Consider the following 142803-nt stretch of genomic DNA (forward strand, 5'->3'; position numbering starts at 1 on the left):
GTTTTGCCACTAGCATTGCCATTGTAGTCCTCTTTATTCTCTGTAACCACCTCCTTTGTGATCTCCAAATCCACAATATCACCAGCAAGATGGCCTAGTTCTGAATCAATCCTGGACTCACCATCATAATCATAAGAGTAGAAACTAGCCCTTGAGGGTGAATGATCAGAGCTCCTCATTTCACACACATTGTGATACAATTGCTCAATTGAGGTATCCACCACTCCATCAATTGCCAAATCAATTGAATCACTCTGAATGCTTCTTGGACTCAGTGTACTCCTTGGTGATGCTTGTTGAGCAAAGTTTTCCTTATAACTCCCACTTGGTTCCTCTGCTGCATTATTTACATTGAATTCATCCATGGCCAGACCAGGCATCGAACACAACAATCAGCACCTCACCTAAAATTAATAAGCAAAAAAAAAAAACAGTTAGAAATTATTCAAAAATAGGAAAACAAAAAAAAATCGAAGTTTGCATTTTGCAATACAATAATTTTTGGGGGTGTCATCCAAAATCAAGAACCAATTTTCACTTTTCAGGTGCAGACCCCAAAACCAATGATGACTTCACGGGTGCTAATAATATTTCAATAAAAAAGAATGCTACTGTCTAAGGAGAAACAGAAAAAAGATACAAAAGTAAAAGGGAAATGAATCAAACTTTATAACCCATTACAGCAAACCAAAAAGAGAAAAAAAGAAGCCAAAAGCAAATAAAAATATTCCATCTGGACGATTTAATTGCGTGACATTGCTTCTTCCCAGATGCTCCTTATGTACAATTCACAACACAACACAAAAAACGTTTTCTGAAAGTCCATCATTGTCAGTGATCAAACTCAAGACAACAAAAAAAGCAATGTGAATGAAACAAGGAACACAATCAAGAAACAAAAAAAAAAAAAACTTTTGTTGGAAATAGCAGAAAGCAAGGAAAATGCAACACCAAACAAAACCTGATTGAGATTAAGAGCATATACACAAAAGGGTGTGTGTCATGTGTGTGATTGAAGGCATTAACATTAAATACAGGAACCAAAGAAAAGAAAAGCAAAACAATAGCACAATAGAGACAATGAATGGGGGTGCTATGCTACTGTTACCTTTAGTACTCTCCGAAGAATATAAGCCAAAAACTTTCCAAGGTTGCTCGCTGGTTGTATGGGTGTTATGTTATGTTGTGTACAGATGAAGAGATATGGGTCAACATAGCTGTACCATTTGTAATGGCATGCATTTATATATGTATATATATATGTGCATGTAGGGTGTGGAACAAGACCCGTGTCAGGTAATGGAAATTTTGCGTGAATGTGAAGGGCAGAATGGGAATTAAAATTGGAATTATTGAGATTTTCTAGATAATATATGCATCATGTCGTGTTTGTAAGAGTTGTACTTGCTCCACAGAGTTGGAATGTTGAAGCAAAACCAAGAAGGTGACCTCTCTCCCACTCTTTTCCTTCATCTTCAACTTAACTGCTTTATTATTCTCATAAAAGAATTGATATTTTTTTTTTCTTTTCAAAGTACTATCAATTAAGGATTGTTGCCAGATAGATGTATGAATTGTCTATTGACAATTCTCAATCATGTATTAATTATTGACTGGTTTTTCTTATATGAAAAGAAATAGCTTAATTAGCAGCATCCAAAGCCAAATTAGAAATGAAAAAAAAAAAAGAATCATTGTTGTTGCTTAAGCCTAAATGATTATCACGATGTTTGCATACAAGTCAACTATGTTATTGATTATATTGAGTGAATTCCAAATATTTATTGTTAGAATAAGTGTTCAACAAATATTTGATATTTTACACCCAAAAAATTAGAGGAATTAGGTTACAACTATTATGTAATTTGATAGTATAAAAGATTTTTTTGAATGTAATGACATAATTGTAAATTGTTATGTATGATAAATTTATTAGAGATTAATGTTTATGCAGTTTAAACTAATTTTATATTATGGTCTAATTATAAATTATTATTTAAATTATTTTAAAAATTAATAAATTTATTATATATAATGAGTTATTATTAAATAACTGTATAAAAAATTTTACCCTATCATTTTATAACCTTTTTTTTCAATTTATTATTGACTTTAATAATAATCGTGTCAGAAGTGATGTCAACTATGATTTTCTTATTTTTAATTAATTGATTATGTAATGTTTTTTTTACACTGATGATGAATAAAAAATAAATTATAAATCAAAAAATTTCTTATATCAGAAGAAATAAAAATACCCGGCACTATAGCATCGCATCAACCTTAAAAACATTATCATTGAGTTTGAGTCATATGTTAATGAAACATGTTAGAAATTATACATTTTTTTTTCAAGAAAAAGGTAGTTGATTGACTTTTTATTAGATAAGTGTTTTTCAACTATTTTAAATTTTATTACATAATTTTTTTATAGAGATTTCTTATTCGTGTTTCGTCATCATTAAAGACTGAAAAAAAGGAAAAAAAATATATAATTTTTTTGGGTTATATAATTTTTTTGATGGATTTATTTAAGTTTCGGAGTTGCAGTTGAAACGTAAGAAGCATATGGTGGCGGGACTAACGGCTTTTGGACGCGAAAAGACTAGGGACAAGGGAAAAGGTAAAGTGACCGTCCGGTTCCGTGTGAGGGGGTGAAAGTCCTAGTAGAAAGTGGACACGTGGCGAAAGTGGAGTGCAATGATTGGTTGGGAATGTGGGAGTCCACGTGTACCACATATCCAGCTGTAAGTGATGGACCCCTCATACCAAGCCTCAGACGTGGGCCGGGCCTGGGCCCACTACCCAAAAGTTACTTATTCCCTGAGGAATATGACTTTTTGTATTTCATAGAATTTGAACACAGCAATATTATCATCGACTTTTTTACAATAGGATTAAAAAAAATTATTTATCAAAAGAGTATAGTTTAAAAATAATTTATATGCACTAATGCAGGGGTTGTTGTTTTTACGTTATTTTGTTCAGTAGGCGCGTCATGAGTGGTGTTTATCAGAATAACCAATGTAAAAAATAACTTTACATCATTATAAATATATCCAATATATAAAAAAAAAATCATTTATGTACACATTAACATCAATTTTAAATATAACGGTTATAGGAAAAAGTAACGTCAAAAAATAATCTTCGCATGTAAATTGATTTGAAACTACACTCTTTTGATAAATAGTTTTTTCAATATTATTATTATTATTATAATAAAAAAATCAATATTATCAGACACGATACATATTTTTGGATTGAGTTTATTTATTTAATTTTAATTATTTAGTTGACTGATATAAATGGAATTTTGTAAAATATGTGAAGTAAAAGAAAATCTTGTGGAGTTAAAATTTAAACACTGAATCCAATAAGTTCAGAAATTAAAACACGAGTTTATTTAATATGATTCTTTATATGCAAATGAGAAAAATAAGAAAAGAAAAAGAATTTGGAAAAAAGGATCATGCAAGTCAAGAAATTTGGATTTTGTTGACAGGTAGATAACGTGTGTTTCGTAGATATTTTTTTTAGCTGACACGACGCGTATACAATTATAGTTTGTGTTTGTTTCATTTAAAATTATTGAATGACATTAAAGTTTACAAATACGTAAATTTGTAACATGGTTTCGATTTGTTTTGTGAAAGAAAAAAGTTTTACAGGCCCTAAAAACATTAAGAGACAAATAAATGTTTATTTATTTTATATTGTCTATTTGTCTTTTGGATAAATTTTTATTTAAAATGTGAATTTGATTCAAATAATTTTTTAAAATATGAAATGCATTGAAAAGTAAGTTAGATACTCTAATGCTTTGAAGAGTAAAATGTAAGTCAGATACGCACAATTTTTTTTCAAGCCCAGGTACACACATGCATCTCATTCTAATTTATATGTATTTTTATACGTTAATTAATTTGCTTGAACCATAGAGGACTTTTATAGGTACACGAGCTATTCTTATTTACCATAAGCACCATCCACATATGAAAAAAAAATTAATTACACTTTTAATTTCTTTATTATTATTATTTTAATTTGTTTCTGTCGCTACTTTAATTGTGTAATTCTCATTTATTCTATATTGTGATGCCAACACATCCACATTAACACTCTACTACCATGACAATATTTATGTTAAATATTGGACTTCAAGTTAACAAATATATCAAAATTACCCAATTCTATAATGAAATGATCAAATTCTTGAAAAAAAGATAGAGAAACCAAATTTACAAAATGATGATGATAAAGACACCAAAAATACAATTAAGTAAAAAACTTTTCCATAAAATAATATCAATTGCTCAATTCAGATTTAGGAACAACTTTGAATTACTATTCAAAATATGAAATGCTATGAAAAGAAGTTAAAAATGCACTTATTTTTAAAATATCTTTATATTCAATATAAGAATTTGAGTGTTTGAAAAATGATGTGTGCTATACCATGACTAAAGAAGAATTAATTTCTCCAAAATAAGAAATGAAAGTAACTAAAAAAAAAAGACTGAAGAGTTCTTAATTAAAAGCTTTGTAAATGCACAATAATTATTGAAGTCACATGTCCAAGTCATACATTCAAATAGGAGTTTATCTCCAAATGAAGGACTAAACCACCTAATTTCACTATATATGAACAACAATAAGTGCTCCCTCTTATCTTTCCCAAACCAAACATAGCAGTCTCGTGTCCCAGTTATAGAAAGCCATTAATCAATTTCTGGTTTCACCATATTATTATATAATTAGTTAATAGGGAAGAGGAGGGGGAATGAATCCATGCAGAGTCATAGGAACCAAATCAAGACAAATAATATCATTAGCAATTTAGCACAGTTGGGGAAAAGACGAAGGTTGGTGCCCCTAGGGTTTAACAAAATATTTGGATAGAATGTTTATTATATCCTCAATTTTTTTTTTATATCAAATTAGTTTTTTATATTTAAAAATAATAATCTTGATTCTTATATTTTTTTAATAATTAGTGACTTTTTCCCTCACCCTAATATCTTAATTCTTAAGTTTCATAATGAAAAATAATAATCTTGATTCTGGTATTTTTTTTATTTATTTTTTATACATGTTCGTGCAAACCGCACGAAAGCAATTTTTGTATAAATTAGATAATTATAAAATTAACATTGTTAATTAATTAAAAAAAACTGTTTTCATGTGGTTAACACTAACGTGTATTTTGACTAAAAATTGCTAATTAACTAATTATATACGAACTTCATTAAAAAATCAAACTCTTAACTACATACTTGGAAAAAATATTGTTATGTGCCAAGTGCCAACTACAATACAAACTCCTAACTACTTAAAGCATAATGATTAACATTAATTTTGACTAGAAATTGAGAGATCTAAAATGCATCTTATCCAAAATATTTCCTTTTTCTTTTCCTCCACCCAGACCCACATTTATACGCACCTGATCCAGTGGTTAGGACTAACTACTAATTAGTAGATAAGAAAGATCACAAGCTAATTAGTAATTAACGAAGAACTTTAAGTGGCCCCATTGGTTTTATGGCACAGATATGAATGTTAATTGAAGTTAAATAAAGACAACCAAAACACCACCAGACTTGAAAGGACGAATATCTTGTGCTACTTTATTTATTTATTTATTTATTTAGTACTATATATTTTCTTTTTAACGAGTTGTAATCTTAAAGAAATAAACAAGCCTATAAAAGAAGACACCGTCTTATTTCTGGTGATGTATAATTTTTCATAGGGAAGTAGACGTACGATCCACCAATTCCATGATAGGGAATCTTAAAAATGATACACCAACGAACAATTTTATTTTTTTTTGGGCATATTCACCTAAAATTTCTCCTGTATTTAATGGGATGCTTCCCCCCTAACCACTGGCAAACAACGGTAGTGGCCTTACCTACTAAAATTTTGTAAAAGAAACCAAGCTCTATCCTTACAAAGTATAAATAAGAAATGTATATATAATTTTTTTTAAAAAAATATTAATCAATATCCTTAAAATATTGGTTAAAAAACAAAAGTAATATATTTTTATTAAAAATTGTATAAAATTACACTAAGACTTTTTTTTATGCTTTTCTATATAATATCTATAATTATTTTTTTATTTTAATTTCTTAACCAATATTATAAGAATACTTATTAACAATATATCCCATACACACATACATACTATAGAACGTTGCATTGAGACTCTCTTAAAAGGATTAATGTAACACCTATTTATATATAAATTATATTATATATATATATATATATATATATATATATATATATACATTTATTTGAATATTTATAATTCTTGATTAGATATCACCTCTCCGGATAATAATTTAAGTATTGACGATGCATATATAAATAGGGATACTTGTCCATCACGATCATCATTCATCAGTCAAACTTCAACGGCTGTCTTGAGAAAATTAAATGAACTGTTCAATTTTTCCAATCACAAGGAAATGGAAATCAATTTATTAGGTGATTTTGCTATTTAAATCAACAATGTAGAGAATAAGACTCAATGATGCATGATTGATCGACAGATCTCTAAGGAACGTAAACTTCATACCTTAATGTCAATTTGCATGTGCTCACTTTATTTTATAAGCAATTTTCGTGCCCAATAACTTCTATATGGAAATACTTATACTACGCATTAAATTGATTTACCATATTATAAGGGTATTGCCACCTGATTACATACACATTGAGGGTTTTCTAGGTCACTTACAAAAAATTTCAACCACACTTAAGATGTGACTGATTCCCAGGCTTCTGGACAAACTATTGGTTCAATGCATATGGCATGTAATCATGCTATAAAATTTGTCAAGTTGCATTCTTATTAAGTTTTACAATCAACTTTGGCATAATTCTTGTTGCATTTTTTTCCTCAAAAAATACCCCTATACATGTGTTTGGATCTAACATTTCAAAAATTAAATTATGGAAGTGCAAAAAAAAAATAAAATTTCAAGAACACTTCTGGATTCTAATTCCTACCTATACTTGTGGAAATTAAATCTCTTAAGAGTTGAAATTTTTGCATATTTTCGAAAATTAATTCTTGAAGCCTGCAAAGTTTCAATACTTTCAAAAACTAAATTTCAGAAGCTTATTATTTTTCCTATGTCACTCAATCTCTTAATTAAATTTCGGAATTGTTATAAAATTTTGTTCACTTTGAAAACTTAATTTTCAAATTTTAATATTTTCAATCTTATGGGCCTTATGGCCCAATGAGGTCCATTGATCTCTTAGGCTCAAATTTTAAAGCTTGTTCGTTTGGCAGTTGCTATATTCACTCGCCTTTTGTGCTTATCCACCCTCTTTTTCAATTTATTTTCAAAAAATACATTTCCATGTTTACTTAGAAAAAGGGAGTGGATAAGCAAAAGAAGGATAGTCAAGACCAAATAAAAATCTAATAACGTATCAAAGCATAAAAAAACATTTGAGAGCAAAGGGAAGTCATAATGTAGTACTGATACACGCATCTGTGTTTCAACAAAATTTACATCAAACACAAGAAGAAAAATCAACATATAGTAGAAAAATATATATATAAAATATGGTATAAAAATGAAAAATATAAAGTATACAAACTGCCTCTGAGAGTAAAAACCAGGTCTTGTCCGTTTCAACCTAGAATTTCAACTGCATGTACATGAACTAGATCATGGTTTTCAGATACATCAATTACCAATCCTTTTTATTTATTTATTCACTTTTATTGGCTAATTGATAAAAAAAAATAAAAATAGATGAGTTGATCAGTTGCCGGAATTCACTCAAACTAGAACATGCATCAAAACTCATAGAATGCTTACAAGAATATTTACATATCGTCTACCAATAAGATATATTTGATCACATTGCAACCATATATCAATCTTTATTTTTCAGCAGCAAGGTTGCTTTGTATACATAAACATAAAGCATAGTAGTACAAGGGACTTTGTTTGACACAAACCTTAATTAATTGATCAATTATCTTAGTACACACTTTAAAATGTTCATTATTAATTATAATTATATGATGAGTTAATAATATATTGTGGTTAGGGTATGGGATAAACGACCACTTTTCCTGTGGCTCTTGAAGTTTCTAAGTAGGAAATGGCTTCAATAACCTGAGAAAATGGCACTGGAGTCTTGGCATCGAGTATAGGCTTCAACTTACCACTCTCAAAGTAAGGTCTTAAATTCTCTAAGATAGATCCCTTTGAGGTGAGCACAAAAAACATAGCTGGTGGATGTCCAGGTGGTACTATTGTCACAACTTTCCCATCTTCCTTAACGGCCTTAAATGCTCTATCACCTTGCCCTATATATCAGTAATTATGGTAAACAATTATTAATGTTTCATGACAAGCAATGTATAATATTTTTTAATCTCTTAAAATACCTTAAAATTCAGTTTTAATTTCTATAAAAAAAATTAATATGTTTTTAGTCTCATATGAATGATTAAAATTACATCATTTTTTTTATAAACTAAAAATATATTTAATTTTTATAAGAATTAAAACTCATGAATTTTGAAATATATATTTTGGAAACTACCAATATGTTTTACCCTTTTAATTTGGTTTAGAAGTCTAACCTACTACATCATACACTAGATCGTATTTTTCTGGAAGGTCTTCAAAGTTCTCCTTTGTGTAATCAATAGGCAAGTCAACGCCCAACTCCCTTAAAAGTTCAAGTTTGCCGGTGCTAGCAGTTGCTGCTATCTTAGACGCCTTATAAACTTGTTTAGCTAGCTACATCCAAATATAGTCACATCACTTAATTAAATAAAGTTATTGGTTCGAATAATACTGAACTAAATTTTCTTGAATAAAATCTTAAATTTATAAGTTTTGTAGATGAAAAACATGTAATTGAAAAAAGAGATCTAAAAAAATACCAATCAAATTTCTAATGAAAATTAATCATCGATAAAATTAATAAATGCTTGATATCAATAATACGATAACAAAAATAAATTTACACATAAATCAATGTAAAATCTTTCAACTTAATTAATTTCTAAAAATTTGTGGCAATCTTAATATATATATATATATATATATATATATATATATATATATATATATATATATATATACCTGAATAACATAGTTTCCAACTCCACCAGCTCCTCCCAAAACAAGGATAGATTTGCCAGCAGAGAAGTGAGCATGTTCAAAACCTTCGTTAGCAGTCTCAAGTGCTAAAGGAATGCTAGCAGCTTCAATGAAGCTTAGATTGGATGGTTTATGAGCCAATAGTCTCTCTTCTGCAATAGTATACTCTGACAAAGTGCCATGAATCTTAAGGTTCGACAAGCCTTGCTCGTTGATATCACCATATACTTCATCTCCAACCTTAAATTTCTTTACTTCTCCTCCCACTTTCACTACTATGCCAGCAACATCATAACCCGGCACAATCTTCTCACACCATCAAAACAAAAGAATAAAGTGCATGTTAGATCGATATTCTAATTAATTACAGCCTAACCCACTAAGATTTAGAAACCATTAAATTATTTTAAATTCATTGTGAATAATGAGCGGCAACTATCTATTCTAAAGTTATTATATTATAAAATTAATCCTAATTTTTAAGTGACAGGTTATTATAAAAAAAAACTTAAATATTACAAGTTATATATTTAGATAGATAGAGAGAGGAAACTATCTAATGAGAGAGGAAAATATATATTGACCATTGAATCTAAATGTGAACCGTCAAGATAAAAACAACTAAGTCATTAGTCATATATGAGCCTTAAATCTCAATATATATATATATATATATATATATATATATATATATATATATATATATATATATATATATATATATATATATATATATATATATATATAACCAAATAACTCTATGAAAAACTCTATATAAACTAATTAACGAAGGAAAAAATTGAAGGTGTACATACAGGCAGATGAGGGTCAGTGTCCTTGAACTCGCCGTGCATCCTCTTGTAATCAACGGGATTAATGGATGCAGCGATGACCTTGATGAGCACTTGGTCATCATTGAGTTGTTGGGGTAAGGGCCAATTAGGATCTAATTTGAGAACATCACCTGGACTACCATGTTCAGAGTAGTACCAAGCTTTTGTGTGTGTTGGAATAATTGAAGCATCTTCTGCCATATATTTGAAAGAGAGAATTAATAAAGAAACAGGAGTTATAATGTGTTCAACTAATTAATTGGCTTATGGAGATGGAGTGATAGCAAATATATTTATAGACTCTAACTTGGTGGAAAATCAGCGTTGGAATCTCATTCAGCTTAATATAATAACCCCAAACATTATTACATAAAATAATAAGACTTTATAACGTAGAAACTAAAGATTCATTTTTAATTTTTTTAAAACTCTTAAATTAATTTAATTAATAAAAATACATATAACTATTTTTTTTCATGAATACAAGTATGCCATATAAACTTTATCCATTAAAGGTCCTCGATCAAGTCATAAAACATGAATGTACGTATACCTCAAGGCACTACATCATCAAATCTCATAAACAAATCTCTAAACAGAATCCAAGGGTCTAATTCAGGAAATAAATACAATATAGATCCATCAAGATATATAAATCCTAAACTGCTCCCCACTAAGTCAAAACATAAATAAATGACAAAGGGTCGAATCTCACCCCTAAGTTAACCATATCCACATCAATCACAAGTAACATACTCCTCAAAAGTTACATCATAATTTGTTATCGTATCAAATGACACAATCATCACAGTTCAACAAAAAATGTAAGGGTAAGCTCATTTTAAAAGAAAACAACATGTAAAAGAAATATAAGATTAATATGTTAAAAGAAATGTAGAAATTATTTTTTAACAATCATGTACTAATACAACTCCTCTAAGTAACACGATTCTTAAGTTACAATTATCAAAACACACGTCTAACTATCATGTTATGTTATGCTGACTCTTTACTTCCAGAAAATTTTATCTTTTGAACGATTTACTCAAGTACATCCCTTAACATAATCACATTCTATGATCTAAACATTCAGGGAGACTTGAATTAACCCTGCAGAAGAAGTGTGATTTTATCGAAAATGAATGAGCGTGGGTAGTGATTTTCCTCAGTAAGGCTTGCAAAGAACTTAACCTATCCAGGGATTCGCTTACTCATCCATTCTATAGGCTCATTCGTCGTTAGTCACCACGACAACCTCCAGCACTAGGTTCAAGGCTGATGAGAATCATGAAATTGACCAAATACAGGCTAAAGGCCCAAGTGGAGAAGGGCGAAGGCCCAAGTGGAGAAGGATGAAGGCCCAAGTGGAGAAGGATGAAGGCCCAGAGGCAGAGACACTATCATGACTATTAATTGTTGCTGAAGGCCCAGATTAATTTGAAGGCCCAAGTTAAATAAGTTTTTAGTTATAATTTTTATTTATTGTAATTTTGGCCCAAACTATTTAGAAGGCTCATGTCTATTTTTATCTTTTTGTTCAGATACACTATAAGTATTTGTTTTTGTTTTCAATAAAAAAAACTTTTGGCATTTGATAAAATTTGGTGAGAGTTTCTCTCCAGGTTCCTTGTTGAACCAATTATCAGACTTATCAAGGTAATCCTTGTGGCGTCTACCCTGACTTATCTTCCTTCACTGGAAGTGGCGTCTACCCTGACTTATCTTCCTTCACCGGAAGTGGCGTCTACCCTGACTTATCTTCCTTCATCGGAAGTGGCGTCTACCTTGACTTATATTCCTTCACTGAAAGTTGCGTCAACCAAAAACTTTACTGCCTGTATCAAGCGATCCGCCCCTAGTCAGGTTCACGTCATCTGGTATCAGAGCTTCGGCTCTTGATACAGGTTCTATCTTATCCTATTATTTTTCTTTGTAATTTGTCCAGGTTCATGTTTTGTCCGTGTTCTGTTATTTGTTTTCTTGTTTGCGTCTTGTTGCGTTCTTGTTTGTGTCTTTGTTTCGTTCTTGTTCTTGTCACGTTTGTGTTCTTGTTGTTGTTCTTGTTTCTAGTGTCTTTCAGACTTTGTGTCAAAAAAAATAAAATTGTTTGAGTTCTATTTCAAGTAAAAAAAAAGTTGCAGAAATTTTGAAAAAAAAAGAGAAGAAAAGAAGAGAAAAAAGAGAAAGGGGGTGTTTGATCTTTGAACACGAAATTGAGGCAGTTAGAGGCTTTTTTTTTGCAGAAAATCATGTACCAAATCCCCTTATCTGGATTCTCTTTTGAATTCTGAGCGTTTTGATATATAGTGGGCCTCAAACAGACAACCGTAGCAAAAGTTATGAGCATTTGAAGTTTACTTGTCTTATCTGTTATCTTATCTGTTATCTTATTTGTTATCATATCTGTTATCCAAATTAAATCTAATTTGTTATCCAAATCTGGTCTATTATCCAAATCAAATCAAATCAAATCAATTTTTTTTTATCCAAATCTAATTTGTTATCCAAATCAAGTCCAAGTTGTTATCCCAAATCAAATCTGTTACTCTGATAATTATATTGTCTTTCCTTTTATTTTATATTACCTTGTGTGTCTAATTCGGTCCATCTAGGAACTTAAGAGGGAACACGAGTGGTAAAAGGCAAGAGGGAATACATTACACAAAAGCCTATATTGAGAGCATCAAACACGAGTGAACTACCATCAAAGAGAGAAACACGTGAGTAGAGTGTGGTGAGGTCCTGAATTATTTTTTTTAATTTACTGCAAAATTCTTTGTTCCTTAATCATGGCAAGAGCTGGTGACAATGGTGGTGTATATCATCAACTGGACGGATCTCAGCGCTTATTTCTGGACGCGTGGACTACACAAATGCAACGTTTGTTGAACCGTAACAAAGAAGAGCCCTACAGACGAATAGCCAAATCTTCCTCGTTTACTTTTAAACCTCTATCCCCTAGAGAAGTGTGTGATGACCAAATCAGAATGAGAGAAAAGAGAGAACAAGAGAAAGAAAATAGTGAGGCACCACAAAGGAATATGAAAAAGAAGAGTGATACACCAGAGGAAAAGAGTGATACACATAAGAGAGACAGTGATACACATGAGAGAAAATTTAATTATTTTGCAGAGGCGAGTGAAGTGAGGAAAGTGTTACCTGCTCATGAACCACTCAATCTACAGTATTGCAAAGACAGTAAAATTTCTACTGATAATTCTAATGAGTTTACTATTTTTATTTCTCCTAGTGTTCAACCCTTATTGCAGGAATTTTAAAATGTCTTTCCTATGGAGATTCCTCATGGACTGCCACCTTCAAGAGGCATAGAACATCAAGTTGATCTCCTTCCAGAAGCTTCATTGCCTAACAGGCCAACTTCCAACAGCAAGCCCCAAGAGACTCAGCATAAGGATGCACAGACCAAAGTTGCGTATGTAAAAAAATTGTATGACCAAGTGAAGGTGCAAATTGCAAAGAAGAATGAAAGCTATGCCAAGCAAGCCCACAAGAAAAGGAAGGAAGTGGTACTTGGACCCGGTGATGATCTTGGACATTTGAGGGCAAATGTTTTCCAAGAAGGAGGGAATGATGAGAATCCTGAAATTGACCAAATACAGGCTAAAGGCCCAAGTGGAGAAGGGCGAAGGCCCAAGTGGAGAAGGATAAAGCCCCCGAGTGGAGAAGGATGAAAGCCCAAGTGGAGAAGGATGAAGGCCCAGAGGCAGAGACATTATCATGACTATTAATTGTTGCTGAAGGCCCAGATTAATTTGAAGGCCCAAGTTAAATAAGTTTTTAGTTATAATTTTTATTTATTGTAATTTTGGCTCAAACTATTTAGAAGGCCCATGTCTATTTTTATCTTTTTGTTCAGATACACTATAAGTATTTGTTTTTGTTTTCAATAAAAAAAACTTTTGGCATTTGATAAAATTTGGTGAGAGTTTCTCTCTGGGTTCCTTGTTGAACCAATTATCAGACTTATCAAGGTAATCCTTGTGGTGTCTACCCTGACTTATCTTCCTTCACTGGAAGTGGCGTCATCCAAATCTCTGTAACATGTATCAAACGATCCGCTCCTACTCAGGTTCACATCAAAGGCCTTCTTAGCACCCCCAACTTATATGCCTACTCACATGCAATGTCATTCATCAATGTATGTATCATTCAAATCAATATCATTTGTCATCACAAATTCATTCACTAATTTCAATATCATAAGAGGTTATAACATCATAGATTCACCATTTATATGTTCATCAGACTCATGAACCCACATATAGTTCAATAAGCATAACAAGACATTCCAACACCTTGAATTCCTGCAAATAACTCACCAAATACTTGTATGTTGAATTCCTGCAAATAAATCAACATAAAATCAAATTTAATAATAAAATAATATCATCTTAAGTGCATCTCATATCATCATAAATTCATTAAGATCTCAATATTAAATTTATGCAAGGAAGACAAACATTAATCACATCCACATCAAAAATTGGTCATTGAACTCAAAACTGATCATTGGACTCAAAATTGACCATTAGACTCAAAATGGTCACTGGACTCAAAATGGTCGTTGGACTCAAAATTGATCATTAGACTCAAAATGGTTGCTAGACTCAAAATTGGTCGCTGGACTCAAAACTGGTCGTTGGACTCAAAATGGTCACTGAACGCTGGATGCGAAAATGGTCACTGAACGCAACACTGGACGCGAAAATGGTCACTAGACACAAAAATAGTCACTAAATGCAAATTCTACATAATTTCAAAATTTCTGTAGAACTGCCTCTCATGGCTTCCAAATCATCCCAAAACAAACTCAAACTCTTTTCCATCAATTCCAAATACATAAACAACATCAAAATATTTCACAAATTTGAACTTTTAATCAATATTCGTCAACTAAATAACAACCCAAATTTTAGAACTCAAAACCTCAAATGTTCAAACTTTCATATTTAAACAACATGGTTCATTTTTCGGCAACCTTGAAACCAATTTACAACAACCTAAGCATAGAAAAGGACAAAGCTTCTCTTACCTATCAAACCCAATATGATGACTCTTTGAAGAAGAAAAGAAAAAGGAGCAAGTTTTGGGTCCAAGTGAGAAACTTTCCTTCAATCCCACAACAAGCACACTAAACCATCATCAACCCAACCCAACCCCAAAGCCAACCAAAAACAAAATCAAAACCCCTTAAAATCAAGCTTTTCCATGAAAGTTCATGGTTGCTCTAGGGAAAATGAAAATGAATTCAAAGAGAGAAAGAATGAGAGATTATCTCACTTAGGGCCAATCAACAACCACTATAGAGAGGAGAAATGAGTTCTTTTTGTACAACACCAAGATTCAAGGTTCTCTAACGGTGGTTCTTGGAGAAGAGAGAACTATGAAGAAGTGTGTTGAGGGAGAGAGTTTCAACACAAAAGAGGGTTTATGACTTTTGTAATTTCTCTTTTTCACACCTAAACCTTACTATATACACCCACCCCTCAAACCATAAACTAAAATCCATCTTGATAAGCCCTAAACACTAAAACTCACTAACCACATACACAAATACAACCAAATCACCAAATTAATTAATTAATTAAATCACTTGAACCATTAATAAAAAAAAACACAATGTTACACTTAAAGTTTTACTTTTATGAGTAAAAATCGAATTCAAATATTAGAAATTTACAATAAATCATGTAATAGAAATCAAACTCTAGCTTATAGTTGTTTGACTTACATTTTGTCATGTTTTATTTTTTAATTATCATACGGGTATATCCTTTTCTCTTGCTTTGAAATTTTATTTAAATAAATAAGTTGTGTTCATTGTATTTAAAACTTTGTGCTTGTCTTATAGTAATCATTATTGATGAGTTGATTAATTAATGATATTTCTTAGTATTTAATTGTCTAGCTTGCTTAAAGCTTTTTCCTTAAAAATTATTATTATAGTTGATTCACGTGTTTAATAGTATTATTAAATAAAATATTAAATTTTTAAGATGTTATTAAAATGTTAAAAATATTTGTTTTTATAGCCTTTCTCTATTAAGTAACATGAAAATCTTTAGATATATTTTATATCGGATGATCATATTCGTTACTTATTTAAAAGAAAATATAAACATAGTAGTCCGACAAAAAGATATCATAATCTTTTAAGTGCCTATTATCTTACCTACCGGAATTTAAATATGGTAACAAAAGTATTGCTGACAACAGTAGAACTTGATTAAATTATTTAAATAATAAATACTATAATGCGTCAAAATCTCATTCACTGTATAATGAAAGATTATTCACGTACATTGTAAAAGAATATAATATCGAATTGTTATAATAATTGTGGAATATTTAAAAGTGGGTTTTTTTGTGTTAAACCTTTTGGCTGAAAAACTAATTTTTTTTTAAATTACTAATATCTATATAACCTTATAAGTTATAACGGATTAAACTTTCTCAACACATGCTATTTAGAATACTCAGGAAAGAAATTATGACATTTTCCGGTTAAGAATAAGAAACTAATCTCCGGTTAATAACACTTCTAATTTTTTAAATAGAGAGTGTATTAAATCGGTAAGATGTTACTAAAATATTTTTGAACATTTGCTTTATTAAGTAACTCGTAAATCTTCAGATATATTTAATATCGAATGATCGTATTTGGTTACTTATTTAAAAGAATATATAAACTTATAGCAGCCGGGCAAAAGGATATCCTAATCTTTTATGTACCTAACTACATACCTATCATGCTTGCCTAACTACCCCAATTTTAATATGGTAATGTGTTACTATATATAGCCCAATAGAACTTGATTATCTTATTTTTATAATAAATTCTTTAATGTTTGAAAATCTCATTAATTGTAATTAAAAAAATTCACATTAAAAATAAATATCTAATTGTTACAAATGTGGAATATTCTAAAATCAGGATTGAGACGTTTATCCACGCAGTATTTTTCGTTCGGCACGTCATGCATGATGTGTGTTTTCTTAAACAATTACAAAGAAAAAAAAATCCAGTCTCCCTTTAATAGATTTCTGAATTTATCCCTATGTCTGTGGTTTAAGATTGTCGGAAAATGACAATTTATAAATTTTTGAAGTTTTAGAAACTCAATTAAGAAATTTATATTACACGATTTAAAACTCAATTAAAAATTATTAATTTAAGAACTTATTTAAATATAGAAGTTTAACCTTAAATGAATTGTCCATCCTCGAATTAAACTGATGTTGGGTTGAATAGATTAACTCGAAGAATTGATATGTAAATATATTTCATGGAGAAAATTATATCAAAACAATATAATGTTTAACTTTAAGCTGGTTGGGTCGTTTATAGCCGCCATACGTTTGCCGTCATGCATGTGTTTGTTGTTTTCTCGATTATCAAAATTATACATCAAATAAAATATAGGGAGATTAAAGTATAATTAATCAAGTCATTTTGAGGTGTATCCATTGATTAATATTTCTATACTAGTTCAAACTTTGAAAATGTGAATAAAAATTAACACAGGTGATGTAATTGATCACCTAATGCAGATGGGAAATGATTCGTGAATGACAATAAATACAATTCTTTAATGATAAAAACAACATAAAATAAAGTAATATATATATATATATATATATATATATATATATATATATATATATAATATTTTTTTATGTTCAAAACCTTAAATTGAATTCAGATATAGGAAATGAGATGTATTATTCACCTCTTTCTCTCTCTATATATATTATATAAATTGTGATTAAAAGATGTGATGTTTTATTTTATTTTATTTGTTGCATAAATATTTAGTCGTGCTTCATTATAAATATTATTTATAGGCATAGGCATGACAACCAAACTCATATTTGTGGGTATGATTCTGATTTTGATAAAAAAAATATCTAAGTTGATCATGTACAAATTTGAAAATTATTTGACTTTTTTTTAATTGGAGTCAAAGATGTGAATGTTATTACCTGTCCCGTTCTTGTATTTAGAGATGTGGATGTCATTAGCTGTCCCGTTCCAGTATTCAGAGATGTGGATGTTATTAACTGTCCCGTTCCTGTATTCAAAGATGTGGATATCATTAGCTGTCCCGTTCTTGTATCCAGAGATGTGGATGTCATTAACTGTCCCGTTCCTGTATTCAGAGATGTGGATGTCATTAGCTGTCCCGTTCTTGTATCCAGAGATGTGGATGTCATTACCTGTCCTGTTCCCGTATTCATACCCATATTTATCCCCATACCTTGTTCCCATAATGAACTTATTAAAATGTCCTTTTGTTATTTTAGTTTAGGGTTTTCAATTTTCTGTTCACTTGTTTAGGTTCCAAGTTACAACAGACACGTCGTTTCACATTTTCGCTTTCATTACATAGTAATGCACTCAGTGGCGAACCTACATTAGGTTGAGGGTGCGCACTTGCACCTCTTCATTTTTTAAAATTCACCAATAAATTTTCTTTTAAATTAAACATTGTAAATAAAATCTTATATTTTTTTGTATTTTATTTCATCTATATTTATATAGTTGAACCCACTCATTTTATTTTTTATAATTTGTCTCTACTAACTTAGGGTCTTGGTTCCGCCACTGAATGCAATGAACGCACACTCCCCCCTTACACAACAACACACACTCTCCTGGTATCCCCTGTCACTCACCGTTTCACTATTTGTTTCCCTTCACTTGGGTTATGGTGTCTCTTAGATAAAATTTAAGCAATTTTAATTTTGAAAAACTTCTTTTAGCAGAAGCAATTGTTACTAATATTGTTAATAATATTCTATAAGCAATGCACACACATTTGAAAAAGAATTTGATCCTTTTATATAGTTTAATACTTCTATTGGAGTATTAACTTCTTTTAATATTTCTTTTAGTACTTTTAATTTTGAAAATAAATCAAGATCATCAATGTCCAAATGTTTACCAAATCTTAAATTTTTTCCAAGATTAATACAATATTTTTTTAATTCATCATCGCTTAAAGTTTTAAATTTTTAAATTCAAATAAAAAACCAAAAATAACTTCATATTGTAAAATTTGCTCAAATCGAGTCTCGATAGAAGAAATAGATTGATCTACTATGCATATAAAATATTCAATACTAAAAGAGTTTTCAGCTGAATGTGTGATCTCATCATTAACATTTTCATCAAAATGTGATTTTCTATGAATTATATGTTTTCCACGAAATTTAGGTTTTATATCCATTTCAACAACTAATTATTTTGTGGAATCCAAAGGAAAATTAAAGTGATTTTCCCTATAACTTTTTAAATAAGCAATAAGACCTTTTAAATGATCTATAACAACATCTATACGCATATCTTTTACGGTAAAATCTTACTAATAGAATTAACGACAAACAAAATATTATACCTAATATTCATTCCTAATAAAAATTTAAAATTTTCAATCTCATAAGCTGCTGAGCACATGACTTAACTTTTTAATTTAGGATCTTCACAACATTTTGATAATTGAAGCAAAACATCTCTTATCTTTGGTGCTTGAAATTTTATTACTTTGACATTTTCAATTCTACTCTCACATCAAGTTTGAGATAATAATTTAATAGAAAATTTCTGTACATTATCTTGCAAAAATTTCCATCATTTAGTGGATGAAGCAAATAAATAATAAATACTTTGTAGAACTTCAAAAAAAGAAATAGTCCTAGGAGATAAATTAGTCATATCACATAAAACTAAATTTTAAATTATGACATCCAGACGATGTATAAAATGCTCTAGAATTCATATCTAATAATCTTTTTTCCACTCCTTGATTTTAACCCTTTATGTTAGATCCATTATCATAACCTTGTCCCCTTATATCATAAATATCAAACTCATATTTTTTTCAAAACGTTAATAAGCTCATTAAAAATACCTTTTCCCGATGTATCATCAACTTTTAAATTGGAGAATTCAATGTATAAACACATATCAAAATAAGAGTCATTTGTTCTTGATGATTTACATCAGGTATACAATCAAGAATAACAAAAAAATATTTTGCATCTTTAACTTTCTTTATAATGATTTTTTTTATTTGGAAGGGTAACAATTTTATAAGTTCGTTTTGTATAGTATTACTTAAGTACTAGTAATGAACACGGATTTCACTATTTTTTATGTGTCTAACATGTTATTTTATAATTGGATTAAATTCTACAAGCATTTCAATCAAATTCAAAAGTAACTATTATTTTTTCATATAGCTTCTTATTTGTCCCACGAAAAACAGGATTATTTTTAGAAAGATATTTAACTATAACTGTATTTCTAAGTAAAACTTTTTTCCTTTTCTTTTTTAATTTGTTCTTGTAAATTTTTATCTATAGTCTTTTTTCTTATCAATCTTTTTTCTAGTTCAATCCATTTGATCATATTACTAATATATTGGTGACTTGTCTCATGGCTTTTGAGTTTTGAACTAAGATTTTTCCAATGTTCCTTCATTTACTAATTGACTAATACCACTTGAACAAAATAACTTACAACAAAAATAATACATTTTATGTAAATCTTTAGAATAAACTAGTCATTTCCTATCATATTTTTCTCTATTTCGTAATATCCTTTGATAAAAAGATGAATTAAAATGTCTATTTTTTTATCTTTTGGAAATTGTAAATCGTTATGTCTAATTAGACGTTTTTCTATCATTAAATCTCTAAATTTTTACATCAATAGTTTTCCATTTCAGTGAATCATAAATATTTTTAGGAACGTCACTCGGGGTGTTACTATGTTCATTATTTTCTTCTAATGAAGTATTCACAGGTAAATCCTTTTGTTCTTGATTAGAATTAAGACTATTTGTATTTTCAATGTTATTTACGAGTAATTGTTCTATAATTTTTTCATCAATTGTACTTATTCTTATATCTTTTTTATGAATAGTAATTGTACTGTCAAGGGTCTAAAAAATACATGTGTCATGTTATGTGACACTTCGAGACAAACGTCAACCCTCCATGTCAGTCCTGACACAGGAGCACAAACATCCAACCCTTAACAACTGGGCTCCATAATCGATAGGTTATCTCTAACCTTTTATTATTTGAATATCATCTTTTTTATCTCTTGGTAGGTATTCAATTATCTACAAGGTTACACATCTGTAAGTAACAATTATCTGTTAGCTTTTATCTCTAAGCTATACATCATCCCTAACGTTATCAATAAGTTATATGTTATTATTTATAAGCCGGTAATTATTTGACGTATCAGTCCCTATCAATAAGGACCCGCAACTCCCTCTCCCCACTATAAGTATTAGGTTTCCCCGTACTCTCTTGACACCTACGCTCACAACAACAACACACACTATCGAACACACACACCTACTCACAAACTTGTGTATTCTCATTCATACTCTCTTAACTCATATACTTACTTGAGCATCAATGTCTTTTGTTTTACAGGTCTTTCCCTCTTGTCCTCCTAACAAAGGTCACTCCCTCAATCCGACGTGCAATGTTCAGGAGTCCACCTTAGCCACGTTCACCTTGACGTATGTCAGTTTCGAATTTTGATAAGTACAATATCAAATTTATCAAGAGCACCATGTTGAAATTCAATTAAATTTTCAATTTTTCTATTTTTTAAATTTTTTTTCAAAACCAGATTCACATTTCTTATTTGATATTTTATATTATCACAATTCTAAAATTCTAAGAAGAAAATAAAATGAAAAGGCAACAATAAAATTTATAAATAGAAATTTTATAAAGTAAAAAAGAGAAAACAGTGAAACGATACAACCTGAAAATCGAGAAAATTATACGTTGATGTTTTCTATTGTAACAATTTGATACCAATTATTCAATCTGATAATTCACTTCAAGTCATAGGAAAATAATAGAAAGATGACGAAAAGAAGAGAGAAAAGATTAGGTATGAAATAATGAAAAGAATGATTTAAAAATATTATTTTTTATAATATATATAGAGATAAAAAAAAAACCTTTTAGGTATAATATTGGAAATAGCTAATCATCAAAATGATTTCTCTTTCGATTAAAATCTTATTATTAATCACAAATGAATATATTGCTATTAAAATTTTACCTTTAAAAATCAATGTTTTCAATATATCATTAAAAAAAGGAAACTTGAAAAGTTCTGTGGCCAATGATTATGTGAATATTGAAATTTGAAAAATTAATAATTGTATCTCATTGCTATTAAATATTTCTAATTTACTGACAATTTATCTATGATTGTGGTTGTGATTGTGTATCCCTCAAATATTTATAATATTATTATAGCAAAAAAAAATCTACACTATTAGTAACTTTTCAATTTCTGGGCCTAAGACACAGACATAATTGGCCTTAATGTCAACATGACACTGCTGTAAGACCATGATTTTAAATTTATATTTGTAAGGATTATTAATTACTTTCTCAGTTTCACAAAAATTACTGTGTAAGAAAAAATTTGTCCTAAAATAATTATTATTTTACCACTTATATCTCTTATAATATTAATGATGTAAGCTAAAAAAAAATTAATTAATGATAATAAGGTTAATTTTATAAAATTGTTATTTTCTTGTTTATTTATTAATTTTTCTTAGTCTATGTAAAGCAACTTAGGACGCCAATTATAATGAGACGGAGGAAGTAACATAATTTTCATTTTGTATGCCACCTTTTATCACGGTGACCCCGATCATGTTAACGGGCAAATCTATACTTGTTCTAGGGGGTGCTGGTAGATTTGGATCGTTTGTCATCCAGGTTTGATATATTCCTTCTCCATTGGTTAATTTGTCAAGAACATGTATAATTATCAAACTCTCAAATTAACTCTTAGACTCTTACGATTTTATGAGTCTATATAAACAAAAACAAGTTAATTCTCTAGAAAGTTTTTTTTGAGTAAACATACATAAACTCTCAAGTCAAATAGATAGTCGAAGTATTTGAAATTAACTATAATATTCTTTCCCACCTAAACCCCACAACAACAATATTTAAGCGTGACTCAAACAATTTGAAAAAGTTAACTCTTTTTAAATGTTTTACATACTATAATCACTTATATTCTTATAAATTTATATATAATTTGATCATTCATGTATTTTCATATTATTTTGTACTAATGTATTGTTATACTTTATTATTGTGATTTGTTATTTGACTTTATTATGTTGTTTAAATGTTAAATTATTGTTGTGGTAACAACATTTTGTTAAGTGTAAATGTTATTAATAGGTTTTTTAATATTATTATTTTTATTGTGTAAAGTTTTATGAATTTATGAGTCAATTTTATAAGTTGCATTTATAAAAAATTTATAAGTTTACCTAAACTTTTGAGTTTGACGAACTTAATAAAAAAAGTTTCAATTAAGTAATTTCTTATTGAAATAGTTGAGCCATTTCACTCTTCCACTATTTCAATTGATTGTTTTATTCTTCTCCCCTAATGACATGATTTAATCATTTATGAACCTTATTGCACCTGTTTTGTTTACATACAGTTTGTAGCATAATTATATTTAATTAATAGCAATATTTATAAAATATTAAATTTTGGTATGTTGTAGCTCGCCAAGCACGTTTTTGGCGCATCTAAGGTTGCAGCTACTGCTAAGGAACTTGGGAGTAGACATTCAAATTGATTACACAAAGGAGAATTTTGAAGAGCTTGCAGAGAAGTCTGATGTAGTGTACAGTAGGTCAGATTTTGAAATTGACCTAAATTATATGCTTTACATGAAGTTAGTTTGCTTAACATGTCATATAAAGGGTTTTACTTTCTTATGTAATTATTGAGATTATGTATGATAAAAAAAGTTTAATAATGATGTTCGGACAATAATTTTATATTATCGTCTAATTACACATCAATGTTGGTGTCACGATTAAGTTAATTATATAATTATTAATAAACTTATAATACATAATAATTTGTTATTGGATGTAAGTTTGTGGGTGTATTGCCTTTTTTTTAAAAGTATTTTCATGTGTATCAATATTAAACTCATATAATATTATTCTGGAGAGTTAAGACATGGTTGATTCCAAAAAGAGGGCAGAGTGACAAGGCATTGAAGGCTATCAAAGAAGAGGGGGAAAGTTGTGACAATAGCACCACCTTCGATTCCACCTGCTATGCCGTTCATTATCACTTCAGATGGTGTTGTGTTGGAGAAGTTAAAGCCTTACTTAGAGAGTGGGAAGGTGAAGCCAATATTGGGTCCTAAGAGTCCCTTTCCATTTTCTCAGACAGCGGAAGCATTTGCATACTTGAATACTAATAGAGCCATTGGAAAAGTAGTCATACATCCCATTCCATAAAAATAAATTACTTCGCATGTATATCAAGTTCTTCTGTGCATTCTGACCTTAATTTGTGCTATAAGGTTAATATTAATTAATATGAGTGATAAGGAAAGGGCGTCACATTTTAATTTTCTAATAGTGTCAATATTGCTGGTCAAGAGAGCTGTAAATTGGTAATGAATATAAATCTTTCATATATATATATATATATATATATATATATATATATTTGTGACAGTTTCAGATTTGAGTTTGAATTTGGTTAAGATTAGGCCTAAGTCACATTCACTCTACAAGTCTACATCAGTAAGTTCAAATTCATTTGAATGAGATTTTTTTTATTTTTTTACCAATAAATGTTAGTTTCTGTTAAAAATATTAGTTAAAGAATTTCAGTCCGTGATCTTTCTTCCTCCTTTTTCCTTTCATCCTTGGTCAACCTAAATGGATCAACTTTATATCTCAATATACATATGAGATATGTATTATTCACCTCTATTTTTGTATAAATATTTACTCCTCCGGCTCAACTCTACTACCCACACCAAAGAGTAGTTAAATAGTTAAACTATACAACCTGGCTAGTAATATAGTTTCAGTTAACCTCACAATCACCCTTAATTAAATAAAGGTACAATCTTATTAAATAAAGTTAATGACCAATTAAGAAGAAAGTCGAAATTGCATTTTTTTTTATTATTTTATCAATGGGAAATAAAGAGAACAAAACAAAAACAGAACTACACTCTTAAGGAAGAAATCCCAAGAGCATCAGACATCAACAAAGAACGTAACAAAATTGGACAAGAAGTCAAAATGTACATAGGTTCTGTTGTAGATGAACCCTTCTTGGAAAGTCAATTTGCACACCAGTTGACTTCTCTGAGAACATGCTGAAATAGCTGCTAAGGTCTGGTCTTGAAAGCACAAATCTGGTGGATAATCGGAGCATATGGATGATGATCGAAACACCTCCAGAAATTAATTGCATTAGAAAATAACAAAAGAAGAAAGTAGAATAACTAGATATTTTTAAATCTGAACTAAGAGGAAGAGAAGGTGGATATATATATATATATATATATATATATATATATATATATATATATATATATATATATATATATATATATATATATATTTATAAAAAAAGCTATGTATCTTACATAAGAATTTATTTACAATATACATGTTCACACACATTTTTTATAACAAATTTAAACTTAAAATTTATTTCCTTCATTTTATTTTGAAAAGAATAATGGATAAATGGAAGTATTGTAAAAAGATTATGGTCTAAAAAATAGTATTGACAAAAAAATTGGGAAAAAAGAGTAAAACACCATGTTTATATTTGTTATATATGTGTAAATATATGTACACATTCTTCCAGAAAAAAAAAAAAAAAAAAGCTAGCTAGTGCACATTGTTACAAAATTGTTCTTATTTAATCAATACTATTAGACAAGTGGCCTCAAATATCTTAAAAAGGGATTGAATTAAGATACAAAAGTTTTCCTAATTAAAATTTTAACTCTCTTTTGGATTAACAATGCACCCGAATTATTCAAAGAACAATTTAAAATAAACTTCTTTAAAGCAAAAGATAAACTGCAATAAATAAAAGAAGTTTAAGGAAAGAGAGAATACAAACTCAATTTTTATACTGGTTCAACCATACTCTGTGTCTACGTCCAATCCCCACCCAAACAACCCGCTTGAAGTTTCCACTATCTTGTAAAAATCATTTTACAAAGTCTGAAGCACACAAAAACACCTTTCTTTTGTGTTCAGAAATCCTTACAACTTAAGAAACTCTCGGTCTTTTGAACAATAATCTCTTGAATATGAAGAAGAAAATTTCTCTTTTGAAGAGAAGAATATTACAATATGAGGATCACTCAAGATTCCTTATTGAATTTGCAAATGTTTGACCAAATAATATTTTGAGAGGATAAGATAATTTGATTTTGAGAGGATAAAACAATTTTGTTCAGCAAAACTCTAAGAAAATTCGAATCCCAAGTCACCTATTTATAGACCTTTGGTGGTTATTTAAAATCTTTTGAACAGTTGTAACTTTTGGGAGTTATTCAAAATTTTGTAAACTATTTTAAAACTCATTTAACCATTGGTAATCGATTACATCCTTTGGTAATCGATTACCAGAGAGAAAAACGTTTATTTTGAAAACAAAGTTTCACTAAAAAGCTTTGTAAGATGTTTTAAAGAGTTAATTCTCAGCCAAAGTCAAACCTGTGCAACCTCATTTAAAGAATTCTTCTAACATCCTATGGACTAAGTTCATTATTCTTCTTGAATTCCTTGATTATTGACTTGAATTAAACTTGAAAAGTGTCTATCTTTGACATCATCAAAATTTCATATCATATATATTTTTACAAATACTTTGAGTTCAAAATGAAGATATATAACTACCTTACATGCTCATAAGAAAAACTTTTAACACTTGTATAGTTATATTTGATTCAACTAAGATCCTTTTGAATTTGTAGAAGATATTTTTAGTTGTTGTGACTATTCAAAATTTCAAATATTATTATACTACCTACTACTCCGCTCTACCAAACAAAAAATACTACCTATTCCAACTACAACCTAGTTTCTATAACAGTACAATCACACATGTTCTAATTATTAAGGTACGTACAGTCCCATGGGGTTAATGTTATCAACTGTTATACGCGCGTTAATACAATTTTATCAAACACATAAAACATCAAGACATTTTTACCTTTGTCAATTTTCCTAGCTCTATTAATTGAATGGCACAAAACTTGTACGTACATCTGTCCCGATCGACACAGAAAGAACACCAACAACATTTTTAATTTCCCTCAATAAAGCACAATGGGTCAATTTAATGATGATCAAGAGCATCTAGAGCGGGACATAACATCATGAACCTTGCCAGTAAATGGTCTTCATTCATGCTGAAAAATTAATGGCCATAATGAAAAGTCAAAATTGCATTCAAAGATAAAAAAGAAGAAATAGAATTGAGAGGAATGAAAGGTGCATGATACTAATAACTTTCCTATATAACACACTACAATCTAATGATAAATCATCATAGGTATGAATTTTAAGGTAATTATTATATAAAAAAATCAACCAACTTTTTTCTTCTTTTAATAACAGAAAGAAAGAGAAAATAAATTTAAATTTAAATTTTACTATTCTTACATTAATTATGAAAAAAAAAGAGTGATGGAAGTAGTGTAAAATAAGTGTTGAAGTAAATATGCAAGCATTGAGATCTTCATATAACATAACTTTTCTTACTTTTATTGATTTTTTTTTCTATAAATATCTACTCGTGCTTCGTTATACTACTCACACCACTGAGTTCACCTACAAGCTAGGAACTCTAACATCCTCTTACTCTTTTTCCTTCAAGTCACCAAGATAATGGCAAGCATTTCTAGCATTCCATCACACATAAAAACTTGGGTTTATTCTGAATATGGGAACACAGAAGAGATTCTAAAATTTGATCCCAACGTACCTATACCAGACATCAAGGAAGACCAGGTGCTCATCAAGGTTGTGGCTACAGCTCTTAATCCTGTGGATTATAAGAGGGCTCTTGGCTATTTCAAGAACACTGACTCTCCCTTACCTGTAAGATCATGATTTTAAATTTATATTTGCGTGGATTATTAATTAGTATAGTTTCCATTTTGTATACCACCTTATATAATTCTTTTTTGTTTAAATATATTTTTAGTTTTTATAATTTATATTTTTTTGTTTTTTGTTATTGTAAAATTATTTTTTTGTTTTTGTTTTTATAAATTATGTTTGTTTTATTTTTCTTTCCTAAATTATTTTAGATAATGTTTTGAATAGTAAAAAAATATTATAACAATAAAAAATAAAATAAACATAATTTGTAAGAATCAAAAATAAAAAATAATTTGTAAGTAAAAAAATAAAAAATAAATAAATTATAAGGATTAAAATTGTATTTAAGCCATTTTTTTTTATCATTGCATTGTTTAATTTGTGTTTGGTTTTTGAAATTAAGAGTGTTCCGGGGTACGATGTTGCTGGTGTGGTGGTAAGAGTGGGAAGTAAAGTGAGGAAATTCAAGGTTGGGGATGAGGTTTATGGTGATATCAATGAGTATGCTGTGAATAATCCAAAGACCATTGGGACTTTGGCAGAGTACACTGCTACTGAAGAGAAATTGTTGGCTCACAAACCCTCCAATTTGAGCTTTATTGAAGCTGCTAGCCTTCCTTTAGCTATCATCACTGCTTATCAAGGACTTGAAAGAGTTGATTTTTCTGCTGGAAAATCTATACTTGTTCTAGGAGGTGCTGGTGGAGTTGGATCCCTTGTTATTCAGGTTTGATATCTTCCATCTCCATTGGTTAATTTGTCAATAAGTTTCAATTAAGCAGTGTCTTACTGAAATATTGAGCCATTAATTTCACTTTTTCAGTATTTTAATTATTTAATTATATTCTTCTTCTCTAATCATATGATTTAGGAGCAATGATATTTAGATATCTCTCTAAATTTCAGACACCCCATATCATATCATTTATCATATTTATATTTTCTCTTTCCTCTCTATCTCTCTTAGCATAATTATATAATTAATAATGAATTGTTGGGTATTTGATTGATATGATGTAGCTCGCCAAGCACGTTTTTGGCGCATCCAAGGTTGCAGCTACTGCTAGTTCCGCAAAACTGGATTTATTAAGGAACTTGGGAGCAGACTTTCCTATTGATTACACAAAGGAGAATTTTGAAGAGCTTGCAGAGAAGTTTGATGTAGTGTACGATACAATAGGTCAGATGTTGAAATTGAACTTAAATTATTTGTTTCACATGAAGTCAGTTTGGTCATGACTAATACAATATTAACATATGAGATGTGGTATGAGTACAACAATTGGTACAGAACTACTACTTTTTATACCTATCTTATTTATGACATGTAATAAATAATGTACACCAGAGATATTAACACAAAAGAATGTTGTTATACAATTAATTTAAAGTGCATTAACATGTAACATACAACTTATTACTTTTGTTATCTTATTATTGATTATCATGTGTAATAAGATTGTTGATAATAATAAATTACTTTAAGAATTGTTATCTATTTTTTTTATTAGTGGATAGTATAAAAGTATTTTCATGTGTATCAATATTATTATTGAAAATGAAGACATGGTTGATTCCAAAAACAGGGCAGAGTGACAAGGCATTGAAGGCTATCAAAGAAGGGGGGAAAGTTGTGACAATAGCACCACCAGCAACTCCACCTGCTATCCCATTCTTTCTCACTTCAGATGGTGCTGTGTTGGAGAAGTTACAACCTCACTTAGAAAGTGGGAAGGTGAAGCCAGTATTGGATCCTAAGAGTCCCTTTCCATTTTCTCAGATTGTGGAAGCATATTCATACTTGAAGACAAATAGAGCCATTGGGAAAGTAGTCATACATCCCATCCCTTGAACATATATAACTATGCAAATATACTATCAAGTCCTGTTGTGCATTCTGACCTTAATTTGTGTTAATAAGGTTAATATTTATATGATTGATAAGGAGAGAGCACAAATGTTTCTAATATAATTATGTCAATATTGCAGTCATATGTAAATTGGTAATAACTAATAAAGCTCTTATTATATGTATAAATGTAATATTAAAAAAACAAAAGTATAGATGTATTTATTATTTGTTACACTTTCATATTTAACTAAGTTCGGATTTGGTTAAAATAAATAATACGTTAAGGTTGAGGAGGGACATGATATGATTCTATTTGAGCTTGCAGTTTAGTAATCTTATGGCTTCTTCGAGAATTGCACTATCGTTTTGGTATTGAAACGTCAGAGATTGCGTCATTGTACATATGCTTCGATCAGCATCTATTAGTTAATATATCTTTCTTCAAAGTTTGACTTTGAAAGGCTTATGTATATATTAAGGTTTGGTGTAATTTATGTTTAAATCACAACTCTGAATTTTTTCAACTTTAGCTCTATTTATAATTTTCAAATTTTTTCAAAAATTAAATCCAACATTGTACATATTAAGGTTTGGTGTAATTTATTTTTGAACCATAACTCGGAATTTTTTTAGGAAAGAAATAAATATATTAAACTTTATACTTTAAAACTTTAAAAATTGTATTATCATACTTATACTTATATATATATATATATATATATATCATTTATAATTTTTTTATAACTATAATATTAGTATGTAATATTCATTAGTTTCTTAAGAGCTTGATTAAGAAATCGAGTTCGTAGTATTGCTCAAATAATCGAAATATTGATATTATCATTTATAAATTATAATTTTAATTTAATAAAATTAGACATTTAAATATTTTTAAAAAAAATCCCCTTTAATAGTTTTTTGAATTTATCCCTTTGTGTGGTTTAACTTTAAGATTGTCGGAAAATGACAATTAATAATGTTTTTGATGTTTTAGAAACTCAATTAAGAATAAAAACTCAATTAAAAATTATTAATTTAGAAACTTATTTAAATATAGAAGTTTAACCTTATTTAAATTGTCCATCCTCGGACTAAACTGATATTTGATTGAATAAATCAATTCCATGAGTTTAGACATGGCAAGAAAACCCGTACCCGTGGGTATCCACTCGAATTCGTCTCGACTTTGACGGGTAATATCTGAGTTGACCGGGTATGGATTCGGATTTTTCCCGATAACTAAAAATCAGGTACGGGTATGGGATTACTAGACTCGTCCCGACCCCGAACCAGAACCCGCCCCGCCACTTAAAATCTTTAGAATTTTTGCTTAATTTAATCAAAAGGCATATAATTTTTATTACTAGTTAATTTTATTTTAGAATTTTTACATAATTTAATATTATTTTCTTAACTATTTATGTAGATACACGCGTTATAATAAATTTATTAATATATAAGTAATTAAAAATAAATGTTTAACAATCAATTTATTTTTTTTTAAAATCAAATTTTTAATATATTTTTTTAAAAAAATATTTTTCTAAATGGTGTGTGGAACGAGGTTGGAAATATCCGATAGCCGAAGGATACGGAGATGAGACAATAAATTCAAACCCGTCAAGTATCGGGTACTGATATGGGAATATGTTGAGGAGTCAGAATAAGGGATTGAGGAGACAATACTCGTACCTGACCCGTCCCATTGCCATGGCTACATGAGTTGATATATAAATACATATTTCATCAAGAAAATTCTATCAAAACTATATTATTTTAAACTTTAATGTTGAGTCGTTTATCGCCGCCATACGTTTTCACGTCATGCATGATGTGTTTTGTTGATGATGTGCCTTTTTTTCATTCAACTTTTAATTTTTGTTTTTCAAGATTGACTGAATTATTATCCTCGTATACTCCATCAACGAGGGATCTTGGTCGATTTTAGTTTTTATAATAATTTTAATTACTCGTATTTAGGTTTTAAGTTTTTGAATGTTGAAAGTCTCTTATAATAATGTGATGAAAAAATGTGATGTTTTATTTTTAACTTTTTGCATAAATATTTAGTCCTGCTTCATTATAAATACCACATATACCCACACCACAGAGTTCAACTACAAGGTAGGAACTCTTTTTCCTTCAAGTCACTAAGATAATGGCAAGCATTTATAACATTCCATCACACATAAAAGCTTGGGTCTATTATGAATATGGAAACATAGAAGAGATTCTCAAATTTGAATCTAACATACCCATACCAGACATCAAGGAAGACCAAGTGCTCATCAAGGTTGTGGCTGCAGCGCTTAATCCTGCAGATTATATGAGGGCTCTTGGGTTTTTCAAGGACACTGATGCACCCTTACCTGTAAGAATATGATTTTGTTATTATTATTATTATATTTATTGTGAGTCTATATATATAAGAAGAATTTTCCATTTTGTTTCATCTAATTAATATAGTTTTAATAATTTTTAAATTTTGCTTTGTTTAATGTTTTGTTTGGTGTTGGAAATTAAGATTGTTCCAGGGTTTGATGCTGCTGGTGTGGTGGTGAGAGTGGGAAGTAAAGTGAGCAAATTCAAGGTTGGAGATGAAGTTTATGGTGATATCATTGAGTATGCTTGGAATAATCCAAAGACCATTGGGACTTTGGCAGAATATACTGCTACTGAGGAGAAAGTGTTGGCTCACAAACCCTCCAATTTAAGCTTTATTGAAGCAGCTAGCCTTCCTGCAGCCATCATCACTGCTTATCAAGGATTTGATAAAATTGAGTTTTCTGCTGGCAAATCTATACTTGTTCTAGGAGGTGCTGGTGGAGTTGGATCCCTTGTTATTCAGGTTTGATATCTTCCATTGCCATTAGTTAACTTGTCAAGAAGCTTAAATTATTAAGGAGTCTAATAGATGAAATAGTTCAACCATTTCACTCCTTCCACTGGATTAATTGATTATTTATGATCTATTTAGATAAATTTCTCTATAAGCAATTGTAGTAAAAAGAATAGAAAAACAATAAAATGAATTTTTCTATGAGTTAAAATTAATTTATGTATAATTAAGTTAAAAGATATTTTTTAGAAAAGTTTTTACGAGATAATTTTTATAAATTAACTTATGTATGAGTTAATTAATATTAATTTATGACAAAATCTCTTTTTATTTTAAATTTTATAAATTAACTTATACATAAATTAATATTATTTTATAGCAAAACTCGTTTCATTTTGTTTTTCTGTTATAATTACTTACGGAGAAGTTTACGTGGATATGACCTTATTCTTCTTTTTTTTCAAAACATATGATTTAATCCTCTAAGAAACTAATTTCACGTACCAGTTTTGTTTACACAATGTTTGTAGCATAATTATATACAATATTTATAAAATATCAAATGATTTGATGTGTGTATTTGTTTGATATGATGTAGCTCGCCAAGCACGTTTTTGGCGCATCTAAGGTTGCAGCCACTGCTAGTACTCCGAAACAGGATTTGTTGAGGAGCTTAGGAGCAGACTTGGCTATTGATTATACAAAGGAGAATTTTGAAGAACTGGTAGAAAAGTTTGATGTAGTGTATGATACAGTAGGTCAGTACTTGATCTTGATCATAAATTTTTGGCTTTACATGAAGTTGGTTGCTCTTTTGAACACAAACCTTTTGATTGCTTAAAATTTATTGAGAATAATAACATTGAGTCTTACATTATAGCTAATGTTTCTCTTTTAGTTTTATAATTTTTAATTAATTTTAAGTCGTAAGTATTTAAATGGGTGGGTCAAAGAGTATGTTATTAGCACTTTTCAATTGTTATTACTGAAAATTAAGACATGGTCAATTCCAAAAAACACAGGAGAAAGTAATAAGGCATTGAAGGCTGTTAAAGAAGGGGGCAAAGTTGTGACAATAGTACCACCGGCGACTCCACCGGCTATAACCTTCTCTGCAGTTTCAGATGGTGCGGTGTTGGAGAAATTACAGCCTTACTTAGAAAGTGGAAAGGTGAAGCCAGTATTGGATCCTAAGGGTCCCTTTCCATTCTCTCAGACAGTGGAAGCATTTGCATACTTGAAGACTAATAGAGCCATTGGGAAAGTAGTTCTACATCCCATCCCATAAACATATTTAATTAAGCATATAAGGAGAGAGCACAGCCTTTTAATTATGTAATATGAATATTGTTAGTCAAGAATGTTTAGATTTAGAAACAGATTGTCCTTATAAGGTTGTATTGGTAAATTTTGTCATATCTAGTTCAAATGAAGGTGGTGTTATCGTTCAGCAGATGAGGCAGCTTCTAAAGACACAAGTGGATTTGCAGGTCTCTTTTGTGAGTTGGAAGGCTAACATTGCTTTAGCTGGATTATGATCAATAGAGAATCCTCAAATTCACATTTTCTATTGTATTAATTCCAACTCAAACTATGTTTAAGAAATAAAGTTTGAAGAGAAAAATGACAAGGTAATAGCTTAATTTCTAAATAATATTCTCTAATTTGATATACCCTTAAATTTAAAAATAATAAAATCGCAGGGCTATAAAAATAAAAGCTAGGTTTAAAAATCATTTTGTGTGTGTGTGTGTGTGAAATACATTGCACCTCTAAAGCATGAGTCAATATTCACTTCTGGCGGTTGAGATAACCCATAGCTCAAGGTCAATGGTACTCAACTTATGTCTAGCCATGCTTTCCATTCAAAGAGTTTCACTAATTCACATTAACGAGTAGCTTCATTACATCACAAAAAATCTGGGGATTTTCTTCTTACATTATACATATTTCTTTTACATCCAATAATTTTTAAAAAAATTTGAAAGTTATCCCTATTAATTTCTTCTACGTTTGTTGGTTTTTTCTTTTCTTTTCTTCATACACAATTCTCGTATCCTTTTGGTTGAGTTCCTCCTTTAGTCTTGTGTTGATTTGGTTGAGTTGAATTGTTGCGATGGTCATTCGCAGTACATGATTGTCGTCGTGGTAGGTATTTCAATGCAACAATGGAAGAGGTAAGCTTTTTTCGTCTACAAGTTGGATCCGTGTCATAATAAACATATGAATTGATAATTTGTATGAAACTTAGACATTGCTAATCTGTATGAATCATACGGATTAACAATCTATATAATTCATACAAATTGATTCCGCATTAATCTTATAGATTGTCAATCCGTATGGTTCTTATAGATTGTCAATCCTATGAATCATACAAATTGTTAATCCGTATAAGTTATATAGTTTGTCAATCTGTATAACCTAAATATTTAAAAAAAATTAAAAAATATATATTTTTAATGTTTTTTTTATAAATTTATTTATACTTTTTTATAATATTTGTGTAAATATTATTACATTAACTAGTTTATACAAGTGTATAAAATATGAAAATTTAGATATAAATTTTCATATATATGCTTATCAATTTCAATGTAATATATTAGTATATGCAGTAAAAAAATAAAATAAAATTGTGTGATAATATATGTTAAAAATCATATTTATTGATATATCGACATACTTATCTAGTGTAGAAAATTTTAAAATAAATTTTAACATGGAAGTTTTTTTAAAATAAATAGATTTATTTATAAATAATTAGAATTATGTATGGTGTCGTTAGGGGTCATTAGTTTGTCATTGAATTGTTTTTAATGTTTTGTTAAAATGAACGAAGATTAGTGAATATATGACAACATGTATGAAGAAGTTAATATGAATCAAGAAAATAGAGAGGAACCTGATGTGTTTGAAAATATTGATTGTTTTGATGTCTTCAATACTTCTCAGGTATTGATATGATTTTGTATTTTGTTAAAGTAAATGAATGTCCCTTGAAGACTAGACATGTATTATTCCTTTTGTAGGTGTTTATTATTTGTAATGACGTTTTGCATTGGGCTTACTCTATTATGTATGATATTGATTTTGTGATGGTGATAATGAGATCAGACACAGATACGAAAAAGAAAGAAAGAACCTCAGATTTTAATTGGTTGTGAGAAGAGTGAAAAATATAGGACATACAAAAAAGGTTTAATACGAATAGTAAAAATGTGGGTGTCTCTTTAAGTTGTTCGTTGTCTACATGCTGCCACCCTTCAAACCCTAAGGAGCTTCTTTCTCATCACCAGCATAAGGCTCTTCCTAAAACTTTACCTGAAGCCCCGATGCAATCATATGCTTCTAACCATAATCTACAAATTTACACATTAATATCAAGTAATGTCATCGTTCAAATAATAGTTGGCTTTCATGTTTCAAAATATATATTTTTTTCATTCTATTACTCAAAAACTAACTAACAAAATAGCTAAAGAAATCTTTTAAAACCATACTGAAATACATCATCAAAATCTAACTACAATTTTATTTTAAATATTTTATAAATTATAATTTAATTATTCATAAATAAATTTTTATAGTTGAAATCACTAATAATTGTAACATCCCAATTTTTCGTAAATAAATTTAAAAAGATTTTTAGTAATAAATAAATAAATAAATAAATATAGAGCAAATAATAGGCTGAGTACCCTAGTTATAAATAGTTATGTTAAGTCAGCTGCCTCCTTTTGGCCTCATTTTCGTTTTTCCCCTTCTCCTCTCAAAACCCTTTCTTTTTCCCGCAGCCCACCAAACCAGTCTCAGAAAAACGACGATCTCGAACCCGTTCACCGTTGGATCGTCGTGAAATTTGAGTATCATGTTCGCAACACAATTCTAAGCATTCTCACCGTTGGGAATTTCGATATCATGTCTGAACTGAGAGAAAAACCCTTCGCATTGTAGCCTTTTTCTTTCCCGCAGAAACCCAGAGCTGTCTTGGTAAAACTACGATCCCGGTTTCGTTAACCGTTGGATTATTGTGAAATTTGGATATGTTGTTCGAAATTCAATTCTGCACGCTTCCACCGTTGGAATTTGCGAGATAATATTCGTGGAGGGAGAAAAAGGAATCGTATGAAGACAGTACAAGTGGAGGTTTCAATCTCTTCTCCGTCTCTCTGACGTTTGGGAATTCTATCGGAGCAGTTGGATGAATAATTGAAAGAATTTCCGGGAACCGCTAGAGATGTTGCTATCGCTGGCTGAAGACACGTGAGCCCGCTTAGAGGTAAGGGATGAGTTATTCACAGTTGGGGATTAGTGAGAACATGTATAGGGATCCTTAGAGGATTAAATTGGGGTTTTATTTTGAGATGTTTATTAAATTGTAATTTTTCCTTTATGATTATAAATAAAATATTGATGTTCTAATGAAAATTGCTTGATAAATTGTGCTCTTGATATTTGTATATTTCGACCTATGATTTTGATATAATTGTGTAATATTAGTTAAGGGATTTTAGTCCTAATATTGTGATAGTGTTTTATATAAATTGTTATATTGAGGATATGAAATGATGATTCAAATTGTGAGTATGTGATGAATTGTAGAAGAATATGTTGCTTTGAGATTATAATATTGTTATTGAGATTGAGTATAAGTGTAAAGTTGAACATGTGTTAATTTGTGAGATACGTGTAAACATGTGATGGTGGATTGTCACACTATGAGAAGTGAAATTGTGAATGAGTTCTAGTTGTGGATAAGTGTGTAGTTAACACTTGATGTGAAATTACTTGTGTTGTAAGCTATGAATTGTACAATAACCCGACCAGTGTTATCTTGAGAAAAGCGTTGATGCGCAGTGTTAAAGAGAAAATGTAGGTTCCTATTTAGGAGCCAGTGTTAAATCATAGTGCGATTGTGTTGAACGTGTTTAAAACACGAGTGTAAGGTCGTGGGTATTGTATAATTCATGAGCAGTGTCTGCATGCAAAAATTATTTTAGGGGTTGGACCTGAATCAGGAGGGAGAGGCCCTGACGGACTCTTCGGAGTGTAGGCCTTGGGGGTCACCGGGTTTGAGTGCTCCTTTAAGCCTATGCTGATCTCATATGGTTGGAGCATTCTCGCAAAACATCGTGACCCTGACTGGTCTCCCTATGATCTTACTTAGTGAGAGTGACCTGACAAACCCATTGTGTGGTGTGTCTTGTTATGTACTCCTAAGCGCCCCAGGGTGGTTTTTCACTGACATGGTACCACATTGCATATAGAATTGAGTCTTAGCATAACTATTGCATATGCTTGCTAATTGATGTGTTATTATATCTTGATCGAAGTGTGGGATTCTTGTGTAATGTGATTGATAATTGAAAAATGAATTTTGAATGACGAAGTGGTGAAGTTACGTGAGCTATGTTTAAGCAAGTGGTATCTCATTTATATAATATGTATATTTAATTGTCTTGTTTCTCTATTAGCTAGGAATGTGATAACTCACTCCCTGTGTGTTGTTGTGTTTGGATCCTGTGATGATCTTGAACTTGTGTTCGGGGGAGCAGATGAATAGGTGGATGACTATGAAGAACCTCATGCTAGAGGATACAGGAACAGCACGCTCTGATAGGATGTGACATTAGGATATAAGTTCTATATTAATTGTATGAGACTTATATGACTTTCTTTGAGTCGAGATGACTTTATTATTTATTTGGACAAGTTTGAATATGATGTAGAAGAAAGTGAATGTGAGTCTTTTACCCATTTGAAAAGCTTGTATTTAAAAATGTTTTAAAAATACTTTTAATTAATATTTGAATTTTTATTCGTTTATTAATATATATGTGAGGGGTAGAGGGTGTCACAAATTCTAGCAAACTAATATATATGATCAAAATCAAAGTACATTTTTTTTATTTCTAATAAATGACTACTTTATTATTTTATAAATAAATATTTTAATACTTTTAAATATTTATAAATGAATAAAGATATTTTTTTTATTTTTAAACTTTGAAACAATATTTATATAAATATTTAATACTATTAAATATTTAATATTATACAAATATATAAATAAATAAAATTATACAGTATTACATATTTTTGTTTAAACTAAATTTTAAAATATAAACTTTATAAAAATTTGAAATTTTTGTTATTTAAATATTTTAAAATATCTATCTTAGATATATATATATATATATATATATAATATTAAAATAGTTATTTATAAAATAATTAAATTTATACATTGATTTTTTAACAAATTTATTAAATAAATAATTTATTTATTAAATTAAAATAAACAAAAAAAATTATTAAATTAAATAGTTAAATAAAATTAACAACAATAGTTATTTATAAAATAATTAAATAACAACAAAATTTAAACATTAAATTTTAAATAAAAAAAATTATTAAATAAATAATTTATTAAATATGCAAATATTTAAAATGAAGAAAAATACGGATTGACAATTCGTATGATCAATCCATATGATTTAAGGTAGTCATAAAACGAAGATGTATAGAAGGGGATATTCACGGCAGGGACGTGCGATGGAATGAAAGAATGCAAATTGATTAAGACGGAGGGGAGAGACAGACTCACAACTTAGCAGGGAGTTGAAGGAGGCCTCAAGGGCATGGGTGATTTGTGTGGGGAGGGATGGTGCATTTAATTTTTAATAGAAGGGTAATTTGATCTTTTCATTACACTTGCCGGGTGTAGAAGAAGTTATATTGGGTGTAGGAAGAAAATCTCAAAAAGAGTCAGCTCAGCTAGCAAAGACCCAACACTCCTAATAAGTGGGCCAGCAGTAGAAATCAAGTTGCCCCACGCAGTCAGAAAAATGGAACCAAAAGAAAAAGAGAAAGGGAACTATTGTTAAAACCATCATTTTTGCTATTGACACTACCCACATGGGTAGAATCATATTTCCACTATGTTGGTTTTTATTTTGTTATATATATAAAATTATTTTAATTAAAAAAAATAAAATATAATGTTTTATATTATAATTATTATGGCAAATCTGGACGGCTGCTTTTTCTCCTACACATAACAATCATGTTAAAAAAAAAATTTGAAGTAAAACAACCATATTAATGATGATGTGGCAACTGAACAATACCCTTGTAAATATCGATGTAATCTAAACCGTCTATTTAATCAGTACAATCTTAGTCGTTGCTTTGCTTTGGTTAAACACAATACATTGGGTGTGATAATTGAATCAAAGAGAACAATACATGATCTAATATAAATATCAGTGATGGTTTGAGGCAACTCAATGCATTGTGTTGATATTCACCATATTGTTTAAAAAATGAAAAAAATTAAAAGTTGTTGTTGTGTATTATGATGGTGATATGGTATCAACTTCTAAGGGGATATTGTTCGAATATTCTAATAATACTAAATTCATTAAAACTAATGAAGAAATGTTGCATTGTTGTTTTAAGAAAAATACTTATAGATGCCATTGAAGGTAAAAGAATGTTACTTGACATTTTTTACCCTAAACTTGTATACGTAGGTGATGATTATGTTGGATACAACTATATATGAAATTTGAAAGAGGACAATGATGTGAAAATAAGTTTTTCATCCTTTGGAAATTTTGGACCAATTGAGTCTTATTATTTATATTGCAACCAAACCACAAGCCAAGTATCTAATTTTCACCACCACAATTCTGAAAGAGATATTCACGTTTGATCACGCAAACATAAATTATGGAATGGGATGTATGACCACTTTCCCAATGGCTCTATTAGTCTTCAAGTGTGCAAATGCCTCCACGGTCTGAGAAAATGGATAGGGACTCTTAGGGTCCAATATTGGCTTCACCTTCCCACTCTCTAAGTAAGGTTTTAGTTTCTCCAACACAGTACCATCTGAAATTCGTATGAAGAATATAGCTTCAGGATGTCCAAATCTCACTATTGTCACAACTTTGCCACTTTCTTTAACAGCCTTCAATGCCTTCTCAGTCTCACTTTCTCCTGATTTTGGAATCAATCATATACAAGTTTTCAATATTACTATTATTACTATTATATTAATCGTATATGAGCAACTAATTTATTAGTTCATGTGAACCAAGTAAAGTATAGGTTCAATTTCAATGTCTCACCTACTGTGTCGTACACTACATCAAACTTCTCTTCCAGTTCTTCAAAATTCTCCTTAGTATAATCAATAGCTAAGTCTGCTCCCAAGTTCCTTAACAAATCCAGTTTTGCAGTACTAGCTGTGGCTGCAACCTTTGATGCGCCAAAAACGTGCTTCGCGAGCTACATCATCAACAAATACACAACAAAATAATTTGATTTAACAACCTTATTCAGTCTAGTTCTCTGTTCAAAAGGAAAAAGTTGCACTCTATTTGCCATCTCATTTGGCATGCTGTGAATTGATCTATTTAGATTATGTGAAACAAACTAACAATATGGTATTTCAAGGAGTACCTTTTGATTTTACTGGTGTTATGGACTTAATTAAGATCAAATCGTGGACATGATTCAAGGCTAAGATAAACAATATTCGATACTCTTTTTTTTTCTAATTAGTACATTGATTCTATAATAACTTGTCTTTATTTAATCTTTCTAATTAGCCATGCAAGACTTTTGTAAATAGATTAGAATACCCAATTGCTCTGTTTGTTTAATAAAGTTTTTACTTATCAAACAATATAATTATGTTACAGAACTTTGTATAAATAAAACGGGTAGAATAACAGTCAAATATAATTCAATATATAATTATGTTATTTGGAGAAATAAAGTGAAATTAATAATTAGTGGCAGAGTCTAAAGCCTCAACTATTTCAATAAGACACTACTTAATTGAAACTTGTTCACCTCAAAAAGAAAAAATTGAAACTTGTTGACAAATTAACCAATGGAGAAGAAAGATATCAAACCTGAATAACAAGGGATCCAACTCCACCAGCACCCCCAAGAACAAGTATAGATTTGCCAGCAGAAAACTCAACTTTTTCAAATCCTTGATAAGCAGTTATGATGGCCAAAGGAAGGCTAGCAGCTTCAACAAAGCTCAAATTGGAGGGTTTGTGAGCCAACACTTTCTCTTCAACAGCAGTGTACTCTGCCAAAGACCCAATGGCCTTTGGATTATTCACAGGATCCTCATTGATGTCACCATAAACCCCATCCCCAACCTTGAATTTACTCACTTGACTTCCCACTTTGACCACCACACCAGCAACATCGTACCCCGGAACAGTCTTGATTTCCATCACCAAAAACAAAGTTAAACAATGAAAAATGAAAATAAAATAAAATTTTTAGATGGTCCAAATTGGAAATTCTGCTTATAATCCTACACAAACAAAAAAGGTTTCAAAAAACAGTCTGTAAAGGTTTTTGGACTCTCCATGACCACATTAACTGCAGTGATCACATTTGTCCATAATTTTCTGCAATATCAAGGATGCAAGGTTTTTTAAAAAATGGTCTGTGACTGTGGTTTGTACTACAACATCCCAGAGTTTTTTAACTGTGAACCAGATCGGTCATATTTTGTCCTTAATTTGCTGTGATATTAACAAATGCGATAAATGCAACCGCAACTGATATTTAAAATCTTGATCACAACAAAACCGTGACCACAACTATAATTTAAAGCCTTGCACACATATAAAAAAAATAAAATCATATTCTTACAGGAAAGGGAGAATCAGTGTTCTTCAAAAACCCATGAGCCCTCTTATAATCTATTGGGTTAAGGGCTGCAGCCACAACCTTGATGAGCACTTGGTCTTCCTTGATGTCTGGTATAGGTATGTTAGATTCAAATTTGAGAATCTCTTCTGTGTTCCCATATTCAGAATAAACCCAAGCTTTTATGTGTGATGGAATGCTAGGAGTGCTTGCCATTATCTGAGTGGTCTGAAGAGAAAATTAAGAGTAAGAAGATGTGAGAGTTCCTAGGTTGTAATTGAACTCAGTGGTGTGGATATTTTGATGTCCCAAGAGCAAATACTATTCATATATAGAGAGAGAGAGAGAGAGAAAAAAACGTCACCACTTTTATCACTTTGGATTTCAATTTCAATTTTCTTGTTGGCCATTAATTTTAATTTCATGCCAAAATCATCAAGCGTTCATGATGACGATTTTCTGGCAAGGTTCATGATGTTATTTGAAGTTTAAAAACTCATATGGGAAAAAATTGTACTAAGAGAAAAGGATGGTTGATGAATCATTCTGTATCTGGACAGATGTAAAGTTTGATTCATCGAGAAAAATTGAAAAAGAGGCAAGTGTCTTGACTTGCGATTGCAAAATTGTGCAGAAAACGTTAATACTTGTCACTTGATATAGTATGTGTCATTATAGACAGAGACCATAGTAATCAAAGACAATATATAAATTTTAGTTTATAATGGCAGTAAAATGTTTCAATTTAATTAAGACTTCGGACAAATTATCCAAATTCTCTAAATAGAATAAAGGCAAAGTATTTTAGATGCACTATTTATTGGCTTAAAAAAATGATGCATCATTTATACAATAAAATTATAAAATATTTGAAGTATTTTAGAATTGATGTATACTCTTATAATAATAACTATTATGCAGAAATAAAAAGGAAAATTTTCAATAGAAGAAAAATATATATTGTATTAAAACTATAAAATAATTTTTTAGTTGCCTTTTGATCCACATCATCTAAAGACCAGAAGAGGGAAAATGAAGGAATGTTGCATAAGGTGACAAAGAATTTCATGAAGTATAAACCAAGATTATTTTATTATTATTATTTTTAATGCATAAAGTACCTAGCATTCTGCACCAACAACAAAATTAAATTTCAAAAAAACAAAAACTTTGGACTTTGGAGTGAACTCCAATTTCACTCAAACAAAAACACAAAAAAAAAAAAAAAAATTACATGTGTGCGTCTTGAACAGTGCATTCTTCGGGATTAACGGTATGGTGGTGATGGTTTAACAATGAACCTAAACATCTTAGATTATTAGCAACCCATTGAAAGAAAATATATACAAATACTATTTTAATACAACTCCTTGTTCTCTCAATGATTTGTGGAATTCTGTGAACTTTCATGTGCAACGCTCAGCTCCCATAATATACACATGCAGGCTTCATGTGGGAGGAACAAAACTGATTTCTTAAAAACAAATATCAGATAAAAAAAATTACATGTATCAATCTACAACAATAACAACAACAAAATCATATAGAATCAGGTACAAATCAATAAGTATCAGTGGACTCTATAAATACTAAATTTTAGTAAAATCATTTAAAGATCAGAGTGGGGAGAATCTAATCATAGAAAAATATTTCTGACAGACATACCCAGTGTTGCAAGCTTCACTTATCATGCTAACTGAATCTGTTGTGACAACAAATGCATCGGCCCAAGCTAGATGCCCCATTTGTGGGTTTGGTTTTGAAAATTGTGTTAGTGACCGGGATTAACCACATTCTGACTGTTAAAACAAATTTAACAAATCTGATTAAATAATCTAATCTAAACTTGGATAAATATTTACTTTGCCCATCCCAAATATAAACTTTTGGATGATTTCCAAGTTCTTTGACTATAATAATCGACAACTATTTAAAAGATAAATAAAGGAAACAATAAGTGTGTCTGAGATGAAAAAAAATTGCTCAATAATACCAGCTTAAGAAACTTCATGGTATGACTATACCTTTTGTGGAATCCTATCTGAAAAGGATATTATTACACTCCTACAACTATCAAGAACACTTAGCAAACATGTTACTAACTACTTTGCAAGATTGACACCATACCGACAGTTTCCTGTATATATATAATGGAAATTAGGTGAATAAGTATATCTTTTGCCCAGTGAAGTTACCAAACATAAATCCTTATCCTCATTGTTAATACTAACAATTAAGTCAGTTAAAACTTTAAACTTTTGTTGCCGTGACAAAGCTCGGAGCAGAGCAGGTTCATCCAAGGTGTTCTTTTTTCTATTTTGTTTAAGGAAAAGATAAGGAAGAAGAATAGTTAGTAGAAAATGAATGAAAATGAAAACAAGAGATAGGAAACTGGGAAAAGATGAAACTCATTCAAATTCATGGGAAAGTAGTCATACATCCCATTCCATAATTTGCATGCATGCCAATTTCATGTTCCTATATAAGTTCTTCTACTTTGGTTATTTCCTATTCGAGTGTGTCTGTTGTAATAAATCTCCTAGAGATATGGTTGTTGCTTGTGTTGTAAATTTATAATTACCCGTAAATGGTTTGTGTTCTGGTTACACAATATGCAATACAATGATATAGTATATATGTTATTGAAATGCACGTGTAAAATTTCTTTTTCTACTTAAGCTTAAATGCAGAACACATATCTCATGAAAAAACGAATCTTAGTTCTGAAAACTTGGGCACTTGATAACTCGAAAATGATAAAATTTCATCAATCCTCACACAGTTTTTTTTTATTAAGTAAAAATATTAATAATACTCAACTCGGCATAAGATGTGCACAAGTTAGTAAAATAAAAATGGAGCATCCATGATACATATGAAAAGAAATACTGCCCCAAAATTACAGTATGGAGCCGTAACAAAATGCTGCATAAATGTAACATACCCCTACTTCTTAATTAGAATCACATAGCTAATTAGACAAATCTACCTTCAATGGCAAATCATATCAATATTGTCCACCTAAAATTCATTGTAATTAAAATCCACACATGCAGTGTGTGTATTTGGCACATATGATTATAGATATAAAATTACTAAATAGACCAAGAGTGTTGTATAAACTAGTTGAATCTACAAAAAATGAAAGCAGAAACAACAGAGGAAGAGGCAAATGCCACAAATGCAACGAAGGATAACGCAACAGATGCTTTTGCCATTTCCACGTACTTGTCTGCAGCTGAAGCACTATTTGTCCAATAATAGGTTGTGGTGGCAGCTGAAGATGATGCTGACATTAGAAGATATGCCAAGACCTGCAGTTAAATTGAAGCGATGAAACACCCTACTTAGAGCTTAGTATATAAGCATATATAACAATAACTAATTAAATGAGAAATGTTATTGATACAATAATTTATACAACAAATTACATACTTGACAGAGAGAGTAATATTATGAGATGTAATAAATGATGTAATAAAAAGAAATAGACATTGTGGCATGATCCATGGAACTAGGAATTAAGCATGTGTGTGGATATAATGGAAATTTTCCGTTGGAGAGAGATACATACGATGAGGTTAAATATGGTAAATAGGAAAACTTTCACACACCCATCTCCTCTTTGTGTTATCTCTCCTACTAAAAAGGTGCAAGAATATATTGTATATGCTGATATCCATGCATTACCTCAATCAACATGAAAACTTCTATGACTACAATATAGGAGATTTATTTTAACAACTCAAGACAATTAAATAATTAATAACTAACCATTTTATGTACTAAATTTATGTATAATATTATCAACATATGTTCTTTCACCAATTAATATTACAAAATTAAGAGTAGCTTAAACCAAAATCCAAGTAGGGCTACATTCGGTAGTGTCTAATAATACAAATACAATGAATGTCCCTGAAGACTGGTTTTACCTGATCCATAGCAAAGTTGAAGTAAACCCGAAGCTTGGGGTCCATTGTGTGTCTTTTAGTAATCATGTACTTCACTATATCACATATTTGCAATCCAGAATACACGAACCCTATTATATTCACTGATAAGAAGTACCTGCATAATCACACCCAAATCAAAACCACTCATAGCTGCATATAGCAGCGCCTTCACAAATCTATGCAGTAACACCAAACAGAAGCAATAATAATAAACAAAAAAGAAAAAAAGTAAATAAAATGAAATTCATTTATTAATTAATAGGCTCAAAAGTCCCAATATTTGGATGGAATAAAAAAAATTGTTGTTTTGCAAGAAAAGCATTTCGTAATTCATTGAAACTACTTTTTTTGTTTCCCCATTGATGCATGAATTGTTATACATTATGTTTTAAGAGTTAATTTAAATATCAAAGTTTGAGCAATGTTATTTAATTACAATCATAAACATAACAAAAATGTTTTTTCTAAAGGTTGTTAATTAATTAAGGAGATGATTCTAAACTATTTTTATTACTCAAACAAAGAAAAACTATATATGAGGAGGAGGGAGATATATAGAGATTAATTAAGAGAAAAACTTACTTGAATTCCTCGTAGTCATACCGATGTGTTTGAGAATGTTGAGACGAAGATGATGATGAATCCGAGTAGAAACCATACCATTTGTTTGTTGATGACCCTCTACGCACTTTTTTCTCTCTATCAGCAGCCAACACAGAAAATGGTTTTTTGTAAAACACAAAATTAAGCAGCAATACTCACTTTTTCCACTAAAAATGTATGCTATTTAATGAGTGATAAATATATCACTTCATGCAAGCTAATAATTGATAATTATTTAACTAATCAATTTACAATGATATATATTTAGGATATATAATTGAGTACTGACTAAGTATAATGTGTTTATAATATTTTACTAGAAAAAGGTAATTATACAACTTACTTACCTGTTAATTTAAATTTAAATGGATGAAAAAACGTTAGCTAGATTCAAGCGTTTAAGTGGTACCAAAGGTGTTTTAATTGTGTAATATTGCAATATTTATTTTAATTTGATGATATTAGTTAGTGAATAGAAAGAAATTAAATTAATTATATCGATAAAAAAAAGTGTTCTTATTTAATATCTACTGTATCAATTTTTTTCAAAAGTATTTTCCTTCAAACTCGCATCATCAATTTTCTTTAAGAGGTTGCAATTATACAAAAAATATTAAGTTTCAATTTTTCTGGTCGGACATTAATATATAAATGACATATTATGAATAAGTCCTTTTATGGAAGTATTTAAATGTAACTTTTTGAGATATATTTAAGTGTAACTTATTTGTTAATTTTACCTTTTTTATATTTTTTTCTGTGAAACTTAAAGAGTTAAATATATTATTACTAAATAAATGATATTTTAATCCTAGAGTACGTAGAATGTTGTAACTAGTCCATGAATTGAAAAATATTCTAAAACTAAAATTGAAAAATTGATTAATCCAAAATTAAAAAACATGTGTGAACAAAATAATAATATTAACATATATTTAAGGATAAAAATGATAATAAATAATTATGTTTAAAGGCTTATTTAATATTTTCTTTATTTCAAGAATTAGTGTGACACCATCTGTGTATCACTTAGAGGAACCAAAGTCATAACATACTAAAAATATAATATGCATTTTTTAAATTCAGTTTGTGCAAAACTTATTAAATGAACCAAAGAAAATCTAACTCAGTTATGTGTGAGTTGTTATAGACTTTTTATACAAGAGTTAAAGTCCTTTGAAACAAAAACTTGGCAAATGAAACCATGAATGGTGATTGAATAGCGGGTATTACTAATCACTAATAGCAATTAACAAGTCTTCTGACAATTAGAATAAGTGAAATTATATAAAAGCAATGCATGACTTATTTTCAAAGAATAGATCCGTTGAGCTTCATATGTAGCTAGCACCACCGCATTATCAGTTATCGCACTGCTTATTATTGATTAAACTGAAGCCATCGATCATGACTAATTTATTTAAACTTATTTGTAAAAATAACACTTATTATTTTATCACTTATTTTAATAAAATAAATAATTTTTTGTTTTTTTAGTATTTTATCTAAATTATTTTTTCTTAATAAAAATAATTTTTTATTTTAAGAAATCCGTCAAAAATATGTTGATGTTAAGAAAATAATTCTATCTAATTGCAATACTATAAAAAATTACAGGATTTAATTGAATTTGTTTCACCTTTGAATTTGTAGTCAAAAACACTTTTTTTTCCTCTTGTTTTACCTTACACTTAACAGAACTACAGAAGATGCCTTCTAAGCATTCTTTTATGAAGAAGATGCCTTTTTATTTCAGCTGAAAAGAAATCAACACTCGACTATCACGAGGAGTGACTTGATAGAAAAAGATAAAAAAAAAAAAAAATTAACTGCAAGATGAAAATGATGTTTGTTCCCTATAATTTTTTCTTTGCAAGATGTAAATGCATTTTGGATATATTCTTTTTTTTTTCTTTCTGTTATAGATGTCTTTTGGATATTCACTGTTCATTTACTTCAAATTTTAAAACTTTCAATTTAAAAAGGGGCCAAAAAAAAATATTTCTTTTGCATGGTTATCAAATTCTTTATAAGTTTAAGAATTCATTTATACTCTACGAGTTGATTCTTGAATAAACTCTTTTTTTATAGTAAATTCTGGATAAACTCTGTAAATTCTAAGTAAACTCTGTAGACTCTCGAGTTTACCACCAAGTCAACAAGTTAAAAAAATTAAACCAGAATGTAAGTCATTTTGATTGTTTTCTGTTTGTTTAGCATTCAACATACCTTCATTTAGCGTGTTATTTTCAAATACAAAATTCTCACCTTTAATAATATCAAACCCTTGTTTTCTAATAACATCAAACCCTCCGTGAGAATGATCTACCACTACTATAACATCTACAAGTTATTATCTAGTGATGATGTATTATTACTAGACTTAATTATTTAAATATTCTCAATTTTATGATTTACTGTTTTACTTTATTATATTGTTGAAATATTTAATTAATATATTATTTATAGATATTTTATTATTATTTTTATATGAAATAGACTCTTACCGTCTATGAGTTGAGTATATGAAAAGTTTGATAACCTTGCTATTTTGGTTTGAGGAAATTGATTATTATTTTACAACAAATTTTATATAAGTCAAGATTATATTACTTTAACACTGCATTAAGGTGCATTCTACACATGAAATTAGAATTGTAATTTAAAACTGAAATTGGTTTAAAATCGTAATTCTTATATTTAGATTGTATAAAGAATTAGAACATAGAGATATGATTTTGAGATTCGAACAAGGAAGCAGAGGCATGAGATTCAACCAATTTGTTTAGGGAAAATTTAGAGATGAGGATCATCAGTACAACCGGTATTCCCTCATTTGATTTCCCAATGTTTACAAAACCTAAAAAAACAAAAAATCAGTATAACCAATGACACTAATTCGCAGTACACGGATCTAACGTAATCAAACGGCGATCAAAGTCATTTATAGAATGAAAAACCAGTTCAGCAGTGTCAAAAATTGGTCTCACATTTCACAAAACATTACTTGGTATTGTGGCATTCATAAATTACAAAGCCCGAGCAATCCAATGCTGTTTTACATTTATATGTAATGTTCCAATGAATTTATTTTATATTATACAGATAAAGCTGTTGGTAGCTAAAACCAGGTCAGTTGTCATGACTCAGTAATGAATTTCTCTCTTGCTCCTGCATCAAGCAAATTAATAATGCAAATTTCAACAAATTGAAGCAAGCAATGGAAGTACATATAGATAGAATTGGTTAAAAGAAATTAATTACCAAAAGGTTAACTTTGTTTTTAATTTGTCTGAAAATGAAGTCAACTGATTCAATGCCTTTTTGTTTTGGCAAAGTGTCAAATGATTCAACTAACATTTAGATTATGTCAAAGTTCACACAGAAATTTAAAATTTCTAACTAGTCATCCATCTGTATGTTTACAAAACATAATGTCAGATGGATCAAAATTTTGAATGTCAAAATTATTGGACAAGATTCAATCATATTAATAAAGCTAAACTTTTATTTCAAGCTTTCAAAGAATCAACAAGGCATCTTAAGAGAGAAACTAGAAATACTAGGATCATGACATGAAACAAGTAGACAAAATGCAGACCTGTGCACATAAGAGAATATATTGTTGTAAAGCAATACTGTGAAAACGTGGTTCTTGTGCTCTCCACTCATTAACAAATTTATAAGCAATATTTTTAAAATCAGCTGAGGGCGAGCCTGGTGCAGCGGTAAAATTGTGCCTTGGTGACTTGTTGGTCATGGGTTTGAATCCGGAAACAGTCTCTTTGCATATGCAAGGGTAAGACTGCGTATAATATTTCTCCCTCGTACCTTCGCATAGCGAAGAGCCTCTGGGGCAATGGGGTATGCTAGTTATTTATTTTTAAAATCAGCTGAACTGGATTCACTAGTGCCTGCGAGAATTAGAGTTAATTAAGAAGTTAATATAAAAAAGTATTAATATCATGATAAATGAAATTAGAAAGAAATTTAGATTAGTTAAGGGAATTCTCCTAGGAGAAATTTTTCCAGCATGTACTTCAAAATCAACCTACCTTCATGCCTACAATGGCAAGTTGCATGACAACTGACCTGCATCCAAACAGGTCCTAATACAGACTGATTAAAACCACACAAACACAGAGTGAGGGAGAGACTTACTTAGCGTCCAAGACGGAAAATGCGGAATTGAGATGGCGGAGATCTTTGGAGACGTGATTATCGCGTTGAAGCTCCAACCTGAAAATGAAGAAGAAGAAACAAAACTTTGAGAAAACGAAATACTACGAAACTTAGAATGAAGAAGAAATGTTGCAGTGCGATGGATACATGAGGTTTTGGGCGTTGCGAGGAATGGTGGCGAAGAGTTGGTAAATCTGAAACACCTGCGACTCTACCATCCACTGGTCCCGCTGACTCGCCGTCGGACACGGCGCCGCCGTCGCCGACGACGGATTCGTCTCTTTCTCGCTCTCTTCACTCATGGTATCAACCAGAAACTACGCAACGCAAAGTTCTTCGTTCTGCGTTTTTCTCTTGGGCTCCAGGCCCGTAACCGGTTGCTACTAGGCTATTACTATTTACACTTCCAGTTTCTCACTTATGCACCCCTTCAACTTTTCTTTTTTCTTAAGTTACCATCACCAGAAACTGTATTCCAGAATTAGAGCATGTTTGGTTCACCGTTTGGTGGCTTCCAACATGCTTTTGAACCTTTAAAAAACTCATTTTTTCACCAAAGTTTCAACCCAAACTGAGTTTTAGTTGGAAGAACCATATGGAGTTGCTTTTGAAAACTCATTTTACCAACATCAAGTAAAAGTTCTTGTTATTAGTAATTTAGTATTATCTAAACAAATTTCATTTTATCAACATGTTTTTGAACACAAAAATATCCAAATATAAATCACATTATAATAAACTCATTTTTTATGGTATATTACGGAATTGATATTCTGAAATACATTTTCAAAATACCACCTGTTACGGATTATTCATATATTACGGAATAATTATTCTAAAATACATTTTCAAATTACCACTTATTACGGATTATCGATCCCAAATCCTTCTTGTTAAGGATTATCCAATCCAGGATGTTAAGGGTATTCTAGAAATGAATTATTATGAAAGATTTATAGCCAATAATACATGCAAGTGGCAGCGATGGATATGATTTTGGCAAGTGGCAACATGTTTACAGTAAAAAGTGGTCGTTAATCATTAAACTAATGCAAAGGTAAAATATTGTCGGATTTTGATTATTAGTGACAATGATTGAAATTGCTACATTTGCTATAGCCACCATCATGGACTTATGGCCATTGGCCACATTCAACCATCTAATGGCAGCTTATGGTGTTTAGTGGTGGTGTATGTATATGCCTATGGTTCATCCACAGTGATGTCATGATGATTGATTAATGAATTTAGAAAAAAAAAAAAAAAAGTGGACTAAGAATAGATTAGAAGTTTAAAAAACTAAATTAGCCCAAAAAAATTAATTAACACAAAATAGAAATTTAAATTTTATGAAGAATAAAACTGACAATTAAAAACATGACAAACTAAGTAAAGTGAGACATCATCAAATAACTGAGTCTTTTTTGTAAATAAAGTTGAAAGCATAGAAGAAATTTTTTCCAAAATCCATGGCCAATGCGGTGAACATATTTTAAAGAAGATAAAAGAGAAACCGATGTAAAAGTAGGAAATAAATTGATAATGTGTCACTTACGTAGTTTAAGTTTGTCGTGTTTTTATCACAAAATAGATAATTTGGCAACAAAATTGTGAAATAAAAATTAAAGTCGAATGTGGAAATTGAACATTGGAACTTAAAAAAAAAAAAAAGTTAAAGATACTTAATTTTAAAGTCATACGCAAACTTACAAAAAATACTTTGATAATATAATAATAAAGATTTGACTCTAAGGGTCAGTACTATGACACTATCATTATCATAGTTTGAAATTACCTTGAATGTAATATTGTATTTAAATTAAACTTGAGATTAAGACAACATAAAGCCAAATAAATAAGTGAGTGAATATATAAATAAAAAGGTGAAAGAAAAATGTGGCACGTAGTTGAAAGACACACGTGTATAATAGTGAACAAAAAGAAAAGAGAGACACATGCAACAAGTGTAAAGGCTGCTATTTTTATATTTAGTTCATCCCTTCCCTAGTTGGCTCGTATAATATGCTATTTCTACTGTTCTGACTGCGGATATTTTCTTATTATTATCATATAATTTGATTTCTATATAAACCTAACCCTACTCTACTCTTCCATACACCACTCTTTCTCTCTATTCTCTAACATCACAATTTCAATTGTTTTTTTTTTTACATAATCATGGCCATGAAACGTGCTGTTCAATCCCTGCTTGCCTCATCTTCCACCCTCACCAGGAACCTTCATGTAAGCTCAATCAAATGTTGCAAATAATTGCATCTTCTTTTTTCTCAATTTTACAAGAGAATTTTTTTAAATATAAATGTTCCCAAAAGCAATTATTTCCCAGACAGATGCACGTGTATATGTGTCAGTATTGTATTAATTTAACTAGCTAGCATTTATTTCTTCTTTTGTGTGTTCATTTTCTTCTTAAATAAAATAATCAGAGGTGCTATTGGTATTGTGAAGTTGTTGCCATTTCTCTTTCTTGCATTCGTTTGTGATTCAATTCACCTCAGATAGCACGTTCACGTGTGGTTGAGTACTTGAGTTTACCCTTTTGAAACTTGTGCCTTATGTTCTTACGGCTCTCTTCATAAAAATCGGGAATAAATATGTTTTATTGTCCAGAAAATATTACTATTATTTTTTTAGTAAACAACACATATAATGTTAGTTTAATTATTTTTTTTGTACATACACTATGAATTAATTAGAAATTAATTGTCATCTGATATATGAATTTTATTAATTTTAACAATAATTATGTCAATAGTCATCTTTAACATAATTTATGATTAATCATAATTATAAAGATTCTTTCATTTACAGTTTAAAAGTCATCTCTTATTTTTTTTAGACACTTATAAAATTCATTTTTTAAACTCTGCATATAATAAAATGATATGATTTTACATTTTTTTTACAGATGTTTTTGCTCGTTATAAAGGGCCAAAACTCAATATATAAGAATTAAAATAAAAAATTATAAGCATTAATTACTTTTCTAGTATAATGGGTTCATTTGATCCAAAGTTAACTAAAACTAAATTTGATAAATATAATTTTAAATTCTTGAATATAATTCAGACGTGGGTCTAAACCAAATTTTACTTCCAATCTTGGTTGACCCTGTTCTTTTTTATTTCCTTACATTACAAAAAAAAAAAAATACTAACGAAAGGAATTTATCGGTGAAATTATCAAAACGGGGGACCTATGTCTTTCTTCTTTTTTTTTTTTCTCTCCTCTCGGTTTTGGATTGTCGTTAGGAAAAACAACAATACAAAAGTAATCTCATTTGCAAAGAGTGAAAATAACTCAAGCCCAGCCCAGTTTTCATAATAAGAGATTGTTTTATTATACCAAACAAAAAGTTGTATAATTGATTAGTCATTGACACACTTTTTTTTTTTTTGCATATAAATAAATGTGTGTTAGTGAATACTTAATTATTTATATACTGCTGACCATGATTAATTCTTTAACTTTGTTTATGTATGACCGTGATTGATTTCTTTTCTTCTTTCCCTATGACTGAGAATAGGCCTCAGGAGAAAAAAAGAAGATTGTAGGGGTGTTCTACAAAGGGAATGAGTATGCTTCGAATCCCAATTTTGTGGGATGTGTTGAAAGAGCATTGGGTATACGTGAGTGGTTGGAATCACAGGGTCACCAGTACATAGTCACTGATGACAAAGAAGGACCCGATTCAGGTTATATATATCTTGCTAACTTAATTCAACTTTATATAACATCATCTATCTTGAGATTAGCTTAATGAATTAGTTTATTCAGTTTAGCACATGTTGTTCTTGATTTATTTTTTAATTTTGAATTCAATTTTTCTAAACTAATGCTTTTCACACCTACTTAGGCTCTGTTTAGATAAAGTTTTCTACAAGTATTTGTAGAAGGAAATAAAAATAAAGTCTTCAAATTAATATATGAACTTCAACTTTTGGGAAAATTAGATGAGAGAGTTCTCTATAAAAGTTTTTCTTTTTTGAAAGGAACAAAAATTATGACATTTCATTCCATTCCATATCAAAGATCGAATACAAAGGAAATATGATAAAAAAGAGTGTCTACAAGCATTAAATCGTGATGTTTTTGCAAGAGTATGTACAACATGATTTGTTTGTCTTTTCACAAATCTTAACCTAAAGTTTGGATAGGTTAACAGACTAGCTCTACATTTAGCCAAAATATCATGAAAATCAAAAACATCAGTCGTGGCACTTGTTACATTGTCTACAACTGTTTTACAATCACTCTCAAAAATAACTTGTTGATAACCAAGATTTCTATTAAAGTTTTACCTTCTTATGTTCTTTTTGATAAATACTATGTTGAAGTTTATTCAAACAAGGTCTTAATCTATATTATTCCAACACTTAAGACACTTTTTTTTTCATTTAACAAATTGCATATGCATGCTTATGGTTATTTGTTGTCCTGTTGCAGAACTAGAGAAACACATTCCTGATGCCAATGTCATCATATCTACTCCATTTCACCCTGCCTATATCACCGCAGAAAGAATTAAGAAAGCCAAAAATTTGGAGCTGCTTTTGACTGCTGGCATTGGTTCTGATCACGTTGATCTCAAGGCAGCAGCTGCTGCTGGTTTAACTGTGGCAGAGATCACAGGAAGCAACGTAGTCTCGGTCGCGGAGGATGAACTCCTCAGAATCCTTGTTCTGGTGAGGAATTTCTTGCCAGGGTACCATCAGGCTGTTAATGGGGAATGGAATGTTGCTGGCATTGCACATAGAGCTTATGATCTTGAAGGAAAGACAGTAGGAACCGTTGGCGCGGGTCGAATTGGGAAGCTTTTGCTCCAGAGGCTGAAGCCTTTTAACTGTAATCTTCTGTACTATGATAGACTTAGGATGAATACTGATTTGGAGAAAGAGATTGGAGCAAAGTTTGAGGAGGACCTTGATGCAATGCTTCCAAAGTGTGATGTAATTGTTATCAACATGCCTCTTACTGAACAGACAAGGTATACTTTCTATATCTCAGTCAATCAAAAACATTATCTTCACTTGAAATCTTGATCCATTTATAATGTTCAAGACTATTATGAGCAGTGCATAATCAGTATTTGTTAGAATAAATTCATAGCCAATCCAAGATTAAAAAAAAAAAGGCAAGTATTTCAATTGAGTGATGTATATGTTATATTATATGTATATTTCATGCTATTTGTTGTACTGGTCTAGACATAGGTTATGCAAGAATATTCAAAGGATTTCCAAGTGATTAGTAGTGACCAATGGCTTTTTGTGATTCAGAGGATTGTTTGACAAAAACAGAATTGCTAAGTGCAAGAAAGGTGTGGTGATTGTTAACAATGCTCGAGGGGCAATTATGGACACCCAAGCAATTGCTGATGCTTGCTCTAGTGGCCACGTTGCAGGTAATTCTAAAACCATATGACAAAAAAAAAACATTGTGGATCCAGCACCAAAACATGAAATTATTATTGAACTAATGTAATAGCATAATTTTGTTAGATATTAAAATCATTTATGTACTTAAGTTTACAGCTGGTTCATGACAAATTTAATTTATGTGACAAGGAATCAGTTCAATTGCTATTTGTTCATATTCCCATTTAAGTTGTTCAGAGGTGGCAAAGTTTTACATCATCATTGCTAATTGTTTTCTTTTCCTTTCCAAATTTCTTAAATCTATAGGCTATGGTGGTGATGTTTGGCCCATACAACCAGCTCCAAAGGACCATCCATGGCGCTACATGCCAAACCATGCCATGACTCCTCATATTTCTGGCACCACCATTGATGCACAGGTATTTTCATTAAGTTTCTATATCATTATTCATTAGCTTAGCTTTTTGTGTCTAAGTTCTTTCTTTCACTTGATGGAACACTAATTAATTAATTAATACTAAACCATACTTGTTTTTCAGTTACGTTATGCTGCTGGTGTCAAAGACATGCTTGATAGGCACTTCAAGGGTGAAGACTTTCCAGAACAAAACTACATTGTGAAGGAGGGTCAACTTGCAAGCCAGTATCGTTGAAGTGATGCTTTTGTTGAATTTGAATCTTCCATTTTAAAGTTCCACGGATTAGCAAATAAAGATCTATATAGAGGGCACTCTAATTATATAATGTACTTGCTTTGTTGAATTTGAACTCGTTTAATTGATGTCAGAAATAAAATTGTAAGGAACACTTTCCATGTTCCATGTATTGATCTTGTGTTTTTCGAATTTGAATGTAATACTTGTCATGTGAGGAATGAAAATTAACGAACAATATGTCTATCAAGACTATGAAGGAAGGGTTGAAAAAAGTGAATTTGCCTATGTTGTTGACAAGATTAATGGGAGGCTAACTGGTTAGAAAGGTAGAAAGGTAAACTTTTAAAAAGGTATGCATTTCTTTTAACCTCACTTTCCAGCAAACATATCGTGTAGCCAATGAATGTGCTGATTAGTTGCCAAGGAATGGAGCCTCCTATTATCATGCATTTGTCAATTGGGATACTTTCCCAATACAACTATGCTGTCTGTTTTGCTACTAAATTCTTTAGGCATTGTTACACTAATGTGTTGGTATTTTGAGAAAAAAAATAATCAAATCAAACTAAATCACTTTATAAAAACCGATCCGTTTAGTTCATTTTATTTTTAAAGACATCAAATCATATGAGTGTGAAATGGATAATTAAATTGAGTCAAACCAATTTGTTCTTTTAACTAAAGGGTCTAAGTTGGTCGAACAGATTCATAAGTGTTATAAACTCTTAATACCATCTTTAAACAAATCAATCCATTTAAAAAAAATCAAATTATTTATTTTATAAAAAAGGTCCATTTGTTTCTAGAAAATAGTTTGATTTGGTTGAATTTTTTTTCAAAAATATTTAATTGTGCACAACCTAATTTCAACTCCACCTTAGATAAAGTATTATCAACTTGATCTTCATCATAATACTTCATCCAGTCTTAAATATAAGAAGAAGAAGAAGAAAAATATTTTTTTTATCTTAAATATAAATTTTTTTAACTAACTTTACTTTATATAATTTTATTATCTCTAAAATATCTTTCATTTTATTAAAGTGATCATTTCAATGACTCTTTTATACTAAGTTCTAAGATAAATGGAAAGAAAAAAAATACTTAAAATGAATGTAAATGAAGTGTGATTAATTAATTTTCTTCATTAATATAATATTTTTTTCTTATTATATTTCAAACTAAAGGGAGTAATTTCAATTCAACCTCACTCATAGTAATTCCAATTCCGTCTTGGTCATAGTAATTTCATCTCGACTTTGATTAGAATATTTTCACTTCATTATTTGTTATATATATATATATATATAGTTGTATATTTAAATTAAATTTGAAATTAGGAAACCGGATAAGATCGTGCTTACGAGGTAGAGTACTTGAATTGAACGCATAAAGCCAAATAAGGAAAAAATAACTAAAAGTCAAATAAGAGAGTGGCACGTAAGAATTGAAAGGCACATCTGTATAAATACCAGTGAAGAAATTGGACAGACAGACACAACTGCGACTTAGTTCATCCCTTCTCAAGCCACCGAAGCCTCACTTTTGTATTCTTCCCTCTCCCAATATTTTCTTCTTCTTCTTCTTATTATTATTATTATCATTTTTTCTATATAAACCTCACCTTAATTACTCTACTCTTCTCTCTAATTACAATTTTCTATTTTGTTTTAATTAGTGAAATTACTTGCATAGATAGATAATCATGGCTATGATGAAACGTGCTGCTTCCTCTGCGCTTCGCTCTCTAATTGCCTCATCCTCCACCTTCACCAGAAACCTTCATGTAAGCCCAATCAAATGTTACAAATTAATTGCATGTTTTTTTTTTAAAAAACATTATTATTTTCTCAAACTCATGATTTTTGTGTCAATTATATTAATTTAACTTAACATTTCTTCTGAGATTTGGTCCTGTGAAGTTTTTGTTGTACTTTCTCTCTCTTGCATGCTTGATCCATCATGATCACGGGATGCCAAAGTTTCTCTCTCTTTGTATTGTGATGTGCGTTTCTGATTGGTTTTGCTTTACATCGGAACTACGCGTGGTGGTATTCCCTGTCATCAAACTTATCACTTGTGTTCCTATAAAGAATAAATAGTGGGACTTAATGTAATATTATATAACATTATTTTCTGTTTTTATTATAAATTTATAAAACTGTTACTTTGTTTTTTATCCCTTTCCTAATTTTAAGGATTTTACAGAGAGGAAATAATGAAAACTTTATTTTGTGTTCAAATTGTTAAAAACAAAACCAAAAAATAAAAAACTGATTAAAAATAATGTATTTTATTTTCAATACCCCAACAAGAACCATCCTGCCTAGGACCCTTCTAATATCGAAAGGCACCAATAACTGGCCCTATTATTATTCTCATTTGTCCAGGGAAGGCTGCAGGCATGAGGCACCAAACCAAGGGATTTAAAATTTATTAAAAGTCAGGGAATGATTAAATAAAGAGTTGAATTCCCATAATTTTATACTTAATCAAATTTCACTCAGCAAAAAATTATTAAAAAATATATTATTCTCATTTGTCTGTCTTTATTTATGTCATCTATTTTAATTTTTCTGATGTATTTAACTGGGGCCAAACTGAAACATGTTCATCATGCAAAGGCCTACTCACCATTTCACATGTACGTGTCATCACCCAGCAACCCCATTTTTCTACATAACACACACTCCCTCTCCAACACTCACACTCCAATAACAAATATTTCACTAGCTACTACTCTTCTTAGTTTCTCTGTTGTATCATTTTTATTGCTATATCCTAATCAAACTTCACTCCCAAAATGAGTGATCCCACACTAGCACAACAGCATCTAGTCAAAGTCCACACAACAACACACGAAACAGTTGTTACCACACACAATCATAACCAAACACCCTCAATAAATGTGTGTTACTGAATTATTTAATTATTTGTACACCTAACTATGATTAATATTTAATTCTTCAAAACTTTGTTTATGCAAGATAACCGTGATTAATTTTTATTTTTTTCCCCTATGATTGAGAACAGGCCTCAGGTGAAAAGAAGAAGATTGTGGGGGTGTTCTACAAAGGGAATGAATATGCTAAATTGAATCCAAATTTTGTTGGATGTGTTGAAGGTGCATTGGGAATACGTGAGTGGCTGGAATCACAGGGTCATCAGTACATTGTCACTGATGACAAAGAAGGACCTGATTCTGGTTAGTACTTAGTATCTTGCCAACTTAATTCAAGTTTGAGTAAACTATTATTTTGATGATTTGATCTATAAAAGTGTACAACATTGTGAAATTAGTCTCTAACATTGTCACATTAGACTCTGAAATTAAGATAATTTCATATGACACAAATGACATGTTATTAACTCTTTTTCGTACTGTAAATTGAAAAATGTGGCTACGTGTTATATGAAAATTGGTTGGGACCTGGTCTCGGATCATGTAATAATTTCTATCAAACAAGGTATCAGAGTAATCAACACTATAATATCATGGAATGCAAATGTGTTTGTCCCTTCAAGATTTTAATTGCTTGAACTCAATGGAATTTGATGTTCTGCTGCAGAACTTGAGAAACACATTCCAGATGCACATGTCATCATATCTACTCCATTCCACCCCGCCTATGTCACCGCAGAAAGAATTAAGAAAGCCAAAAATTTGGAGCTGCTTTTGACTGCTGGCATTGGTTCTGATCATGTTGATCTCAAAGCTGCAGCTGCTGCTGGTTTAACTGTGGCAGAGGTCACAGGAAGCAACGTTGTGTCGGTTGCGGAGGACGAACTCATGAGAATCCTCATTCTAATGAGGAATTTCTTGCCAGGGTACCATCAGGCTGTTAATGGGGAATGGAATGTTGCTGGCATTGCACATAGAGCTTATGATCTTGAAGGAAAGACAGTAGGAACCGTTGGCGCGGGTCGAATTGGGAAGCTTTTGCTCCAGAGGTTGAAACCTTTTAGCTGTAATCTTCTTTATTTTGATCGACTTAGGATAGATCCTGAATTGGAGAAAGAGATTGGAGCAAAATTTGAGGAGGACCTTGATGCAATGCTTCCAAAGTGTGATGTGATTGTTATCAACACCCCTCTCACTGAGCAGACAAGGTATACTTTTAAATTTAACATCTCAGTCAATCAGAAAAATTATTTTAGACTTGAAATCTCAAGCCACTTATAATTTTCAAAATTATTATCATGAGAAGTGCATTATCAGTATTATTCATATCACAAGGAATAAATTGTTTGATCATGTTCCAGAGATGAGTAGTAACCAAAGATTTCTGTGATTCAGGGGATTGTTTGACAAAAATAGAATTGCTAAGTGCAAGAAAGGTGTCTTGATTGTTAACAATGCTCGAGGGGCAATTGCGGACACTCAAGCAATTGCTGATGCTTGCTCCAGTGGCCACGTTGCAGGTAATTCTAAAACCAGGTGACAAAAATGTTTGTGCTTCCAGCAGCAAAACAAGAAATTATTATTGAACTAATGTAGTAATACCGTAATTTTGTTAAGATATTAAAATCACTTATGTGCTTTCACCAATCTGCTTAAATTTTTGGATTTTGTCTCTCTAAAATGAATAGTAGTAAAATAAGTAATCTCAATAGATGGTGAGAAGATCAACAGATAATATTCTAACACATTCATAATTTATGAAGCATGTGTACATAATACTATCAAGTTATCAACTATTGATTTCTTTACCAATAATTAACTTTACTTATTTTACTTCACAAAGTGAGTTGTTCTGTTATGTCCCTAAGTTCTGTTATGATCCTTTTTTTTTGGTTGTTGTTACTATTCCTTTTTAAGTTGCAATTGCTAATTTTTTTCATCCTCTTTCCAAATCTCTTATTTCTATAGGTTATAGTGGTGATGTTTGGTTCCCACAACCAGCTCCAAAGGATCATCCATGGCGCTACATGCCAAACCATGCCATGACTCCTCATATTTCTGGTACCACCATTGATGCACAGGTATTTTCATTAAGTTTCTATATCATTATTCATTAGCTTAGCTTTTTGTGTCTAAGTTCTTTCTTTCACTTGATGGAACACTAATTAATTAATTAATACTAAACCATACTTGTTTTTCAGTTACGTTATGCTGCTGGTGTCAAAGACATGCTTGATAGGCACTTCAAGGGTGAAGACTTTCCAGAACAAAACTACATTGTGAAGGAGGGTCAACTTGCTAGCCAATACCGATGAAGTGGTGTGTGTCAATGTGGCCTTTGAATCTTCCAATTTTAAGGCCAATGAATATGAGCAAATAAAGATCTAGAAGGCACTCTAATTATGTAATGCACTTGCTTTGTTGAATTTGAACTCGCTTAATTGATCTCAGAAATAAAAGTTTAAGGAACACTCCATTTTCCATGTATTGTTCTTTCGTTTTTCGAATTTGAATGTACATTTACTTGTAGTGCAAAGAAATAAGTAGGCACGGTTAACAAATAGGTGATAGAAAATTGACGAATAAATTGTCTAGCAAACCATGCATATAAATATATAATCAAGTACTCCTCATTTTAGTTGCAATGATGGCCATGACAGTTGTGACGGGAATAATTATGTTGGTGATAAATTTAGGATATTTTAAGATAAGATAAATTAAATTTTAAGATTTTTTTTTGTTTTGATAAATCTTTTATAAATTTTATTGTTAAATAAAGTCTTAATTTAAATTTAAAATATTTTAATTTTGACTTTTCAATTTATTCTAACAATTGAGATTGAAAATTCTCTTATTGTCATATGTTACTTGAAAAATTCTTGTAAACAAATGTCTTTTAGTATTTTTTAAATGTTATTTGAAATACTCTTTTATTTCTAATATTTTTTGAAATGTTATTTGAAATACTCTTTTTTAAAATGTTGGTTTCTAATTTTTTTGTGTTTTTTTCACTTTTATTTTTTATATATATATTTTTTACTTTTTTTAAATAAATAAATCATAATTTTATTATTTTTCTATTATATAAAATGTTTGATATATAATTAAATATATTATATAATTTAATGATATATAACATATAATTGAATAAAAAAAATCTACAATAATTCATGCATCAAGGTTAACTAAGTAAGTTAGACCCTTAGACTCCATTGATATAAACAAGTATGCATTTTCTATACTCTTCATTGCATATATGAAATATGTTTACTATATAATAATTATAATTAAATTATACATAATATATTTTGTAACTAAATGATATTTAATTAAATTTAATATATCATGTATATTATAAATATATAATTAAATGTTTAATAAATAATAATTGAATGATATGTAAGTAAATATATTATATAATTTAATTAATTATTCAATGACGGGTCTTGAACATTCCTCAATTATATATAAAACCCTTCCTTGACTCTTTGTTTGAATCACAATATTCTGAAATCTGAATTGGTGTTAAGTGTTATAATCGATACTAAAAAGAATGGCTCAAGGAAGAGGCAGTGCTGCAACAATGCTATTGTTATGTTAGTGCTTTACTCTGATCAAGGATCTAAACTACTTCATCTGCGGTTTTCCTGGTCACTGCCTGCTGAATGGGATGAAAATTGCAGTCAATGCTGCATGATATATATGATTATCTATGTGTTTTGCTACGCATTTTCATATCATATATTTATCCATACTTAATGTTTTTATGAGGTCAAACATTTTTTCACACTTAACATTTTTTCAGATCAAAGTCAAACATTTAATATTTGATGATGAATTTTAATCAAACCTTGTCCGTTGACTGCACCTTAGGTGCGCATGCAATACGATATCCTTCAAAACTATTTAATCACAATTTCAAACTTAATATTATACACAACACATTGTCCCTTATTTTATCGTGTGTTGTTTATCTTTCTTTGCTCTTTCGTTTGTTTTACTCACGTTCCAATAACATTTTACATGGAGTTCAAATGCCGTGTTGGACAAAACCAAGAAACACCTTCACCAACACTGTGCCTTCTTCCCACTGTTGCCTATGAGAACTCAAACGTCTCTGGACACTCATTACAAGGTAACACTTGTTACAAGACGACCCATTTGTATTGTTGTTTTTTATTATTAAAAAAAAAAAAGAAATCTTTCCTCACATGAGTTCATTTCTAGGGTGTGAGTTTACATAAGATTGTTTTCCTGGCAATATACTGATGCCCACAGTTTTCCCAAGGCCAATGTCAACTAATGCCAATGAAGCATTTCGCCAAGGGCTAAAGAAAGAGAAAATCAAGAGAGAAATAATGGCCAACGAGATAACATTGGCCCGAGAACAAGAGATAGAGAAGGAAGTTAGGATGAAAAAGATGTTAGAGAAAGCATTGGAAATATACTGATGCAAAGACCTAAGGACATCTTGGTTCCACAAGGAATGTCCAATTCTTTTAATATAACATTGCCACATTTGGTGTGTCACAATTACAGTTACCCCATCAAATTAATAGGAAACTGATAAGAGTAAAGGTAAGATGTGCACAGTCCCTTGTTTCGAGGATAAGGTTCCTCCTAAAAAAATGAAAATGGGGATAAACTTCTCTGTCCATTTCATTACTTGCAACCTTCTTAATATACTACTTAGTAACATAATTACAACAAACTCTTATTCTAATTATTACTTCTAGAATATGTATATTGTTGCAACTAATTTATGTTTATGATTTTGATTTTCTTTTGGCTTTATCTTCTCCTTCAAGTTTTGTAATCCTGCTTGGGCGTGCAGTGTTTCGTTTGGGCCTTCCTGTATTGGGCTATGGTAATTTGCTAACAATACCCTCATCCTCAAAAGCCACATTGTCCTCAAGGTGATAAGCTTCGTGAATTGCTTCCCAAGACTCCCAAGTGGTATCCTTTGGAGCCTGTCCCATCCATTGTGTAAGAACCACACAAGTGGGTGGATCTATGGTGTGATGTAGTTTAGAAAGCCAAGAATGATAGTGGTTGAAGTACTCGCTGATTGTCAATGGTTTGTAAAGGCCAATTGTCCGAGGAAGGAGGTAATGGGTCGTGATGGGCTTGGAGGAGCGAGCAATGGAAGATTGGGTGGAGTTCCGCGTTGTTTGGCAACTGAAGTCGATAAGCAACTTGGCCCACGCGTTCAATAATCCGGATTGCCCAAAAAAATGCTTGGACAATTTCGGATGAGTGTCGCTGGTGACAAAACGCTGACGAAATGGACGCAGTTTCACATAAACCCATTGTCCTACCTCGAAGCTGACATCTTTGCGCTTAGCATCTGCCTGTGTTTTCATGGCATTTTAGGCTTTAAGTAAGCGACGCTGAAGGGCGGCATGAATTGCCTGGCGGGAAGAGACGAAGGAATCAACGACTTCATTATTGGAAGACCCAGTGATATATTGAGGTATTGACAGCGGAGGTTTGCCGTAAATAACTTCAAATGGAGTGAACCCAGTGCTTGAATGGAGGGATATATTGTAAGACCACTCAGTTAATGTGAGAAACTTGAACCAATTAGTAGGGTGAGAGTGGACGAATGAACGCAGGTACTGTTCCAGAACACGGTTCATGACTTCAATTTGGCTATCTGTTTGCGGATGGTAAACTTTGCTCATTCGCAAATGTGTCCCACTATTGTAGAAAAGCTCTCTCCATAGCAAAATGATGAAGATAGGATCCCTGTCGAAGACGATGCTCCGAGGAAACCCTTGGAGTTTACAGACAATGTCCATGAACAAGGACGCGACCTTGAAGGCAGAGTAAGTAGTGGGCAGTGCGCCAAAGTGGACACCCTTGGAGAAACTATCCACGGCTACCAAGATTACGGTGAATCCATGAGAACTTGGAAGGTGGGTAATGAAGTCAAGGGAAAGATCTTCCCAAACACCTGTTGGTAGTGGTAAAGGTTGCAGGAGGCCTGTAGGGCGTTGTGTGCTTGTGTTCGTCTGCTGACAAATACTGCATTCTCGAATAAATTTCTAAACATCTTGACACATGATGTTCCAATAGAAGTTCGTTGTTGGTTTGAAAATCAAGGTAAGCTGAAGGGTTGTCCTGGACTTTAGTCAATTAAGCTTTGAAAGCTGGGCTTGTATGAAGGGCTCGTTGAAGGTGATCGAGAAAAATGAAATTGGGTACATAGAGTATGAGAAACTGGTTATTTGGAGAATGAATAATACAAGAAAGAGCATATGCGACTGTGTTCGATGCCCCAGTCTTGTATTGAATAGAATACTAATAACCCAAAATATTGGACAAATAGTATTGTTGCTCCAGAGTCTGAATTACCTGGGACATAAGTTCCTTGAGACTTTTATGGTCCGTCAAGATCGTGAATGGGTGCCCGAGCAAGTATTGTCGCCATTTACGAGTGGCCGTAACGATAGCATGAAGTTCCATTACATAAGTGGAAGCATGGAGCAAACGGGGCCCAAATGGTTTGCTAAAGAATGCAATTGAGTGTCCTTGTTGCATCAGGGCAACTCCCATTGTCGTACCAAAAGCATCGGTTTCGACCACAGAAGGAAGGGTAAAGTCTGGGAGAGCTAAAATAGGGGCTTAAGTCATTGTCATTTTGAGTTGATCGAAAGTAGACTCAGAGGCTGAAGTCCAGGTAAAAGCATCTTTTGCATAAGAGTGAAGTGAGAGGGCCCACAATGGCAACATAATTCAGAGGCTGAAGTCCAGGTTAAATGAATAACTCTTATTAAACTAAAGTAAATAAAAAAAAATACTAATTAATATTTAAAAAGAAGGACAATAAGAGGCTTTTTAGCTGCATACTTAGCACAATACATTGATACAATAAGGCTCTTTTTTCCTGGGGTGAAACAATTGGGTTCTTCATTTCAAGAGTGGAGATGAAGGAAAGAACTAGATCACTTCAAGGGTTTAAATAAATAAAAAATGCATTAGAGACATGATTTACTACCTTGTCCATTTATACTGCTAACAGTAATTACATGAAATTTCTGCATTTTCAAAAAAGTCATGATCCCACATTTCAATATGGATCTGAAAAATAATAGAGTATGATATAAGAGGACTGTCTTTTTTTCTGTGAGTAGCCTAAAGGCTAAAGCAACTTTAGTTTGCAAAAATATAATTTCATTCAATGCATCACTATGCAGTGGAAATCACAGGCTTCACCTAGTTAAGTCTCACTATTTTGTTGAAGGAACTGAAGGTCTTTCATTTGTAGTTCCACAGCTTCTTTCGATAGAGGCTTGAGTTCTGAAACATATTCCTCATCAACTCCTGCTGCTACTTTCTCTGCCTTGTCTTTGACAAGGCGCCGGATCTCTTCGCGCTGAACTGACGGGAAGACAGCACCGAGCATTGCAGTCAGCAGTCTCTCGTCTTCTTCCTCTATGGAGTCCTTTCCAAAGCAACACACATAGATAGCATCAAGAGCCTTCCCAGCTCGAATCTCCATTGGGACTGCAGGAGGATCAGCGTTTTGCCTTGCCCGTCTCTACAGTGTTGAATATAATTTTTTTGAGTTGTTAGGGTACTAGGGTAGTGTCATATAGATAAAACTTAGTTTCAGTATAATCAAAGCACCAAGCGTAAAAAGGTGGAGCAATAGTGACACACAGCAAGAATATCATCCCTATATCTTGGAATTGTTTTTCCTATTCTATCCACTTGATAACATATAGCACTTCTCTCAATACAAAATGAATGAAAATATATCTGGGAGAATGACACAATGAGGGTATTAGCAAAGTTTTTTGCCATCGCAGTAAGCTGCTGTGATAGAAAATTGTCTTCAGAGAGAGGATGATTTAGATTTAGGCAAAGAGAAAACGTTATCTTAGGGAATGTAACACAAGTTAAATGATTCCCCAAACAAAGAGAACAATGATAGATAAGCCTTATATAAAGCTTCGAATCTAACTATTTTCTGTAATTTCCTTAAGTCAACAAGTACATGAAGAACAGTATTTAGTGTTTATAGAGTTAAAATTTAGACAACATATTTTGGAATGAATCAGTCACTTGATGAAAACTGATAAGAGTTCCCCTTCAAATGCAACATAATACTAAAACTGGATAGCTTTCAAAGATGGATAAACTCAAATTTAGTCAAAGTGGTAGATAGTGAGATAGAGAGCAACCAACCTCCTTTGACTCATTCATCAAAGCCATGAAACTCTGCTCCTCAAATTCAATGTCGTTGGAGATCCGGAGCCGAGCCACCCCTTCCAGAATATCCTCGGTTTTGAGAAGACCAGCACCAATGGCTGCTAGCCAACAGCATAACAGAACATAAAGAGGATCCCCTGCCTATCCACAACACACCAACATTAAGTCACACATTCATTACCCTTTAGCACACCAAAACCAACTGTTGCCATAAAACCATGGAAATAATAGCGAAAGCAAAACACACACACAAATAAATCAACCTATTAACATTCAAATTGAAGTTTGACCACAACTAAACATGTCATCACCAATCTCCATCAATTTTAAACTCATAGAGATTGAGTTTTTGAGCATGAAATCAACCTTGTTAAGTTTAACCACAAAACCCAAGATTAATCAATTAAAGAAAAAACATAAACACAATTGTTTAAGTAACTTTGGTGTTATTCTCTAAACAGAATTGAAGTTTCTGTTCGATAATCCACATAATAAAGGTCTGCATTAAACATGACCATAGCTCCAAGTGAAATTCTAATTCTGATTGAAAAAACAAACATTAAAACATTAAACATCTAAAACTGCATATAAGTTTGAGGTTGCAAAGATAGAATTTTGACATGACCAAGCAATGAAGCTCATAAATTTGATTAAAGGGTGTTAGGAAAATGAATGAATGAATGATTACTGACCCTTCCTCGTCGATCTTGGAACTGATAAAAGGCAGAGGAATCAGCTTGGGAACACTTCTTTCCAACGCGCCTTCTGAACTCAGCAAAATCCACGAGGTCATCTCCAACGCCACCTTCATCACTGAGAATCCTGGCAATGAGTCCCACCACGGGGAGTGCACCAATGACCCTGTTGGCGAAACTACCTAATGTGTTGGGGTTCTCCATGTAGGCTTTAACAGTGAACTGTGCAACTCTTGAAGTGAGTCTCGTGGTGGTGGGGTGAGCATGGTGGTGGTGGTGGTGGTGGCGGAGAGAGTGTTGTGGGGAGGTGAATTTGGAGGAGGAGGAAGAGAGGTTGAAGAAGTGGCAAGTGAGAGAAGTGGACTTTAAAACCACCATGTTTTTGCAACTCAAGGTGGTTGTTCAGTTTGTGGTTCTTAGCCTTTCTGGTTTATATATGTTATCCACTTGCTGCTTGCTTCCTGTCACTTCATCATAGTGTCATATGATTAATTATCTCATGTCACAACTCCAGTTTAATCTTCAAAACATTTTAATTAAGACAGAAAGATGATAAACAAGTTACGAGGAATGAATCCTAGTCGCATTCTCTCTTATATTTTTTCACAAACATTCTTTATATGATTTTATACAATAAGAATTATGAGAGAGAAAAAGTAAAATCTAAAAAAATAATGATTTAAAAAAAAAAAATGCTAGAAAGAGTGTCATTAACATTTCAAACACTTTATTACGGGAAGAAAAATAAAATGGACCTAAATTAAACTGGCCTAGACTAATATAATAAATAAATAAAAATATATGTAGCGTAGCCCTTTAAAACAAAAAGGGACAAAGTGTAGTGTAGTTTTTGGCAATTGCTGTATGAACTCCATTGTTTCCTTGGTGCAGCCCATAGGAAATAATAATGACCCTGAAGGGACTAATATGCCCTTTTATTAGTCTTACTCCAGCACCCAATTATTTGTCTTTGTTTCTCTTAAGCCACACCCCACTCTCTTCCTCTTGTGTTGCTCATTGTTCATAATAGCAACTCGTCACACCTCTGCCATTCATTCTGGATCACCAATCTTGTAATGCACCAGTGAGCGTCGGGGTCTCTGGGTCTTCACCGGTGAGCTTCACTTCAACGATCTTGGTGCTGATGCAGGCATAAACGGAGAGGTTGAGGGAGCTATCGTGGGCCCAAGAGATGGAGAGGGGACGAATCAAAGGGGTGAGGCCATGGTGGAGAAGGGTAATGTGGGAATATAAAAATAATGGGGTGCATAAAACAATTTTCCTAGTTTTATTGCAACACGTACGGTACACAAACACAGCCCTAAATCCAGGCCCAAACCAAGACGTAGTTCTGCTTCTCAGTTCTCTCGAATCAATCCGGAATCCCAAACCCCTAATCCCTAATCAATCGCAAGTTCGAATCCCTAATTTCAACCTGTTCTTCCTCAACGTGCGTCGTGAGCGAGTTAAGGTTAAGGTCTGTTTTTCTCTTTTGCTGTTAAATGATTTGCAGTTACAATGATTCTCAAATTTTTTGTTTAATTTTTAAACTAAACAACTTGATGAAGATTTATATATAGATATATATTCTTTAGACGTTATTTCTCTTTAAATAATATTGCTGTATCGTAAACTATGATTTTATCTGCAAAAAATAGTACTGTGCAATGTGCAGATGCATACACTACTTTCACATATATGTGGGTTTTTCATATTCACTATATAAGTATGGCTTCATCCATAGGGCATGCTTGATGCAGGTCCCTTTGGGAAAAAAGGGTTTATTGTGTTCTGCTGACACATTGAACTATTGAAGCAGGGAAAGACAAAGCGATTATGGACGGTTCACGACGGCTACTAGGACAGTCTGTAGGGGTTTTCAATGAAGGGATTTGTTTAGTTTTATCTCGCTGGTCGGCTCTTCGATCGGCTGTTGAGAATGAATGGGGCGGCCGTGAGTCCCGCCTTAAAGCCGATCAACTTGCCGGTGACATTCTTACCTGGTTCACTCAATCCAAAGGTATATCAATTATCAAATTAACACAACAAGTCGCTTTCGCTTAAGTTTCACCACTCTTGCTTAAAACACTAGCCAGTTGCTACAAATTGGAAACTCTGTTTTTTATTTGTTTTTTATTATTCTTTTGATTGTTGCGTCCCAGAGCCACTTTATATTGATGACTTAGAAGACATACTGGATCAAGGTATGCTTTCTCTCAATGTAGAGGTCGAGGATGGCAGCGTTGAAGAGGTATCGATTTTCTTTTTGAATTTGTTGGCCTCAAATTGTTGCATTATTATATACATGAGTAAAAGGTTTGATAAATCATTCTTTACTATATTGCATTGCGAGTGACTTGTTTTTTATACATGTATGTTTTGCAATGTTCACTTGTTCTTATTTTTCGTATCCATGTTCATGATTATGTAGGTAGCTGAAAAACTAATGGTTATGCATGAAGAATTCTTAGAAGGTAATTTTAGTTCTTTTGAAGATCTCAGGAAAGCCAATCTTGAGCAAGCTACTCTTCCTCATGTAACACAGGTAAATTATATCCACTATATGCTCAGAATGGAACTTTACTGTTTTCTATTATCAGATTAGATTCATAATATCAAATTTACAGGGTTATATATAAGATCAATTTAGGGGTCATTTACTTCACTTTTGTTTCCTGTTTTCACTTTTTAATTACAAAAATGTCACCTTGTTTATCTGTTTTCTGTTTTCAAAGATTTGTACAAGAAATGGAGAAAACAAAAAAAAAAGTTGTTTTTCGTGTTTCCTGTACAAATCTTTGAAAATAGAAAACAGAAACAAGGTGACATGTTTGTAATTATAAAGTGAAAACAAAAGGAAAAAAAAGTGCAAGTAAATATCCTCTTTGGTTTTTCAATTTCTATAGGATGGGGTATTTTAAAAGGGATGAAACATTAAGTTATTATTTGATGTGACGTGTGATTTTGGTATCTCCTATTCTATAACTGTGCAACAAGATCTTGTGGAGTAATGTAATGTTTGCAATATTTTTGTTATATGGTCTTTACACCTTTACGATACTTTAGTAACTAAAACAAGGTTGTGTTATATGGAGTAAGTATTGTGTGCCTCAATGCAAAATGTCGTCTATTGCCTCTCTTCTTGACGTGCAACCTACCTGTGAATTTTAAGTCTTTAAAACTTGCTATTGTTACTCAAAACCCAACCTCTAAGTTTTACATTTATTTGGGTACTTCTAGTATTTCTGTTTCATTCCTTGTTCCATGGCATAGAAGTTGGAATTATGGAATATATTCACAAAATGCAAATAAATCCAGAGTCATTACGTTTCTCTATATTCAAATTAAGGCAAAAACTACCATGCATCTTGTGAGTAGTGATGTAGATAAGTCTGATGAAAGGTAAGATTATTTTTTTAACATGATTATGTTATGAAATAATATAAACAGAAACTGCTTCATCCCTGCTCTTAACCTCACTTCCTTTATTGCCTACAATTTCCTTCCTACTCTATACACTAGTTGTTAAACCTCCTTTGTCCCCCCCCCCCGAAATGTGAACAACTTATCTGTTGATCTCCTAAGATATGGGCTGAGACTAGATGATGGTAATTGTGAATTGTCAATTTGTGACATGTTTACTAACCATGTTTAGTTGTATATGCATTTCCCCCTTTTTACATATGACCCAAGTAACAATTGGATGATCTTACATTTGAATTTGAATGTAGTATAATGTTAGACATTTTTTTATGTGTTAGATTGTAAACGAAGACGATTCAGATGAAGATGGTGATCATGATGAAAAAATGATTGTGGATGATAATTCTTCAAACATGAATCCGGAGATTTCAACATCTGATTCAAACATGAATTCAGTGAACAGGCCAGTAAATGAGCCTCTACCAAAGGTTTCAGGCAAAGCAGATGATGGATGGGTTGTAGTTTCAAACAAAAGAAATAAGGGAAGAAAAAATTAGATAAAAAGTATTTAATTTTTTTAAGGATGTGTAGTCCTCGTTCATTTGCTTGTGCTTTTTGAGGTATTGCAAACCTTCTTGAGGTGTGTAACTATATATCTCGGATTTTTTTGTTTTACTTATTTTAATGTCTCCTCCGTCTGAGGTCTTTAGAAAAAAATGGATGAGCATATGTTGTAGGAAATCCTACATTATTTTTTGGTCTGTCTATGAAACATTTTATGTTTGTAGTTTATGCTACCGAAAGTTGTGTCTTATCTTGCATTGAAGTGATCCAATTATCTTCCAGTAAAGTTGGGTCACATTGTTCTCATCAGTTCTCTTGCGAGCACACTCTTCCTCTTCAACTTATGAGTCACCATCATCCATAACAGATTCATTCAATCTCATGCATACAGATTTTCACTCAAGAGCACCCACAAGTTGATATTGATTCTTATTCACTAACATACCCTAAATATACTTGCTAATAATTTGGAAAAGAACCTTGTTTAAAATGATTATTTTGAAAGAACCGAGAAACTGTCACATATCGAAATGAAATATTATTAATTTATGAATGATAGAGCTATTAATTAAATATGGTTGGTAAAATTATTTTTAAAGTTTGGTACAAAAATATTAAAAGATTTAATGGGGATGACAATGGGGATGGGATAGACACAGGTAGTAGCCCTTGGCATCTGTCTTGCTGGAAGAAAATTTGTCATGAGTATCCGTTAAGCAGATATCTATAGTTTTTGTCAATATCTGTGGGTATCTAATAAAAAGAAGAGAGAGAAAACGCAAAATGAGCCAGCTGAGTCCAATACAAAAAGAATTTACAAAAACTGTAATGGACCAATGACTCAAATTCTCATCATTCAGAAATAACCATACAAATAAATAAATAAATAATTGGAAAAAGGAACACTGTCTCTAGCAATTTTTCAGCTGAATGACTAGACCAGAGTAGCTGGTATGGCACCTAATTCTTCTCTATGCGTGCAAGCAACCCTTCACTGTCAATAAGCAATTGTCAATTGAGCAGGTTTTGAAGACAAGCAACCCAATACTGAGCCCGTTAAATTTACTACCCTATAAATAGAGGAGAACACAATGCCTCACAAGTTTTTGCATAGACAAAAAGCAGAGGAGGTGCTAAAATTGTACATTGTAGATACGTATTGGCGACAACAGAAAACAATTTGTAAAAGCAGTTGAATGAAGTAGTGGAAAAGCTAAAATGCACAATCTGGTATAACCCAATTACTAGACCTCAATTATATGCTATTGCTTCTTTCTCATACTTGTAGTATTAAATACATTCATTCTCAAGTTCAACTGGGGCCAAGCCCCTCAGTTCTTTTCACTATTAACACTAATGATATTAATAATAGAACTAAAATTCTTTTCAGAGTTTATTATTAATATTATTTTATTTTATACTTTGGTTATGTTGGTATATTGGGTTGCCCTTATTATGCTTTTTCTTTTTTATGCATGCAATAAAAAATAAGCATATGTTATTGTTTTTTATTTCCATTTATTTGTTTTTACTAATTAATTATTGTTTTCAGAGTTTATTATTAATATTATTTTATTTTATACTTTGGTTATGTTGGTATATTGGGTTGCCCTTATTATGCTTTTTCTTTTTTATGCATGCAATAAAAAATAAGCATATGTTATTGTTTTTTATTTCCATTTATTTGTTTTTACTAATTAATTATTGTTTTTTAAACTAATTACTAAGTATAACTCATCTTATGTATTAAGTATAATTAATGATATAATGGGTTAATTTGAGCTTAAATAATGTAGAAGAATTAGAATTAGTAGTGAGAGATGATAATGGTGAAGTAGATAAACTACCATGTTAAGTGCTACCTTATGTTATCCACTTAGTTGGTTCTTCTCGGCCACTTCTCTGCTTGACATAGCGACAGGATCATGATTGATTATCTCATAAGGTAGCACCAATTTTCACAGGGTCAATTTCTAATTATTATTTAAAGCATTTTTTGAGGTTTCTGAATCATTTAAGACAGATTCTGCACCAATTTTCACAGGGTCAAGTTCTATGCATTTTAATTTTAAAGTGCAGAAGGGAAAGTTTACCCGCACATGTAATAAATTCATAGGTTTAGATACTTTTTTTTTTGTTGAAGAGATTATTTAATATTTCGCAGCTAATTTTTCTTTTAATCATATCAAAGGGGAGGAAGATTTAACACTCAACATATCAACTTGTTCATATCTTGAAACGCTTGGATTGGGACCATCTTAATTAGTTTGGTGTGTGTGTGTGTGTAAGTGTAAGTTAATTTTACCGTATTTTAATGACACTTCTAATTCTACTTATAATCCATAAACGAGTAATTAATAAAATTAATCAGTTAGTAAAAAATGAAAGAGAATTTGGATGGTTTTTGCTGCAAAAATAAAGCATTAAACTCATGAAACACATGATTTCAAGAATAATAATGTTCGTTACATATTTTTCACTTTACTTTAAAGCATAGGTGTGTTAAATTTTAATAAAAACAATAAAAATTGTGTAACAACCAAGTGTTGATAATTATGTAAACAGTAAAAACGCAGATGGGAAAAATTGTTCCAATTATTAAAGTTAGTTTCTGCAAGTCCTAGTTAGTTGTCTTCCTTCTTCTGTTGGGAGTTTTAGAAAAAAAGTTGACTTAATCCGCAAGCATAGCATATTCCCATTGACTTGGAATAACTTTATTTTTTAGAAACACTTGGAATAACTTAATGAGTTCAGAAACGATTGTTCATGACTCAACTCGACCATATTCTTCAAAAGAATTAGTCTTAAATTTTATAACTTTATTAACTTTTTAAAGTTAATTATTTATTAAAGCATCCAATATAAAATTCATTAAAAAATAGTATATGCACTATCTTCATATTATGTACCGATGACAATAAAGGCAATAACATGATAATAAAAAATATAAATTAATATTTATGTTAATTTTATTATTTTTTCTAATAACATCCTTAAAAGTCATATCTACCTTACTGGTTGATAATTTATAAAAATTAAATTCATTTATAAGCATTTAAAGATTTTTTTTATTATAAATATTTTTTTACAGAAAATTATTATGTTAGTAATAAAGTTCACATATAGATTCTTTTTTACTCAATTTTCATATGGTTAATTTGTGATTCAAAGATAAGGTAAATTCCGGTAAATATATTATTTATTCATTAAAATATTAATTTTCTATTACAATCTTTTTTAATTGGATAAATGGTTAAATTTATCTCTAAAAGTATGAGACTTTTGATAAATTTTTTCTTACAAAATAAAAAATTCAAATACATCTGAATATGAAAAAAATGATAAAATGATAAATTAATCTTACACATAATAATAAATTGATTCTTAAATCTAATAATTTATTGTCAAGTTCTTTAACATTATAAATGATTTTTTTTTACTCACTATATATATATATATATATATATATTGGTTGGCATTTAAATTTTAGAATAGAGAGAGTTGAGAAGAACGTGAAGCGTGAAAGAAAGATAATGGGTGCTTATTGCAACGGAGACGTTTCGTTGCCACCATCCTACGACGTCGCTTCAGGAGAAGATCCCAGGTTCTGCAAGCACGTTCGCGACAACGTCCATGGCAACATTTATCTCGATTCCGTATTTTTCATCAACCATTCATTTTTTTTTTTTCATTTTTCCGAATTTTACTCTGTTTTAGCTACAAAGAAAGTGAATATGCTAACTTTTTTAAAAAAATCTTTTTTTTTTTGTTTTGTAATTGTTCGTTTTTGCAGCTCAGTTTGAAGTTCATTGACACTGAGCAGTTTCAGAGGCACGTTTGGAACTTTTTGTTTTTTCTGTATCTTGTTCTGTTTGGTTATTTGTTAATTGTGTGTTTTTTTATTATTGCAGGCTTCGCGAGTTGAAACAACTAGGTGAGTTAATTCCACGTTTCTTGAATCCAATTAATAAGAGAAAGTGGTTTAGAAGCTACTTTGAAATTCAATACACTTGCATTGCATAATTACTTGTTCTAGGCTATGTTTCATGGCATTTTGCATTTTTATTTTCCCTAAGAACTTTAAAATGATTTGTTTGCTTTTAGATGCTTGAATTGTTTTTTGTAAATGGTAGAGATACATAGCATAGAAATCTTTATGCTTGGAATTTATGCATCTTATGAAGGATCTTAGGTTAGAGAGTGGACCAAGATTTTCAGTTGTAGTCAACTCAGTTGCAGTTTTGTAGCGATCCTTGATGTTACGGGACATTATAGGCAAATGTGGTTCATGTGGCTGCAATTGCGGTCATGGTAAGTTAAAAGACCTTGAAATTGAGGGCAAAATTTTAGACGTGGATCATTTTTTAAAACCACTAGTGGAACATTTTTTTTTTTTTAACATTTCCCTGGCATGCCTGTATGTTTTGTAGTGGTTGAAATCAGGTTAATACATAAAATGGAGTAAATAAACTACCAATTACTAGGTTGGACTGTTGTAGTATTTATGTTATTTTGCTAGCCGGGGAATTTCATGGGAAAGTTGATTTTGCTGCTTTGGGGTTTCAAATATATTCTACAAAGTATGCCGAGATCTTGTCTTAAGTTCAATTTAAAATATACCAAAAGAAGATGCTTTTATTTGTCATCATTATTCATTTTTCATGTGTGTGTCATGAAAAGTGTTGTGTACTTTTAATGAGTTTTACTTACAGGAAAAGAGTACCATGCATGTGTATAGTAAAATAGATTTTTGGAAGTTCATTTATATTTGCATTATAGCTTAGTTTTGATATTGAAATGACACTGTTAAAGAGTATAGCTTCACAATTTGGTAAGAGTGAAACTCTTTTTGCTTTTCAACAAGATTATTGTTACACAAATTTTGCTTCATGATGCATTGACATATCATATTAATCGATGCTAAAAGAAAAAAGTAAGGTAATTATGATAAATAATGTGATATGATATAAAAAAAGAGAAAAAGAAAATAATAAATACTAGTATTTCTGAATTTTCACTTTTATGTTACTAAGAGCCCAAGAGGAAAGCACATATTGAGTTTTATGGAAACTTTTAAAAAATACTCTTTTGTGCATTTATGCTATGACATAACTAACACAAGTAGGTCCACTGTTTGATTCCCTGCTAACTACTAACACTAATAAATCTATCTCTATCAATAAAAAATTCACCTGTGATGCAATGGAATATGACGAGGATCTTGTGAAATATTCTTTAGGTCTCTCAGAAGATAAGAAGTTTATTTTTTTAATTACAAAGTAGTTTCTGTCATTTTCATGTAACCTGTATGAGGAAGACTGTTGGTGTAAAAGGTGATATTTAAAACTGCTTCAAACACTGTCATGTCATTGATGCACACATGGGTTGATATCCCCTTTTGAATATTCAGTATGTATGATCTCTCCAATAAATCAATTTGTTTTATGTTTCAGGTTTTACGAACATGGTTTATCCAGGTGCTGTGCATTCCAGATTTGAGCATTCTCTTGGTGTGTATTGGCTTGCCAGTCAATGTGTGGAAAAGCTTAAAACTTATCAAGTATAAAATTATGTTAAACATTTTACCCTTCTAAAGGTTAAAGTCTTTGACAGGATGCTAATTTATGCTTGTGATCTTGCAGGGCTTGGAGCTTGGTATAAATAGATTTGATATTCAAACAGTGAAACTTGCAGGTATCTTATGTTTCTTAGAACTGCTGATGATATTAATCCAATATATGTATATATGAATAATTTTTACCATTGATGCCATCATTTCTGTAGGACTTCTGCATGATGTGGGACATGGCCCTTTCAGCCACTTGTTTGAGCGCGAGTTTCTTCCCCAAGTTATCAGTGGTTCTGATTGGTAATCTTATTTATTTCATTTTTCTCTGTATTTTTCCCTCATAATGTTTAGAGAAAAGTTGTTCTTCTGTTTGCATTTGTAAAATCCTTAATAAGATATTTAAGTTTTATCTGATTTGTCTTAAATTTATATTGTCATCATAATTCATTTAACATGTGTCATATTTTGTATGTTGTAGGTCACATGAACAAATGTCAGTCGATATGGTTGATTATATTGTTGATGAACACCATATTGATGTTGACCCTCAAATGATAAGAAGAGTCAAGGTAAAGCTACTATTTACCGTTATCTTTTTCCTGCATTAGATTAAGTGTCTTCAGATTCTGAGCATCACTTCTTGACCATTATCTTCATGAAATCTTAGTTAAATTAATTGACAAAGTTCTCAGTATAATAGACTAGGTGCTTATGTGGAAACAACTTTGTTTCTAGCTTAGAAACACTGAACTTCTTTGAAACATAATATACATAAAATGCAATAAATGTGCAGATAACAAATAGTAGTTCTTTGTTCAATGGTAGTCTTCAGTAGGAAATGTGTGTTCAAGGTTTGGCCCGGACTTCTTCAAAACAGGTTTAGAAGGTTGTCTAGCTTCCATTTTCCCATCTCTTCCTGTGTGTGGATATCCTAACTAAGTTGAAAGAGCAATTAAGCGGGCTTATGTTCACATAGAGATGTAGTTGTTCACTTATTCTGCATAAGAAGCATACTGCAGCTCTCAGATAAATGGAAAGTTGAAAGAGCTTTGCATCTTCATCCTAATGGGTGGTTAATGTTGGCAGGAGATGATACTGGCAAGCTCTGAATATGCTCCTCCAAGGGTAATGTTTTTAATTTATTCTATTTTATATTTTCTATTCTCCCGGTGTATTTATTATTAGTTTTGATGGATGATTTTGTTCTTATCAAAGGTATTTGTTACCAACGCCTCCTCTTCTTTTATTTTTTTCCCTATTTGTTGGTTTAGAGCTCAAGTGAGAAAAGTTTCTTGTATGATATTGTTGCAAATGGCCGAAATGGAATTGATGTTGACAAGTAAGTTTGATAAAATTTAACAGTCAAGTCTCATTTATAATTATTTTGTATATACTCTGTTTCATGTATTCTTTAGGTATCTGAGCATTTGACTTTGCTATATGGTAACACTTTTGTGGAAACTATTGATTTGCAGATTTGATTATCTTCTCCGTGACTGTCGAGCTTGTGGTCTAGGATGCAACTTTGAATTTCGAAGGTTTCACGAATTTCTTTTAAATAACTTGTTTCTTTCAGTGGTTTGATAATTTTTATTAGCTAGAAAGTAAACTTAAATAAAGGTTATATATCACTCCTAGCATCTTAAATTGTTATTTACCTACAACAGGTTATTGGAGACAATGCGGGTTTTGGATGATGAGATTTGTTATCGTGCTAAGGACTGTTAGTGTCATATCTCAAACATTTTTTTCATAATACCTTTCTGTTTTTCTAATTCAACAGTGTTTCTAATTGTCCCTTGCTTTTGGCTGTGCAATTTGCTAGACCTCACCATCCACAAAATGTTTGTCACCCGTGCTGATCTTTATAGAACAGTTTATACACATCCAAAAGTGAAGGTATGAAGTAGTTATTTTATTAGGAGGATTATTTTATTTGTTCATTTAGGTAGACCCCTGTCTTTTGTTTTATTATTTTTTCCCATGTATTTGGCATCCATAAGCTAACCCTTCTTGGCTTTTAAGGTTTCTAATCCCATCTTGATGTTTCCAGGCAATAGAGCTTATGGTGGTTGATGCACTTGTTCACGCTAATAGTTATTTGGGGATTTCGTCTAACATACATAATCCTTCTGAGTACTGGAAGGTTATGAGGGCTTCTTACAAATAAACTTGTATTAAAAGCATTTTTACAATGTTCTATTGAGTCATAAAAAAACAATTTACTTAAAAATGCAGCTGGATGACACAATAATTAAAACTATTGAGACAACTCCAAATCAAGAACTAAAGGAGGCCAGGGAGTTGATCCTGCGCATTCGAAGGAGGAAATTGTATCAGGCATGTTTGAACCTGTTGTTTTACTGTGATTATTGGTTACATGCTGCAATTACCTAATTATTTAGTGATATTTTCTCAAGCTGTTCGCCACGAATTCCACGCAAACTATTGTGTGGCTGTATTTAAATTTACATTACCCTAAAATGCTTGTGTGATTAAAATTGTCTAGTCTTGCTGAAGCTCAGGAAGTTTCTCTTTTGTTTTGCAGTTTTGTAATGAGTATCCTGTACCGAAGGATATGCTGGACAATTATAAGAAGGTCACTGCTCAAGATATTGTTTGTTCTCAGGTCTTCAATCTTGTTAAACCTTCTCATTTGCATGTAGTTTACCTATGATTCTTGCTCTTCAATGAGGAATTCCATTATTTTATATGTAAAACATTTGACAGAAGAGTGGTGGAGTTACACTGAAAGAGGAGGATGTAGCTATTTGTAATGTCAAAATTGATTTGACTCGTGGAAAGCATAATCCTCTGGAAAGGTATTCAGCGAAGAATAATCATGCATGCTGAATATAGACCTTCTGTTTGTTTTAACTTCCTAATATCATATCCTAATGTATTATTTTTCTCTCTTCTGGTGCATGTTTCTGTGGCAGCATCCACTTTTTCAAGGTACATCGATGAACCTTCCTAAGTATCTTTTATCAAGATATTTCATCAATAATCTTCTATTTTAATTGGTTTTGCTGGTGTCTATATTGTATTTGTGGATTATGCTTTCTTTTTGGACTAGTAAACCCTCTTGCTCGTGCAGTTTGATGGTTCCAAGCTAATTAATTCTAGTTTAAACCGTGATTTATTACTTCGTTTGGGATTCTTTGCTGCATATGTTGAAAACTATATGAATTAAAGCGTGTTGGGCGCCTTATGATTGGTGTTTTGGAATTAAATTATCACTAGCTGTAATACATTTACTGGTTCAATCTTGTATTCAGGATTACGAAAGTGATGAGAAATTTACAATACCTGATGATCGCATAAGCCACTTGCTACCTACATCTTACCAAGATATGATAGTTAAGGTGTACGCCAAAAAGCCAGAACTGGTTAGTGGAATATTAAATCCTATGCAAGTTTGAACTTGATTGCGTTACACATTCAGGTTGGATTCACTTTTGCTTTGTACAATCCTTTAGGTGGAGGCAATTTCAGAGGCTTTTGAAAATTTTCAGTTGAAAACATATGGCATCAAAGCACAGGCACATTCAACGCCACAGAAGAAGCGTCGTTACAATCCATTTATATAAGGGGAAAAGTTATCATTACTATGATACTATTTTTTTGGCCTTCTGTCTCACCCTATTTTGGTATAACATATTCCATAGTTGAAATATAGTGTAAGTCAACAGAAACCAATGCCTACTTTCAAAGGTTGTATTTGAGTTACCATATCGAAGAGTCAATTACATGTATAGCAATGGTCAAGTGTAACAGTTTCATTTAGCTTTAATTGGCAGTGAGAGCAATCTTTATTTGTCAATGCTAGTTGGCAGTTACAACTTGCAAATGTTTCCCAAATATCTTGTTCAAATTGGACCAGTTTTCATGGACGAGAATGCATCTCTAGTGTGCCCTTCTATACTACTAAGCATTCATTACGTTAATTACGACATTATTGTGTCTAGTTGGAAACAAAAAAAGTCAGCTAATTAATTAACTTGATTTCAATGTTTTGGATAAAATTGATTTTGGGATTTTGACCCCTAAGGCAAGGAAATAATGTTGGATTGCCAAGTTGACTCCTTATGGTAGAATATCTAACAGCATATGCGTCTCGTGACCAAGAAAACTTGTGGTGTTGAAGCCACATAAGTCATAGGACCCGGTGCTTATCTTAAAATCTTAACATATTTCATGCCTACACCATGATGATATTTGATGAATTTTTCCGTTTTCAATGATATGAACTATGAATATAAACTTTACTTTTTACTTTTTTAGCTTTTTCTACCACTCTTTTTTTTGGGCCTATTATGTGTATTGGTAAGGGCCGTCTTAGTTTTTGTTTTGGATTGTCATGCCTCTAAGATCACGGGTGGTACTACTTACAAGTTACAAGTGATAGCTCTTAATAAAAATCTCGAGCATTTTGCGATTCAGTTGAAACTTGACCTCGTGATTCATGACTATTTTGAGACTTGAGAGACATCTTTTTTGGTCACATTAAAGTCCAAAGTAGGCTTTTCACGGTTAAGCATTAAGCAAATCAACATAGAGACAGCAACGTTACTTACCCTTCTAATTCATTGCAAGGCAAAAGCCTTTTACCTCTCATATTTCCTTTTAGTATTTTCTTTTTGGAATTCAAGCATAGATTTTCAAATATACACGAGGGATGTCACATGAATAAATATGTCATAGTTTTTTAAAATTTAAAATCTTGTTAAAATTCGAGATGTCGGTGATGTTTGACATGAGTGTTCAATATATATGACACGGAATTTTAAAAGGTAAATTTAATTAACTGTTTGAAATTATACCAAAGTTAACATTTGAATTGGAATTAGTGCACATCTGGCAACAACCAAAGAAGCATTTTCTTTTCTTCCTAAATTTGGATATACACCATAGAATTGAATAAGATTATTATCTATTTATTTATCTATTGGTGAAGATAAATCAAGTCCAGGCCGTATTCTAAATTAGGATAATAATATGTTACTTTTTTGTAGTCATGATTCCAAAGTGTTAACACCAACTAAAACATCGTGATCATTGAAAATTTGAGAGCATCTTGAAGGGAAACCAAATCAAAAGAGTTCATCCATCTATTCTTGATATTTCAGTTTTCAATCAAATAATCATGATGATCCGAGGTTATGTAGGTGACCATGGCCCATAAAAATTAGTTTGATTCTTACATGGACACCTTGCTTGAGCTATGCTATTTTATAAGAAGGAATTGTTTTTATTTTTTTAACTTTCCTCTTTTTCAAACAAGCAGTGTGGGGTAACATAGAATATCACATTTGGTGGCTAAAACTCCCAGTTTGTTTTTTTATTTTTATTTCTCATGCTTTATTTAGAACAAAGTAGTACTTCAAAATTCAAATGCAACCTTCCCCAGATGACATGTTCAAGCTTGTCATTGAAATTATCTTTCAGCAAAAGGAATTTTTTTCCCTTTATTAGAAGAAGTCTTAAACAAGCCAATACTAGAGAAAGTTGGTAATGTACTAAACCACTCATGAGGGGGTCAAATTGGCATTGATGGCAAATGACGGTAAGAAAATAGACCAGGGAAAACGAATTGTGAGAATCCATTTCAATGATGAGTACAAGAAGAAGCAAATAAACAAATTTTGTTTCTTGTCACCTGGATGCGTGCATTGATGTCTCAGAAGACTTTTCAGTTTTCATATTGAGTTATTGACCAGCATAATGAGTTCTGCCTAATCAACTTCTCCCTCCCTCCATCATAATCGTTCGTGTAAAAAAAAAAATTATTATTTTAATTTTTTAATATAATATTAATTATATTCCTTATAATATTAGCTAAAAAAACTAAAAATAATTAATAATTATAAGATTGATTTTGTAAAACTGATATTGTCTTTCGTTCATTTATTATATATTTATTAATTTTTCTTGATATATAAAAAATAATATAAGATGACAATTATAATGAAAAGGAAAAAAATAATATTTTACTCTTTATTTTCTCCATTTGAATATTAAATATTACTATTTTTTTTTATAAAAATTCATTTTTTATTTTTTCTTTGATGATAGTTAGTCTTGTATCAGTTATTATCCCACATATTTATTTTAGGGTAAATTGTATATTTACTATTAATATAAATAATTTTTATATTATTATCCAATTATAAATTATCATATATATTAAATTTGATGACTTTAATAATAATTACCTTAGAATTATACTTATCATATTTTTATTGGACAATAAAGTAATTTTATTTACACTCACAATTTATAAAAATTAATCTCTTTATTTTATTTTCAAAATAAATTTATGCCAAAAAGAATTGATAATTTATTTTAAATGGGATACATGCACTCACATGTAAGGAAATAAACTCAATCACTTTCTTTTTTTAACATATGAAGCTTCTGTAAAAAAAAATATTAACATAATTCATTCCTTTGTGTACTTAAAAATTCTCAATCACTCGTCTAAATTTTGCAAGAAATTTGTGATGGTTTTGTCTGATGTGACTTGTATTATCTTTTAGTGTAATAATTTCCATTTCACAATACATCATTTGTTTTTACTTATAGAACGTATTATTTGTTTTTGTTTGACTATTTTGGCCACTATCATTTTCAGTTTAGACATGCTATTTTTCACGAAACTTTGTGTATATCAAGTAGCGTCGTGCTGACAAATTGGAGTTTTACAATTCAATCCTAAAATAAATTGAAAAGTAATAATACACGAACACACTCACAGTGTAAAATGTAAATACTTTATTAATACTAGTATTTATTATTTTCTTCATCTCTTTTTTTTTATATCATATCACATTATTTATCATAATTACTTTTAGCATCTATTAATATGATATGTCAATGTATCATTTTCCTAAATTAAATTACTTTGTTTAAATTATGAAACATTGTATAGTTCTTTTTCACTCATCTTTATGGTCCCAGCAGACAATTAACCATATAAATCAAACAATATGAAATGTAAGGAGAGGAATCACTTCAAGTTTCAATCTAGTCCTAAAAGATTATTTTAATAATTAAATGATCCTCATCTCTTTATCGTTAACCTAATCCATTGGTTTCCCTAAAAGTTTGCTGCTACTATATATCTTAATGTTTTATTGGATTATTATATGTTGATTCGATCTGTCACAACCACAAATAGGGAAAACAAAAATAAAAACAAAACTTTGTTGTGTCAGTATATCATGATCAGAGTGTTAATTAAGGCCTCTTTTGAACTTCACCAAATTAAAAAAACTATGTGATTCTATAAATTGTAGAAATCATCTTACGGAGGCTATTTGTCCAATTCATCAATCATGATTACAAAACTATAATGGCATGATATAGTTGAGAGATAGCTGTATTCTTTTTAATTATGTGATTAAAAAGTTTAATTTCAAGATCTATGTATATAATGAAAAATTATCAATTAAAAAAATGAAAAAAAAGTATGTTTTTAGTTACTAAACTTTTTAAATCTTGTTTTTAGTGTAAGTAATTTCATATCATTTAATTTAGGTTCTATACTTTCAAAAAAAACTTATTTTTAGTCTTTCCTCACAAATAATGTTTACGTCATATTTTATATGACAAATAGGTTATACGTATCTATCGTACAAATTCATAAAAAATAATGTTCAAAAAATAAACAAAATTAGAAAAAAAAAACATAAATAAAATTATAACAATTGTTAAAGAATGACGATGAAATCAAAGACAATAAAAATAAAATCCTTGAAAGTTATAATTCAATGTGTATGGGAAAAACATATTAATAACTTTTTTTCCTCTAAAAATCAAAATAATTTTTCACATTATTTTAAGCAATTTAAAAATGTAGTTAAAAAAAACATACTATATTTATTGCGTCACACATAAGTTAACATTATTTGTGATATTTATGAAGAGTGACTAAAAATAAGTTTTGTATAAAATACAAAAATTAAATTGAATGATATGAAATTTTGAGAACTAAAAATAAAATTTCCTGTAAATATAAACTCTAAAACCATATTTTTCCAAAAAAATATATTAATATTTTTAAATAAATTACTAATATTTTAAAAGATTAGTCTCTGATTTCATATACCAAAAAATCAATGATGAATATTACAAGTTACACATTTTTGCCTTTGTGACAAGTGACTCCCCTTAACCGTTTTCATGATCACCCATTCATGAAGCCAAAACAACTTGTTTGAAAGGGATGGCAAGATGTAAAGGTAGTACAATAACCGTGAATGCCATAAATGAATATTATAGAAAGAAAAAAACAAAAACAAAAACACACCAAACAAACAACTAAACAAGGCAGTGCCACAGACAGAAAAGAGAGATCTTTGCTTTCAATAAATTAGAAGAAGTTGAAGGGCTTGGGTTAATTAGAAGGAGACCAAAGTGGGTCAGAAACACACGTCGTGTTCAGGCAAAATCCATGTGCCCACATGGATGATTGAGAGAGAGTAAGAGAGAGAGAGAGAGAAAGAGAAAACGTATTATATTTATGACCTCAAGACATCACCACAAGAAACAGCAGCAGCAACTGCAGTGGCAGCAAAAAACATAGTAATAGTAATAGTAGAGGAAGAGAGACACAAGAGACCCACCAAGGAAATTTTGCTCAAAACCAGAACTTGCTACCAAAGTTAACATCTTTTGATGATTCCAAGTGACTTTGAGCTTCAAAGTCCATAGTGGGGTGTGGTGAATTTTTTGAATTTTGAAGAGAAGAAGTGTGTGTGTGTGTGTGTGTGTGTGTGTGTGTGTGAGAGAGAGAGAGAGAGAGAGAGAGAGAGAGAGAGAGAGAGAGATGAAGAAGAGTGAGAGTGGGGGGTATGTGAGAGCGGATCAGATAGATCTGAAAAGCTTGGATGAGCAGCTTCAGAGGCATCTGAGTAGAGCATGGACTATGGAGAAGAACAAGGAGAAGGAGGAAGAAGAAGAGGTTGAAGGAAGGTCCACAAGAAGCAGACAAGAATGGGAGATTGACCCCTCTAAGCTTGTCATCAAGACTGTCATTGCTCGTGGCACTTTTGGCACTGTCCATCGTGGGATTTATGATGGCCAAGATGTTGCAGGTATACTCCACTACACTATAGTACACTACACTCTCTTGCTTTGGCTCTCACAGTTGAAAAGTTTTGAGTTTTCATTTGATGTGTGTTTGTTCTCATATATGCAACTAATGTACTGGATCATACCAGCGCTGATGCACCGCATCCCATTAGAACTCCACATTTAAACGTGCTTGAATGGAAATAGTATTAGAATGGGTGACCTTCTCGGAAGTCCTCGTGTTTTCCCTCCATTTATTACACCTATTTTTTTGACACCTACATACATGTGCAAGGGGGGGAGTTTTCTTTACTTGGAGAAGTTCATGTAGTTGGTCTTTTTCAACTTATAATGTTGCATAATGTGTACATGCTCCCAGAAACTGAAGGTTGATGGGTTGTTATTAGGCCTTCTTTTATGTGGAATGCCAAGGTTTCATTTCATGGTCAAATGCCTTTTCTGCCTAAACTTTCAATGGAAGTGCAATGAAGGGTTTCATAGAAATGATGTCTTATTTGGTCAGCTGATCCACTGCTTAAGTTTTGTTTTGCCTGTTTCTGCTTGTGCTTGTACCTTTCTACAATCAAGCTACAATTTCTGCTTGGACATGAGTTCTTGTTCTGCTTTTTTTTTTGTTTTGTTTCACTGAGTTCTTTGAGAAGGCATCTGAGTTTACAGTGTTTGGTTAGTGGCAGTTGCCAAACTTGGAACTTTGTAGATCAAGATTTGCAAAATCCGTGCTTCTTTTTCATTTTTAGTTCCTTTTTTTTTGTTTTCTCTAGAATTCACAAGATCCAGTTGACTTGACAGTTATGTGCATGAACTTTAATTTTCTTCTTTCTTTTTTGAACTTTCATGTGTTCTTGGTTATTACTGTTGTGCCCCTAATTTTACTACCATGGGATGGTATAAGAATTAAAAAAATGATAATAAACGAAATTGTTGACTGGTAATGATTGGTTATTATGTTGCCACATACATTTCTCATTCATAAAATAATTTTCTAATCTTCTACTGGGAGTTGGCTACAGGAACTCTTCTCGTGAGAGTTAAAATTATCAGTGATACTAATGTCTTTTTGAGGTGTTGTGATTGTCTTGATGTTATATGCAGAACTTTATTACCTTAACAATTCCTGGATGCTAAACTTGTTATCCCTGCAGCTTTCAACTTAAATTGAATGAACGAACAGTTTAAAGTAACTTGTGTATGTGATGCTCTCCTTCTGCTTTCATAGCATGCAATTAATCTTTGATTTTGTTTTTCTCAGTTAAGCTCCTTGACTGGGGGGAAGAAGGCCATCGGTCAGATGCTGAAATAGCTTCTTTGCGAGCGGCTTTTACACAAGAAGTTGCTGTTTGGCACAAGCTTGAACATCCTAATGTAACCAAGGTAATATTTGGGCCTTCATTTAGTTTCTTTGTGTTATCCATGTTTCTCCTTATGTGCTGTCATTTTCCACTATTAATCGAATCAGATATAAGAATGGAAAGTAGATAAACAAAAATAAGGAAAGGGGAAAGGTAAATGACAAAGAAGATTGTGAGATTTAATGTATTCCTTGAGGCAAATTTTGGAATGTATTCCAGGTGGAAATATTGGAAAACATTCTAGGACGCAAATATTGCCAAAACCTCAGATTGTTGTCTCTTCATAGTATGATTGTGATAGCTTGATTCTGGTCACATTTGGATCAAATGAATTTTTGTGAAGGTTTATTTTCTGATGTGCTGTTTCCTCTGTTATTTTTGGGGATGGGAGGAGGATTGGGTAGGTGTGTACCACATTAAGATCCACACTGGGGGGAAATACCTTTGCAAGTGTGTAAACCAGGAGTATGGTCCAGTCTTAAGGATTCCCATAAGTACAACATTAAATTTGCATCATAGTTTACAAACATTTATGTGAGAATTTTCTTATTCACTCCTGCTGTCAAATCCGTTTTGCAGTTTATTGGGGCAACAATGGGAACATCAGAGCTACAGATACAAACAGAAAATGGTCATATAGGCATGCCGAGTAATGTTTGTTGTGTTGTTGTTGAATATTGTCCTGGGGGTGCACTGAAGTCTTATCTCATTAAAAACCGAAGAAGGAAGCTGGCTTTTAAAGTGGTTGTTCAACTGGCTCTTGACCTTGCAAGAGGGTCCAATCTTTATGCCTAACCTGTTCTCATATAAGTTTAGGTGAATAAGCTTTCTTTCTAAGCCTGAGAACTTTATTATTTACTTTATAGGTTGAGCTATCTCCACACAAAGAAGATTGTCCACAGAGATGTTAAAACAGAAAATATGCTTCTGGACAAGACACGAACCTTGAAAATAGCTGATTTTGGAGTAGCTCGTATTGAGGCCTCCAATCCTCATGACATGACAGGTGAAACTGGAACCCTTGGTTACATGGCTCCTGAGGTACATGCTTCAATTCCTTTGAAAATTTCTCTCTCCTGTGCATTGTTCTTTTGGGGTTTGTTTCAAACACCCTTAATGTCTAGTCCTTACCTCAGAAAATTTTGAAAATGCTGGCTTAGGACTTGTTACTTGCGACCGGCTCTGTTGTCTAACTAATTGTGAAAGAACTGGGTTGAATATTTTTGGACTTAAAATATAAGGAAAAATTACTAAACAGGAATTCTTGATTAAAATATTAACCATGTTGGAAAGATAAGGACATTGAATTGTTCCATCACTGTCCTTACTTTCATCAGGAATTCCTTTTGTTTTATAGTTCACCCAACAATTATGTATATATCCATGTTGGTTTTGGTACATAATTACAGGAAGAAATCTTTACCTCAGTCCCATTTACAATTACTGAGATCTAGAACTGCAGCATGTCACTACTCACTAATCTTGAGATATTTACGGTATCTCTAACTCAACATTGTGTTTCTTTTTTTTAAAGTATTCTAAAGATGAGACTGAGAGTCTCTATAAAATAAACCTCTTTTGGTGAGAGATTAATCAGTCATTTAACTGTAGCTTTTTGAAATGCATGGCTTCTCAATTGGAGTATACTTTCTTATTTTCAATTTTCAGAATTGTGCTTTATTAAAATTGCCCGACTCAAGAAAGGGTGAAGGGGGAACCAAAAACCATTATACAAATAGGTTGGGCTTAAATATTCAGTACTCCTGTAAATAATGGTTAACTCTTTCAAATACATGAGCCTCAGCATGCATTATGCTGATTTTACATCAGTCATAAATAGCCTGGCTTTGCAAAAGTAATTCATGTTTTGTTTGAATAATAGCAGATCTTATATATTGGTAAATGAAACTTACCTGATGAAATTGGGCAGGTTCTAAATGGTAATCCATACAATAGAAAGTGTGATGTGTACAGTTTTGGCATATGCTTATGGGAGATATACTGCTGTGACATGCCATATCCTGACCTTAGTTTCTCAGAAGTGACATCAGCTGTTGTACGACAGGTATGCAAAATGTATTTAAGTGGCTTTGCCAGCATAAACTAACTATTTATTAGGAAACATGAGCCTGTACAATTGTTAGTTTATTTGCAAATCTCTACTCGTTGCTTTTTATTGTAACTAGATTCTTTATGGAACTGCAGAATTTGAGGCCAGAGATTCCGCGATGTTGTCCTAGCGCTCTGGCAAATGTGATGAAAAGATGCTGGGATGCGAATCCTGACAAGAGGCCGGAGATGGATGAAGTGGTGACCATGTTGGAAGCTATTGATACTTCAAAGGGTGGAGGTATGATCCCTCATGATCAGCCTCAGGGTTGTTTATGTTTTCGCAGTTATCGAGGACCTTGAAAGATTTTTCACTGCCAAGGAAATTGATTATGGAGGGATGATATACAGTGTTCTGGAAATCAGTTTGCATTTTATTTGATTGAAGGAATAGGGAAGGAAGACTCAAGGATGAAATGCATACACAAAAAGTATGAAAGCAATAGTTAATGAAGAGCTCTGCAATTACTTGTTACTTTGTTGGGCTATAATTTTTGTAAAGCTAATTGTGCTATCTCCTCATTGCACCCATTTTTATGATATTTCTATGTAAGTTGTACACTTGACAGTAGTAGCATGGATTGTTCCGACACTAATATCAAAGTCCTGATGGGTCATTTGGTGTCCTATGAGCCTACAAGTGATCTTTTTTGGGAAGATTTGCTCATGTGCAGAAAGACATGACTTATAATATGTGGAATAAATATACAATTTGACCATTAAAAGATGTTATATGTTGTAGATTGAGGAAAGCTTTTGTTTATACATTTTACACTTAAAATAGTCAACTTGATGGCAAGTATATTGAAGTTATCAACTTGATGACATGTATATTTCTACGGTTAAAAATATTAATGGCATGGTTGGTAGAGTGAAATGGAATTGAGAAGAAATATTTGAATTGAAGTAGTGTGATAAAAGTATGGGACTACTAATTTTTGAAATTTTTTCTTCATTTTTACTCTACTTCATCTCTATCAAACGCACTATAAAGGATCGGAATAAGATAAGTAACATTTCGAGACTAGGTTGTTATATATCCTCATAATATATGATTTTATGATTAATTATGTCCTTTTTGGGCCAATGAAATTATGTTGAGAGGAACCTATTAAAGACTAGAGTTCATAACATCACTAGAAACAAAATGCTAACCCATGTAATTAATTGTTAAATGGTTAAATCTTACATGGTATTTTAAATATGAAAATCTCGTGAGAATTTCAAATTCCCTTCAGAATGTCAAGATGTATCAACGGTTCTGACCATTTTAAAAAAAAAAGTTCCAGATGTTTGCAAATACTAACCATCAAACCTCAGATTGAAAAGGTTTCTTCTATGAACTAAACCAGTTGATCCAATTTTCATTCCAAACATCATCTAAAACAAGCCATGTTCTCAAATCAAATTTCTGCTTCAAATTATCCATCACTTTTGTCATCTAAAAAGTTCATTATTAGGGGCCAATTTGCTTTTAACTCTGCTAATTGATATGTATGAAAGATCTTTGTGTTAGAGATTCTGATTGAGCTGTCCATGAAGAATGCTTTGGTGTTCTCCAACTGTTTCTGATCTGTTAATGATATCTTCCATTTTACTTTACTACCTTGCAAATAAAGATAGCTAGAGATTAGATAAGTTCCATGTACCTTATTTTGGGTTACAGCTTCAGAAGAACAAGACACCAGCTACATAAACAGAATCAGTTAGATCATGGAACCACTTTTGAATCCGTTCTGCGTCACACTAGGCCCTGCTTCAGATGCAAATATATGGTTGACTTCAACTTTTGCAAGCAACTTCTGGTCAATGATTCTTTCCATGGTGGAAACTCAACCACATGTGTAGAAAATGACATAAATATAAACCGAGAAAATCTCCACCAAATTTCGTCAGCCATATATTATGATGTTTGAGATGAGGAAGGTAATTGCAGACATGCTATAAGATTGGTATACTATAGGGAAAACAAATGACTTTCACATGCTCACATGGTTTGAAACTCGGAATACAATTTGGATGATGCAACATCCACCACCAAAGAAAGAAGCTTTGTTCTCTTCAGATATTTTTTTCTTGTTAGAATTTGTGAAAGAGAATCTTTAATACGCATGCATATAAATGAGTTAAATATGAGAGCTAAATCTATTATAGTATATAAAAATTTAGACGCGAGCTATTAACATGTCACGTAAACTTTTCGAACTTTTATCAACTAGTTATGTAAGCAAATTTATTATTTGATTACAACCTAGGTTGACATAAGTGATAGTAACTTATAATCAAGTGGTGCAAAGTTTGAACTCTTCTGGTGGGAGCTACCTTGTACCTACCATGTTCAGCAAAAAAAAATTTAACCTTTGGTTGAACACCTTTTTAATGATTCTTAATCTTATATGTTCAACTGTATCTATTTTATCATAAAGTAGTGTATTTAGCATTACACCCTCTGTATAGAACTCAATTAAACATAAAAGTGAAATGGTCTCCGTCTTTCCCCCTCCAATTAGCAATGCTGAAACTAAAATAACTTTTCACAAAATTCCCTTATAAATTTCTGGGATAATCAAGCCCTTTATTAACTGCTGGATCGTTTATTTGTTTTAGGTATGCACCATTAAGTACAATAATGTAATCCCACAAAGTTATCTTCAATCCTTCAGGAAATTTCCCATTAAAAGTGTGGAAGAATATTTTTCACTTTTTTTTAAGAAAAAATGGTTTATTAATATTTCAGATATGATTAAAGAAGGAAAATACTACATAAAATCTCGGACAAAGAACCATTCCACAAAACAATTGAATTGCATATACTACTACCCAAAGAATTGTGAATTTTTATATACGTATATTTGTGTGACATGTAACATCTTATTTTTCATAAAATAAATTAAAAAGGATTTTATTTAAAAATAAAAGAGTTTTAGAAAAATAATGAGATTTTTGTAATTAAATAAATAACAAGAAATAGTTTTATCAATTAAAATAATTATTTTAAGGTAAATAAAATAAATATATGTCCTTATAAAATAAAAAAGATATTTTATTTATTAGGGAGTAAAATATAGTTCCTTTTTATAAAATAAAAAAATAGAGTAAATAATAGAGTAAGAGTACTCTAATTATAAATAGAGATATACTAGGTCAGTTTTATATTTATAATATCCTTTTAAATTAGTTTTTTCTTCCCTCTCTCCCAAAATCCTTTCTCTTTTTCTCTCATACACTTAAATTATGTCCCATTAAAACTATGATCTCAGACTCGTTAATCGTTGGGTCGTCATGAAATTTGAACATTAGGCTGGAACTCATTTTCGCATACCCCCACCGTTGGGATTTGTGAAATAATGTCTCTAGTGAGAGAAATGTCTCTCGCACGTAGCTGTTTTTTACCCACATACACTCAAACCTATCCAAGTAAAACTATGATCTCGAACTTGTTAGCCGTTGGATCGTTGTGAAATTTGAACACTAGATTCGTAACTCATTTGTGCACATCTCACCGTTGGGATTTAAGAAATAATGTCTTTGGAGAGAGAAACGTCCCTCGCACGAAGACAATAAAATGGAGGTTTTAATCTCTTCTCCTTATCTCTAACGCTTGAAAACTCTAGCAGAACAACTAGAGCAAAAGCTTGAGGAATCTTAGGAAACCACTAGAGACGCCACTATCGCTACTTGACTACACACATGAGCCCACTTAGAGGTAAGGGATGAGTTATTAAACATGTGTAAGGATCCTTAGAGGATTAATTGGGATGAGTTTTTGGGTGTTTTTGTAATTTTGATTATATCTTTACAATTATAACTATGAATTATATATATTTGACAGACCAATTGATGTCCTAATGCAAATTGGTTAATAAAATTGAGTGCTCTTGGTGTTTTTTTGTGTTTTTGAACCTACGATTTTGATTCATTTGATTTTGATATGACTATGTGAAATTGTTTGAGGGCTTTTACTCCCTATGTTGTGAAAAACATTTTTGTATAATTTGTTTGTATTTTGAATAAGATTTACTGGATTAACATGATAAATTGTTATATTGGGATCATGAAATTGTGGGTAAATCATAAATTGAATGTGATAAATGATGAGATGCATGTGTATTGAGATATTGTATGTATTGAGTTGAGAGTTATGAACTGTGCAATCACATAATTGTAAGACCCTTTAAGGACAATGAGTTTTTGCACGACGAGTATTGTGATGGAATTTTTTGTGGGAACTCGACGAGTTGAATCACTTTGAGATGCATGAGTTAAATTGATTTTGAAAACAATTGAGTAATTGTGTGTATTGCATAGTTCATAAGTAAAGTCTATGTGTGTGCCATGTATATATTAATATTGTATGATGTGTATATGATTCATGAGGTATGATAACATGTTGCTTTGGAATTATACCATTATGATTGAGATTGAGTGTATTTGATAAATTGAGTATGTATTGAATTGTAATATAAATGTGTATTGAGATGCTCTCTACATTGAGTTATGAGCTATGAATCATACAATCACACGATTGTGAGACCCTTTAAAGGCGATGAGTTAATACACAACGAGTGCTGTGATGGGAACCACTATGGGGACCTGACGAGTTTAATTATAGGCGGGACAAAATAAAATTATTTTGAGAACAATTGAGAAGTCGTGTATTTTGTACAATTCATAGATAGAGTTTGCGTGCTAAAATGTTCTCTATGTTAGACTTGAATCAAGAGGGAGAGGCTCTGACAGACTCTTCGAAGTCTAGGCCTTGGGGTAAATACACCCAGTTTGAGTGCTCCATTAAGTCAGTGTCGATTTCACATGGTTGGAGCATTCTTGCAAAACAACGTGACTCTGATGGTTCTCCCAATGATTTTACCTAGTGAGAGTGACCTGACTTACCAGTGCGTGGTCTGTCTTGTCATATACTTCTAGGCGCCTGACAAGATTTTTCACTGACATGATACCACATTGCATATAGGATTGAATCTTAGTGTATCTGTTGCATAACGCATGTGTAATGATATTTGTGACTTGTCACGTGATGATGTGTAATGAATTGTGTGAGTGTGACATGTTGTGTTGTGCTTGAGATGTATTGTTTTGAACACATAATTAATGTGAAGGTGTGAAATGTGATTTTGTGATTAAATCCTTGGGACAAGTGATGTTATGCAATCAATGATAAAATGATGTGAATTATGCTAAGTTAAGTTTGTTACACTTATATGTGTGTGTGTGTGTGTGTGTGTGTGTGTTTTCGTTTATATCTATCTGTTTAGGAATGTGATAACTCACTCCCTATGTGTTGCTTGTGTTTGGATCCTCTGATTATCTCAAACCTTGTGTTCATGGGGATAGATGGTTAGGTGAATGACTTTAAAGAATCTCGTGCTAGAGGACGCTAAAACACAATACTCTGATAGGATGTGACATTGAGACAAGTTCTATATTATTTGCATAATATTCTAAACATGTTACTTCATGTTATTTCGCTGTTTAACTTGTTTCCTTTTGTAAAAAAATTGGATGATCTTATTTTGGATCATAGATATTTTCATACCCTTATTGATAAAATTTTAATTTGGTGATTAACGAGAATATGAACCATTTACCTATGTGAGCTCCTTTATGTTTTACGAATCAAATCATTTTAATTAATTATGTATTTTCATGTATGATATTATATAAATATGTATATGTTGAGATAGAGGGTGTGACATGACATTACTAGGTAAAATAACCGTCACAAGGCTTTTGGTCTCGTGCTAACTTGAGTGTTATTCCTTTCATGTTGGAATTTGTGTTCTAAGGCAAAATTAAAATAATTCTCTCTTCAGATAAGAATAACTCCAGTACATGAATGCCAGTATGAGTATGACCTACAATTTCCTCACTGAACAATCATAATTTTATTGATGAATTGGTAGAACGAAAGTTACAAGCCGAGGTGGTAAATAATCTTAAAACAGAATAAAATCTCAAGCTGTTTAACTGAATGCTAGGTTCTAGTAAAATGATTAATGGCTTTTTCCAATAGCAATGGAAACAAACCAGGGGGGAGTGAACTTTGCAATGTAATAGCCAGCATTCCTGAATATAGCCTTGAAGCAAGTGCCAAATAAACACTCATGCAGTATTTGATAGCAAAAGCACAGAACTAGCCAGCAATCTTGTAGGTGGGATTCACCAAATTATCCAGGCCAGAAACTACTTTAATGGATTCTATGACATCACCAACTTTGAGATCTGCCAAGTTATCCTCATTTTCTGTTACATAGCCAAAGACGGCATATCGACCATCCAATATATTGGCATTACTAGGAGTTAGCTCACTTTCTTTCAATAGCCAAAATATCTGGCTAGAGGCAGAGTTGTCCTCAAATTCCTATTCAAACAACATAAAAGGAGTAAATAAAAGCAAGAAAAAAAAAAGATTATCATGCTTAAAGAACAGCAATGCAAAGAATAGATTCTCCTCACATCTCTTGCCATTGCCATTGTACCGAAAGCATTAAACGGAAGCTTTGTTTGAGCCTTGTATAGACCAAGCTCCTGTCCAACAGATTAGTGCCAACAAATGAGAAAGTTTTTCAACCTTGAGAAGACAAGAGGAACAGGTTTGAAAATATAAAATACATCACATTATAAAGTGAAAATTCATGCAAGAAACTAATACTAGTAAAAGAACATTAATTTCTTCTGATCATACAATGAGGTTCGTGGTACAGACCTCAATAGGTGTGAAAAACATTGCAAAAAACTGAACTTACTTTGAACAGATAAGAATGTCACTTGATTTTCCCACATCAGTTCTAGGAAAAAACTCTGTTCTTATTTATGTTTTCTGTTTAGCCTCACATTAAGAAATTAGATAAACCATACAACATCACTTTTTTTATCTTTCTTTTTCACCCTTGATGAAGTCAAGGCTCTGTGCCAGCCTAAACTCAACAAATAGTGGATCATAAACTCCTCCTTGATATACACCACTTGGAAGTCCAAAGCTCCCACTTAGCTTTAGTCATCAACATGAATGGTAGTACAAAAAAGAAATACAGAAAGAACAATAATACACTGTAGATTCACGGACCCCTATAAAGGTTTCTCTAACGATATATGCAGCAAGTGTGATTCATGCTCTGAAATAGATGATGTTATTCTTACATTTTACAGCAGCCAATTACATTTGGAATAGGCTGTTTGGAATTTTTTGTGACACTAAGGTGTGTCCTCTTGGCTTGAGACAGTTTCTATCAACCAGTTTCTTGGTCTTTGAAAGGACTATGGGGAGAGAGGCTTTAGGGCAATGTGCATTTTATGATATATTTTTTCAATCAATGCTCATGTTTCCGAGACTCACTCATTGTATTGATATTTTCTTTTCCAGTTGCATAGCCTTATTATGCTACATTTGTTAAGGATGATATCTTAGCCCTCTCTTTTTTCTGTACTTCTATCTTCCTTTGAAATGCAATTTCCTGTTACGCATGCATAAAGTTAATACATTTTTTTTCTTAATTTAAATGTCACCTCTTTGTTACAATTTTGTGACTCACAGAAGCTTAGCTCACTCCAGGATCGACTTGCTAACAAATTATACAAATGCAAATGTGCAAATATATAACATGCTCCTAGAGTGATAAACAGATGAAGATTACCTCTAAAGTTGATCCATAAACAGGTGCCTTTTCTCCATTCACCGTAATTTCTAATGGTATTGTCCTGATTTTCTCTGTACTTGGATCAATAAAACCCTCAGCAGGACCTTCAGGATCACCAGTTTGGACAACAAACCCATCCGCTGCACAAAATATAAAAAATTCAAAAAATAAAATTTAAAACTATCTTCGTGAAAGCATAACTAAAGAGGAAAGCAGTACAAAGAAGCCCATTTTGGATATCCACATAAAAACTACAGATGTCAATAATGGTAAAGGATCATTCAGCTTCCATTGCATAAGATAAAATACTGTTAATTCATCCTCATTAAGGGTTAATAATATAAATGTATACATCCTTGATCCTTCCCTGTCATTTCCTGCGTTTTTGGCTGTGCAATAAGTGAAACTAGCTATAGCTAGAGCAGGTCTAAACTCTAAAACATAGCTAGAGAAGGTCTAAACTCTAAACATTCTTTACCAAACCAGCTATAGCTAAAAGGGAAATCAAAGGCAAAAATGCATGTCCAATAAAGACCAGATTTATTACCTCTTTGGATTTCCATGCCATCATAGAAGTGCCTTTCTACCAAATCAACAAAATTTCCAGCAGTTACAGGGGCATTATAACCATCAAGAACGATGTGGAAAACACATTCATCCAGGTTTGGATTGTCTTTAACCTTGACTTTCATATCCACTGCTGCTCTCCCCTTCAATAAAGGCATATTTTGGTATTCCTCGGGCACTTCAAATGGGAAGCCATCAACCATGTCTTCTTCAACACTGCAGAAATGCAATGCCCCAGGAACATCTCAGCTGCAGTCAATGAAAGGTTCTATATGAGAAAAGTCTTTCTCAAGAAGATTAATTTTCTAAGTCCTCCTCAATTTTCTATTGTAAGAATGAGGATTCAGTTTTTGCCAACATCTGATAGTACCAGGTTACCAGAGGCCGAGCAAAGTCTGTTCATTAACTGAACTGAGTTTGGATTCAGCTCAGTCAAATCAGATCAAACTTAGCAGGTTTTACAACCAAATCAATCTAGAGGGATCTACCCGTTGCAAATCTCTTATGCAATATCAGGTTGTCCAAATGAATGATTTTCAATGGCTATCTGACTGACTAAACATGACTCCTTGCAGCACAATTAGTCGGACATTTGGATTTTAGGCACAGTTTGGTTAAACTAACCAGGACAAGTGGTGATCTATTGGTTGTACCAATAGTGCAGTTCTCTGACTACATTGATGTATGGTCAAGGTTAAATTGCTTTGCCCCATAGATTTAAGCTAAAGCCTACTTTTATCATTGAAGCAACTAACCCTTATTTCTGGCAGTTCCTATGGTCAGATTAAGGAACATGAAGTGCTGTATTTTGTCATAGCACACCTAAGCATTTTTTTAATTCCTAATTATAGCCATAGAGTCTCAGATTCTTAATGACTGGCAGATAAAACAGACACTTGTAGAGAAATACATGACACAGTGAAAAATGAAAACACTTAAGGAACTCACAAATCCGTCTTTCATTTCCTCCAAGGAAGAAGAAAAAACATCCTATTTCTTATTGAGCACATGTATGCAAGGATAAGGCCTTTGTGTGGTTTATGCAAGTGATTTAGTAATTGAGATACTTACCCTCCAACATACTGAAGAAGCTCTTTCTGTTTTGGTGCAACTGCATCTCGATTCCTATCCTGTATTATCAGTTCAAGCTCATCTATACCAGCTTCCAGCTTACTAAGCAGTTCAACGCCATGTTCTTTCTTTGATTCAGCTAAACCGGATACAATTAAAGTCTTCCCTTGCTTGAGAGTTCGAGACGCCTGCCTCACATTCTACATTCCACGTAAAGTAAATCAATTTTTATCCCTAAGGGAAATGAAACATAAAATCCCATGCACAAGCCACATAGACAATACACTTCTACAGATAAAAAACAAGAATCTTTAATCTTATGTCTTACTCTTTCGACAGAGTCAAGTGCCTTGACTCCAGCAATCTTGAGACTCTCCGTGATATCTTCAAGTGGCTTTTGCACTTCTCTAATGGCCTTATTGTCAATAGGAAGAGCATATCTCAACAATGCCCCAGGATCCTTAATCGGTGGTCCGGAAATCAAAACAGAGAGATCAGACAACACAGGATTAGCTGCTTGGGCAATGGTGGGACCATCCAATGTAGGAACTCCTGTTATTAACCCAACTGCCAGTGCAATAGATATCGCACACTGCTTCAAGGAAAATGACCTCCCATTCTGCACCAAAATATAACTCAATAAGCTTTGGTGCAGCAATCATATATTGCAGCAATCTAAAGTCGCATTGTAAACATAAGAACACAAGGTCAAGAGAAAACAAATAAAGTACATAAACTGATTCATTTAAATCAGAAAGAACATAAAAGTAGAAGTACATACAGATAACAACCTAGAAACTTAGCAAAAGCATATGATTCCTAACTATTCAACATTGACAAGCAAAACTGTAAATTGAAGCTTTAAGCACAGTAAGTCATTAGTAGTGCAGCTGTTGGCACACTATTATTTTGCTTACTATGCTTTAAACTCTAGGCTGAAACACTTGACTCAAGTAACTTAAGTGAAAGGTTGGTTGGATGGTAAAAGGAGAAGAGAGGGAGGGAAAGGTCAAGGGTTCGATTTTCCCCTCTAACAAAAAAACTAACGAATAACAACTAACTTTTGCTGATAAAAAAAAAAAAAAGTAACTTAAGTGCATTTGGGGCAAATGCAAGTCCCAAATATCCACTCTCTCGGTATAATAGCACAAGAGAAATTTAAACCTTTCAAACTACTCAAACCCTTGCCATTAGCCCACTCTCAGTGCCTTATTTGAGGCTTATCTTCCACACTGTGATGTATAGAACTTACACTCTTTTTACCTTGTGAAATTCAGTTCTGCCATTCTCATTTATTTATTTTTCAACAAACTGATTATACTCAAACATGTAATGAACGAAAAAAGAATAGTAAAATGCAATTGCAAACTTCATCTCCCAAATGAATTCATTCTGAAGAATGTTAAACAAAAAAAAATAAAAATGCTAATGGGGCATCACATCTCCAACCCCCAGATGAGCATAATCATCATTCATGTGAAACAAGGAGCATCTAAAGTTAAAAAAAAAAAAAAAATCAAATTTTTAAGAGACTCACATGGTTGTTCTGAGATTCAGAATGATGGGGTGGTTGGTAAGAGCAACGAGCATTGAAACCTCGGAGTCCTCGAAGTGGGTACGATAAACGCCTAGAATGTGTGTTGTTGGAATTGAACCATTTGGGACTGAGGGAAGCACAGTAGTGGCAGGGGATGATGGCTGCCATTGAAATGATGTCAAAAAAACAAAACAAAATTCAGAGAACAATTCTCATGTGACACAAAAATGGAGAGAAAGAGACAGACAGTGTGGAAGTTAAGTCAGATAAGGTTTTGGGCAAACTTTGAGGTTTGTGTTTTGTAAGGGAGTGGCTGCAAACTGGAGTCACCATTGAGGGAAATCCATCGTCCATTCATCTTGATGCTTCTTTGGATAAGATAACATAGCATTGGGTCCATGCAAGGGACACATTTTTTATTTTACATTAAATTATTTTGTAAGAAGTTTGGTATTTTACCCACTTTTTTTTTTTAATTTTCTTGAAAAGTTAGGTCAACATTTAAAGAAGAACTCTTTGATATAGCAAAAAATAAAAAAGAAGAAGAATTCTTTGATAAATTAAGAACCTTATTTTTTTATTTTTTTAATAAAGAAATAAAAAATAATTTTAAGAAAAAATAATTTGAAATGTTTTTTTTAAATAAATGTATATCTTATTATTTAACTTTGTAGATAAAAAATTTGATTAAGATAAAAAGTTTTACTAAAATGGTTAGTTATATTTTTTAACAGAAATTAATTATTAACTAAATTAATAAATATTTCAAGTCAATGCTATAGTGACTCAAAATATCTTTTTTTTCTTAATTCTCATTATAAACTAATCATTGTGGCATAATAAAATAGAGAATTTAATTTAAAATGAACTAAGTTAAAATTAACAAATAGTTTTACTTTATTTTTAAAGTGACTTGTGAATAAAAAAAATCAAAATATGACCTAAAAATATTTGACCTGCCTAAAAATATATTAATAAGTATCACACATATTTTACCATCATTTGTAAATATAGAGTAAAATATAAATTTGGGAATATATGAGAAAAAGAATATTTTTTCGAGTAGAAATATATAAAATTTTAAAAAATTAATTTTAAAAATGGTAAAAAAATCATTTAATGATTTGAGCCAAACTAATTTAGATTTATGACTGAACCGGTTTCGGTTTGGGTTGAATATTAAAAAAAAAAACTTAAAAAACGGCCTAACATGACACAACTTCATTTAATTGATTTGGATTAATATTTTCTCCACACTCTAGTTGAGGCAAGCCCTAATGTTGATTTAAAAGTTTGTTTTGATGGCCAAGTTCAGTATTGAATTAGATAGGATAAATTAGTGGAGAAAAAGCCTTCAATAATAATTCATTTAATCTTAAATTTTCAATTATTATAACTACTAAATGAGTCCTACAGGCTTATAATATACATAATCTATTCATAACTTGGAATATAAAATTAGTTAAAAAATATTTTCGTTAAAATTCTTTGTAAATTTCATTAAAATAAGTTTGAAAAAAACTTATTAAACAATCATATGTTCATTTTGATAACTCCATAAGTTTAATAAAAAAAATCATTTTTCAAACACTCCTAACACAAATAACAACAAAAACTATGCTCGTCACACAAACACTTTTTAATTATTATTATTATTAGGCTTAAAATACACTTTTAATCCAAAAAAATATAATTTCAATTATAAAAATTATATAATTTTAATTTCTCTATCAATCTTTTGTTAAAAGTTTAACAAATTTTATTGATATGACCATATAGATGACATGACAAATTATTTAATTTTGATAAATGACATTGATATAATGATATGAGACTAATATGACATGATACATATGTTAATATTATAGTTTGGATATGTTGATCAAACTAATCTAATTTTCAGGACAATAATGAATTGTAGTGACATAATGAAAAATATAGATAGATTATATAGATAGACATGTGTTGAGTAATAATTCAATTAAAATTCAAGCTAGCATACTCACCAAAATTTAATAGGAATACCTATAACAATTTTCTTCATAAAATAAAACATCTGGATAGATAAACTTGACAATGCTTATCTTTCTGCTAGTTGAATTCTTGCAAGTTATTATAGTAATTTTTCATGGCAACGTTTGTATTATTGAGCAAATCATTGATCATAAGGAAACTACTTTTTAATTTATTGATTAAATCATAGTTGAATTAAAATCAAACCTATAATAAATAAATACATATTTGAAATACTGTATAATTTTTTCAATGATAACTACTAATATAAATTATAAGTTACCAAAAAAATGTATATTACATGTGCTATAAGTACTAGAAATTCATAAATTGAGTTCTAAAAAAAATAAACATAAATTGATTAAGTATAAGGGGGGGTGGGGGAAGGGGACTAACCTCCCCTGTGTTTTTCCTAAATGACACAAACCACCCCTCTAGTTTTTGAAAAGCATAAACATTCCCTAATATTAACTTTGGTTTGCCTTTTCCATGCTCTGTGATGTCTTCTAGCAACAAGAGTAATAATTTAGATTATATGGTTACCCTTCTCATAAAGAAATGATATAGGAAGGAAATGCTTTTTTTTTTTTAAGGTTTTGATTGTGGTCTCTGTTTTATCCTTGTATAGTGATGTTTGAAAATAAAAGAAAGCAAAAACATCTAGGTAATGATCCTGTATTGACTGAGAGCATAATCAAGGTAGAGGAAGTCGAGCTTTATGGCGCCAACTTGCAAATTGACACAGAATGATGTGTCCCATTTAGTGTCATCAAAATATGTTACCAACATTATGCATTAAAGTACTAATAACTGGACCTAAGCCCAAAGAAGAAAAACTAGAAGGCTACAACTTTGGGAGATTGAAATCCCAAACATCCTCAAGCAACAAGTGATCCAAGAAAGTTGGTTGTTGTTCAATGCTCATACAACAAAAAAATCCTCCCAAAGTTGGTTGTTTTCCATGTGTATCTGAAGCTGGTGCTTGAGGAGGATTCAATTGCTTTAGAGTTTTGCTTCACGATACACATGGAAAACAATCACTTGAGAATCAACCTCTACCTCCAACCTCCTTTATCCCTCTCTGCTTGGCAATGGAGACACATTGATAAACTCCTTCAACCTCCTCCCTAGTTTCTTAGCAAAACCTCAACTCCACCTTCCCCAATCATCTCTAATAACTCCTCCACAACTTGCAGGCCCATTAATTCCATGCACTGACCCATTTCTCCTTTCCACACAATTCACTTGCCGTGTCCAAATATCAAGTAAGCTAATTAGGATTGTTGCTACGCGCACCTAACACAATTGCTGGTATATCCAGCACCATAATGTGATTCCCGTTTTATTCTTCCGTAAAATTGATATGGATTGATCAATCTATATCCGTAAGCCTCATACGGATTGACCAATCCATATAAAGCTTATGGATTGTCCAATCCGTAAGTCTTATACGGATTAGACAAAGTTAATTGTCACAAAATTTATTATCTAAATTTTCATGCACATTAAATATACATTAAAAAATTTAATGTTATATACAAAAACATTAATTATTTTATAACATAATTGATTTATTATTCAATTAGATAAAGCATTGTACTAATAATGTATTTGCACATTACACTATTAAGATTCGGTCTTACTATAAGACTTCATATTTCGTGAAACTATTTACACTTAATACTGAAATGATTGATGTTTTGATCATATCGTACCTACCTTGACCAAACCGTATCAGCTAATTAGACATGCTTTGTGAAGCTATTTGCACATTACACTATTAAGATTTGACCAAATTTGGCTAGAAGTTGAATTCTCACATATGATCAATTTTATCTTTCCATTATGAAAGGAGTCTAATCACGAATCAAGTTGTGTGTACATATTTTTATTGTGTTATCATATTTTATTATTTTAAATTTTATAATTATAACTTTTTTCAATTATAGATTTATTAATATTAATTATATAATTTACTTCTTGTAAAGTAAAAAACAAAACACCTGTGGCCTTTATTTTTAGTTCTTATTTATTACCAGTATTAATTTTAGAAAATATAAATTTGTTGAGATTATTTTAATAGTAAATATGCTAGATTTAATTTTTAAAATTTAAAATGAGAAAATTTGATTTTAACTGTTAGATTATAATTTAAAAAATGATGCTAAGATTAAAATTCTAATTTTTCAAGAAAAACAAAATTTACATAAAAAAAGTCTTTTACATCGATTGTACTAATTTATTAGATGCTAGGGAAAGTCAGATTTTTTAAATTGATTATCAACACCTATCATAATAAAAGTTAACTTTTTGATGGATTTTTAGCTAGATTCTTTAAGTAAACTGATATTAAATGTTAACCCTGATCCAACCATTAAACTCACTCATGTGACCTAGGTTCTCCTCTGCAACTTCGTCCCCCAACTCTCTTTTCCGACCCCATTCTATTTGATCTCTATATTGCTCCCCAGCTTTCTAAAATCAATTTGATTATAATCTCAATTTTATAAGAATTTAGGAATTAGCCAATTAGGGGGGAGTGGGAAATCTTGTTGATGATGCGTGTCATTGATATACCTCTCGCCTTTAGATCCTCAACCTAAGGAAATATCTTTTAGTCATAATATTAACTCGTGAAATTAAAATTCAGTTATAATAAAGTCATGTCAAGGTCTATATTAATATGGTACTGTATGTGAAATCATAAAGCTGAAATGAAGTACTGTATGTGAAATCATAGAGCTGAAATAATGAAGTAAAGGCTGCAGAATGCATTATTGCACGATGTTTTTTATTAAATTTATTTCAGTTCGTGAAAGAAAATATTGAACTTAAGCTTAGAGAGGTGGAGAACGAGATGAGGACCTGTACAATTAAATTTAGAATCAGATAGAGAATCGGGTCAGTTTAGTGATTTTATCATAAGCGTTGGATTATAATAAGATTAATTATATATATATATATATATATATATATATATACACATATACACTGTAGCTTAGGATTTCATAAACTAATTTTAAAAAAATAAAAATATAAAAAAAATCCAAACTATAGTTCTCAATCATGTGTACGCATCACATTGCATATTATTATATAAAAAGCATGCTTTTACAATATGCATGTGTGATAGAAAATCAAAAGGCAGAAGAATTTAAGAAACTAAGCTTCAACATCACGGGGGGATTCAGAAACTGGAACGCCAGTTGTCTTCTTCTGGACAGCACCATCATCATCACCATCATCATTGTTTTCTCTGCAGCAGTAGCAAGCATATAGTATGAGCTGAACAAATCCAGAGACTACTCCAACACTGTTACTGATCTGCAAGAACAATATACAAAGGTAAAATGAGTAACAAAAGTTTCATTCAAGAACTACAATGATACAGAGAGAGTAGCGCAAGGTGAAAATTGTGAAGTAACTAATTACCAGAACAAACAGGTCGAAGGGGTGGATGAGTGCATAAGTTGTCCAGCACGCACCATTAAGGAAGTTAGTCAGGGAGAGCCAGAATGGCATGTATTTCACGCTCTTGGTTTTGATAACCTTAAACTGCTCATTATTTATACCATGACCTTTATAAGTTTAAGTGAAAATTTTGCGTAAGGTAAGTTATTAGGTATGGGATATAGTTATAGAAATTCAAGACTTACCATGATTGTAAGAGGAGAGACATACATCATGATATTGAAGAAATCACAGATAACACCAATCATTAACGACCTATGCTTGCCATGCACTGCCAGCATTGTTATAAGAACAATGGCAGCAAAGAAAATAGCCTCGATGAGAAGACAAATCAGTAGCTTTTTCTGAAGATAGGGAAGAAATTAACAGTGAGTAGCAGAACAGGAAGAATAATAGTAGTATATGGCTGCATAAGCATGATGCTGGGCATTTTATCTTTTAAACATTCATTAACTAAGCAACTCAATTTGGGACTTCAAAACTGATTGAATTTAAGAAAAGAAAAAAAATGGAAAATAAAAGTTTATTTAATGAAATCGATTGTGTTTTTGTTGCTATTAAAGTATCTCTCTTTCTGTCGATTTAGCAGTTAAAAAATAGGTATGCATTTCTGTAATAGTATATTTTACACAAAAACTATTTTCTCTGTTGTCTGTACAAATATAAAAAGTACAGAAAGTTGCTTTCATAATTCGTATCAACCATGAAGCATCAACTAAGCAGGGAAAAAAGAAGAATCAGAAAAGTTAAATTTCCACTTAATTAAGGGATTATTAACGTACACATCACACGAAATAAATAAATTATGAAAGGATACAAACAGGGTATAATTTTCAATGTATTTTATACTATATATAACTTAATCATCCATACTGAAAAGGTTTACGAGTATACTTAAAATCGACATTAATTAACAATTTTAAAATAAAGAGTATTATCATTTCTCACAAGTCATATCAATACATAGGCAAGCAAAACTGCGTGAATGAGTGATGACATAACCAAAAATAGGAAATTAAGCATACGCACCCGTCCTTTGTTGGTTGCGTAGGTGAAAAAGATGGTAAGGTATACGAACTCGAACACAAGCCCAATGCCATTGATGGTCACCACTAAAATACTGTGAGGGTGAATGAAAGGCATTCCATAGAACACCCAGAAAGCGCAATTCAGCACCGTAGCAATGTAAGGATCAGGCTTGAACTCCTCCACCGCCTTATTCTTTATAATTTTATAGAAAGTTGGACTGCACAATTCATTCAAATAACCCATGATTTTTCTTTAAAAATATAATTATTATATGTAATCAGTAAATGATTTATCTTATTTATACCTATAGAAAGTTTGATTGCAATTGATTCAAGTAGTCCATGATTTATCTTAAAAAGTAATTATTATTATTATTATTATTATTATTATTATTATTATTATATATATATAAAAGAAACTACTACATAAAATGTTATAATAAATAATCTTTTGGATGAATAGTATAAATATCATCACTTAATTATAAATCATTATATATAATTATAATAATTTTATTGACTTTTATAATATCTTAAAATTCATATATCATAATTTTTTTATTAACACTACCTATTCATAGAAATTAAGATGTTATACATTACTATTTATACCACTCCACAATTTATACATTAAAATATAATATAGTAGATTGAATTACTCTTTGACTTTAATTATGAATCTTAGATGCATTAAAGAGAACCGCAACGAGCCATGCAGCCATGCATACATATGATAATCACGCAACAATTTATTTTTTTTATACAAAAAAAATAAATAGAGACAGAGTATATAATTACGCTGGCGACAAGAACAATCCAAAGGAAATAACATTGCCTGCATAGAAAAAGCGAAGATTGATCAGAAGACAGCATAAACACATAAAACTAATTAGAATTAGTCATTCCAAACCGATTGAGCAATTATTTTTTATGCATAAATTGATTAAAATTATATTAAAAAATTAAGCAGAATTATAAAGCAATTTAAACTGATAAAGTTCAAGTTCTCCTTCTAGAATCACTTTCTCCTACGCAAACAAAGCCTAACGCGATCAATGCAAATCAGTTCAGAACACATAAACACACAGAACTCAATCAGCATTATGCACTAAACCGAACAATTACTTTTTTCACGGATAATAAATAGAAAAATTAAGCAAAACTCGAAAGCAATTGAAACTGAAGTTCAAGTTCTCCTTAGAATCACGATTCTCCGACGTAAACAAAGCCAAAGCGATCACAAGTTATATGCAAAAAAATTAACCAGAATTAGAAAGCAATTGAAATTTGAAACTGATCAAGTTCAAGTTCTCCTTCTAGAATCACGTTCCCTACGCAAGCACAGCAAAACACGATCGATGCAGATCAATTCAGAACACATAAACACACGAAACTTACCATTAGTCACTAAACCGAACAATTGCCTCTCTCTCTCTCTCTCTCTCTCTCTCTTTTCATGAATAATAAATAGAAAAATTAAGCAAAACTCTAAAGCAATTGAAACTGAAGTTCAAGTTCTCCTCAGAATGACGATTCTCCGACGTAAACGAAGCCAAACGCGATCAATGCAAAACAAAACTCGAACAGAAAAATACGATCAACGAACACAGAATTCGAATTTCGAAGTTTGCGATTCAATGAGAGAAGAGAACGAAATGAACCTATGATGCCAACGACGTTACGAGCTATTGCAGCGCTCACCATTTCGAAATGCAAAAACACAGAAAACGAGCCGAAGATTAGAGAGAGAGAATGCAATGCGTTTTGTGTGTGTGTGTGCGCGCTTTTATAATGAATTTTTTACAGAGATATTTGATTATCTTAACTAACTAACTAACTCCATCTTTTGATGAGTTGTTAAAAAAATAATTTACCCTCTTCTCGTCAAATCTACAAACAAACTTAATAGTTATCCTATTGGCGCTGAAAACAAATTAAAAATAATCCTGGAATTAATTTGAGTAAAATTTAATGAAAAATAAACCTTTATCCTACATAATGCATAAACTAAAACAATAGAGTGGAAGAAATTAAGAATTTGTAACTAAGTCCTAAATCCAATTATTATACCCAAAAAAGAAAAATGTACCAAAATTTCCAATTAATTTGAGTAACTGCAATTACACAAGGGGTGATACAGGTTACAACAATTCCTACTCTACTCTATTGCCCAATCACCTCATCAAAGAATCACAAACAAATAAACCATATTTCAACAGATAATAATGATAGTTTAGATATGGATAAATTTTATGGGATATGTTACTATTCTTCTTAAGCTATTCTGTTGTCCATCTCATCAAGTATCACAAACAAATGACGCATTCCGAGGTGCAAGCATAGTAATTAGTAAATATGGTTCACCACATGGATTGTAAGTTGAAGACCGTTAGCTATGATTTAAAAAAACTTTAAATATAAAAATTAATCTTTCTAAATTGGCTTTTCTTAATTTGATTTCTGTAAAATAAAAGTTAATTTTAATTCTTGTAAGTTTGTGTTTTTAGTTTTAGTTGTCAATCACAATTATAAAAAATATTAAGAATGACTTCATCATGGGTAAAAGAAAATATCATGATAATATCATCACATTAATAATGTCATGCGAACACGGATGTGAAAGAGATCAAGGTTGAATTTTAAATATTTTGTTACATTTCCACCCCCTTGTCCACCAGTCACCAAATCAATCGTTGAGGACTGATTATCGAATCAGTTGCTGATCTAGATGGTGACTAATGTGCCTATCATAGTGATTGATTTTTTTGTCACTATTTTCCTATTTTCTTGTACTTGGTGAAGACTTCAGAGATATTAGTCAACTGAAACATACATCAAGGTCAAGAGTGAGTTCTTTAACATGGATAGATTTCAAGCTCCATTGGGACAAAGGTCAACCATATATATAGTAAATCTTTTAATTAATCCCTTCTCACTTTTATTTATATTAATTTTAAGTTAAATTTAATACACAATATTTAAGGTTTAAATATTTGTTAATGTCTATAAATATATGTTTTTTTGTTTTTTAGTCCATGTGTTTTTTAAGATGAAAAAAATTCATGAACACCTCTCCTGTATTTAAAACCTACTGAAAGAGAGAAAAACATAAGTTTAATAGATGATATAATATGATTGGAAGAAAAATAAAAAAATAATAAATATTAACGATGTACACATGTAGTGGGGAATTATTTATATTTATATATAAACTCTTGGTTGGCGTACCTTAGACATAATATTCATTTTATATATTACAATTCCAATGCGCTGTAAACTGTACCACAAATTTCTACAAAACTAATTAACATGTGTTAGATATGTATGGAGTTACTTCTAAGTTTTACACTCTCTTTTTTATCCATGTACATTAATTTCATCTCTCATAATCAACTTCAATTGCGATTTTTTTTATTTTTTTTATCATTCTAACGAAGAGAATGTAAATGTACCCTCATCCCCTTCTACGATGCAATCTGCATTCTCGAGGAATTTAAAAACTTTCATGGGCACTAGAATATTGTCACTGTTAGGCACCGGAACAGCCATGGGAGCTGGGGGAGTGTGTGAGAGGTGAATAATTAAGCTGATGAAAGCACCATTTTAAGTGAAGGAAAAGTTATTCTACTTTTATTCCTATATCATTCTACACTGAAGGAAATAAAAGTAATATTTCTGATTATTCATTGATTTTCTTTAGTCATGATTAGAGAGTATATATAGAGAACTTAATCTCATCTAACATAGTTATAATAAATTCTGTCTAAAACCAAAACCTACCTAGAGATATGATTATTATTAAAAAAAACAAATAAAGAAATATCAATATTAATACTAATAATTACCTAAAGGAGTCTAAGGATAGGAGATGGATCGTAAGAGTCATCAGTGAGTCTAATCTATCTTGAATATTGAGAGCTATATTCATCACGATAAAAAAAAATACAGTTTTCTAACTTATTATGAAGCTTCTAACATGCAAGCAACGAGTAAAAAACAAAGTTACTCAATATACTCTACGCACACTAACTGAGGTTGCTTTGGTAAAGATCTCACTCTTAGCTGGGAATTATGCATGGTCTGAGCAAATATAAACATATTCCAGTCTACAATCCAAAATTTGAAAATGAAAATCCAAACTAGTGCTTAACTAGTATGCATCACACGCATATTATAAAAAGCAACACCATCGTATATATGTATCTATATCTATATAAATGTCATATTTGACATTGAAATTTAAAGGACAGATAGAAATATAAGGTCAAGAAGGAGTTAAAAAAAAAAGAAAAAGAAAGGATTAAATATAAGGTCAAGAAGGAGTAAAAAGAAAAAAGAAAAAGAAAGGTTTTAAACGGATGTTGATATATGTGACATCAGACTACTGCAGCTCTTCCGTTTAAGTTAGAGAGCTGAAAGCCACTTGGTTTCAAATCTTGATCACCATCCTCATCATTTTTACTGTTGCAAGAGCAGTAGCAAGCATACAATATAAGCTGAATAAGCCCAGAGATTGCTCCGATACCATTGCTGATCTGCAAGAATAAACAAAAGTAACAAAGAGTTTTAGAATGACAAAACTTTAATGTGATTCTTTAGGTGCTTTCGGCTAGAGCTATCAAAAGTAGCCCAGCCCATAATTTGCAGCCAAAAAAAAATGAGTTAATCTGGCCTAGTGCAATGGGCCGGTGAAATACAAGCTCAAGGGTGTTGCTAGGTGCACCCAGCACTATTGCTGGTGCACCCAACATTTCACTTGAATGGGCAAAAATGCCCTTTGATTAAATTTAAAAATGAAAAGGCGCAACCAGCACCCCTTTGCCTTTCTTCTTCGTATTTTTCTTCTCCTCCGCTCTTCTCCGTGCATCTTCGTCAGCAAACGAAGTCAGCATTGATGAGTCACGTGGCCTACCTGGAAATCCCTCAGCATCATCACCAACTAATCCCTCAGCACCATCACTAGCTTTTGCACCAGGTGCAGGTACGTCCTCAGTCATCTTAGGAACATCCTCAGCAACAAGGGCAGCTTCCTGTTGCCTACGTGCGGATGTAGTAGGCCTACGCCGCTAGGGAACATCATCTGCATGATGATGATCCTGTCTACCCAGGGCTTTACCTATAACCCTACCTAATGCATGACCTAAACCTCTGATTCTAACCATGATCTGTAAATCATGACGAACAAGTATTTTTTTTTGTCAAATTCACTATTCACTATTCAAATAATAATAAACCTACATAACCCTAAGTTCTTAGCCCTAGCTTATAAACCCTAATCCAACCACCCTAAACACTAACGCCTACACCAAAACCTACTCCAATAAACTAAATCCTAGACACTAAACCCAAAGCACTACATATCTATAATTTCTAAAACTACAAATAACATACAACCATATATGTTAAACCCTAACATCTTAACTAAACCCTAAGCTAAACCCTATCTACTAAAGTAAATCCTAAGTTCAACCCTAACCACTAAAATAAACCCTAACCCATACATATCTACCATTTCTAAAACTCTCAATAACATACCGCCATATATATTAAACCCTAACAACTAAACTAAACCCAAAGCTCAACCCTAGACACTAGAATAAACCCTAACCACTGACCCTACCCATACATATCTACCATTTCTAAAACTCTCAATAACATACCACCATATATATTAAACCCTAACAACTAAACTAAACCATAAGCTCAACCCTAACCACTAAATGAACCATAAGAACTAAACTAACCCCAAAGCTCAACCCTAGGCACTAGAATAAACCCTAACAATTGACCCTACCCCATACATATCTACCATTTCTAAAACTCTCGATAACATACCACCATATATATTAAACCCTAAGCCCCACACGAAACCCTAATGTTCCCCTAAGCCCTAAACTAAACCCTGACCACTAACCCTAACTACATACCACCATAAATATTAAACCCTAACAACTAAACTAAACCCTACACTCAACCCTAACCTCTACCCCCTAAGCCCTACGTCCTAACTAAATACAGTAAGCCCTAAGCCCTTAACTAAACCCTAGCCACTAACCCTACTCACTATTTTCATGCAAATATATTAAACATCAAAAACAAAAATGTTACCTAATATTTACTATTAAACATTAAAATTTATTTCATATCACCATGCAATCATACATATTTTTTAAAAATAAAAACAAAACATACATATTTTTAATACAAAACAAACAAATACAACTAAATTTATTAAAAAAATTACAAAATTTATCAAAAAAAATTAAAGTCTTCATACGGATGAAGTTCATCCATAAGTATAACTTCATTCGTATGTCTCATACGGATGAAGTTACACTTACAAATGAACTTCATCCGTATGAACGTTACAAATTCATTAACACATGGATGAAGTACATTCGTATGTGTAAAACACAATCTTATTCTCGTTTCTAACCTAAGTCCTCTATCCTAATGTTACAGGCCATTAATGGGGAGGAAAGTGAAACTAACCTCGACGACGGAGAAGAAGCACAAAAATGCAGTTCCAAACGAAGATGCGCGGAGGAGAGCGAAGGAGAAGAAAAATACAAAGTAGAAAGGCAAAGGGGTGTTGGGTGCGCCTTTTTATTTTTAAATTTAATCAAAGGGCATTTTTGCCCATTCAAGTGAAATGCTGGGTGCGCCAACAGTAGTGTTGGGTGCACCTAGCAACACCCCAAGCTCAAAAACTATCAAGTCTTTTTGACCCAGACTCATGGGTTACACTGGGCCAATAGGACAATAAATTAGTTTAATTAGACTAACAAGATGAGATCTCAAGTTAATATTTTGATGTATTTTTCTTTTAATTGAAAGTATTATATGTTAGAATTTTTAGTCAACTTGTATGTATGTTTTTTACTTTAAAAAACTAATAGAAAAAAAAACTTTTTGTTAGTAGATCTAAAACTCAAACTTTAATCGTTTTATTCTTCTTTTGGTCGGATTAGATGCCATACAAAAATTTGGCTTCATCTGATTGGGTCGAGCGGCTCATTTTGACAATCCTATTATTTGTCTTGTTCTAACTTCACCTTGATAACCCACGTATTAAAGTTTTTGTCAACATATATTACTGAGATAAAATTTTGATTCTGATCGGACAACAACACCAAAAGCATTTATCAAACTGTATCTAAGTTTTGTTTTGGAACAACAACCATGATTGACAAGAAATATGAACAATACAGAGAACTACAAGGTGAAAAATGAAGTTTCTAATTACCAGGACATAAAGGTCAAATGGGTGGATGAGAGCATATGTTGTCCAACACGCACCATTAAGGAAGTTAGCCAGAGAGAGCCAGAATGGCATGTATTTCACACTCTTAGTTTTTATAACCTTTGCCTGTTCATCATGCATACAAAGACAGATATATAACATGGTATGAAAAGATTTATACATGAATTGTTTGATGAATGTATGGCTCTATAATTTATGGTAGAAATAAAATTGAATAAAAAACTTACCATAATTGTAAGAGGGGAGACATACATCATAACATTGAAGATATCAGAGAGAACACCAACCACTAACGACCTTTGGCGAGTACCATGCAATGCCAGCATTGTTATAAGAGCAACGGCAGCAAAGAAAACAACCTCGATGAGAAGAAAAATCAGTAGCTTTTTCTGAAGTTATTTAGGGAAGAGACAGTAGTGAGTGGCAGAGCCCAGGAATGAAAACATTCAATTTAAAAGGTAATTGAATAAATTAACGCAGAACATTTGAAATTCATTAATCAAATCGATTGCGTATTGCATCTCTTTAAACTTAATATTGATTTCATATGTATCCAGTGTGGTATTTTTGTTAGCTATCTATCTAATCATTAAAAATCTAGACTTGCTGACAATTATTAAAAGCAAAGCAATGAGTTACAGGCAAATTAGTTTGTGATATGATTCTTGTTTTAGTCAAATACTAAATTCAGTCAACTAAAGATTCAACAAACAAAAAAAATTCAGCTAATAATATTAGTGATATCATTATTTTAGTGTTTTTTTTTTTCATTTTAGTCGAGTAGGAAAATTATTAAATAATAGTATATCAAAATCTAGTATTTCCTTATAAATATATATATAATTGGGAACCTCCATTTCATAGAATATTTATTTATGGCTATATGAAAGTGAGTTAAATGAAATCTGTCAATATAGTAATCTGAAAATATACATGCATTTTTATAAAAAAAGTATAACTACGAGGAACAAGTTGAGTATTATGTGTAAATATGACAAGAATTACAAGTTGTTTTCGTATTAACTACTACTAATTAAGTACTAAGCAAGGAAAAGTTTAAAATTATTGCATTAATTACCATAACATTTTCCAATGTAGAGGATTAAATAAATTAAAAACATGTGAGGTTGATACTTCAAAAGGATTCATGACTGCTCAAGAGTCAAAAAAGAGAGTTGTGTAGGCCATTCTAGACCTTACATTATTAGTTAGCAAGAGAAGAACCAGGTATTCATGAAGTGGGGGACCATAAATATATGCAGAAATGAATTGAATTGAATGTCATAACAAAATAAAGAGAAAACATACGCACCCGTCCTTTGTTGGTAGCATAGACATAATATATGGTAAGATAGACAAACTCGAACGCAAGCCCAACGCTGTTGATAGTGACAACTAAAATGCTGTTTGGGTGCACAAAAGGCATTCCATAGAACACCCAAAACGCACAATTCAACACCGTTGCTATATAAGGATCTGGCTTGAACTCCTCCACCGTCTTCTTCTTTACAATTCCATAGAAAGTTGGACTGCAATTCATTTAAAAAATGTGTTTCATTTTTATATAATAATTGTTTTTTTTTTCAACTATCATAATTTAAACTTTTGGTTTCTCGATGAAACCATAAGATATTTCTATAAATTTCGATCTAATTATGAGATTAATTAATTATCCTTCTTCAGTAGTATATTTTGTCAGAGATCAAACTTAAGTTCTTCTCATGTTAACAATTGAGATATTTATTATTATTTTAAAAGACTAAGAAAATATTATATTTATATTTATTTGCCCTAGATGAGATGAGTGAAACTAAGCAGATATTTGTTCAGTTATTTAGGATAAGAAATAATAGTAAAAGGTTGTAGCCATATGTGTGTATTTGCATTTTATTAACTATTTGTAAGTTTAAAAATGAAGAAAAAAATTAAGTTAACTATTTAATTTGACAGAAATTACAAACGTTATTTCTTTTCAACATGTTTTTCTTTTTAGTCATCTTCAACAGTAATAAATTAGTCAAATACTGTTATGCTACTATTTTTTAATAATAAAAAAATACTTGAAACTATAAATAATTTTCTTAATCATAAATGACATATATTTTGAACTGAACTTAATAAACTTAGAGAGAATAAGTTACGCACGAATAATATAAAATATTTTACATTAATATTTATACGCAATTTACTATAATAAATTTATTTATTTTTATAATAATTACTTAAAAGTCATATCAATAATAATTTTGCGATTAAACGATAATGTAAAACTTCTCTACATCAGTAAATAATCATTAAATTCTTAAACTAATAAGATAACTACACTAAAATCATACTAATGGTTATTTTTAATTAGTAAATAATAGAGTAAAAGGTTTTTATGATAATAATCCATACTTCCTCTATTCTCAATATATATAAAAAAATATATTATTTTTTTCTCAAATATAAATATAAGAAAAATCAAATTAATTATACTTAATTTAATACTATTATTTCTAAAAAATCCTTCATTTACTTAAAATTTTAATTCCAATTACTCTTTTTTATTCCTTGTACCAAGTTTCAATGAATGATAAGTTGGGGGAAAACCTAATTTTTAGTTGAGATTGATTAAATTAAATGTGATTAACTAATTTTCTTCCAAAAAAACTAATTTTCTTAATGAGCATGAATTATTTTTTTTCTTATATTTAAGATTGGAGGAAGTAACTATTAAATTCTTTATAATGAAAAAATAAATTATACATTAATAATGATATAAAACAATTTACATTTTCATTCATTCAATTATAATAATGTATAGTAAATTTGATAGTCTAAAGTTGTTTACAGCAACAACATGTAAGTGTTATGAAACCTGATTCGGTCAAACCGGTGATCATTTCAATATTGGATTAGTCATGCGATTGACTCGGAATAACCTGATCAAACCCAATTGATTAAGTCACCGGATCTTGGTTGAACTGACAGTTGATTTTACGAAAAACAATTTTCATCCTTACGACGTTGTTTTGATATCTCATTATTATCCATTATTATTTTGAATTATGAAATATAAATAAACTTTTTTCAATCAAATAATATTAATTATATACTTATATATAATAAATATGTATATAATTTTAAAATTTTAATATATATTAGATTAAACTAGATCAATTACTAACCAACCAATTGAACCACTAATTCACAGTGAATAATCGGACTGTATCATTAAATTCATTTTTAATTACGATGCAGTACAAGAAAGAGTTTAATTTGGGTATGACGTTAGTACGGAAATTTTACATTATTATTAATCCTACTATGTCATCCTAAAAGTCAAGCATGACATATTTACTCTAAAAATAACAGCAATGAATCACGCACACATAACAAATTAGGGGAAAAAACAGAGCAAAGAGAAAGAATGAGTGTTTACGCAGGTGAAAAGAACAAGCCAAAGGAAATGATATTGCCTGCACAGAACACAGTAACCTTAATTAGTCATGACAATGCCAAACCAATTAAAAGTTGTTTTTCATTATTATTGTTGTTTTTATGATTCACTTTTCAAGCATAAATTGATCAACGAACACGGAAAAAACTAGAACGCAAGACTAGAATTTTCTTTGCCAAATCATTTACTACTCAGATTTTGGTTCAGACAGAGAGAGAGAGAGAGAACCTATTACGCCGACGACGTTACGAGCAATTGCAGCGCTTACCATTGTGGAAGCTCTTTTTTTTCTGCAGAGAAAATTTAATGCAACAGAAATTCACAGAAAGGTAGAGAAAGTGAGAGAGAGAGAGAGAGAAAGAGAAGAATAGAATGCATGAGGTTGGAAGCAGGGACCAGAGACAGGTACATTATATACTGGAGGCTTCTTTTTATATTTTTGGGAAAATGGTGATATTATATTAATTAAAAAAAGAAAGAAAGAAAGAAAGAACAGATATTGTTCTCTTCTGGTCAAATCTATTTCCATGTCAAAGGTCTTCTTCACCTTTCATTTTAGTCATGAAATCAGTGCATCCTAGTCAGTTATGATGAAAACTTGAAAATGTTATCCATAATGCATTGAATGACTTATTTTGATTTTTCTTTCTGAATGTCTTATTTTAATTTAATTAGCCACATTTAAAAAAATGTTAAAGATATAATTAATGAAATTATATAAATAAATAAATAAAAAGAGGAGTTAAGAGTATTTATGATAAAAAAATAATATAATACAATGAGAAAAAAAATTATAAATTTACACATTTATTCAATCACAACTCGCTGTATATAATAAATTTATTATTAATTTTTAAAATAATTATTCTAAAATAATTTAAATACTAATTTATAATTAAATGAAAATATAAAACTATAATAAATGAAATTAATATTTTAAATTTTATAAAATATATTATGTAACTTGCTGTATATCTTTATCTCTTTTATTAATTAAATTTCATTTTCTCAGCTACTACTCCACTAAGAGTACTCTATAAAAAAATATTTAATACTTCAACAACTTTATAAAATGACAAATAATTTTGAACAATGTTTTTTTTTCATAAAATGTCATATAAAATGAAATAAAGGGAGTAATCGAGTTTTTAATTTATATGCATGGTTAATATAATTTTTTTGATACGGACAGTTAATGAGATTTCATCATTTTATCATATCATTTTTTTATTAATATGATGTTGAGATAGGATAAATTATGATTTGGATATATGTGTAAAAATATTTTATACTAATAATATTAGAGAAATACTAACCACACATATTCTAACTCATTCTCTATTAACAACTTAAGTTTATTAGAAATGAAAAATATAATATAGCACATTCGTTTTATTTTTTTTTTATAGAAACACATTCTCTATTAATAACTGAAATTTATTATAAATGAAAACTTAGAAAATATAATGAAAACTGAAATGTATTATAATTTTTGATAAATTTTAACTAATGATGAAGGATGTATTGAAAATATATTTGTAACCATAGTTGTGAAACCTGATGTGATCTGGTCATTAACTCGATCGAAGTAGTGGGTTAGTGGTCCAACCGGTTGGTTAGTAATTAATCCGGTTTGACTCGATATATATTAAAAATTCAAAATTATATATGTATATATTATATATAAATATATAACTAACATTATTTAAGAAGAAAAATTCATTCATACTCCCAAATCTAAAATAACAAGTGATAATAATTAGACATCAAAATGGCATAGAGGTTTTTTTTTTTTGTAAAACCAACCGGATTGGACCGATTCAACCGAGATTCGATGACCTAATCGTTCAGGTTTAGCAGAGTCATTCCGAGTCAATTGTGTGACCAACCCAATAATAAAACTAACCCATTTAGACTACTGAATCCTGATTAGACCGATCTGACCAGTAAGACCGAACCTGTTTCACAATTATGTTTGTAACACTCCTCAACTAAATAATGAATATGCATAATGCATTGAATGTTTTCTTTTAAATTTAGCTACATTAAAAAAATAGATTAAAATATAATTAATTAAATGAAAAAAATAAAGAGAAGTTAAGAATATTTATGATACATATTAATGTTTAAAACAGATTTTTTTTGGTTTGTTACATAAAACATAATATTTTGAATGTACTCTAATTATTATATAAATATAAATCTACATATATAATATATAACTTTTATAATTTTCAATTTTTCTCTTAAATTGATTTTATTTTTTCTTAAATAATAATAGGACGCAAGTTCTCTCAATACATTTTCAAAAAATTTATAGATATAATTGACTAAAAGAAAATTTGAAAATAAAATTAAAAACAAAGATAAATTAAGAGTATTTATGATATAGAATAATATTGAAGAATTTAATAGCATACATTTTATAACATAAACATTTAAAGAGATTTGATTATTTTATTATGTCATTTTTACATCAATATATTTTTATCCCAAAGAATTGAACTAACTCACATAATCAACCGCTAGACACATTTATATTCTTTATATTAATATGATGTAGTGATAGGTAAATTCCTATTAAATATTTATATATAAAAAAATTTACACTAGCATACATATACATTAAACTCGGTAATAAATATGCATAATAATAACTTCTTTTAAATTTAGATACATTTAAAAAATAATTATTAAAAAAATAAAAATTAATTAAAAGTAAATATATAAGTTAAGAATATTTATGATGCATAATATTTGTTTAAGAAAAATATTTTGAATGTACTTTAATTTAATATATAAATATAAATACACAAGTGCAATATATATATATATATATATTCTTAAATTTATTTTATTTTTGCCTAAGATAGTAGCACACAAGTTCTGCCTTATCCCTTCTACCTAATACCGTCAAACTTCTACTTTGCTTATTATTAGGAAGGAAAACGGAAGAAACGAATGAAATAGCTAATAAATAAATAAATTTATTCAACTGTCTAGAAGTGAAAAGAGAGAGTGAGTGACTGCCATAACAAAATAGATTCCCTCTAAAAGTTGGATAAAAAGGAGAATGATTTTTGCTTATAAAGAGGAAATTATCCTTGTTAGGGCAAATATTTTTTATATTTAGATAATAATTTGTTTGTGTTCAATCTGATTTTTTATGCAACTAATTTGAAATAAAAGTAATTATTATACAAAGTCACAACAACATTGTGATATATTGTTACTTTTAGATGCTGATATTTTCAAATGAGTAGATTCTAATTAAATTTTACTTATAAAGAGAAAGCAAAATATGAATTTGTGACTAGCAATGTGCTTGACGGTAGGCAGGAAGTGGCCATGGTAGGTCAAGGGATGTTGAGGTGCGTCACGTAATGATAATGATAGTTGCCATGGTTAAGTAATACGTGGTGATTTAGACAAAAATATATATGTATACATTAATGAATAGAGTTGTTGATATATATAGTAAAACTATAAGTTAAATTTTATTCAAACCATTTTTGTCACATGTGATATATATGCACAGCTATCATTACGTACCCTATTAAAAGAAAAGAAAAAACCAAAGTGTTACAAAGAATTCAGATAAATTACTGAGAGAGACTGAGATTGATGATGGCGACGAGTTTGGATATATATTTGAAATGCTAATTGATTCTCGGGTTATAATTATTTTTTCAAAATAAATTTATAAAGAGTAAGAAAACAATTAAAATGAGTTAAACATCGACACAAAATTTAAGGGTTTCTTTTTTTACCAAACAAAATATTTAGGGGACGTTGATAGGGATAAAAAATTTTCATTCCCAAAAATCTTAATTACTCAAAATTTATAAAATATATTTAGTTATTCTTAATATGTTTCTTGGGAATTAAATATTTTTGTAAAATAAGTAGTTAAATTTTTTCCTTCATTTGGAAAATTTGGATTTCTCCTCTTCACTCCTTGAGAACATTTTTGCTAAAAAGTAGGTTAGAATTGATTTCCAAAAATCATAATTTTTTGATATTTTTTTTATTAATTGCAAATCAAATGTGAGAATTGCATTTTTCCAATTTAAGATTTTTAGAAATTAAAAAAATTCATCTACGAATTGTTTTCAAATTTAAGATATGTGACAATCTTTTTTTATCAATTGCAAATCAAATGTTCCCTTAAGGTTCAAAGTTCAAACTATAACAACGAATATATATCTTTCATGTTAAATATATAACATGCAATTAAAGCCAATAACTATAAGTACTCTATTAGTGAAATGCAAATTGGATAGTACGTGATTATGCTTCTAAAACGAACACATACTGCGAATTATTCCAAAGTGTTAAATGACTCAAAGTAGAAAAGTGGACCCTTAAATTATTTCATACATTAAATGAAAATGGGAATACTCATGTGACTCTCGTTTTAGAGCCCACGTATTTAAACTTTTTTCTATTCATAAAAAGTTAACTTTTTTCTTGACAAAAAATTTAATTACTCTTATATTTTTTATTGTATTATTTTATACTTAAAAATATCAAATATTTAAATTTTTTATTTTGAGACACTGTTTTAGTAGTTTCTGAAAAAAATATAAATATATTTGAAAATAAATTTTTTTCTTTTATAAAAAATAAATTCTACTTTCTATAAAATTTCTGAAACATAAATCACTTTTTATACATTCTTACTTTTTTTAAATAAAAACAAAAAATGCCTTGTTTTGATAACTTTTCTATAAATACTTATAAAAAAATGCATTGAATTTCTCATACAAGTTAAAATTAACTCATGAACATAATTTTTACATATGTAAAGATCTTTCATTTAATTTCTCAAAATTCAATTCATTTTACCTTCTTATTTTATTATCTTTTAAGGGAAATATGTTAAATCACTCCACAAAAACCTATAACCTAAGTCAATTTTTTTATTAAAGCCTATACATTTAGTTAAAATAAAAAGGACATGTTTTAGTCCATTCAAAAGTCTTTTTGCCTTAACACTGACTTATTTAAATGGACATAAATATTTGTGATTAGCTTGTACTATTAATTAATATATTAAATTTATTATAACATATCAAAACTATATATTTATTTATTTATTTAAATATTAAACATATTGGCCTACATAAAAAGTTAATCTTATAAGTTTATTGAAAGATTAATTTATATCTTATTTAAAGATCTTATTGTAAAACATTTTTAATTAATTTATCATAAATATGTTTATATTATAAAAATAAGTTAAACTCAATTCTTATAAAGTATAATATCGTGAATACTTAATTTCATACCTATCTTTTGTATTAACTTATCCCAATATAAGCCTTCAAACATGTTTGTAAGTGATGTTAAGCTTTTAAATAGGTTAGGTTGCCTTTAAAAATTGTTTACAGCAGATGAATTGACTAGGTTCTGGCCATATATTATCACGTATCAACTAAGAGCTAGTATATTCAGGCCGAACAAAATTTAATCTAATCTAGCCTATTTCAACCCGTAGTTATAAATAGGTTAAATTAATTTGTAAAATTATTTGATAATTTTTAATTAGGTATTTAAATTAATTTTTTCTTTCATTTGAGTTGTTGAACTTGTATTTATTTTTTAGTTAAGTTTATTTATTTTTAATTAGGGGGACCTACTTAAAAAATAAATACAAATTTAAGGATCTAATTGGAAAAAAAGTTCATAAAACCTATTTAAAAATAAAAAATAATTCCAGGACCCAATGAAAAATTATCAAATCTCTACATGTCAGGATTTTCACCTAGCAAGTTGAGAATATTGAGTTAAGAATCCACAAAGTTGTGTAGACGAGGATACTTATCCGCTGAGATTTGATAATTTTTAATTAAATCACTTGACTTATGGTAATTTTTAGGTTAAATTGATCCACAGGTACCCATGTTTTTACCAAATTTTTAATTAGCTAGGTTCATGATTTTTTTTAATTGGGTCCTGAACTTTATTTTGTATTCAGTTGGATCTTTTTACCTAATTGTTGTTATAAAAAATTAATTGCAAACACTTAATTAGAGGTGTAAAAAGTGGGCTAGTACTTTTAAAGTGTGTTATAAAATTGTGAGTATTTTTTTATAGAGTTTTAATGTTTTGCAAGAGTCAAACAATTATGAGAGATTTATGAAAAAATAGATAGGTTGAATTGATCCCTAGAGGTTAAAACTCTACATAAATCTCTCACAATTAATCCAATTGTATTTACAACATACTCTAGAAAAAGAAAAAAAAAAACATACTCTAGAGGCACAAATCTACTATCTGCACCTCTAATTAGTTTTCTGCTATTAATTTTTTATAAAAAAATCCAATTGAAGAAAATAATAACTTAGGGATCCAATTAAAATAAATAAAAGTTCAAAGATCTAATTTAAAATTTAGTAAAAGTATGAGGAACTTTGGAATAAGTAAATCTAATTTTTAAATAGATCCTTGAATTTTTTTTTCAATCTAGAACCCTAAATTTGTAAAAGTAAAAGTATGAGGACCCTAAATTTGTATTTGTTTTTTTTTTTTGTTAGGATCTAATTAAAAAACAAATAGAAGTTAAGGAATTCAATTAAAAAATATTAGAAATCTAATTAAAAATTGTCAAATAATTTAGAAATGCGAAGATTAATTTATCCGTGTGTGTGTATATATATATATATATATATATATATATACTTACAATTTTTTATCTAATAAACACGAATTTATTATTTTGCAGACTATTCACAATATATTGTCTCTCTGTATTGGTTTAATATCTTTAGGCATATTATTTGTTAATTAAGACATGTACATCAGTACATGTGGAGAAAAAATAATTTTATATGGATGAAGACATTCCGTTGAGACTTCTACTCTTCATATGCATGGATTCCTTTCCCTTTAAGAGATAGTTACTCGTACTCATCATTTTCAAGGGGCATATGCTTGGAAAAACAGTGGAGGTCTTCAGAATCACGCTTGAGGAAAAAAGAATATTACATATGAATTAATATATATAATTATGAGAGGAAATCAAATTATATTTGTCCTAATTAAAAACACCGTTAACTAAAAGTAAGCAAAATATATATATATATATATATATATTTTGTGTTAGGTCAAGAATTTTTGTTTTTAAAGCTAGGTCAAGATTTTATCCTAGCTTTTATTGCAAACTTAATTTTTATATAAAAAGTTTACTAACGTAAATCACTTTCAATTTAAATTAATTTATTTTAAACCAAAATTAGTTTTATTTATCAAAATTAAATTTCTAAATACTCATCCAAAAACACATTGATTAAATAACTAGCTGCTCTTTGCATGTTTAGCAAGGCAAGCTTTGTCTACTTGCAATGCAAATTGTAAACAGACATGAAAATGAGAGGGGAGGTAAAAACAATTGAGCATACCTTTTCTTTAGTCTTTGGTTGGTTTGAGTTTGTCTCCCTCTGCTATATTTCAGTGATGAGCAATCTTTGAAAGAGGATCTGGATGATCATACAAATTGCCTTCGAATTTGAAGTGCACAAGTAAATGAGTGTGTGTAAGAGTTAGGTGAATGGAGAAGGATTTATGAAGATCATCAGAGCAATGAAATCTAGCTAGCAATTACCTTAGAGAAAGTTCACCAATGAAAGTGAAGTAATAAAATTAATGGAGAAGGATGAGTTAGTCTCTGAGCCTCTGATTACTGCAAAGAACGTGGCCATTCTCATCAAAGTGCGATGGGTGCAATATATGTTATTGCTAGCATAGGAGAAGAAATGGTTTTATTATTCGAAATCCTATTGCTTTGGATGCTGCTACAGATTATTGGGATAAGAACGTACATGTGTTGAAGCTTGGACGGGTGGTTTTAAGTTGTGCTTTTAACTACTGGATTAATTATTAATTCTAAGAAGATATTAATTTATGGTTCATTAATTAGTCTAATTTATAATTAAATTATGGTCAAATTAAGAATAATTAAAAAATGTATTTTTTTATTATTGTATGGTACATTAATCATTAAATTAGATAAAAAATCAATACTAGGTTAAATAATAACTATATATATATATATATATATATATATATATATATATATATATATATATATCAAGCTTTGTAATTTAATATTAATCATTTATGTAACTTAAAAAATACTAGGTTCTAATTAATTCTTATCCAAATCTATATAAATTTTTACTTTTTTTTTCTTTACAAAATTGACCAGTTGATTTTATGAGTTTTTTTAGAGATTCAACTTTTTTAAAGTGAACAATTACTTTAGAGAATAAAATAAGAAATTTAAATCATTAATGAGATAATGAACAATCAATACTACATGTATATACACACACAATAAATTATAAATATATTGAAACATTGACCGTTAATTTTCTTAATAACAACTAATCTTACTATCTTTACAGAAATCAAATTCTATCCCGGAGTATACAATCAAATTGACTGGTCCAGCCTAACTTTGTTTTTTATAACCTAAATATTTCGTTAGAAAGAAAGACTTGCATAAATTGAGCACAATAGAACCCAATACAAGACAATGTACAGATAGTAATACACCAAAAGTTAGAGAAACAAATAGCTATCTGCCAAATCAAGAAGACACTTAATTAATGTTGTCAACAAGTGTTTGATCAATCAAGTGCCATAAACTGTAGGCTATGTGGTGTGGGAGTTCAATTATACTGGATTTTGACTCTCTTTGTTTTGGTAGTTGCTTTCATTGATTGCCCTTGGAGATCATCATGAAGCAATGTGTTAGTTTTCCATTCGTTATGACCCATATAATAATATTAAGAAGAACTTAAGGTGTAGAAGAGATGTAACGTGAAGTACATGGGTCATGCATGTGTCTAGATTCTAGAAGGGTACATTATATGGTGGATGTAAAGTGGAGGCGTGAAGTTATTGTTTCGATTGATTAGGAATTCTTGACAGATAGGGTGAAGCACAGAACCAAAATTATTAATAAGTTTGGTTAACAATTTGTCAATTATCAAAGTAAATAGAGGAAGCCTACTCAACAAATTAGTTCTGCCACACCTAACTTGGGGTCCATAAGTCTATGCATATATGAACCTGATGTGTGACATGAAAATGGTTCTCTTTCATTGTTTGAAATTAATAGTAAACATGCAGTACTCTCTTTTCGATTTGAGTTCATTCATTATTTGGTTTCATATCTGGTCATGCGATCGAAGCAAGCAAAATTCAACTTGGAACCTATCTCAATGTGTATACGTTTCTTAATAGACCAGAAGGTGTACTTGTTTATGTTTGTGAAAAAGTAAGGATATAAAATATAGCAGCAAGTTGTCAGATATCTTTACAAGTTTAGTCTTTTACATCAATTATAAAATTAATTTTCAATCTAAGGTTTAATTACGTTTAAAGTTGATTGTTTCTTTTCAAAAATATATTTTACGGAATCAAACTCAAGTCATTTTTTATAAATTCAAGGTTTGTTATCAATTAAACTACATCTGCTGAATTCAACAGAGTTTAATAGTTTACTAGTGGTGAATGCGAAAAAGACTTAACTATGAGAGGTTTTCTCCACTTTATTCCAAAGATAGATTTCCTACTTATAGCTAGAGTTGTTAGGCCAAAACCGTTGCGTGGAAAAATTTAAAACGACCACTTGCATGTTTAATCTTCTAACATTTTAATGCTTGAGGTTATTATGTTTGGCTTGATTATAAAATGGATGAAATGAAAATGACATTGATTATATATATGAATACTTATTTTCTTCTCCCAATTTTGGATTTGATATAAAATCAGAGAAAAAATTACCTACAATTATCATATATAATAAATTTATTAATTTTTATAATTAATATTTATTTTAAATATTATATCAATAATAATTTATAAAGTATAAAATTATTTTATATTGTAATGTTTCTATTTTCTCGAATCTTTCCAAAGAAATAATTATTTTACGTGTATAACTATTAAATTCATTAAATTATCTTCTTACCATTCCCTTTCAGAAAACTTTGATCACACTTTCACTTTATATATATAAATTGAATAAAAAATAAAAAAAATTCACTGCCAATTTAAATGAAGAAAAAAATTGTGTTATATTGCCAACCTTGGAGTGTAGAATTCTGCTCTTTACTTTCAGACAGAATGTCATTGTTAACTCTCCTAAGTCCTAACTTTATGGTGCAGTCAAAAGAACACATGTGGCTTGAAATTGTGACTTTGGCACATATTTCTCTCCAAGGTGAACACAGGGTCCTAACATTTTTTATGGCGCAGGGTGAAAAAATAGATAGGATCTTTTATATACAAGTATGGTAACGGTTTAAAATATTTTAAAAATTGAATTTGACAACAACAAAAAAACTCATAACCATCTTAAACGAGTGCTAATTAATTTCTTCGGTCCCTTAATTTTTTTTAAAATTTTTTTTTTAGTTCCTTTTACCATAAAAAATTGTTACAAAATTATGCATTTAAATCATAAAAAATTAATAAAGAGGAACTAAAAAAAGTATTTATGACCAAGTTGTTGGTATCATAATGAGTTTCATGTCCTTGAGCAAGATGTCAAGTTTAAATCTTGTGTCTGATCAAAGAAGTAATTAAGAAAAAAGATCTCATCAAAGATGATTAATTAAAATTTTTAAGAAAATCATCAATAAAGTTAACAAATAATTCATACTAATAACATGGTACTACCTTTATTCCTACTAATAATATCTAATCATTTAATTCATCAAGATTTTAAAAAAGTAATTAATTTAATTGATAACAATAAATTTATCTTAAATTTATATTGTTTTCCAAAATTATTATTATTATTATTATTACTGATTCTCTCTTCTTTAGGAGGCTAAAAACAACCGTGACTCAATTTAAAGGATAAAAAATATATTTAATAATATAAACATATCTTTCATTAGAAAAATAGACATGTAATTTTATTAAAATAATATATTGTATTAGACAAGATATTTTTTCTACTAAAAAATACATACAAATACAAATATTACATGTTAATAGACTTTTTTGGGAAGAAATTAAAATTTTATTAACTTTAATGGTCGAATAAGTTTATTCCCCGACACATTAAAATCCACTTTTTATATTAAAAAAAATCAAATTATTGGTTCTTTCACATTTAAAAACATACGGAATAAATGTTGAAATATTAGAAGTGGAAATTGAACAACTTTATAATGCTAAAATGAAATAGAAAAAAATAATAATTAAGAGACACATTGTTATTTGTGACTGTACACTAGAATGAATGCCCCCAAGATACTCATGAACAAAAAATACACGCTATTATTTGTGACTGTACACTTGATCTTTCTTTCTTTCAGGCCTAAAGCTCTAGCCAACATCATTATCTCCTTCCCACTAAGAACTAGAGTTGAAAACTGCTAAAGATGAAAAGCATGGAAAAAAAAAAATTAGCCTTTCACCTGAGTTTGGCTAGTGTTATTATTTATATATCCTTCAATCCCATACTTGTGATACACCGTCACTTGATTCTCTTCCCACCATTTTTCAGCTTCCTTTTCTGAGAATCGCTTTCAACTGCAAAACCACACATGCCACGGTCATTCAAACACACTATGATAAAAATTTGTAACCATAACTAAACACCTAAACAATCCATTCCCCAATGGTGGGGCCATTATGAGATGCTACCAAGTGTTCAAAAGAATGTGCAAAAAAATATCATTACTTTGAATTTGTTGTGGGTAAGCACCAAGTCAGAATAGACATTACCTAAGTGTCTGTTTGAATACAAGTCATAAGTTCTTTTGAGAGCTTCTTTACTTGAAATATACTTATATTTCAAATAGAGAAGTTCTCAAAAGAGCTGACTTGTATCCAAACAGTTAAGACTTTTTTTTCCCGCATGACAAAGTTGTAAATGTGATGTAAACACCGGCTCATATTGTTCTACCCATTCAGCCTTCAAGCCATCAATATTGTTGTCTTGTTGAGATTCTGCTCTATTTATGTTAGAATTATCAATTTTGGGGAACAACCTTCTCCCAAATTTGGATTTTAATGTGTCAGAGAATACTATAGTAATTTGTATTTCTAATGTTATTTATTTGCACGGGGGAATTATTATATGAATCTGGAAATGTCTTAACACATTTTCTTATATCATAAATATCATCGTGTTACTAAATTAATAATTGAGTTGTTACTAAAAGAGGAGGTGGCATGTTGTGGTTTTTTGTTCCTCAAATTACCATTGAATTGTCTGTATTTAGTTGCTCTATTGGTAAGCTAAATTTGTTTCCTTTTTCAAAATGGTATCTGCTCTGTTGAAGGCTTTTTGGTGGCATTTTCTATGTTGTTACATACACATACATACAACTTGAAGTTTCTTCTAGTGGAATCACATAAAGGTCTGGGTCCATCTATTATTATGTATAGCAGCATAGGATTAGTTGAATCACATAAATTGATCTATACTCTGTTTCTAATCACATAGTTGTATGTCTATATCCAAAGTCTTTATATGGTTTTCAGTTCCAATTTATTTTTCCTTTTTGAGTTTTTGGGCAAAATTAACTTAAAAACAGAAAAATATGATAAGAATCATATGTTCAACCATAGCTTTGATCACTTGCTGCAATTGTATGGTACCAGTAAAAAGAGTAAATGTGCTGGGAACAAAGAAAAAAAAGAAGTTGTTCTTCTAATATTGAAAAGTCTCTCTCCACTGTCTTATGTCTTCTAACAACACATACTAAAACTTTTTTGTGACAAGAACAGTTGTCTGTACTATTTTCTCTTACATTTCATCCTATTCACGGGAATTCTTCACAATCACAAGCTTGAAGTGCTTCACACTAACTTGCATAATAATCACGTGCTCCATGCATTCTTTTCCAATTTCATTGCACCAGCTAACTGGGTTTGAAAGCTAATCTTTCTTTGAGTTTGGGTTGTACCATCATTGCAATGTTCACAGGGAAGCCTTCATGGAGTGAGGATGAAGGATTAAGTACCTGAAGAAAATTCTATTTTTCTCTTTTGAATTTTGTTATTCTCAGGCTACTTCTGTAACTTTATATATAGTTGAAGATGTCACATTGGTTATAGAGTCCCAATAGTTTCCAATATTTCTAATACTGGCATGGTTTGATATTTGTTTATATGAGATTTTGAAGTTTGGTAATGGAGGATAATGTGTCAACTTTCACGTGAGGCTGCTATATTAGATTGAGATAATGAAGGTCTCTGATAGTAAACTTATCGAAAACCACAGACCCAAGAGGATGAGCAACAAACCAGCCCACTTAAGAGACTTCGTGTGAGTCACGATAGACACTTGTGTGATTCCAATACTCTGCAAATTAATTACCAAAGTTTATTAGTTTGTTATTTCCACTTTCTTGCAATCCACTGGTTATGGTGGAAAAATTATCTTGTAGTCATCTATAAATATAGTTGAAATCAATGAATAAAGGCCAAAAAATATAACTTATCTTAATTTCTTAGCTTCAGTAGAATAGTCTTTGTATCAATTTGGTCTGACTTGTCCTATTGGCCATCGAGCGCCTCGATGAGTAGGACCCGTTAGGCTAAATATTTAAAATATCAAAGTTCTTTGACTACCGAGCGCTTCAAAGGTTCTTTTTGTAAAAAATGATGACTGAGTTTGACATATATACCATTTTTTTATAGATAAATGTTTATTAATGGCATGCCAAATTGAAAATTGACAATCGTAGTTAAGGTCATTTAAAAAAAGATTTTTTTTATCTTTTATGTCAACATTGTTTTTATGATATATTTTTGAATTATTTTAAACACATAAAATATAAATATTTATATAAATCTAATACTCATAAATTTATAACATAAAGAATAAAGGGAGAGTAATATAGGAATTTTAAAACAACAGGGGGTGCAGAAAGCAAAAAATGGGTCGCGGGAAGCAATTTAAGAAAATGAAATGGAACAAGTTCTATCATAGAGTACTGTACCCAAACCCAAAAAAAATAAAATCGATAACTCTGCAGTACAATTGTGGCACAAAAAAAAAAACTTAGTATGATGTTAAAATTAAAAAAGAAAAAAACAACAACAATAATTAGAAAATTTTAACGGAAAATAAAATAATATTATGAATAAATATCCAAACGATTTTCTTCTTTCAACTAGTATGTCATAATCATAGGTAAGATAATATGTACTTGTTTTTCTTTTTCATGTTCAAAAGATTCACTTTTTTATTTTATTTTGGGAGTGGGGCATATTAAGTGGTTTGTTTCATCAAAGCTACAAACTTTTTCGAAAAACAAAAACTTTTGGCTCTTCATCTTGGCTATGGGACACTTATGTCCATATTCATGAATGTGGTAAGATAAACTACCTTAGAGCTACCTTCATTTACTCATCGATAATTAATAAATTTACTATCATTATAAAAAAAAATTACGTAATAAGTAATTAAATGTATATAGAAGCTCAACAGGTGATTCACCAAAAAAAAAAACCTCAACAGGTGAGAAAAATATTTTTAAGATTTATTTAACATTTTGGTATTGATAGTCTTAATTTATTTTTAGAATTAAAAGTAAATAGTAAATTTTATCAAAAGATTAAAAAAAAATTGAACATGTATACTGTTTATAAAATATTGTTAACAATAATTATAACAGTTGCTATTGTTGAAGAAAATTTTCAAAATTAAGATTGTTTAAATCCTATCTTAAATTGATAATGTTATAAGATAGAGTAAATATGTTAGCCATGTTATTTATTGAAGATGGATGGTTAGAATTACTTGATTATAAAATTTTGATAAATGATTTTATAAATAAAAAGAATAATATGAAGATTGATAATTTATATTATATTCACTTTTTCTTATAGTTTTGCCAAAGGTCCTAAACCATGTTTCTCTCCTGTTCATACAATCTTAATTGCAACAAGATAATGTCCCACTTTAGGTGCAAATTAAAGAAAGGAACAAAACCCTTTTGTTTTAATTTTATGATAGAAGGAAATTGGCTTTTGAGTAATAAAAATTCTCCTCTGTGCCTGTTACTTTCCAGCTACAAGCAACAATATTCAGTTACATTAAATTACTTCTAATGTTTAGCATCTGATCATTTGTTACCACAAACTTCTCTAGGTTACAAAGTGGATGGTCCTCTCAACCATAGAGAATGAGTGGTTATGGGAAGAGTTAGTAGCACATTGAAATTGGAATATTAATATTAATAATAATATATATAGTTATTATTTTCTATGTGACAATTGCGTATCCTGCATGCGTCGCATTCCCTAAAAACACACAAAGGTGCAGCACTATAACTTTTTCATCATGATCACAATTTATCAACCATACATTGAATAACAGTTGCCCACACTTCATAAAAAACATATCCAAAAGCATTGTTCCTTCTTAGGTGCCACTCTCCCCTTCTTTGCTTCCTTTATTTGCTTTTTCATTTCCCACTCCTCTTCAACATCTTACCCTTGATTTTTTTAAGTTTGAACAATTCCTCCTCATCCTCCATTCAACTTTTTTCTAAAGCACTTTGGACAAATATATTATACATCATAAATTAGAAAGAGAGATCGTTGGAGATTTTGATCTGGTCTTTTACTTGTGTATAGTATTTATTGTAAAATAACACAGCAAGGCCTTTTTTACCGACCACTCCCCTTTTTGAATGTGCACACGTTTTATATTTACATAGAGAGTCACTCGATCTCATTGGTCATATTTACAAATAAAATCAGAAAAAGTCAACATTAGATTTGAAAAAATGAAAGCTTAATTGAAAATTTATGTCATGATTGAGCTCAAAAGAGTAGAGAAAAAAATGGGAGAAGTCAGTTAATTTGAAATCAATTGATATTGATACGTGTTATTTACATAAGTCATACCGATTAATGTACAATGTGAAGATTGACTAATCTTCATTGTATTGATCAAGCCTTATTAATAGATACTAACCAATCAACGGCTTATCCGTCCATTGACTAGGTAATCATCTATTCCACTAACTCATGCACACTATCATTATAAATAAGAAGGTATAAATAAGAAGGATATATTATAAGTGATTCATATTCTAACTCTATTAGAATTTTATTATTCATTCATTGAGTATGAGAATGACTTTATAGGTATTACTCTCTTCATTAAGAGAAGTCCCATATAGTAAATAAGAGATCAAATTATTAATGAAAATTGATCTAGAGAACATTTCAAAATTTGAGAAAAATAATTATTTATCTATTATAATAATGATGTGGCATTAATAATGTAACGTTTTTTTGGCATGACACATTATGTTACCTTGACATCATTTTTGTTAATGTGACATATGATAACATTCATAAATTAACACTTAAAACTGTTTAATAAAGTTTAACGACTTTGTAAAAAAAAAAAAGTTCAACGATAAAGATTAAATTAGAAGGTTTGGAACTTACAAGAGGTGATTTCGGAAAAAATACAAAAAAAAATGAAAAAAACACTATATTTAATTGTAGATGGGTAAAAGTATTACTTGTATATTTAAATAATATGATGATGCGGCTCCATGTTCACCCTGAAATACGAATATCCAACTATAGAAAAGATCTTCAAACTTCCATACTTTGTTGACACAATGTTCCCCTTCTACGAAAAAGAAAGTCTATTAGAATGAAAAGGAATCCAAATTGTAATCTAAGATCAAATAGGAAGCCATGCACAAGAAATCGTGGAGTCTTTAAAATTAAAGGACCAAATCACCAAACCTCAATGCTCAATGGCTCTAACGTGAAAAGTATGTATGGATTGAGTCTAGAATAACCAGAAGAGGGGCAATGCTTATTGATAAGCCAAGTGTCCTAAATGAAAATGAGTTGTGGGTGATTGAACTATCAAGCTATCGGACAGAAACTTTTGCCCAAGGATTTATTCTCCCACGAAATATTCATTGGCACTGGCATTTATTTATTTTACCTTTTTAGTGTAGTGCTAGAGTCTGCTTGAGGAAAATATTATGCTTTTTTTATTGCCTGGCTATTCATTTTAATATTTGTTTATACCATATGTATTCTTTATGAACAACAATTTTATTGAGTTATGTATGGCTATTATTAACAGTAAAGTTATGCTTTTGAGTATTTATATAATAATTATATATAAAATTCCAACTCAAAGTCACTTACTCAGTCAGAATTATTCAATATCAGTTAATTTATACGCTCGTTAATTACTCATCATTAATGCATGAAAATTTTAAATAGTGTCAATCAAAATATATAATTAAAACACACATTGCTTATACAGAATGTTTATATTAATATTAATGGAGTTTAGTCTTTTTTCTTCTAATAATAATTAAACTAATAATATAAGGTTTAATTGTATTTTTTTATCCTCAACTTTTTATTATTTCTTTTGACAAATTTTACCTTCAAAAATTAATTTAACACATTTTAACTTTAACTTTTAAAGTTTTGTAAATTTTATCTTCCGTTGTTGAGTTGACGTTGTACTATCCCTAATTTTTTTACCTTTTAGTAAATTTTACCTAATTTTTCACTTTTTAATAAATTTTATCCCTAATCTTTTACTTTTCAAATGTCAACATGTCATGTCAACTTAATGATAAAAGAAGGTAAAAATATACAAGTTTGTTAAAAAATTGAGAATAATTAAATGTGTCAAATTAATTTATTAAGAATAAAATTTTGTCAAAAAGTAAAAAAAAAATTAAGCCTTAATATAACATTAATAGTAGACTAAATTACACTGATACACTTTTTAAACACGGGTTAATGTAATGTAAAATGTGTGTCAATGTTATGTTAATTTTTAAAACATCTAAAGTATGGTTCTTTAAGTCTTTAACAGTAACCCAAACATCCTTTCAAAAGAAAAAAAAAAACAGTAACCCAAACATAAGCTAAATTGTTGCAACGACCGTTACAACAAAAATGTTTTGCTATTTTATTTTTTTACAGTAGCAAACTAATTCAATTCCATTGCAACATAGTTGGAAATACAGGTGTGGAATACAAGAGAACATATATGATGATGGTCCACTAAAATAAACACAGAACATATATGATGGCTAGGATTATTAACAGATGTCCTAGCTAGAGTTTAGAGAATGAGACACCTAATTTAGCAAACGTACTGAATTTTAAAGCGTGGATAAATTCCAAGAATATCTCTAATATATGATAAATAAGAATACCACATTCAGAAAAATTCTGATCAGCAGAAAAAATGTGGTCTACCAGCAGCTTGCAATCTGTCTTAGATATAACAGGTTGGAATCCCAATTCAGCAATAATAATTATCCACACCAATGCATGAAAAAGAGCAAAAGCTTCTCCTTCTTGCACCCTCATCAAGGAGTAATTCCAATTAGTTTTAGCAATGACAAATTAAATGGCCCGAACCATCTAGGGTTCAAGGCATTTTTGTTGTAACGGTCGTTGCCAACAATTTAGCCTATGTTTAATTTAACTGATAATAGGTTAATATCTAGGGTTGATAAGCAGGGACTAGGGTAGGTAATGATTGTCCCATTTTTAATTTGAGAAAACTTAATAAATTAATTCTATACGTACAAGTATATTTAAATGTTTAAGAAAAGTAGACTTTTAACATAAATGCTTGTGTCATTGCTTCACATGTGAGGTTAATAACTGTTAACCTATGAGAATTTAATTAACTTAATTACTTGCCACTTCCTTAATTGATTTTTTTTTAATATACATATAGCTAGCCCCAATATATATGTACTAATCTGATTCTGTTTTAACTACATTAAGGCATTAGAGAATATTATGTCTAAATTAAACTTGGGCATACTTATCACCTCAAAGACTAAAATAAAATATTTATGATCTTTCAACTAATGTTTTACCCCACATCTCGTGGTCTTGGGTCCATCTTGTTTGCAGAAAATAAAAGGTGGAAAATCAAGCAACAATATTCTTTGAACTTATACATTAATCGTCACATGTTTCAAGGTGGGAGCTAAATGGCATCAAAGCCTAAGAAAGTAAGTGATGAAGTGTTCCCTTGATTCCATTCATAAGATGCTTAGAAGATGAGAATATGGTATAATATATTGTTGAAATTGGAGTAACTTGGTTATACCATCCCTCCAAGAAAGATTCTCGCGAGTTTTGTTATCTAAGGATAAAGCAAATAATCCCATATTACATCTTAATAGTTAGTATATAGGACGAGTGGACTTTGTTTATTTCATTTTATTTGGCTGTATTTTCAATTGGGTAAAGATTGAAATTCCCGTATAAAAGAACCAATGGATAGACAACTGGCCAACACATGGATATTTTTTATTCAAAATTGATCAAATATTCTTGAGCCATACTATTTACAATGCCATACAATTTATTTTTTTTAGTTTTGGTAGTATGATCTAGTCATGTGCTTTGTCTTGCACTAGTAAACTTTTGCCAATGCGCGCAACATCATATCTCCAATTAGCAAATGAACATCTAAAAAGCAATTACAAAGTAATCTGGTTAAATTTATTTAATTATGCCATACCTTCCATAGTTGCATCTTGCACATGCTGCTATATATTTCCTTACATACGAACCTTCAAAATTAATATATGTCACACCACTATTTATTTTTTCTTGAATCATAGATTACAAGCATCTTCATAAACTAATCTTGATTAGGGTGCATAACTATGATTGTTCTAACAAGAAAATTTTATATAAAAAAAAATCAACCGAACAAGAATTCTTCCACTAAATAATTTGTTCATTCATATATGAATACAATAAAGTCTATACAATAAAGTCTTACAGCTTCATGAGTCTTACATCATTATATAATCCTATGAGCTGTGACACCATTAATATTACAGCTTCATAAATCCTTATTAATTAATTTAATGGTGTAGTCTTACACAACCCTTACTTTTGCTATAAGAAGTATAGTCACTGTGAAGGAAGACAGAGACATCATTTATCGTCTAATGGATTGGTGGCCTTTATTGTTTCTAATAGAAAAATAAACTTCACCAAATGGGCATGCATGTGTAAGATGATTTTGACGTCGTAATTTTGTATAGAATACGTCAAACCCTCTTGCTTAATGTATAATGTAAAATTAAGTATTTTATTACCACGATCTTTTTATATAATAAATAAAAACTCGTATCTATGTTTTTTTTAAAATACGTCATCCTCTGTGGGCGTAAGGTTGTTTGTTAACTATTTTATAAAATTACATAGCTTTCATATTAGTTGACTCAAATATTTTATGCTTACATTAATGAAAAAATGTTTTCTCATTTTATTTATAAACGTTTCATGATATATATATATATATATATATATATATATATATATATATATATTTGTGTGAAACTTTTCTTAGTTGATGGCATTAATAGTTATTATTAAATTATTATGACATAAAATTATACAATTAAAAAAAAACGCACGACTACTATACAACCTTGTTTTCCATAGAAATGTTTTGTATACTCTCTCTTTTTTTCTCTTTCGTGGCTTTTTAATCCCACTACAAAAAGAAAGCTTGGATTCTTTAGAGTTGAGTCCCATCACCATGTGCTTTCCCTCTAAGTTGCTGGCCTCTAATATATTGGAGATGAATTAGATAATTACTAATTACTAACTATATAAAAATGACATTTATAGATATTAATGTCTTTTTCCTCTTCCTGTCTCGGTTGAATGAATGTAGACATATTAATGATATTTTTAAGATATATATAATCAAATTAAATCATATTTATAATTTAAAAAAAAATAAAAAACTAATCGAAATCACGTTCTTCAGAAAAGAGTACGTAATAATGCAGACTACTGAGCCCTAGGCCCCAACCCAACCCTCACACTCAATCTTAGTCGTCGGGCTGAGAATTTTTTCTAAATAAGTAATATTCTAAAAAATAAATAAAAATGATATTAGACACATGATTACGTAATAATAAAGACTCTAGCTTATAAATTATAATCAAACAATCTTAGTCAATATAAAAAGATTATTTAAAATTCTTTAACCTGGGATTAGAAGTAATGTTGAGAATCTGGTGCCATTAGATTAGAGAAATATGGGAAATACGCGTGCATATTGTGTCACTCTTGCCAGCATTTGAACGTCCTTCTCCCAAGTCGCAGGCACCGTAATGCACAAGTTACGAATAATAATACTATTTGCACCTTTACAACTACCATTTTTTCACCAGTGATGCTTGCTACGTATTTCACACGCACCATACCAGAAAAAGATTAGTAAAATAAAGAATACTTCACATGTCAAGTAGCATCCATTTATCATTTATCATTTTCTTGTGTTTTGCTCTTATATGGTGCAACCAGGTTACTTAACCTTGTGTGTCATCATCATTGCCATGGATAATTTTCACTACGAAAAAAATTCATTTATTAACGGGTTGGTAATTATCTAAATGAAATTAAATTATTAGTAAATATATTTCAATTTTATATTAATAATATAATATATTATACTAAAAGTTAATTCTGTCGGCATGAAAAAAATTATTATATATATTATCAGTACATCAAATATTATCATAATTCATTGAATTATTAATGCTTGTTGGATAAAAGTTATACTATTATTATTAGTTGGTACCTGTATTAATTAGGCAATTCCAACATTTGACATTTTTTTCTTTTAAAATTTGAAGATTTTTGGTAGTGTTTCTTTCCATTTTACTTTCCATGTAAGCATTATATCAACGAAAGAGTTATATATACTAAAAAATTCAGGGAAGAAAATAGATATTAGTCATTAGACTTGTCTTGTTAACTAACTAAGAGAGTTTAGTTTAATTAGTTGAATAAGGTGTGTGAGTATTAAAAATCTTTGAATATCGTGTTCAATTTTTATAAATAAATAAAGACTTTTCTTGTTATTATATATTCAATTTAACAATTAAAAATTTGATCCTGCACCTAACCATTTTCCAGTTTAGTCTTTTATACCAAAAAAAAAAGTCATTTTAGTCTTTACTTGAAAAAACGTTTAGGAATTTATCCTACCATTTGCCAAAATTATGGCAATATAAGATTTAATTGGTTCCCATGTTTAATAATATTTTTTGTTTTAGTCTCTATGGAAAAAAAATACGCTTCTTTTTTGTTTTTGCATAAATAAAATCTATATTTTGATCCCTTGACATAACAGTTTTTTATCCCAGTATGAAAAGAATAATCTAACACTATTGTAACTTTACTAAATAATGGGAATTAATCTGTAAAACAAATCATGTAAATCTTAAAATATATAATTTTTTATACAAACTAAAGATTATCAAATATAAAAACTAAATTTATAATTTTACCAGAAAATTATTAATGTATACATTATAAATATTTATATAGTAGTTTTTTTACAAGAAAAAGTTTATATAGGTTGAATTCTTGGTATTTGTTAGAGTCAAGAGAACTTATAAATTATTCACTAATAAAATTATCATATTAATAACAAAAATTAAACCCACGTATTTATCGAATATGAATTCATTCTTTAACCATTGATAATATATACTATGGTGGTTTAAATTCATGCTCAAACAAATTTTAATATAGTTTAATTTCTCTTAAGCCAAAATATATGTCAAATAGAATAAAACTAATAACTTTTTTGTCTGCGTTACTATATGGATCTTTTTTAATAACAACACCTTGAGTGGATACATCGCATACACTCCATCTGTTATGCTTGCTTTGTACATAATAACGATGTGTGATGCGACCTTATCCAAATGGGCATGCCCATTTTTTTTAGTTAAGTTGCTATCATGCATGGAATTCTATCTAGCTACCCATTCTTTTTTTTTTTCCATTCATTCACACATTAATTATATATATATATATATATACTTTTATCTTCATTATCTATTTTCTTGAGATCTAATAATTAAGATTAGTTACTTATTAATGCACTCATGCTAAGAAAATATGTGTGTATATTAACAAATCTCATAATCATTTGTGACTTTTTTTTATCATTTTGAGTTTTTTTTTTCAAACAAAATAACAAAATAGATGACCAAACAAACTATTTACAAAAATAGGTTTTTTCATCACGTAAGATGTGCTAGACATCATCTTGTGTGGTACAATAATCCTTTACTTATTTTATTTTTATGGTTGATGTAAAAGAGCTTTTTTACATCAGTTGTAAAAATAATTGATGTAAAAAAATATTCTTTTACATTAATGGTAAAATAAGCAATGCAAAAAATCATTACATGATACAAGATGACGTATCGTGCATCTTTCGTGACAAAAAATAACCCATAACAGATAAATAGTTTGTTTGACCATCCATATTAGTATTTTGTTTGGGAAAAAAATCCAAAATAGTAAAAAAAAAAGTCATTTGCTAAATTACACATTTTTCTTTTTTTAGTGTGAGTACGTTAAATCATTGATATTTTTTAAGATAATCTATAGTTATAACTATGTGTTATACTAAAAAAAATAAATATGTATTGTAAGCAAACTCGTACATATTACTTTCTTTGTTCTCTTTTATAAGAAAAAACAATTTATTGTTCTCTAAGTAAATTTTGACTACTTTTGATTTATTTAATGAAATTATGTTCAAAATCTTCTTCATTTAATAGGAAAGATTGTGTTTAATATTAAATTCTAATGAAAGATAATTTAAAAAAAATAATT

The 142803-nt window shown here is 30.4% G+C and overlaps 15 protein-coding genes, 1 long non-coding RNA gene and 2 pseudogenes across 24 annotated transcripts in view; 9 read left to right on the plus strand and 9 right to left on the minus strand.

The window, feature by feature from the left end:
- Positions 1 to 1243, minus strand: part of LOC114400018 (protein KINESIN LIGHT CHAIN-RELATED 2-like) — a 3511-nt gene extending 2268 nt beyond the window's left edge. The window contains exons 1-2 of one of the 2 annotated variants that reach the window (XM_028362261.1): positions 1109 to 1243; positions 1 to 404 (exon numbers count right to left, since the gene is read on the minus strand). The exon at positions 1 to 404 is cut by the window's left edge and continues 1506 nt beyond it. In XM_028362261.1, the coding sequence (XP_028218062.1) occupies positions 1 to 380 (380 nt within the window). In that variant the 5' untranslated portion in view covers positions 381 to 404; positions 1109 to 1243. Of the gene's footprint in view, positions 405 to 493; positions 806 to 1108 lie in introns of those variants that run through there. The other variant, XM_028362262.1, reaches the window with a different exon arrangement.
- A 6563-nt stretch (positions 1244 to 7806) lies between these two features.
- LOC114398480 (2-methylene-furan-3-one reductase-like) lies at positions 7807 to 10266 on the minus strand. Of its 2 annotated transcripts, none has more exons than XM_028360687.1 (4): positions 9968 to 10266; positions 9218 to 9458; positions 8627 to 8782; positions 7807 to 8347 (listed from the first exon to the last, which is right to left on the minus strand). In XM_028360687.1, the coding sequence occupies exons 1-4, from the start codon at positions 10184 to 10186 to the stop codon at positions 8082 to 8084; spliced, it is 882 nt and encodes a 293-aa protein (XP_028216488.1). In that variant the 5' UTR covers positions 10187 to 10266; the 3' UTR covers positions 7807 to 8081. The 2 variants fall into 2 exon arrangements, with proteins under 2 accessions (XP_028216488.1, XP_028216487.1); XM_028360686.1 differs by having other exon boundaries at positions 8627 to 8786; positions 9135 to 9458; positions 9968 to 10262.
- Positions 10267 to 14028: 3762 nt separating this feature from the next.
- On the minus strand, positions 14029 to 15507 carry LOC114398082. Its single transcript, XR_003663495.1, has 3 exons — positions 15039 to 15507; positions 14234 to 14347; positions 14029 to 14116 (listed from the first exon to the last, which is right to left on the minus strand). It is a non-coding gene; the product is annotated as an uncharacterized LOC114398082 (long non-coding RNA).
- A 7204-nt stretch (positions 15508 to 22711) lies between these two features.
- LOC114400365 lies at positions 22712 to 24342 on the plus strand (annotated as a pseudogene).
- A 3323-nt stretch (positions 24343 to 27665) lies between these two features.
- LOC114400547 (2-methylene-furan-3-one reductase-like) lies at positions 27666 to 30074 on the plus strand. Its single transcript, XM_028363038.1, has 4 exons — positions 27666 to 27972; positions 28379 to 28702; positions 28996 to 29155; positions 29562 to 30074. The coding sequence occupies exons 1-4, from the start codon at positions 27760 to 27762 to the stop codon at positions 29825 to 29827; spliced, it is 963 nt and encodes a 320-aa protein (XP_028218839.1). The 5' UTR covers positions 27666 to 27759; the 3' UTR covers positions 29828 to 30074.
- A 1858-nt stretch (positions 30075 to 31932) lies between these two features.
- LOC114400546 (2-methylene-furan-3-one reductase-like) lies at positions 31933 to 34301 on the plus strand. Its single transcript, XM_028363037.1, has 4 exons — positions 31933 to 32198; positions 32352 to 32675; positions 33265 to 33424; positions 33689 to 34301. The coding sequence occupies exons 1-4, from the start codon at positions 31986 to 31988 to the stop codon at positions 33952 to 33954; spliced, it is 963 nt and encodes a 320-aa protein (XP_028218838.1). The 5' UTR covers positions 31933 to 31985; the 3' UTR covers positions 33955 to 34301.
- Positions 34302 to 40256: 5955 nt separating this feature from the next.
- Positions 40257 to 42740, minus strand: LOC114398948 (2-methylene-furan-3-one reductase-like). Its single transcript, XM_028361041.1, has 4 exons — positions 42360 to 42740; positions 41597 to 41920; positions 40805 to 40964; positions 40257 to 40673 (listed from the first exon to the last, which is right to left on the minus strand). Exons 1-4 carry the CDS (start codon positions 42570 to 42572, stop codon positions 40402 to 40404), a joined length of 969 nt encoding a protein of 322 aa, XP_028216842.1. The 5' UTR covers positions 42573 to 42740; the 3' UTR covers positions 40257 to 40401.
- Positions 42741 to 45478: 2738 nt separating this feature from the next.
- Positions 45479 to 50058, minus strand: LOC114400366 (CASP-like protein N24). Its single transcript, XM_028362802.1, has 4 exons — positions 50019 to 50058; positions 46895 to 47069; positions 46292 to 46427; positions 45479 to 45670 (listed from the first exon to the last, which is right to left on the minus strand). The coding sequence occupies exons 1-4, from the start codon at positions 50056 to 50058 to the stop codon at positions 45479 to 45481; spliced, it is 543 nt and encodes a 180-aa protein (XP_028218603.1).
- Positions 50059 to 50774: 716 nt separating this feature from the next.
- Positions 50775 to 51582, plus strand: LOC114400367 (annotated as a pseudogene).
- A 1621-nt stretch (positions 51583 to 53203) lies between these two features.
- LOC114399039 (formate dehydrogenase 1, mitochondrial-like) lies at positions 53204 to 57417 on the plus strand. Its single transcript, XM_028361137.1, has 6 exons — positions 53204 to 53341; positions 54645 to 54813; positions 55565 to 56105; positions 56398 to 56522; positions 56803 to 56915; positions 57036 to 57417. Exons 1-6 carry the CDS (start codon positions 53276 to 53278, stop codon positions 57147 to 57149), a joined length of 1128 nt encoding a protein of 375 aa, XP_028216938.1. The 5' UTR covers positions 53204 to 53275; the 3' UTR covers positions 57150 to 57417.
- Positions 57418 to 58575: 1158 nt separating this feature from the next.
- On the plus strand, positions 58576 to 62541 carry LOC114400294 (formate dehydrogenase 1, mitochondrial-like). Of its 2 annotated transcripts, XM_028362676.1 has the most exons (7): positions 58576 to 58699; positions 58831 to 58938; positions 60186 to 60357; positions 60722 to 61262; positions 61450 to 61574; positions 62023 to 62135; positions 62256 to 62541. In XM_028362676.1, exons 2-7 carry the CDS (start codon positions 58858 to 58860, stop codon positions 62367 to 62369), a joined length of 1146 nt encoding a protein of 381 aa, XP_028218477.1. In that variant the 5' UTR covers positions 58576 to 58699; positions 58831 to 58857; the 3' UTR covers positions 62370 to 62541. The 2 variants fall into 2 exon arrangements, with proteins under 2 accessions (XP_028218477.1, XP_028218476.1); XM_028362675.1 differs by lacking the exons at positions 58576 to 58699; positions 58831 to 58938 and adding an exon at positions 59852 to 60060.
- A 4460-nt stretch (positions 62542 to 67001) lies between these two features.
- LOC114398038 (photosystem I assembly factor PSA3, chloroplastic-like) lies at positions 67002 to 69383 on the minus strand. Its single transcript, XM_028360151.1, has 3 exons — positions 68964 to 69383; positions 68248 to 68412; positions 67002 to 67597 (listed from the first exon to the last, which is right to left on the minus strand). Exons 1-3 carry the CDS (start codon positions 69342 to 69344, stop codon positions 67277 to 67279), a joined length of 867 nt encoding a protein of 288 aa, XP_028215952.1. The 5' UTR covers positions 69345 to 69383; the 3' UTR covers positions 67002 to 67276.
- An 890-nt stretch (positions 69384 to 70273) lies between these two features.
- Positions 70274 to 73215, plus strand: LOC114398999 (pre-rRNA-processing protein TSR2 homolog). Of its 5 annotated transcripts, none has more exons than XM_028361096.1 (5): positions 70274 to 70443; positions 70783 to 70986; positions 71129 to 71217; positions 71398 to 71511; positions 72728 to 73215. In XM_028361096.1, exons 2-5 carry the CDS (start codon positions 70803 to 70805, stop codon positions 72944 to 72946), a joined length of 606 nt encoding a protein of 201 aa, XP_028216897.1. In that variant the 5' UTR covers positions 70274 to 70443; positions 70783 to 70802; the 3' UTR covers positions 72947 to 73215. The 5 variants fall into 5 exon arrangements, with proteins under 5 accessions (XP_028216897.1, XP_028216896.1, XP_028216898.1 ...); XM_028361095.1 differs by having other exon boundaries at positions 70786 to 70986; XM_028361097.1 differs by having other exon boundaries at positions 70281 to 70443; positions 70727 to 70986.
- An 859-nt stretch (positions 73216 to 74074) lies between these two features.
- Positions 74075 to 82446, plus strand: LOC114398433 (deoxynucleoside triphosphate triphosphohydrolase SAMHD1 homolog). 2 transcript variants are annotated; one of them, XM_028360627.1, is made up of 20 exons: positions 74075 to 74183; positions 76444 to 76609; positions 76747 to 76784; positions 76865 to 76887; positions 78407 to 78513; positions 78596 to 78647; positions 78738 to 78822; positions 79001 to 79091; positions 79609 to 79647; positions 79794 to 79861; positions 79998 to 80060; positions 80190 to 80245; positions 80348 to 80421; positions 80576 to 80668; positions 80761 to 80862; positions 81071 to 81151; positions 81253 to 81344; positions 81462 to 81477; positions 81801 to 81911; positions 82002 to 82446. In XM_028360627.1, exons 2-20 carry the CDS (start codon positions 76487 to 76489, stop codon positions 82110 to 82112), a joined length of 1425 nt encoding a protein of 474 aa, XP_028216428.1. In that variant the 5' UTR covers positions 74075 to 74183; positions 76444 to 76486; the 3' UTR covers positions 82113 to 82446. The 2 variants fall into 2 exon arrangements, with proteins under 2 accessions (XP_028216428.1, XP_028216429.1); XM_028360628.1 differs by lacking the exon at positions 74075 to 74183 and having other exon boundaries at positions 76487 to 76609; positions 81256 to 81344.
- Positions 82447 to 86874: 4428 nt separating this feature from the next.
- LOC114400579 (serine/threonine-protein kinase STY13-like) lies at positions 86875 to 91828 on the plus strand. Its single transcript, XM_028363094.1, has 6 exons — positions 86875 to 87620; positions 88868 to 88989; positions 89547 to 89743; positions 89834 to 90008; positions 90898 to 91032; positions 91173 to 91828. The coding sequence occupies exons 1-6, from the start codon at positions 87353 to 87355 to the stop codon at positions 91377 to 91379; spliced, it is 1104 nt and encodes a 367-aa protein (XP_028218895.1). The 5' UTR covers positions 86875 to 87352; the 3' UTR covers positions 91380 to 91828.
- Positions 91829 to 96886: 5058 nt separating this feature from the next.
- Positions 96887 to 102252, minus strand: LOC114400660 (peptidyl-prolyl cis-trans isomerase CYP38, chloroplastic-like). Its single transcript, XM_028363225.1, has 7 exons — positions 101907 to 102252; positions 100698 to 100988; positions 100370 to 100569; positions 99279 to 99514; positions 98729 to 98871; positions 97551 to 97622; positions 96887 to 97455 (listed from the first exon to the last, which is right to left on the minus strand). The coding sequence occupies exons 1-7, from the start codon at positions 102072 to 102074 to the stop codon at positions 97228 to 97230; spliced, it is 1338 nt and encodes a 445-aa protein (XP_028219026.1). The 5' UTR covers positions 102075 to 102252; the 3' UTR covers positions 96887 to 97227.
- Positions 102253 to 106973: 4721 nt separating this feature from the next.
- On the minus strand, positions 106974 to 109327 carry LOC114398352 (bidirectional sugar transporter SWEET5-like). The gene is made up of 5 exons (XM_028360539.1): positions 109217 to 109327; positions 108420 to 108636; positions 107576 to 107734; positions 107352 to 107474; positions 106974 to 107243 (listed from the first exon to the last, which is right to left on the minus strand). The coding sequence occupies exons 1-5, from the start codon at positions 109297 to 109299 to the stop codon at positions 107082 to 107084; spliced, it is 744 nt and encodes a 247-aa protein (XP_028216340.1). The 5' UTR covers positions 109300 to 109327; the 3' UTR covers positions 106974 to 107081.
- Positions 109328 to 112457: 3130 nt separating this feature from the next.
- Positions 112458 to 126948, minus strand: LOC114399570 (bidirectional sugar transporter SWEET5-like). Its single transcript, XM_028361768.1, has 8 exons — positions 126731 to 126948; positions 126528 to 126626; positions 119353 to 119414; positions 119107 to 119143; positions 116995 to 117211; positions 115910 to 116071; positions 115665 to 115787; positions 112458 to 112953 (listed from the first exon to the last, which is right to left on the minus strand). Exons 3-8 carry the CDS (start codon positions 119393 to 119395, stop codon positions 112795 to 112797), a joined length of 741 nt encoding a protein of 246 aa, XP_028217569.1. The 5' UTR covers positions 119396 to 119414; positions 126528 to 126626; positions 126731 to 126948; the 3' UTR covers positions 112458 to 112794.
- Between the last annotated feature and the right edge of the window lie 15855 nt (positions 126949 to 142803).

The sequence above is a fragment of the Glycine soja genome, chromosome 19 (assembly GCF_004193775.1).
Source record: "Glycine soja cultivar W05 chromosome 19, ASM419377v2, whole genome shotgun sequence".
Lineage (NCBI taxonomy): Eukaryota > Viridiplantae > Streptophyta > Magnoliopsida > Fabales > Fabaceae > Glycine > Glycine soja.

What these genes read in the sequence shown, in the direction of transcription:
- LOC114398480 (XM_028360686.1), bottom strand. Translation starts at nt 10,186, where the DNA reads ATGGCAGAAGATGCTTCAATTATTCCAACACACACAAAAGCTTGGTAC. An exon ending in TTGGAAACTATGTTATTCAG is followed by an intron (nt 8,787 to 9,134) that starts GTATATATATAT and finishes ATTTGGATGTAG; the next exon opens with CTAGCTAAACAAGTTTATAA. An exon ending in TCTAGTGTATGATGTAGTAG is followed by an intron (nt 8,348 to 8,626) that starts GTTAGACTTCTA and finishes ACTGATATATAG; the next exon opens with GGCAAGGTGATAGAGCATTT.
- LOC114400547 (XM_028363038.1), top strand. Translation starts at nt 27,760, where the DNA reads ATGGCAAGCATTTCTAGCATTCCATCACACATAAAAACTTGGGTTTAT. An exon ending in TTGGATCCCTTGTTATTCAG is followed by an intron (nt 28,703 to 28,995) that starts GTTTGATATCTT and finishes GATATGATGTAG; the next exon opens with CTCGCCAAGCACGTTTTTGG. An exon ending in TGTAGTGTACGATACAATAG is followed by an intron (nt 29,156 to 29,561) that starts GTCAGATGTTGA and finishes TTCCAAAAACAG; the next exon opens with GGCAGAGTGACAAGGCATTG.
- LOC114400546 (XM_028363037.1), top strand. Translation starts at nt 31,986, where the DNA reads ATGGCAAGCATTTATAACATTCCATCACACATAAAAGCTTGGGTCTAT. An exon ending in TTGGATCCCTTGTTATTCAG is followed by an intron (nt 32,676 to 33,264) that starts GTTTGATATCTT and finishes GATATGATGTAG; the next exon opens with CTCGCCAAGCACGTTTTTGG. An exon ending in TGTAGTGTATGATACAGTAG is followed by an intron (nt 33,425 to 33,688) that starts GTCAGTACTTGA and finishes CAAAAAACACAG; the next exon opens with GAGAAAGTAATAAGGCATTG.
- LOC114398948 (XM_028361041.1), bottom strand. Translation starts at nt 42,572, where the DNA reads ATGGCAAGCACTCCTAGCATTCCATCACACATAAAAGCTTGGGTTTAT. An exon ending in TTGGATCCCTTGTTATTCAG is followed by an intron (nt 40,965 to 41,596) that starts GTTTGATATCTT and finishes TTGATGATGTAG; the next exon opens with CTCGCGAAGCACGTTTTTGG. An exon ending in TGTAGTGTACGACACAGTAG is followed by an intron (nt 40,674 to 40,804) that starts GTGAGACATTGA and finishes TTCCAAAATCAG; the next exon opens with GAGAAAGTGAGACTGAGAAG.
- LOC114400366 (XM_028362802.1), bottom strand. Translation starts at nt 50,058, where the DNA reads ATGACAACTGACCTGGTTTTAGCTACCAACAGCTTTATCT. An exon ending in TATGACTACGAGGAATTCAA is followed by an intron (nt 46,428 to 46,894) that starts GTAAGTTTTTCT and finishes GTGATTATGCAG; the next exon opens with GTACTTCTTATCAGTGAATA. An exon ending in TCAACTTTGCTATGGATCAG is followed by an intron (nt 45,671 to 46,291) that starts GTAAAACCAGTC and finishes ATTTAACTGCAG; the next exon opens with GTCTTGGCATATCTTCTAAT.
- LOC114399039 (XM_028361137.1), top strand. Translation starts at nt 53,276, where the DNA reads ATGGCCATGAAACGTGCTGTTCAATCCCTGCTTGCCTCATCTTCCACC. An exon ending in CTCTAGTGGCCACGTTGCAG is followed by an intron (nt 56,523 to 56,802) that starts GTAATTCTAAAA and finishes TTAAATCTATAG; the next exon opens with GCTATGGTGGTGATGTTTGG. An exon ending in GCACCACCATTGATGCACAG is followed by an intron (nt 56,916 to 57,035) that starts GTATTTTCATTA and finishes CTTGTTTTTCAG; the next exon opens with TTACGTTATGCTGCTGGTGT.
- LOC114400294 (XM_028362675.1), top strand. Translation starts at nt 59,956, where the DNA reads ATGAGTGATCCCACACTAGCACAACAGCATCTAGTCAAAGTCCACACA. An exon ending in CAAAGAAGGACCTGATTCTG is followed by an intron (nt 60,358 to 60,721) that starts GTTAGTACTTAG and finishes GTTCTGCTGCAG; the next exon opens with AACTTGAGAAACACATTCCA. An exon ending in CTCCAGTGGCCACGTTGCAG is followed by an intron (nt 61,575 to 62,022) that starts GTAATTCTAAAA and finishes TTATTTCTATAG; the next exon opens with GTTATAGTGGTGATGTTTGG.
- LOC114398038 (XM_028360151.1), bottom strand. Translation starts at nt 69,344, where the DNA reads ATGGTGGTTTTAAAGTCCACTTCTCTCACTTGCCACTTCTTCAACCTC. An exon ending in TCCAAGATCGACGAGGAAGG is followed by an intron (nt 68,413 to 68,963) that starts GTCAGTAATCAT and finishes TGTTGTGGATAG; the next exon opens with GCAGGGGATCCTCTTTATGT. An exon ending in TGATGAATGAGTCAAAGGAG is followed by an intron (nt 67,598 to 68,247) that starts GTTGGTTGCTCT and finishes TCAACACTGTAG; the next exon opens with AGACGGGCAAGGCAAAACGC.
- LOC114398999 (XM_028361096.1), top strand. Translation starts at nt 70,803, where the DNA reads ATGGACGGTTCACGACGGCTACTAGGACAGTCTGTAGGGGTTTTCAAT. An exon ending in CTGGTTCACTCAATCCAAAG is followed by an intron (nt 70,987 to 71,128) that starts GTATATCAATTA and finishes GTTGCGTCCCAG; the next exon opens with AGCCACTTTATATTGATGAC. An exon ending in AGGATGGCAGCGTTGAAGAG is followed by an intron (nt 71,218 to 71,397) that starts GTATCGATTTTC and finishes ATGATTATGTAG; the next exon opens with GTAGCTGAAAAACTAATGGT.
- LOC114398433 (XM_028360627.1), top strand. Translation starts at nt 76,487, where the DNA reads ATGGGTGCTTATTGCAACGGAGACGTTTCGTTGCCACCATCCTACGAC. An exon ending in TGCAACTTTGAATTTCGAAG is followed by an intron (nt 80,061 to 80,189) that starts GTTTCACGAATT and finishes TACCTACAACAG; the next exon opens with GTTATTGGAGACAATGCGGG. An exon ending in GAAGGAGGAAATTGTATCAG is followed by an intron (nt 80,863 to 81,070) that starts GCATGTTTGAAC and finishes TTTGTTTTGCAG; the next exon opens with TTTTGTAATGAGTATCCTGT.
- LOC114400579 (XM_028363094.1), top strand. Translation starts at nt 87,353, where the DNA reads ATGAAGAAGAGTGAGAGTGGGGGGTATGTGAGAGCGGATCAGATAGAT. An exon ending in TGATGGCCAAGATGTTGCAG is followed by an intron (nt 87,621 to 88,867) that starts GTATACTCCACT and finishes TGTTTTTCTCAG; the next exon opens with TTAAGCTCCTTGACTGGGGG. An exon ending in CATCAGCTGTTGTACGACAG is followed by an intron (nt 91,033 to 91,172) that starts GTATGCAAAATG and finishes ATGGAACTGCAG; the next exon opens with AATTTGAGGCCAGAGATTCC.
- LOC114400660 (XM_028363225.1), bottom strand. Translation starts at nt 102,074, where the DNA reads ATGGCAGCCATCATCCCCTGCCACTACTGTGCTTCCCTCAGTCCCAAA. An exon ending in CTTCTTCAGTATGTTGGAGG is followed by an intron (nt 99,515 to 100,369) that starts GTAAGTATCTCA and finishes GCATTTCTGCAG; the next exon opens with TGTTGAAGAAGACATGGTTG. An exon ending in CAATGGCAATGGCAAGAGAT is followed by an intron (nt 97,456 to 97,550) that starts GTGAGGAGAATC and finishes TTGTTTGAATAG; the next exon opens with GAATTTGAGGACAACTCTGC.
- LOC114398352 (XM_028360539.1), bottom strand. Translation starts at nt 109,299, where the DNA reads ATGTGTTTATGCTGTCTTCTGATCAATCTTCGCTTTTTCTATGCAGGC. An exon ending in GGATTGTTCTTGTCGCCAGC is followed by an intron (nt 108,637 to 109,216) that starts GTAATTATATAC and finishes TGAATTGTGCAG; the next exon opens with TCCAACTTTCTATAAAATTA. An exon ending in TCTCTCCTCTTACAATCATG is followed by an intron (nt 107,475 to 107,575) that starts GTAAGTCTTGAA and finishes AATAATGAGCAG; the next exon opens with TTTAAGGTTATCAAAACCAA.
- LOC114399570 (XM_028361768.1), bottom strand. Translation starts at nt 119,395, where the DNA reads ATGGTAAGCGCTGCAATTGCTCGTAACGTCGTCGGCGTAATAG. An exon ending in ATGCTACCAACAAAGGACGG is followed by an intron (nt 116,072 to 116,994) that starts GTGCGTATGTTT and finishes AAATAACTTCAG; the next exon opens with AAAAAGCTACTGATTTTTCT. An exon ending in CATTTGACCTTTATGTCCTG is followed by an intron (nt 112,954 to 115,664) that starts GTAATTAGAAAC and finishes TTATTCTTGCAG; the next exon opens with ATCAGCAATGGTATCGGAGC.